The sequence below is a fragment of the Meriones unguiculatus genome, chromosome 19 (genome assembly GCF_030254825.1).
Source record: "Meriones unguiculatus strain TT.TT164.6M chromosome 19, Bangor_MerUng_6.1, whole genome shotgun sequence".
In the NCBI taxonomy this organism is placed as follows: Eukaryota; Metazoa; Chordata; class Mammalia; order Rodentia; family Muridae; genus Meriones; species Meriones unguiculatus.
In genome coordinates this window covers 56364751-56492930 of record NC_083366.1, presented here as the reverse complement: position 1 = coordinate 56492930, position 128180 = coordinate 56364751, and the positions used below count along the sequence as shown (strand labels likewise).

At 44.6% G+C, this 128180-nt stretch overlaps 3 protein-coding genes across 3 annotated transcripts; 2 read left to right on the top strand and 1 right to left on the bottom strand.

The window, feature by feature from the left end:
• Positions 1 to 17692: 17692 nt before the first annotated feature.
• Positions 17693 to 57924, top strand: Elovl2 (ELOVL fatty acid elongase 2). The gene is made up of 8 exons (XM_060373001.1): positions 17693 to 17798; positions 43817 to 43880; positions 46041 to 46228; positions 48900 to 48977; positions 50815 to 50986; positions 52764 to 52888; positions 53364 to 53498; positions 55144 to 57924. The coding sequence occupies exons 1-8, from the start codon at positions 17796 to 17798 to the stop codon at positions 55267 to 55269; spliced, it is 891 nt and encodes a 296-aa protein (XP_060228984.1). The 5' UTR covers positions 17693 to 17795; the 3' UTR covers positions 55270 to 57924.
• Positions 57925 to 63988: 6064 nt separating this feature from the next.
• Positions 63989 to 116546, bottom strand: Sycp2l (synaptonemal complex protein 2 like). Its single transcript, XM_060372526.1, has 28 exons — positions 116538 to 116546; positions 113603 to 113740; positions 113393 to 113516; positions 110851 to 110914; positions 110260 to 110380; positions 109795 to 109819; positions 105982 to 106067; positions 105790 to 105878; positions 100940 to 100974; positions 99751 to 99896; positions 97578 to 97630; positions 96511 to 96556; positions 93407 to 93502; positions 93250 to 93310; positions 91784 to 91929; positions 89531 to 89731; positions 88443 to 88500; positions 88285 to 88348; positions 85156 to 85204; positions 82487 to 82631; positions 81912 to 81961; positions 79951 to 80077; positions 72455 to 72529; positions 71206 to 71315; positions 70089 to 70180; positions 67337 to 67436; positions 67186 to 67244; positions 63989 to 64782 (listed from the first exon to the last, which is right to left on the bottom strand). The coding sequence occupies exons 1-27, from the start codon at positions 116544 to 116546 to the stop codon at positions 67212 to 67214; spliced, it is 2343 nt and encodes a 780-aa protein (XP_060228509.1). The 3' UTR covers positions 63989 to 64782; positions 67186 to 67211.
• A 4346-nt stretch (positions 116547 to 120892) lies between these two features.
• On the top strand, positions 120893 to 127677 carry Gcm2 (glial cells missing transcription factor 2). The gene is made up of 5 exons (XM_021647299.2): positions 120893 to 120982; positions 124053 to 124305; positions 124450 to 124562; positions 125629 to 125754; positions 126745 to 127677. Exons 1-5 carry the CDS (start codon positions 120893 to 120895, stop codon positions 127675 to 127677), a joined length of 1515 nt encoding a protein of 504 aa, XP_021502974.1.
• The last annotated feature ends 503 nt before the right edge of the window (positions 127678 to 128180 follow it).

Genomic DNA, 128180 nt, shown 5'->3' with positions numbered 1-128180 from the left:
CCTGCTTTGGTCTCCTGGTGCTGGGGCTCTTGGCATGGACCACCACGTCCGGCTCACGTTTCACAAGGCTGAGGGTCTGGCCGGATGGTATGGCACTAGTCTAGTGTCATGCCCTTTGACCTTCCACTTGTCTCTGCATCCTTTTGAGCTGGAGAAGGAAACTTGTTTCTCTCTTTGTCACACCTGACACCAGCTGTTGCCATCACCTGCTCAGACCAATGGAGACATCGACGGTTAAAAAATACTAACATGGAGATCACGTCTCTCTAGCCTCCTGTGGAACTATGAGCCAAAATAAGTCCCTTTAAAAAGTTGGTCATCTTTTCTATGTTGTCACGGTGATGGAAAGTTGACACAGACCTTAATTAGACACATACCACTGCTTCCAATCATCTGTCCCCTCCTTCCATTCTGACCTCCTGGAAAACTTCGTGGAGTTCCTGTGGTTCCCTTATTAGAAGTGTTTTGGCTAGCTAGTTCGAAGACTCTGAACATGCTTCAGCTTCCCTGTGGCAGTCAGCAGCTTGCAGATTGAGGACCCCTTAGCTGAAATGCTCGGGACTGCTGTGGTTTGGGCTATTTGTTGCTGTTTTTGTTGTTTCATTTCTGTTTTAATTATTCCCATGGTAAGATAGGTTGGGGGGTGAATGGGACCCAAGTCAAAACACAGAACTCACTTTACATTTTGCACATACCTACACACAAAACTCGAAGACAATTTTACACATCATTTTAGCAAACCTGTGTTTTCTAGACTCCCATGTGTGGCCAGGCGAGGAGTTTTCTACTCAACGGTGTCACAGTGATGCGCAATCCTGAAACATCAGGATTGTGTTTTCTGATTAGGGGCGCTCAGTCTCTAACAGATTTTTTTAACTTATTGTTTGAGTTACTTTTCTCGTTGTTGAGACAAACTTTCTGACACCAAAGTAACCAAAGAGAAAAAGGAGTTATTCTGGCTCAGTGTAAGAGTTCTGTCCATTGTAGTAGGAGCAGCTTGGAGCTATGGCTGCAGGAAAGGGACTACTTGCTCACATCTTGGTAGAAGAGAAGGCAGAGAATGGGCAAGGCTGGGGTGTAAACCTCAAGATCTATCCCACAACCCAGTCTCCCCATTTGGGCTCTTAAAGATGCCACAACCTCTCACACACACTTGTGCCTGTTTGCCAGCGGAAGGGAGGGAAGGCATTGCATTTTCTACGGTGTCTGGAGATGTACATACAGACATACATACAGAAGCACATAAAATAATAGTAGTAAATTTTTAAAAGAAGGGGGGGAAGCGAGTGACAGTATTCCATCATCCCTGGGGATCCACGGACAGTTGGTAAAAAGCCCTTCCGTAGGCTCATTGTTGTGAGCACTTGGTTCTCTGTTGGTGACACTGTTTGGGGAACTTGTGGGACATTTGGGGCTTTTCTCTTCCCTATTCCTCTTCACATTTCCTACTCCTTTTACTTTCCTCCACTTCTCTTCTCTCCCCTCCACTTTTTTTGCCTGTTGAGTCAGAACTTTTTGTGTAACCTAGCAACTCACTATACATCTTAAGGGGACCTTGAACTTATAATCTTTCTTCCTCAATGTCCCAAGTGCTAGTGTCCAAACCACCAAGCTTGCCAGTCCTGCTTTCTGACAGCCTTCCTGATTAGCTCTCCCTGTCACATCTTCACATGGTGTCCTTTCTCTTCACAACTCATGGTCAAACAACACCGGATGTCTTCCCTGCTTCCCTGGAAGTTGGTAGACTTCCTGAAGATAGGGGAACCTCTGCTAATAGAACAGATTTCCCATCACTCACACTGTGTCCAAGCCTGGCTTTCTGAGTGAATAAACAGGGTTGGCAGAAGAGAGACTGAGTGAGACTTGGCCGATAAAAGATGTTGCAGAGAGATTGCAGTCTGATAATATATTTGTTTGCCTGAGTGTGGGTAGCATGGATGTTTGTGAGGGAGTAAGGCATAGCATTACAGTCTTCTCATTTTCCACCGTGTTTTCGATTTTTTAAATATGTGAAGTCGGCGTCTGTTCATGACTACGTATGCACCTAAATTTTGTTTTCTTCCACATCTGCAAAAGACAAATGCCACTGGCTCACAAATAGCTAGTCAGAGGCCATTATTTAGAGGATAGACTTCGTTTAGTGTAGAATTTAGATAAATTCTTCAGAGCTTGTATTTAAAGATACAAGTGCTTCCCCGTCCCTCCCCAAAAATACTGACAGCAGTCATTTGTACTTACCTGAAACATACCTAATGCCTCCAGCAGAGGGTGCTCAAACATAACTTGGGCACTGTGAAGCGCAGTTCCCTTCCCATAATACTACAGATGTCAATTCAGCCTGTCCGGTTCTTAAAGCAGATGTATGTGGCCAGTCTCGTAGAATATAAGGTGTAGGAGGTAGTAGAACTATCTTTTACATGAGTGCTAGGGACCAACTCAGATCCTCACTCTACCCACTGAACCATCTCCCAGTTCGCTCCCACTCCCACTCATCTCCACCATGTACACACACACACACACACACACACACACACACTTTTTGAAACAGAGTTTCACGTAGCCCAGGTTAGCCTGGAACTTCCTATGTAGCAGAGGATGATGTTGAACTTTGAATCCATGTCCTATGTGCTGGGATTACAACCATGGCATCACACCAGGTTTAGGTGGTTCAGGAGGTCAATCCCCAGGCTTGGGCTTCAGATATGCTAGTCAAGCATTCTACCAACAGGGTTATAGCCTATTCACTGGCACCTTAAAGCCAATCACACAGCCACCCGTACTTCAGAGCTCTGAACTGCAACCTTTTTGTGCTTCTGGGAGGAGACCCAGAGGCCCCTGAAGGATCACACTCACAACTACGGCAAACTATGCGCTGAGCATAAGAAACAGTGCTGAAATTTTTTAAATGTCACCAGAGGTGGGAGAGCAAAACTGGCTTTCAAGTTTATTCCAATATCTTCAAAATGAGACTCTGTGGGCTATGCTTCAATCCACATGGATGCCTGCTGGGTCACAGCTCTGGGAAGGTTGAGAACCACTGCTCTAATTCATGTTCAAAGCCCTTTGGCTTCTCTGAGAATACTGTCATTGCTGGGTGTGTGAGGAAGGAAGAAAACATTAGGCTTAGAGCAAAGTGTCAGCAGCCCTGGAGCTGAGGTTCTGCTGCATGCAGGAGACTAAGTAGGAATGAAAACATCACTGCTCGGAAGACATTTCTTCCATAGTGACATACAGCCTGAGTAGTAACTGTCTCTGATGAAGATGTGAAAGTCAATAGTTATTTCTCCCAAGGTCTGGGGAAAAAAGAATATGATCCCTATCGTAGCAGACAGGTCTGCTGCTAAGCACAGGCTGTGGACTTCGTGAAGTGATAACGTTTTCTGTTCACCCAGAGAAACTACAATCCCTGTAATCACAGAGGCTCTAGACAGGTCATCTTGGGAACTTAGGCTCTTCCTGCCAAGACAGAACTGGCAAGTGGCTGGCAAGAACAAAGCTGAAAGATGTAGTGTGTCAGTGTGTTAGTGACACAGACATCAACAAGAGTCAGAAGGACCATAGCTACCATTGAGTCAAAGAAAATCCTGGATTTTTAATAAAAGCACTGGCAAAGACATACTGGCAATTTCCATGGATGAGAAATGCGCTTCCCATCAGGGTCCTACAGCCCGGGCATGGTAAGGGCTGGTCTCCCACCTGCCTTCACAGCACATCGTTTGGGTTGCAGTGAGTGTGTGCTGTGTTTCCACACAAGCTCTGGAAGGACCAGAGGCCCCAGCGAGGTTCATCAGCAGGTGGTTCTCATCATCTAAACTTTGCCTGCTAATATTCTACTGAAAGGATGCGCCTCACGCTTGTCTAAATGGGAGAGCCTGCTGCCTGCTCTAACTCCTCTTATCAGACTCACCTTTCAGCTCCAATCTTGTCCCTGAAGCCCTCCCTACCACCCCCCCTCTACTGAACTAGCTCTGTTGACAGTCTCTGGGTGGTGAGTGGGAGGGAGACGGTGGCGGCACCCGGCTAACCTGTTGGTTTTCTCCAGCTGCCACCCAGTTCCATAGTCCAGTTGATCAACATATCTCTGTTGGCTCAGCTTGGCCGGATGGCTCTTTAACGATAACATCCGTTTTCCGTTGTTTACATAAGAAACATTTCAGAAATACCAAAAATAATGTAGCACCACAGATATTTCTCTCCCAGGCTGCACTTACACAGACCTAAAGGCTGAAGGTTAAGGACATGGACTTTGGGGTAGGTATGAGGTGGTGTCCAGACTCCACTCGGTTTCTTATTAACTATGTGATCCCAGGAAAACTACTTCACCTCCTTAACCCTTGGCTTTCTGTCTAAGAGGAGACTGATGACCAGCTCAGGATCTTGGTCAGGGCTGAGTGACAGGAGAGGCTGAGGGTGTAGCCCAGTGGTGAAGCACATGCTGAGTAAGCAGGAAGCGCTAGGTTCGGGCCTTAGTCCTGGAATAAAATTATCACGATGAAATAACATGCAAAGCACTTTCAAAAATGCCTGGCTCCTACAGGTACCTCAAAACAGCCATGATTATAACAGATCATAAACCCTAAGACTGAGATCTAAAGTACAACAATAATTTGAGTTGAAAGGCACATTATATAAAAACTGTCTAATTACAGAGGAAGAGACAGAAAGTACAGGTCAAAAGAAGATGAAAAGACGTACCAGCCCGTTGCAGTGTATGGGACTTTTATTAGATCCTGATTCAAAGTAATTACGGTATGGTGCTGATGGGATAGGAGATTATGGCTAACTTACAATTGAAGAACTGTATAAAGATCATAGTTTTTTAAAAGAAGGGTTTGGGGTCTGAGGGTCAGCACTTGCCTAGCATGCATAAGGGGCCCCAGGTTTCATCCCCAGCACCACTAAATGATTAACTGGTCACACCTTGTTACCCGGACACTCCATGAAGTTCCCCGTATTCCCTAGATCAGCATCAACCACTCAATGAAAAGATTGTCTACGCACACTAGGGAAATCCCCTAACTGTCTTTAAATTGAGCCTGGTGCTCACATCAGGGTGGCCATTCTGTGGAATGGTGGCCCCAATGTGCTGGCAGTTTCTGCAGAATAAACACTCCTTGCTTTTGCATACTTCCCGAGTCTGGGTTCTTTTTTTGGCAATTGATGGACCTGATAGTGGGAAGGTAGGAAAACAACTTTGGGGAGTCAGATCTTTCTCCTCTTACGGGTCTTGGGGGTTGGACTCGAGCTGTCTGGGCTGTGTGACGACAAGACTTTCCTCTAAGGAATCAACACTCTGGCCCCAAGGGCCCCACTTCTTTGCTGAATCTTCTTAGGCAGAAGAGTCAGGGCAATCTCTGGGGTCTGTTTTATACGCACACCGATCTCAAATCTGATGCCAAGTCCTTCTGGTGGTCCCTCTTCACCGTCAGCTGGGCTGGCTTTGGGATCACCTGGGAGATACACTCTGGTCATGTCTGTGCAGGTGTTTCCAAGAGGGAAGAACCATCCTGAATGTAGATGGCTCCATCCCACAGGTGTGGGTCCAGGTCTAGATGAAAAGAGGAAAAGGAGGAAGCCTGCTTCGGCTTTTCTGCTTCTTGGCTGCAGATGCAGTGTGGTTAACTGTCCTGCTTTGGCTTTTCTGCTTCTTGGCTGCAGATGCGGTGTGGTTAACTGTCTCAGGCTCCAGCCTCCATAGCCACTCTCCCCGACACACTTTCCCCACCCTTCAAATTGTTGACCAAAATAAAGCCACCCTTCCCAAAGCAGCTGTCACCAGGCACCTTGTCACAGCAAAGTGGAAATCGATGAACACAATCTTCTTAGCACCCATTTAGTCCCAAAGAGCCCACTTCATCCCCTCACTTTGTAGATTAGTTTCAACACATGGACTGAGGAGGGGCAAACCCAATCAGACGTGTTTAATTAGGGTTGGTTTCTTTGGGGAAGCAAATGAAAAACAAGGGCTGCAAGGGATGGCATATTTCTCTTTCTCCCTCCTCTCCCTCCCTCCATATGTGTATATGAGAGAGGGAAAAGAGGGAAAGAGTGTCAGAGGGATGGAAGAGAGAGAATAAGAAGAGGGAGAGAGTAAGAGAAGGAGAGGGAGAAGAGGAGAAGGAGAGAAAATGAGAGCGAGAGGAAGGGAGAGAAAGAGAGAGGGAAGAGACTGGAACACTGGGCAATGGAACCAATCCATTCCCTGACGCTCCCTCAGAACTAGGTCAGGGGAGCTGGCTGGCACTCTCTGCTCTGACCTGAGCATATGGGCACAATGTCAGCAAAGGAGCAGTGAGGATCAAGGCTTTGCTTCAGCCTAGGGCAACTCTCCAGAGCAAACACACCTGGCGCTCTGAAGACAAGGCTCACAGAAATCGGGAAAATAAAGAGACGGTGACCAGTGACGTTTATTGTGCCGTAGCAAGAAACCAGATTTGTAGGGATCTTCAGCAAGGTTGTCCTGATGCAGGAATCTTTCTCTCTTTGTGTGTATGTGTTCATGCTGGTGTGTGTGTGAGCGTGGGGGCTAGGCATCGACCTCAGTGCCGTCTACTTTGTTTTTCTAAAGCAAATTCTCTTCGTCTGCCTGGAGCTCACCATTGGAGCTCAAACGACTGGCCAGGGCCAGCGCCGGGCTTACAGGCACACACCACGGCGTGAAGCGTGTGAAGCGTCTTCGCGTGGGTTCATGGGATTGAACTTGGGTCCTCCCGCTTGTAGAGCCCGCACTTGGCTGACTGGGTCATCGCCTCAGCCCCAACCAGCACTTAAGCTTTTTACATATTTAAGGAAGTCGTCCTTTTCTTCACTAGTTAATCTACCAGCTATTACTGGCATCATTCGAAGGCATTTCTGAAGGATGCAAATGGCTGTCAGCAAGGGCGTTTGCGTGTGCTTCCTGAGGTTGCATTGTGATCTGGATCTTGCGTGTTCCCCAAAGGCTCAAGTATTGGAGACTTTTCAGCCTGGCTCTCTGGGGAGGTAGTGGTCTTTTTAAAAGGTGGGGTCTGATGGGCTGTTTTAGGCCATTGGAGGCATGGTTTTGAGGGGATTGTGGGACCTTGACCTCTTCCTCTCGCTTTCTGGTTGGAGGTGAACAGCTCTGCTCCATCGTGTACTCAATGATGTGACGCCCCTCGCCACAAATCCAAAAGCAACAGAGCCAACCCACCATGGACTGAACTCCGGTGTTTTCCCACAGCAACAGAAAGCTGATTAGCAAAGCCTGTTAATGAGTAATTTGCTCTTTAAACCATCTTTGAGAGGAAGCTGAAGGAAGTAAATAAAAGCACTGAGATTTCCTAGATAGCTCCATTAATTAACACATGAATCCCATCCAGTTTTGTTTCCTCCTATGTCTGACTGGCAGGCTTCAGATTCCATCTCACAAGAAAGTCTTGGCTTGTTGAGCCCGGAGCCATCTGCGCGCCAGCGGAAGGCTTACAGACAGAAGGTGGTAATTCATTTTTTTCAGCCAAGGCTACAATATTCATTCCTTTTTTTTCTTTTTTCCAAAGCATGCAATTACTTTTAAATTTTGAATGGGAAAAAAATTATTTTTTATTCAGTAAAAATGCTTATAGGTTCTGAATATCTGAAGTCTTGGCAGGAGTTATTTCATATGTTAATCAGATGCACATTAAAAATTACTATTATTAACCTACACATTCAGCTTCTGGATATGGAATAACCCTGAACTAACATTAAACAATAAGATTAGTCTCTTATAATTTTATGCTTTTTAATATGCATTAGTTACTTTTTCTTGGAGTTATGAAAACTCCTGGTAGGAGAACTTTATTTTAGCTCTTGGTTTTAGAGTGATCGGCTCAGCTCTCTGAAGAGTTATCATGGCGGTCAGGCAGCAGAGAGAGTGAGACTATCATCTCTCCACTGTTCGCCTCCTTTCCCTGTTTATTGCCTAGGACTCCAGCCCATAGGAATGGAGCCATTCAGGATGTCTTTCTTTCAGTTAAGCCTCTTAGGAAATGCACCTGGAGAGTCATCCAGAGATGCGCCCCACCCATGGGTCTCCCGAGTGACCCTAAATTCAGTCAAGCTGACGATGAAATTTAACCATCCTACATTCTCATCCACCAGCATATCACTGAAAGGCAATACACCTTAGGTGGCTCTACCCTAAGGGGTAATTGTCTGGAAGGGATCTTAGAGTACCTTAAATATTTTAACTGATTTTTCTTGTTCCGTTGGATGAGGTCAGGAATTTGGGCAGGTGATCCACTCCTGTTCTTCCGGAAACCAGCTAAGGTCACTTCCCCAACTGAATTCAGTAGGTACCTGGGCTGGAGTGGAAGGTCCAAGATGGTCTTGCTCACAGGTCTTCCATCTGCTCTTCCTCCATACTTCTTCTTTCCACGCTATGTCTCATAATTCAAGTTTACTTGAACTGTAGGTGTCTGACTTCTTCAAGCAAAAGCAGAAGTTGCTGGAACACAGTGAAGGCCAGACATGGCATTGATGAGTACATGGGGATTTCTGCCATGTTTATTGGTCATATCAAACCACAAGGTCAGACCAGGCTTATGGAGAGGGGAAGTAGATTCTGCTTCCTGATGTGCTCAAGGAAGAAAAACAACAACAACAACAAAAACAAAACATTGATGGCATGCATCGTTAGAGACTTATCTGCCTCAAGGAAAATTTACACGCAGAAAAATGTGGTGGTGAGGCCAAAAGTTGGATCTTCACAAGCAGATAAAGCTAACTAGTTAATCTGGAAGTACAAAGTCAGAGACACTTACGTCTTAGCAGTTATAAGTGTTCTGAAAGTTCATCGATTATCTGAGGCAAAAATAAGAGCAATGGCTTGTAGGCTGACATAGTATGTGAAAATAAAATACACACCAACGATAACAATGAATAAAAAAAGAAACACAGCCGTAGGAGTACAGTTTTAAAGGCTTTTTGTTTGGTTCTGGAATTGGTTGATTGTTTTGTTTTGAAACAGGGTCTCATGTGACCCAGACTGTCTTTGGACTCTTTTTCCTCTTGCTTCTACCTCCAAACTGCTAGGATGTCAGGCACATATCACCATAGCCGGCTAGTTGGTTGAGTTTTGGAAACATGCTCTACCACACAGCTTAAATTGCTCTCTCATTCCATAATCACCCTGCCTCTCTCTCTGAGTGAGTGCCAGGGCGTTAGGTCTACCCCTTCACTGCGGGCTTTTAGAGTTCTTTTACTAACTGAGAAGTAGCTTAATGTTATTTGAAGATAGATTATGGTTAGTGACAGGTTAGGGCAGCACAAGTAGACAGAAGACCTAATACTGTAAACAAAGTGATTTAGTTTAAAGTGGATAAGATGAATACCGAATTCAATGGCAAAAATATGCATTCTTTTTACAAAGACATGGATTATTCACCATGATAGACCATTAAGGTTTGCACATGCCAAGGTACGAGTATGGAGGTCAGGCCAACCAAAGGTGGATGTTGGTCCTTGCTTTCTCCCTTATTTGGTTACTCCTGTGTCTGATTCTACCTGGGTTCTGGGCCCCCAAACCTACATCCCCACATTTGCACAGCAAGCATTCACCCACTGAGCCATCTTGCCAGACTTCTCTTCTACTTTTTTAGAGACATGGGGTCATATATAACCCAGGATGGTCTTCAACTTGTTACGTAGCTGAGGTTAGCCTTGAATTCCTGGTCTTGCCTCCTCCGTTTCTCAAGCACTGAGATTACTAATACGCACCACCATGCAAGGCTATTGTTTCATGTTTAAACTTTTAATTTGTAACCCACTTTGTGGAAAGACAAGGATTTAAACTAATCTCATTAAAACACAGGTGGATGCTAGAGTGGTGGCTCACAGCTATGATACCAGTGTTTGGGAAGCTGAGGCAGGAGGATTGCTACAAATTTGAGGCCAACCTGGGCTGCACAAAAGCGCCAGGCCGCCCATCACTTCATAGCAAGACCGTCTCAAAACAAAGCAAAATACGAGCCCCAAAATAAAACATAGATGGGTTGCTCCCCTACCCCTTGGCTTTTTACTTGGCTAAGGGATGCTGACCCCATTTTTTTTTTTTTTGAAGGATGTGGTGTTTAATGGTATAAAGAATTCAAAATACAGCTAGACGTTCGCATTTTATGGGCATGTTGTCTATACTGAGAAATGTTGTAGGAAAGCATAGCCGAGAGATTGTCTGGCTACTGAACACAGCTTAAGGCGGAAGCTAAAATGGTGTACAGCATCAGATGCTCACCTAGTAAGCCCAAAATGGCAGTGTTTGCTAGGGAGACAGGAGGTGAGGTGAGGTGAGGCTTAGGGGAACTGATTGAGTTCAAAGTTGCGTAACCAGTCTTTAAACCCTGGGCCCCTCAAGACTTCTGTGCAGCAAAGGTCAGGGTTTGCCGGCTTTGGTTCCTTAGGAATGAGGGACTGTGTGCCGGGTTGCCTGTGAGGGTGCAAACATTAGCCTAAAAAGAGTAGTTGAGCACCGATTCAGCTGGAAACATCATGGGGCTTCACCCAGTTTCACATCACGGAAAATGACTGAGACAGATACCCATGAGGTCTGTGCCCATCAGGGGCAAGAAACAGAATTTATGACTTGGCCACATACTTCCTTCTTTAAAGTGAGTCCCCAAGTCAGTGAATTACAGCTTGTTGTTAGTTAGGCCCGGATAGGCGCTTTAGGCACCAGGTGGCATTGTGCTTTCCTCCCTGCTGGTGCTCCATTTGAGAAAGTGCTAAAAGCCTAGAAAACACAAGTTTTAAATGTGTTTAACAACTGGGACCGTCATTTTTACTTTTGTGTGGCTTAACTTTCTTTGCATGTCTTGTGTCTTACCTCTGTGACAGCTGGAGTCATGCATCCATTTTCTCTTTCTCCTGCAAATGTGGGTTCTGTTCTGCACAGTGCAGACCTTGAAAGACTAATAGCCCCATTTTTATTTCATGCCATCCGTGTAAATGGCATTATTAGGTTAGCATTTGTTTAGGGACTATATTTCTATTAACAAATAAAATTAATATACTTTTGGAAGATCTCTGAGCCCAAATTCTAGACTGGCACAGAAACCTTGGGTGGCACGAGATGACAAGAAATGAAAGGACCAGTTTGTCTCCAATATGGAATGAATAGCTAAGACCATTGGGAGTTCACATTTTCAGCTAAATGCTAACCTAACCAGAAGCATTTGCAGAGTCCATTATAAATCTTCCTTTAGCAGGACAAGTTTTACACTGATCTTAGACTATATTTTATTTAAAAACTAAATTACATAAAACCTTCTTCATGACTCATTCGCCTGCATTCTGATCCATGCTCTTTAAAGGCATCAATCACATGAAAATTTTCTGGGTTTTTTTTTTTTTTTTTTTCATTCTTAAGCTATTTCTGAAAGAGTCACTCTGTTTTCAGAATGAACAGAAAAGAAGTGAAAACACATTAAGCAACAGTGGCTGACGTGGCACTGTTGATACGGGCAAGCATTTCCAAATACTATTTATTCTTTCTGTTTTTTTTTTTTTCTTTTGAGACAGAGTCTTGCTGTGCAATCAATAATGGGTCCCAAACTACTGGTAATCTTCTTGCCTTGGCCTCACAAATGCTGGCATTAGAGGTGTGTGTCACCATGCCCAGCTAGGACAAAATACTTTTTATCCTTGACCTTCATAGCTCAGTTTTGGACTTACTCTCTGCATTTTTTTATACTTAGTGAACCTGCTCATCTTCTGTCTTCTGACAAACTGTATTCCTTAGATAACTTAGATAAGGTGCTTCTTTCTCAAGCATTCTAGCTGTCACAGGAAAAAGAAGAATACTTCAGTTGCAGCACTAATGAAGCAGTGGGTGCAGGCATTTAAGCGTTACCTAAACATCATGAGAACAGTGAGAAGCAGGTTGTTTTTTTCTTTTACTCTCCTGATTTCTATTTTTTTGGGGGGATGGGGTAGGAGGGAGAGACACTGCCTCATTAAGTATTCTTGTCCAAAAAAAGAGCTAACCTGAATCTGATCAAACTTTAGTTATAGGCAACAGTGCACAAAAGCACAGAGCTCAGAGCGGGACGCTGGCAATGAAATCCCTACTGCCGGAAGCTCTTTAGTCCAGATGAATCAGTAATTCATTCACTTAGAAGAAAATGAAGAGATGGATGAGGAGAAATGAGGTTAAAAGAGACTCAGAGACATAAGAACTGAACACAGCGTTAGAGAGAGAGAGAGAGACATAAAATACTTGGAACGTTGTGTACGCCTTGTCTGTGTTTAATGACGGTGAGAAGTTATGACCAGTTTTCAAGGTGCCACATAATATTACAACTGTGGTTTTGTAAAGAAACCATTTTGTCATACAAAATCACTTACAAGGAAGGTGTCAGATCGAGATTTTACTTCAAAATAATAGAAGGGAAGTAGATGGAGATCTAAATAGAACAAGATTGGTCACAAGTTGCCAGTTTTGAAGAGGGGTGATAGATGAAGCCCTGGGATTCATTATGACTGTCTGAATCTCCCCCCCCCTTGGGGTTTAGCTTTACTTCCATTGTGTTTTGAATCAAGGTCTCACTACACATCTCAGGCTTGCCTGGAACTTGCTACCCTCCCACCTTTACCGCTGAGTGCTGAGATCGAAAGTATGTGCCTGCATATCCCATCTGCTTTTAAAGAGCTTCACGATTAGAGGAAATAAAACCACTTGAATTCACACGCTTTGCTTGCTCTTCTAGCCTGCAGTGCCCATAGCCAGAGCAGAGTAATGACATGGGCTGGGGTTTTACAGTCCCCCCTCTACCAACCAAGCCACTGAAGAATGCATGAGCTTATGTTTTGGACCTTGGGCAATAGCTGTAGAATTTCCGCTTTGCTGTACCTACTAAATTCATCGGTCACTCTCTGGCACTGTCATCTTTAAGCCATGTAGGTAGAGCTGTCCCTTTTGCTGCAACCCAATCCTTGAACAATGCTGTGAGATTCTCCTAGAGTCAGCAGGGAACAGCATCCTAAAAGCAACTGACACCCAGTAAATGAACAAAAGGTTTTTGGAAAATAATTGGGTCTGCCAAATTGATAAGGTTCTCTCTGTTTCTCCTTCTGTCTCTGTCTCTGTGTGTGTGTGTGTGTGTGTGTGTTGCATACTCATACAGCTGTGTGTGGAGACCAGTAGTGGATGTTGAGTAGTGTCCTTGATTACTTCTTCACCTTATTTAACAAGAAGGTTGCTCACTGAACCCAAAACATGCTCTTTCAGCTAGACCAGCTGACCCCTGAGCCCCAGTATCCCCCTATCTCTCCTTCCACCCCTGAGTGCCGGTGTTACAGAAGCACATGGACACACTTGGCTTTTACTTGGGTCCTGGGGATAGTAAGTGAAATAATCCCTCAGCCATCATCCAAACCCCTAAGATTCTTAAAGATAAGATTGGCCCAAGGCAGCATGGCATTGTGAGACTGACCCAACATGCCTTTGGTTGCATGCTAATTTCCCAGTATTCAACTGCCCCTGTGACCTTCTGTATATTCTTTGACCTTCCCAAGCCTCAGTTTCCTTATGTGTATGCTTGGGTTAGTGGTCCTGAACTGCTGTAAGTTACTTAGACCGTTTGGACTTACATACTCAATAGTTACCAGAAAACACCACATGTCACTTGGAAGAATGATGGCAGACCTCTCTGCCCTGAGGTCCAGAGGTCCTTGTGTTAACTTTAAGATCCCTGTGTCCTCTATTTCCGGACATCGACAAGGTCTCTCAGGTTGTAGCAGTGTGTGCGACTGAACCACGTGCCGAGGAAAAGGCTCTTCACGCTCTTTTTTTAATATGCTTTGACAGTTTTACATATGCATATGATATACTTTGATCCTAGTCCCCTTACCCATTAGCCTCCATTTATCCCCTTCCCTCTTTCTTGACTTCTTTCCAACATGACCCTTCCTACTTTCATGCCTTTGTTTTGATGACCCTCTGAGTTTTGGTGACTCAATGAACATGAGCGTGGGTTTGTTTACTGAAACACGATCTTCTTTCCCGTGGCTATACCATTGAAGAAAAATGCCTCCTCTTAACCCAGCAGCCATTAACTAACCAACGGCTCTTCAGCTAGGGATGGGGCCTCAGGAGCCCCTCCCCTGTGTGTGTAGAGGGCTCAATCTTGTGGTCTTGTAACGGGTAACCGTAGCCTGCTGTAATTCATGCGTTGTAAACAGTCACGGCATATCCAGAAGATACCATTTCACAGTTCTCATCTTCGTCCTCTGGCACAGGCATTCTTTCTGACCCCTCTTCTGTGATGTTCCCTGGGCTTTGGGTAGGAGTGATACTGATGTCACATTTAGGGCTCAGGACTCAACACTCACCCGTTCTCATCATTTTTAAGCAGTTATGAGTCTCTGCATTAACCACTGCCCCTGCCAAAAGAAGTTTCTCCAACTGCACTGGTTAGGTCTCATGACCTGACACAAGCCTAATGTCGCTAGAGAAGACAGAACCTCAGCTGAAGAATAGCCTAATGAGCTTGACCTTTGGCTGTAGTGGAAGGTTTGGTGTCGTTAAAAATTCAGTTATGTTGTGTAAACATGTTTTTGTCTTAATCCCAGGTGTGGGATATGGGGCTGCTGTAGTGTGTCCACAGCAGCAGACTATTTGCCTTGAGTGGGCTCTGAGAGGGGTGTGATCTTTGCCAGCTGGAGATAATTTAATTCTGAGGACTCTGGAGAGGGAATAAAGACCAGAGCCCAGGGAGGGGGCTGGGGCTGCTCCAAGGAAGAAGGCTGCTTGCTGCTTTCTGCTTGCTGCTCCTGGTGGTTGTTGTTTCAGTTTGACGAGAACTTGGAGATATCTTGAAATGAAGACTGGACTTGTCCTGAGGAACCCAGTGACCCTAACCAGCAGGAGGTAGCTAAAGAGAACTCCGATCCCTCTCCCCACTAACTCTCTTTCTCTCCTGCCTAATATTCAGGTGTTGGAAGGAATAAGGGTTGGAAAGGAGGTATGGGCATAAGGAACCCAAGTGCTAGCATGTGGCTGCACCTGAGAAAGATTGTCTTGATTGGTGACTGATGTCAGAGCGAGCAGCTCACTTTGGGTGGCTGCAGTCCTGGGCAGGTGGGTCAGGGATTGGTAAGAAATACAGCTGAGCAAGCCAAAGAGCAAGTGCGAGGCAGCCCTCACGTTTTCTCCTTCAGTTCCTGGTCTGATTTCCCTCAGTGATGGACCGTGGCCTGGAAAGGTAGAGCAAACCCCCAGCTGGTTTCTGTCCAGAGTATCACAGCAACACAAAGCAAACTAGAATACTGACCGAGGCAGAATGTAGCTCTAAAATACGGGAGTAAACATAAATGCTTAGAAGGAACAACACATACATTTAGCAAAGCAATAGCAGCAGGTTCTCCTTAGGGCCTATGACCTCCCCAGATATTGGCTTTTGGATGCAATGCCAGGTATAAATTTGTTACTGCAGAGTAGGCCTCAAATCACACCAGGAAGTGGTTGGTCATCACCCACAACAGTCAAGCCACTTGTCGTAGTGAGGCTTTCGTTGCTGTGAAGAGACACCAAGACCATGAGATTCTTACGAAGGAAAAAAGTTCACTGAGGCTGGCTTACAGTTGCAGGGGTTTAGGCCATTATCATCATGGTGGGAAGCCTGGAAGTGTGCAGGCAGACGTGGGGCTGAAAAAGGAGCTGAAAGTTCTGCATCCTGACCCGCAAGGCAGCAGAAAGAGACTGCCGCGCTAGATCTAAGTTTATAGCATCTAGGAGACCTCAAAGCCCACAGTGACATACGTTCTCCAACAAGGCAGCACCTCCTAAGAGTACAACTCCCTATGGCCAAGCATTCAAACACAGGAGTCTATGGGGACACTATGAAAGCCTGAGAAGCCACAGTTTACCTGGACATTCAGTATGGCGGTACTCAGGCCCACTTCTGGGTAGTAAGATCATAAAGAGATATTCTTCCCAGGAGCCTGTGCAGCACATTTGGGCACTGTGGAAGCTAGAAACTTTCAGATCAGTTCCAGCTTGATTTCCTTGTCACAGCCTAAGCAGGTGATGTCTTCAGCAACGGGGCCTTACAAGGCTTCAGACAGCACTAGGTTTTTCCTCCCTAGCTTCCCTTATATACTAATGTTAATAAAAATGTTAATTACATACACAGAGACTAATCCTGTTTGCTTACCTCTATGCTGGGTGATTTTATATCAACTTCACATAAACTAGAGTCATTTGGGACTAAGACACTTCCATTGAGAAAATGCCCTCATCAGATGAGACTGGGGGCCAGCCCGTGGGACATTTTCTTGCTTGACGACTGTTGTAAGGACACCAAGCTCACTTCAGGTGGACCCCTGGGCTGGTGGTACTGAGTGCTGTAAGCAAGCAGGCTGAGCAAGCCAGTAAGCCACACTCCTGCCTGGTCTCTGCTTTGGTTCCTGCTCTGACTTCCTTTAATGATGGACTTTGGAAGTGTAAGTGAAATAAACCCTTTCCTCCCCAAGCAGCCATGGTATTTTATCAAAGCAATAGAAATCCTAAGACAGGAACCAAAGTTTTATTTTGGCTCACTGTTCGAAGGTATGGTCTGTCGTGGTTGAAAAATAACGGCAGCAAGATTTCGAGGCAGTTGATCTCATTGTGTCCACAGTTAGGGAGTAGGGAGGGACAACTAATTCGTGTCCAGACCACTTCCTCCTTTTCATTCACGTGATGGTTCTATCCACAGAATTTGTACTTCTACTTCATTTGAGACTTTCTGGAAGCGTCTTCCCAGACTCACCGAGAGAATCTCCTTGGTGATTCTAAAGCTTGCCAAGTTGGCAGAAGAAAAATGGACCATCGGAGAAGTTGTCAAAGGAAGAGCTGTTTCAGATGAAAACCCACACACAAAAAGGGACAGCAGCCATAACCTATACTTCACAACTTTGATGGTAGTGGGTCCTGCTTGGACGTGAAATTGTATGTGCTCATTCTGAAGGAAATATGAAAAGCAGTCATGTGACACACAAAGGCCCAGCATCTAATTCTGTTCACTGCTAATGAAGCATTGAATAAGCCACCCGAGCCCCTGACACTTCTGGAAGTAAGATCTTTACGAAAAAGTCAACTTAGACTGATATTGGTGCCAACAGGTTCACAGTGGCTCCCAAGAGAAATGGAGTTTTTGTTTGTTAACTTATTTACTTATTTGAAGCATGGTCTCATTAAGCTCGAGTTGGTGTGGAACTCACTAAAAAGCCAAGGCTGACCTTGAACTCTCTTTTTTTTCCCCCTGTCTCTGTTACCCAAGTGCTGGGATTACAGGCATGCACCGCCCAAGCCCAGAACATCCCTCATATCTACACCTACACGCAGCAAACCTGGGTGCCCAATTTAAATCACGTGGCGCTCGCCCCGCCCCTGCTCCTTAGAACTGTCCGGTCGTGGGGGGTATGGAGGGGCTGCAGGTGGCTCCTCCAGGGACCTGATGAAAGATGCGCCTAGGCGCGTGCAAAAGGCGCCGGCTGGGCTTGCAAATCCCCGCCTGACCGGCAGGGGGCGCCGGGCCGTGGCGGGCGTGGGGGCGCGCAGGCCTCCGGGGCCACGGTCCAGCGGCCCGCGCCCCGGCTCCGCCCCCTTTCCCCTCTCCCCGCCCCCGTGGTCCCCCGAGGGCGAGCGGCGTGGGGCGGGGGGGAAACGGCCCGGAGCGGGCAGGGCGCGACGCGCGCCCGAGGGGGCGGGGAGGCGGGCGGCGCGCGCGGGGGCGGGGGCGAGTGACTAGCGCGGGCGGCGCGCGGCGCGGCGCAGAGGAAGGCGGCTACCCTGGACAGCGCATCGCGGCCGCGCGGCCATGGTGAGTGAGTGAGTGAGTGGGGCCGCGCGCCTCGTCCGGGAGGGCGGCGGACGTTGGGGCCGGGGGATGGGGGGATGCGGGGCGCAGGGCCGGGGCGCCGGCGGGTAACGGGGCGCGGGGGCGTGTCGGCGCTGCAGCCGGGGCCCAACGCTCTCCCCGAGCCGCCCGCCGAGGGACCCTGCCGCGGAGCCAGGCGCCGGGGCACAAAGGCGGAGACTGTGTGCTGCTGAGCTCGCAGGGAGCTGGTCCTGGGTGGGCAGCGGTGCCGGCCCAAAGGGAGCGGAGGCAGGAGGATTGCCGCGCGTTCGAGGCCAGCCTGGGCCACGGTGAGACACCCGGTCTCAAAAAAACCACCTCCCCGCTAAAGCAAAGAGACCCGCAAGAGATCCTGCGTTTGTCTTCAAATCCGAGTTCGTCTTCATTGGTCTTTGTCTTTTCGCCTCCACTTCAGGGCTTGCTAAATACGTAGAGCTCCTGTCCCCTTTTTTGCCCCACCTGACACCAGCCAGCCCTAGATTGCCCCCCCTCCTCTCACGCCGTTTTAGGGTCACCCTCTCTACTTGGTTAAATATTAAATCTTAGCACTAGAATTCCAGCCCACTCCTCAATTTTCTTATTCTCCCTACCTCCTTCATTTCGTTAAGCATGCTATAAGCTGTTTGCTTAGTGTATTGAATGTCTCCCTCATCAAAATGCAAGTTTTAGTGAACAGTCTTTGTTAACAGTGCCTGGCATACATCATTTATTTAAAAAAAAAAAAGCAGCAAAGGAAAGTACTTTATGCTATGATTCGTGGGAGACAGGAGTCTCCTTGAAGCAAACCCCAAGAACTGTCCCCTTAACAGGGGTGATGAGAATCTAAAGTGCACTGTGGGAGGAGGGGACACAGGGATCAGAATGTCAGTGGCTACCTCATGCTTCCTCTGCCACTTGAGTCTTCCGACATCTGAGTGGTCAGAGCCTTTTTAGCACTCACTGGCTGTCTCTCTGGGTTCTGAATCTTTGTCCCAAAATAGACAGAGATTTTAGTTGGGAAAAAACTTCCCAGAATACTTCAACTCAATGAAACAGCCCATGGGCATTAACCTGAAAGAGCCAAAGTTAAGGGCAAGTGGTACAGTCTTTATCTTGTGTTGCTGGGAGCTCCTTTTCAATGAGCATTGTCAAGCCTGTGTCCAGATCAAGCGATGTCACTTCTGAGAGATGGTGCAGAGAGGGAGAAGGGGGGGGGGGTCGCATTCATAAGTAGGTGAGTGACTCTTTCATACCCAGGCCAAGATGTCTCTGCCAACTAGTCTCATTGCAAAAAAAATGCTACTTAAGTTTCCCTTTCCCCCATTTGCACAGGGTAAATTTCTGCCAGTGGTTTGATATTGGCGTGGGGAAGCATGTTTATCATACTCGGAGACAAACCGCCTAATGGCATTTACATGAGAAGATTTGAAAAGGATAGAATTAAGATTGTACAGCCTGCTGGTCCTCAGCTGGTCTCGTCCAGCTAGGTATAGAAAGTAAAACTTTTTTTTATTTTAAAACCAATTAAACATAATGATGCCTAATTTTTTGTTTCAGTTCATATTTGCAGGAGATTTTTACTGTTGGCATTCTAGCAAAAAGTAAGAAAGCAAGGTTTTGTTTCTTGAGCTGTTTTGTGTTTTGTTTTGAGTCAGAACCTCATAGTTCAGGCTAGCTTCAAGCTCTCAGTCCTCCTGCCTCCACCTGCTGAGTGCTGGGATTACAGGAGGGAACCACCCTACAGGCACAACGTATTCTTAAATTATCCAGCTGGGTAAGCTCGGTGCTTTGACTCTTCAGTGAAGGGGCGAATGGAATGTGTTTTAGTTGGGGAAGTGGAGATGCCGTGGTCTGAAAGCCTGCTGGAAATGTGTTGAGTGTGTCTGTGTCATGCATCCATTTATGTTCAGAAAGCAGGGCCCTTTCGTTCAGGGTTGTGTCTGTGATGTTTTTCCCCGTTGGACAATTAGATATGGACCATTTGACTTGGGGAGAGGGGGAATTGCTAGGAGCAAGTAGAATGGAGACTCTGTTACCCCAAGAGAGTGAAACTGTGTGGGCATCATCGGTAGCTCGCCATACCTCAGAAGTCACATGTTGCACATTTACCTGTGTTTGGCTTTAGTTATGAATAATAACATTAGGCTGTCCCTAAGGAACCATTCTAATGAACTGATGCTTCCACCATTGAAAATCTAAACATTTAGTAACTTGAGAGGTAGGCTCATTTTGAAATTGATGTGATCTCGTGTCATGCAGGAGTTTGAATCTCAGCTCCACATTTATGTGATCGCAGGCCAGGATTTTCTTCCATAAAAAGCGATGTTGTGGCAGGACATTGACATGCATGCATGTAATTCTAGTGTGTGGGGAACTGAAGTAGGAGGGTTTGGAGACTGAGGCCAGCCTGGGTTATCGGCAGGAGCTGAACAGTGACTGTCTCAAAACAGAATATTATACAAGACCATGTACTTTCTGAGTCCATTATATCTGATAGAGATACAACCTAAAGCATGTATGTGACTTTCAATTTCTGGTAGGCACATTTGAAAAAGCAGAGACTCTTGAAATACATTTTAACACTTGACCCACTCTGGGCAAGTATCACTCCCACATGCAACCAATACAAAAAGTTAAGGAATTTTACACATCTTTTTCATACAAAATCATGCCCTGTGCATGGTGGTTCATGCTTGTTATCCCAGCACTTGGGAGACAGAGGTAGGATTGTGAGTTCAAGGCTTCCCTGAGCCATAAAAGAAGATCCTATCTAAAACAAAGACCCCCACCCCCATTTTTTTCTTTAAACTTGTGGGGTTTGTTTGGTTGGTTGGTTGGTTGTTTTTTTTTTTTTTTTCTTTAAACATGTGCTTATACTGAAAGCACATGCCAGGTCAGAGTGGCTGTATTCCAGATGCTCACAAGGCACCTACTTTGGAGGTCACCCTAATGGACAAACAGCTCTCAGTAGCACACATGCCCAAATTTCTTTCTTATCTCTGAGACCCTTTCCACTCATGAGAACCTGGCTGCCACCTTAGACCCAGCACTGGACAAATGAAACTGCTCATCTTTCAGCACCCCCCCCCAGCTGCTGGTAATTCCACCGGCTCTCTAGGTTACTGTGTCAGAAATCCGATTCTTGGTCCATTTTTTTTCTTTCATGTTGTTTTTGTGTCCAGTATTCTCAGGTTTTTGTTTTACCCTTTTTTTCACCTCTACCCCAGGCCTCTTCCTGCCATGCTTGCCCTTCCTACAGGTTTCTAGCTTTCTGGTCTCTTTGATTTTTAACTTGTTGCCTCTGCTGAGAAATGCCATTCATTCTCTGGGAATCACTGCGCTCCACATCTCCCTTGTCTTTTCCCTCGGTCCTTTCTCATGTTAAATCATAATGGCCTCTATTGCTCATTTCTAATACCCACAGAATGATAATTACTTTAAGTGACAGTCTGGTCTTAAAATGATCCACTCAAGAAAAGAAAAGGAAATAAGCCACAGGAAGAAAATGATGAAATTGATCTTGGAACGTTAAAAACATTTTTATAACTTTTATTTATCCGAACTTTATCAAGTCTCTCAAGAAACATGAGTGGCATCTACTAACAACAGCCACCGCAGGGGTGACCTCTCACTGCCCGATACTGTGAGAGAGAGCGCTCTCCTCTGTGCTGGTGAACAAAGCCACAAAGAAGGGAGCTGCTTAGCAGGTGGCCGGCAAACCCAGCTTCCAGGGCCAGCTGCTAACCCACCAGCACTGTGCCCTAGTCAGGTCACTCTGACACCGTGTTTACCCACTTGCGAAGTGAGGTTAATCTTTCACATAAGGCTGTTTTTTGTGAGCGTCAGACAGGACTTGGACCTGTAGCTGTCGCTTTCCTCTTGAGAGCGCCTCCCTGGAGATTCATGTATCTGTCTTCTTACAGACCCCGTGGTTTAGACCTCCTGTAAGGATGCTCCTGAAAACTGGAGCCCGCCTCCCTTTTCCTCACACACCAGAGCATGACCGCTTACCAGTCCACCCAGTGGATCTTGGCTGCTTCTCATCCTGTGGTGACTAGTGGTGTCCTTTGTCTTTGTGACTTTTCCTGAAGGCAAACCTGCCAAGGTCAGGCCCTGCCCGTGTCCTTCAGTGATGCACCTCAGAATCAGGTGGTCGTCATAGGAATGATGCCTGCGCATCATAAGCACTGAACATTGTTGCACGTTGAGACCCCACTGCGCTTCCTCCGCTTAGCTGAAAGGCTGTGTTAAGGGACAAGTGTCTGCTTTGTAGGGTCACCGCACACTCCTCCAGCCAGGTGTGTCTCAGCATCCAGCAGCTTTTGATTCCCCACAGCGCGGCCAGGCCTGTGCCTGGGTTGTATTTAATAAGTGCTAACCTGACCCTGGGTTTGCATTTCACCCTCATATTTGTGGTCACACCATCACTTTGAAAAGACAAAATCTATAATTTAGTCATAAGTTCTTACTAAAACCTAAGCATGCATTTCTGTAGCTGTGTCTACTAATGTAACTCCTAAAAGAAGCCAGGTTAGATTCTTTCTATACATAATGAAATTTATAGTGTTAATTTCTTACTGAAATTTTGTTAATGTAGACAAAGCCATGATCCATGGATTTTTCTGTGTAACTTTTCACTTTGCACATATTTGGCCATTTGATTATAACTTAAATACGCTGTAGGCTGGGGAGATGGCTAGTCAGTAAAAGGCTGCTGCTATGCAAGCATGAGGACCTGAATCCAGGTTCCTGGGACCACACAAAAATGAACAACCCAAAAGCTAGGTATGGTGCTGAGCACTGTGATCCCAGTGGTACAGGGGCAGAGATGAGAAGATCCAGGAGGGCTGGCCAGCCAACCCAGCTGCCTGGGAGTTCAGTGAGACCCTGCCTCTAACCACGGGAGGGGCCAGTTTAGGAAGACCTCGGACACGAGCCTCCGCACCCTCTGCAGGTAGAGCGATGCCGTTCAGTAGCAGTGGGTATTTTGTCTTTGAACTCGTTTAAACATAATCAGGCTTTAATATGGCAGCACATCAGATGTCTTGAAGTTTCCCTCACAAGAAAGTAAATTCTACAGAACTCGGTTTACATTGTAGGTAAGAAAATTGAGTTTCACCGATGATTAATGACTTGTTCAAGGTCACATATAGAGGTCTAAACTTTCTGATCCCAGCCTCGCTTTCTCGCTACGCTCTAGAGCCTTTTCCGCTGGCCAGTAGGGATGTGCTTTCTTACACATTTATAAAGTCAACATTTATGGCAACGCAAGCAACTTTGCTGTGTAGTTCCCACCCATGAGTTACACAGACAGATGGATATGGACATACAGATGCCTGTGAAGGTTGAGCATTCGTTCTCCTAAATGCTTCATAACAGAAGTAGCTTGGATTTGGGGTAGTTATGTTTTTGTTTTCAGAAGTTTTTGAAGTATTTGCAAACACGTATTGTAACAATGCTATATCTCAAGGGTGGTCATTCTAAACACAGAATTTATTTATTTTTCCTGACACCTGTACACAGCCTGAAGGTCATTTTACACATATTTTTACAAATACTTGTGTTTTTACTATTGCATGAGGTCAGGTGTGGAATACTCTTCTGTGTCATTATGTTAGCACTAAGACTGTTTTAGGTAGTCAACCTGAGTGTGTGTGTGTGTGTGTGTGTGTGTGTGTGTACTCACATGCGTGTACATTTACATACAAAGTACGTAGGCACTGAAGTTTCGTTGTTTCGTATAAACAAGAACTGGAGCATGAAGTGTTATTTATGTGACAGGAGTGGCCATATAGTAGAGGTAGTAGCTTTCAAGAGACGTCGGTAGTCACTGGCTTGATTAGAATGGCTGTCATGCTAAGACTGCCAGAAACAACAAGGGTAGCACAAGTTTTATGTCTTAAGAGTTTGTCATTTGCTCTTCACTCTGGTGCTCTAAAGATGTAAATGTGTTGAACTTTCCATGTAATTAAGCAGAACTTAGATCTTTTAATTTCATAGGTGTTAGACTTGGAGACCCTCATTTAATACAGTCAGAACATTTATTAGCCATCACACTAAGGAGTTAGATTTAAATTAATCTATGCCTTTAAAGAAGATGAATGTGTTTATAATGCAGAAACATTGTTTTTTGGCTTGGCTCTGCTTTGTTTTGAGACAGGGTCGGTCTCACTTTTTAAGCCAGGCTGTCCTGGAACTTACCACTCTAGCCCCACCTCCTGAGTGCTGGGATAACGGCTGGCAAGCTGTTTCAAGTATTCCCTTCAGCTGACTTTCTTCTCTGTGTCTGGAAAACGCTGCAGCCTGTGCCCAGGACCCCCTGCTCCTGTCCTTTCTTAAACTGCCACAGGGAAGGCCCTTCTACACCTACAGTTTTCTGGACTTGGAAATCAAATTCCTTAGCCTTTGGAAAGTCAGCAGCCAATTTAGCAAGAGCAGGAGGGCACTTTCAGCACTGGAGAAATGCCTCTCTGGCAGCCTGTCCAGATTGTTCCTGGGGCCCTGTCACATCCTACTCCAGAGGCTGAGCAGTTGTCATTCCTTGTTATTTTCAAGACACTCAGATCCCTTTCTAGCCTTTGGGTTCCGACTCCTAAAAAGAAATGGTATTCATCACAAGTCATTTTACAATTCACAAACTGAAGTCTGTTTCAAATGTGCAAGCACAAAGCAAGAGCAGCATGCTGCTTGAATGTCCTACCACTGCTGTTAGAATGCTGTCAATTTGCAAATTAGCTTAACTAGCTTCTCAGTTCCTTTCCTCTACATCCCTGTATTAGGACTTTCTGCAGAGAATGCTAATCTTATCAGCACTTGCCTCCTATAGGCAAAACAAGCACTTTGTGATGGTCCCCTGTCTTCAGTGCAGATTTTGGAATGAATACTTTACTTTTGCTCTTCCTTTGAAGAAATGAAATAACGCTCTCTGTAACTGAGTAACTTAGTTATTAAGACTGCTTTCAAAGGAGTCTGTGCACTAGGAATCCAAGTGCACACACATTTGAAATCCAGTGCTCTGGAGTTCAAACAAGAAGGGCTACTTCCTGTAAAAATGTTCAGTATCTACTTGAAGGAGTTGGGATCTGTCCTGGGTGATAACTAGGTTGGTTTTGGTCTGTGAGAAAAGACAGTAATGTAGACGTGATAGGAACCTCACAGGTAGAGGAAATGAACAGCTAAGGACACAGAAGATAATGACCCAAGAGGACTGGAGAAACATTGTTCTGGGAGCACGTTGTGGCCACGTGTGCATGAGCTAGAGGTGTTTGCAACTATCTCTATTAGACAGTTTACGTGATAAAACCTTATATCCCTATGAAGATGATGTTAAATTTCAGGACATTTCTTTCTCCCTGGGAATAGTGAAAATGTGGGAAGGTTTCATTGTCTCATCTTTAGATCCCTGAGGCTACAAGAATTCTATTAAAGTAATTGATGAAAATGGAAACACTGAAACACAGCTTGCTCGCATATGCTTTTTTCAAAAACCATTTTCTTACTGAGTGGTTCTCCCTGTAGATGCATTCATGTCCTAGCAAAGTGCCTGCTTTTTGAAAACTACCATGGATTTGAATAACAGCTTTAGGCAATCCAGAGAGCCTCCTGTAATCAGATTAAGCTACAGCTATTGCTCAACCCCCCACATCAAATTGCCTGACGTGAGCTGCCTGATGGTGCTTCGCCTAAGGCCTTAGCCCCTAAAAAACACCTGACTAGAAAACACTCCTTCCATTCTCTGCCTTTCCCACCGTACTTTGATTCTTTGCAACTAAACCTAAGATAGTAGATGACTGGATTTGTGTGTTTAGTGGAAAAAGGGAGTGCATTACTTCTCTTGGCTATCAGTTTGGAGATAGTGATAGTGAGATATTTAGGAATCTTAGTGAGAACAAAGTAAGTGGAGAATGAGAGACTGTTTCTTGGAGGGATTGTTGGAAATAAGTTTTGCAAGTATTGGGACCCATAACAGACCAGCCTGGCTGGAGTGAAGTTACTGTGTAAGGATTGGTGGAAGACAAGGCTTGGGAGGGCTTTGAACCATGCAGGATGATGTTTCTGAGTCGCTGGACAAAGTCTGTACTCTACCCTCCAGCATGACACGCCACTGCTTGGTAGAGTGACTCAGTCTCTTGTTGCTTGACTCTCAACCGCTCCTTTCCAAGTAAACTGCATCACACACACACACAGAGAGAGAGAGAGAGAGAGAGAGAGAGAGAGAGAGAGAGAGAAAGAGAGAGAGATAGTTTGTGATCAGCCCAACCCTAAAGATGTGAAATTATAACACCACACATTTGTTCGGTGTGTTAGTGTACAGAAACACATTCCAGGATTGTCGGTGTAGTTGGTGGCTTGTTATGCTTGTTCACTTTTATTTATCTCTCTGTACCACTAGTCTTTAAAGGTGAGCATTTACTGCAGACCACAATGGACCCTGCACACAGGGATCACACAGAGAGTACTTGTTTGATAAACAGATTTGTTGGTTTCTCATGTTTGAGGATACCAAGACTTAAGATGATTTTATTAGATGATTCTAGTTACAAATTCAGAATCTTAAAACAAAGTGCTGAAGTAGGCCAGCTTGCTAGCAGCAGAGGTATCTGGAAAACTGTATTTTGTAATTTGTAACTAGCAAGTGGTAGTCTGTGAGCTTAGACTCACTTTATATCTGTGTTTCTTGTCTTCTACAAACCATTGCTTGTGGCATTGTCTATGTCTGCTTTTCTTGTAACCCAGATGAGTAATTATTCAGGTTTTTTTTCTTTTTTCTTTTTTTTTTTGGTTGCTTGACAGTGTATTAAAGATTCTTAAACTGAGTTTTTCCTAAAAACATGTAGCTTTTTAAAGGAAGAAGTCAGGAAAGGAGTATTTACCATATTTATTTGTGTTATTTTTGAGACAGAATAATAATCCAGGTTGGCCTTAACCTCACTTAGCCAGCTGGGAGGTGACCTTGAACTCCAGACCTTCCTGCCATCACCTCCCAAGTGCTAGAATCACAGACATGTGCCACACCCTTGGCTTGATTTTACACATTTGTAAAGAAATCTTGAATTTCCTTTAACTACTTTAAACTATTTTTCATTTGATACTATTTCCTTGGAATTAATTTATGTGACAAATATGATTATTTGCTTCATATTTATTCATATGGTAGGTGTGTCAAAGATTCAAGCTTGTGATAAACAGAAGGGGGAACCAGGTAATAAACACGGACTCTAATAAATACATCAACTAGCAGTTAGAATATAGATGTTAATGGATAAAACTGTAGAGCAAGGTGAGGCAGCCGGCATGCTTGGATAAAGGGAAGAGTATGACTAGGAACTGGGTATTTTTGAACCATATATTCCCTGGGTCATTTTTTAGCCTTTTATTTAGTAGGGTTGTTCACAGAAGTTTTGTTTAGATTTGTTTGTTTGTAGTGATTTGGTCTTTAGTGACAGGAAATAATTTACACACTACTCTGAAGAATATAGAGCCAAGGGTTGCACACACATGCACACAATATAATGCATTGATTTGGAGATATGACTTACATCCTGCAATAGTGATTCCTTACTTTAACTCATTTCAAAAAGAATGTATCAGCTTCAGGAAAATATAGTAAAAAACAAAGCAAACAGGCAAAAATTACTGCACCAAAACTGAACTGTCACTTTAGCCATTTGGAAATTCAATATTTGATTTTATTCATGTTAAGAAATTTTAAAATTGGGTGTGTGTGTGTGCGGAGGTGGGAAGGGGCGTGTGCATTGTGTGCAGGCACCCGAGGAACCCAGAAGATGTTGGATCCTCTGGGGCTGGAGTTGCAGGTTGTCGTGAGCTGCTGGACATGGGCGCTAGGAAATGACTTGAGTCTTTGCAAGAGTAGTACACATTCTTCTTAGCTGTTGAGCCATTAATTTAAAAATTTTATGTAGATGTGTCCATGAATGTCCAATATCTTAATGGACTTATAAAAATAAAAATGGAAAAAGTTTTCATGGAGGATTTTTGCTGGTACTTATTCTTCCTTCCAGAATTACTTTACCTGTGTGTTAGCAAACTCCTTTTCTAAACAAAGTACTGAAGTGGACCAGCTTACTAGTGCAGGGGTATCTTGAAAACTCTATACTTTGTAGTCATCTGCAGGATGTATTGTGTTTATTTGTATTTATGTATTGTGAAAATATATGGTATTTGAAATTCCTGAGACTCGACAGACGCTGTAGAAAGAACAGTGTAGCACTGCGTTTTGTGCCCCTGTACAGTTGCTTCCACTTTTCAGTACTTTGGGAGCAACTTTTATCCAGGTTGTGTAGAGATGTGAAAAATAGTTTGTGCAGCCGTTTGGGAGACAAAGTTCTGTGATTTTAAGGGATTGGTGTTCTCAAGTGCCTTCATGGCTCAGACCTCCTATAAGGAGCAGATAGACAGTGTATACATATGCCCCCATGGCCAAGCCAAAGCGCAGGAATGGGGCCACCTTCGGCATGATGAGAAATAGAGCCCAGAGCCTGACTTCTGGTCATGGCTACCGCAGGAAGCAGCATCCTTGGCTTTACTCTAGCGGTATCATGGAAAATTCTAAATAGACCACCAGGTGAAGCAAGCAGAAGAGAGAGGGTGGTACAGGTGTCCGTCCCGACAAGGGTGCGTCGCAGAGCAGCGTGGGCATGTGCTGAAGCAGGTCTCCACCTGACAGTGTGGAGACTCCAGACCATTAGAAAGGTTAAAGAAAAACAAAAGTTTAAAATGTTAGGACATGGAGGGTATGGCACAGTACGGGCACTTTCTTGACACAAATCATAACATGACATTTAGACTAAGTACTGTAGCTCAGGGTTAGAGTGTGCTTGGCATTGATGAAAAGATACCACAGGCTGATTAAAACATAAAAGATGAGGATGACTAGAAGGGATTGCAGTGACTATAACAAAAAAAGTAGCATGCAGAATACATGATGGCTGTAAAGCAAGAGGACAAGCAATCCATGGGAAGCCTGGGTTATGATCCTGGAAATAACATCTCACTGAAGAGGAAGCTTTCATCGCATGCTGATAATTATGTAAAGACATACACAAGTCCTACAGAAATGTGGAATGCAAACTTACACCATGTCATATCCATGAACTTGGCAAAGATTAAAAACTGATGCAAGTTCAATAAATATTTTAGGGCAATATGGTAGTTTTCACGGAAAAATGTTTAAATGCAATTTCACAACTAGATTTTTCCCCAGAGAAATTTTTACTCATGAGCATTAGAAATTTTATATAAAGCAGCATTTCTGTAATAACAGAATTAGAAACAACCCAAAATATCCATCAGGAAATAAGTAATGTATTAGCTTCCTATGGTAAAATACAGCCCATGGGTGAATGAACTTGACTGGAGTTTTCACCATAATCAGATCTCGTCAACTACTGAATGAGAGAACAAGCTGCAGAAACAAGCATGCTGAGCCATTGCAGTGTGCGGGAAGCCCCCAAAAGCACACGGCTGCTCGCTGTGACTGTCACAGTGTATAAAATATGAAGGAAGTTATCCGCATCAGGTCTGTCACAGGTTGGAGAGCTAGGCGAAGGGAATGGCAGGTTCCCTACTCATGTTCTTATCTTCATTCTGAGCCTATCGGGTTCTCAAGCAGTTGCTGATTTAACTTTAAAATATTTGAAGCAATTGTGACACTTTAAGCCCATACCTAAGGTATATTCTGTGCACATGTTTGCATGTGTATACATACATGTGCGCGTGCGCGTGTGGAGGCCAGAGGTCAGCCTCTGTTCCTCAGGACCCGTCTATCTTGGTCTTTGAGACAAGGTCTCTCACTGTCCCGGAACACAAAGCAGGCTGGCCTGGCTAGCCAGAAAGTTCCAGGGACCTGTCTGTCCCACCTCCATAGTGCAGGAATTACAAACGGGCACTGCCGTAGCTGGCCACTTTACTGTCTGAGCTGGCTCCCCAACTCTGGTACGTTTTATTCTCTACATTTAAACACATTTACATCTTTCTGCCAAGTTAAACATGGGTTTAAATCTGGGATACCTGTTATGTCTGAGGTCCAAGGTCTGCTCTGAATGAGCATATTTGAGAAGGATGAGTCACAGGCCAGGAAGCTGCCTTTGTCTCCTTAGAACCTAATCTGGCCTCTTGGCAAAATCAACATTGAAGGGAAGTTTTAGAAAACAAGTTAGATGCGGTGGTGCACGCCTATAATCCTAGCAGTCTGGGAAGCAGAGGCAGGCTGATCTCTGTGAGTTTGAGGTCACCCTGGTCTACAGAGTCCAGGACAGCCAAGGCTACACACAGAAACCCTGTCTCAAAGAAAGTGAACAAGATGGTAGACATTAGGGAAAAGAATAAACTGATTGTTCCCTATATGGAAAGAGAGCAACCAGATATAGAAGCTACTAATCTCTTTTTAGCAATAAGAATCTTCCTTGTTGGCACTCATTCCCACAGCATGCTGGGAGTTTGTTTACTGACAGGGAAACTGAGGTAAGCTGTGGAAAGGATATCATGGAACAAGGAGAGATTTTGTGCTCAAATTGCATGGCATATATATTTGTGCTTTACAACTTTAAATTTCTGACAGGGATGTCATGTCCTTTTTCATTTCTCTTCCAAATTTTTCCACTCAGTGTTGGTTTTGAGAACAGTTATGGCTGCCTTCTTCAGTTAAACTCTTGGGAATATGTCCTATGTAGAGCACACATGTAGCATGCAAGGGCTCTAGATTTGATGTCAGCACCAAAAAATAAAACAACAAAACATTTCAGCTGGAATGTCTGTCTTTCCTGTTACACAAAGCATTTCTTCTTTAATTGTTCCAGAAGACATCACTGTGTCAGGCCAGAGAGGTACTCAGCAGGTAAAAGCACTTGCCGCGCAATGCTGATGACCTGAGGTCAATCCCCTGAGACCACGTTAAGCCGGAAGGAGAAAGCTGTTCCTATAAAGTTGTCATCTGACCTCCGCACGGCAGCATAGCATGAACATGCCCCAACACACTTATCCCTGCCAACACCTGATAGTGATGAAAATTATAGCAGTAGTAGTAAATTATTAAATTATCCATAAAAATAAGGTCATCACTATTGAGACAGGCTGCTAATTGAAGAATATTCCTCTTCTACAATGCCACTCTTTTTCAGTATACAGCAACAGTGGAGTTGTAAGGCAGAGACAGTGTGCCCCACACTGGGATTTGATAATGCAGAAGACTTAATGCCTGTTTCTTCCATGTCAACTTTGTGTCTAGAGCTGTCATGCGTGGTTTTACAAACATGCAATTATTTAATCTCCCAGCCGTGCTGTTGTGAGATGGAGATTTTCATCTCAGAGAATGAAGGGACCTCTCAGAACATTTTTCCCTCAAGAGCGTGCTCTTCTTCATGTGAGAGCCACGGCAATGCCTGTTATTTGCAGTGACACATGGTATGCCGTGCTGTGTCCTCTCTAGTTCAGGTGACCATCTCACACCCAATTCAAGAGTGTCCTCCAAACCCACACATGGATGGGTGGTGAGAAGAAGTGACATTCCTGTGGACAGCAGCTGCTCATTGCTATGAACAAAGCAGGGTGGTTTCCTAGCCTAAGCATCGCCTCCCTTGCTCCTCAAAGAGGGGCCACAATGCCTGACCTACAGAATAGGGAACTGAATGCGAAGGTGGCCTGGGTTCTACCCAATACACCATGTGAACACACCGTGGACGCTTTCTTTCAGTGTTATCAGTCATATGTGTGTCCTATACAAAAAGAGGACATAAGTAGCTCTGAAAACTGGGGGGTTGATGCCTTGTCTTAAAGGGAATAAAGTAGAGAAGGTAGGCTCATGAAGACTGGAAGCAGGTAACATGGGACAATTATTTTTTTATTCAGCAGTGAGAAGGACAGCTGATCCTGAGACCATCAGTACATTGCAGGGGCGCCTGACTCATTTGACAGAGATGGTTGCTCTGGCTGGAGACACTCTTGGATCCATGCCTGCTTCTAGCCAACAGCAATACCTCTTTGGGAATCAGGACAGTCTGAGACATGAAGTGAGGCCATGGCTTATCTTGGCAGCCCTGGAAGATGTGAAAATGCTTGTCTAGGGTAGCATATTTTAATCTACTGTGGAATTGCATCTACAAAGCTAGGAACCAAACCCCCAAGAAGGAAATGTTTTCAAAGAGAAGCAGCAGAGTTACAGAAGAACTCTGTAGTTGCCATTTGCTTGGTGGAGGTGAGCCTGCCCCACACCTAATCCTTATTAGGTCCATTTGAAGAAAGAAGGTTAGGGGAAGAGTTTTAGGCTCAGGAGAAGGAATTTGTTCTGTCAGCAGAAACATGGTGTATAGATAAAACAGGAGAGCTGCTAGTTCTACCACATCCTGAAAGTGTTCATTTATGTTGTTGACAACTTGAATGAAACCATAAGAGAATGCTGGCCAGGATGGTGACACCTGTCCATAATCCCAGAATTCTGGAGGTGGAGGCAGGAGTATCTCTTTGAATTTGAGGCCAGCCTGGACTACATAGTGAGACCCTGTCTCAAAACAAACAAACACCAAAAAACTGAAGAGAATGCTCTAGAGCAGTGGTTCTCAACTTTCCTAAAGCTGCAATCATTAACACAGTTTCTCATGTAGTGATGATCCCAACCATGAAATTACTCCGTTGCTACTTCATACTTGTAATTTTGCCACTGTGTGAGTCCTAATGTAAACACCTGCTATGTAGGATAGCTGAGGGGTCAGGCCCCACAGGTTGAGAACCGCTGCTCTGGAAGCTGAGGTAGTCTAGACGTCATTGCATAGGTGCACATGTATCTAAGATCTCATACTCAGTAGATCTCTACCTCTGTGGAATAAGGAAGGGGGGAAGGAGGAAGAGAAGGAGGTGAGGGAGGGACAGAAGGAGGAAGGGTCAGACCACTAACAAGGTGTGTGGGGGTGCTTCTAGAGCTGACTGTCTGGAAATGGAGAAGCTAAGCTGAATGTCTTCTCTCCAAATAGCCCAAGAGCCTTCATGTGGAAGAGAAGTGCTAGCTGTGTGTGACTCCAGGGGGAAGAAGTGGGATGTCCAAGCCAGGGCTGGAAGGGGAAAGAATGAGGCTCTCGGTGAACAAGGGACACTGCCAATGGAATGTGCAGCTGGGGTTTTCCTAGTGAGTTGGGGAAATACCATCAGCTCTTCGGTGGGAAGAAGTTACTTCCGGCTTTGGGAGGAAGTTGAGTCAGACATCTGTAAATTGTCACTGCTGTACACAGTTCCCATTTTCATCTGGGGTTCTTAATCACTTCGGAGCCAGTGAGAAAGCTCAGCAGGTAATGGCACTTGCTGCCAAGCATAATGACGTGAGCAGGATTCCTGAAGCCAAGTGGTGGAGGCAAGACCTGACCTCCGCAGGCTGTCCTCTGACCTATGCACACATACACCATAAGTCAACTTACAAAACTACTGACAAGTCACTCCTTTGTGAGCTCATTTCTATCCATAACAAAACTATGTTTCACAGCTAATTTTTAGGCTTTTATAGATGTGTATAAAAAGGAAAGTCTTATGATAAAAATTTGACATTTCATTCTTTAAAGCTATTGTTTGAAAGGCAAGTTTAAGAAATGAATAAGTATTATACCAAAACTTTCCTATTCCTGGCTTGTTGCAGACAAATATCTTTTTGTTGGTTAAAATATGAGAGACTTAAGATTTAAGCTGTGGAAACAAACTTAAGAGATTACTATATAATGTGTTTGTTGTCGTTAATAATTATATACTTGAAAATTTCTAAAAGATTAAGTGTTTTAATACAAAAAAGTGGTAAGGGAGTTTATAACTTGGCTTGATTTGGCCATTTCGGAAGTGTGTGTGTGTTAAAACATGTAGTCCACTATCAACATGCAACTTTTATTCATCAGTTGTAAATTAATTCAAAATATAAATCTGAATATGAGGATGAAACATTTTGCAGCAGCTACTTGTGCTGTCACAGGAAGGAGGTATAGCTGAGAAGCTGAAATCCAAGGCCACAGAGCTTTCACCCGGAGTCCAGAGAGGAACCTGGATCTGTTGATTCCTATTCTGGCACTTCCTGCCTTGTCGTAGTGGAGCACAGTGTCATAGCGAAACATGCATTTTTAAGGTTTCTGTGAGATTGGGAGAAGCCGTGTAACTAAGTAGCCGTTTGTTTAACATATGAGACTTTGCACACCCCGTGCATCCTAACTTCCCATTAAATGCATGTCGTATGGGTTTAACAAAAATAGGCTTTACTCTGAGTGATGTTATCCTAGGTGGAAGTAAGTACTGTTGGCATGGTCCAGGGGCTTTCTTTGATGCCGAGTGATTCTTTCATTAGAGGAGTTTAAAGGCTGGAGAACAGTAGACTAAGATGAACAATTTGGTGAAAAGAGACTGCACAGTGAGCACTGCAAGGCCCTCTGTGGCTGTCACCAGACTCTCTCCCTAGGTCGTTGAGTCGACAGTGAGATTGCAGGCATGCAGTGTGGTGGACAGCTGCCTCCCCCAAAGCCTGCTTCTCAGGCACAGCAAAGGGGGCTCTCTGCTTAAAATCATTTTCCAGTTATGCAACAGTGGAGCATTGTCGTCCCAGGCACTCTTCACCTGTAAATTGATCACTTTTGTGCTTCCTGTGAGAGTCTCAGAAGATGCCTGTCCTGGCAGCCCACCCCCCTGCCCAGCCTGACCTTTTTGCCAGGCTTGCTGCTGGCTGCCACCGCCAGTTACATTTTCAACGCTTGGGCCGTTTCATTAAAGCTATGCAAATGAGTTAGAATTTCTCTTTCTACTCCAGCAATAATTTGAGAAAATATTCAATCTAATGTCTCCTTCTTTGACTTTTCTAATATGCCTAGGCCCAACATGCATTTTCTTTACCCAATCAGATGGAAACGTCAAGTCCTTGCTTCTCTAGAGGCTGATTTTGGCTCCCATTGGAGCAACAACTGGAACACTGATGGGGCTGAGATGGCACCAAGGAAGCGCCCTGTCCTGAAAGCATCTCTGCTGAAGGAAGGCCAGGCGGGCTTCTCCCTCCCCCCCCGCCCTGTCCGCCACTTGTTGATGTCACTGGATTTAGGTCCTCTCTTTTACAAGGTCGAAGGAAAAAAAAAAACAAAACACTACAGAGATTTCACAGCTGCATTAACTACAGTTGCTCATATGCTCTAAATGACACAGTTCTTACAAAAGGAAAGTAAGTTTTGAGAGTCGAAATTAGGTGAAGAATTCTATCTAGAATATATTTTAAAAGCCATAAGATGATGACATATCAGTGGGGGTACTTTTGAGTGTATTTTGTAGAAATTGGATAGTTTCTAGTGGTTCCTCTAGGGGACAGACTGAGGCAGATACTTTTAAAAAGGGATCTGGTTATACTCTCCTGTACATGTGGGTTTGAGCAGCTGGGTTTTTCCTTAATTTTTATGTTGCATTCATAACATTCAGACACGGCAGGGTGGGCTTGAGGCCGACTTCACTGAGTGCTTTCCTTTCTCGACAGTGTGCGGGAGGGTGGGGGGATTTGGCAGTCCGCTGAAGGCCCTGCACAGCTGTCCTTTGTTGCTGCAGTGGCCCCCACCAGTGCTAATGAGGCCGCAAATGTCCTCTCTGAGGTGGGAGGGCCCCCTCTTCTCTCATTTCTAAGACAGGGAGAGCAGATCCAGGGAAAGACTGCACGTGGGAAACTGATTTGCCTGTGGGATTTGGGAACAAACTTATCAGGCATTTCGTGGTAATCAATCTCCCTCAATCTTGCCTATCAGTTTTGTCAAGGTTCCTTTTGCATTTTTTGTTTCAAAAGCCTTGATAATTTTGTGTTTACTGCTTGATAATGTGTGGTCAGCAGTATCTCAGGGTCAGTTCTTGTGTGAATCTGGCATTCCTCCCACCAGCTTTGAGACTGGGAGAAAAGAGGGAAGAGGATGGGAGAACAGATACCTGTTAGCATGCCTCTTTAAAACTCTGAGCCAGAGAGGGCCTCAGAGCACACTGAACGACTTCTACACAGTAATTTTACAAAGTAGCCTCCAGAGGCTGAAAAGAGGCATAAAGTGATAGTGTTTAATTAGGATCATTTCATTCCACAAACTGCTTTCTACTGCCTAATGAGTAGAAATATTGATAGTGAGAAAAGGGGCGTAGTATTTCATTAACATGCTCATTAGAAGGCATCAGAACAGTAACCGAGAGACAACCAGGGCAGGATTTCTGATGTTGCTGATTTCTGAAAATGGGGATCAAAGTCTTACATTTATATTATTTTGACAATATGTTGGCAAAGCCATGTATAGCTCATAATAATTGTCTTCCACTTCCATCATCTCTAGATCGACACTTGTCATCATCATCTTCTCCCCTCCCTAGGGGTCATATCCATTGGCCCCCTCCTTACAACTGATTCCCTAGTATTGAACAAATGAAGCATAAACTGTTAACACCCTTATGATGCTTAAATACGTGGAGGTTGAGTACCTGCAGTTAGCTTGCAGCACCCTGTCAGAGGCCAAGGAGAAGCACCCTCCCAGGGTCTGCACCCGCGGCCCAAGCTCTATTCTGCCTTTGGTGATCTGCTGTCCTTACAATAACCACCAATGCTGCTCTCCCTTGATGTATAGATGGAAAAACTAAGGGAGAGGTGTAATGTTCCTTCCCTTCTAGGAAAGGCCGCAGCGAGGGTCAGCTGTCACTTCAGTGCAAACAGAACGATGTGTCCCTAGGGTTTCATTCAGCAGGGCTGGAGCCTGTTCCTGAACAGAGATACGCACTAGACTAACCACATAGCTCTCGGGTTCGCTTGTCAGATGTAGCTGTTTAAAAATACATCTTTTGACTTTATCAAAAATGTATTGAAATGCTGTGGATGTCTTTATAATATATAGCTCTATCTAGAAATAATACACATATGACCTTTGCTTGAAAAAATGAGGACTAAAATCCGACCCACGTTTTCCCATGCGCTCATTGGAAGCCTTGCTTTGTCTCGTTTTCAAAGGGACAGCACTTGTCCATGAGAAGTGCCGACCTGCTTCCCTCTGCTCAGCACTTGAGAACCAGAGCACACGCACACACAATCTCCATTTATTGCTGCTGCTCCTTGTGAAAGCGCTCATTCTTCCCGTGTCCCTAAGTTCAGAAACTGGCACCGTTCTGGCTATTTAGAGTTCAGAAATCTTTGGCTTAATCTCCGAGGAGTCTTACATTAGCTTAGCACTTCCTGGGGAAGCAGAGGCTGTAATGGCTATGACAAAGATCTTGGCCTAGTACAACTGCTCTCTGTGAAACTGGGGCTCCTTGCTTAATGTGTAGTGGACTTAATTTTACTCAGTTAACATTAAGGCAACTTATTTAAACTGATTTCATTGTTTATACTCATTGTGCACAGTATGTTACATAAGGACGCTTCCACATAACCATGTGTCCCCGCACTGAGCTTGTCCCCCTCGTCCTCCCTCCTCTCCTCTTGCCCACCTCCTCTTCCTTTTGATTGACTTTCTTCCCCTAGAGTTTCACCTCTATTTCTTCATCATAAATGCAGAGACAGTTTGACATATCTATGTAAAATCTACCAACCACAATGAGAAAAAATATTAATATTTGTTTTCCTAAGATTGTGTCAGTTTGCTTAATAGGATCATCTCCAGTAATATCTGTTTTCTTGCAAACAACTTTGTTTTCATTATTGCTGGGAAAATTCATTCTATACATATTTTGTGTGTTTTTAAGTGTTTTTAATTCTCCTGCTTTTAGACACCGAGGTAGGCTCTGTAGCTTAGCTATGTGCTGCAGTAAACATCAGTGTTCCCAGATCGCTGCGATAAGCTGACTTAGAGTCCTTCAGGAAGTCCCTAAAGTTGTGAAGCTGGGTCACAGGATGGATCTGGCTTTGTTTTGTTTTGTTGAGGGCTCTCCATACTGACTCCTGCAGTGGTTGGACTAGCTTACCCTTCCACCAACAGTGTATCTGTTGTTTTCTTAAAGACCATTCTGATTTGGGTGAGAGGGACCCTCAGTAGGTTTTAATTTGCATTTCTTTGATAGCCAGGGAAGGCTAGATTGACTAGACAGAAAATAATTTAGTATATTAATTTTTATGACATATACTTAATAAAATTCCAATGAAATATATTTAATAAAATACCTGTAACCACTGAGTTAATACATATATCATTTAAGCCTCATGAGTATATTTTCAAGTCCATGTTCTATTCTCAGAGTGCAGTGTCTGGCCACCCCATCAACCTACCTCTTTGGCCTGAATACATCTCAGAACATTGCATGGGTCTTGTGCAGGGCGGATGGTCCCACCAGTTCACAGGGATGGTGGAAGCCAGGGGGAGAAGCCAGCCCTCCCACTCCAGCACATGAAGATAGAACAGACAGAGAGATACATGCAAGCCCTGGTGCTCTGGAGAAAACTGTTCTTTAAAGCCCATTATTGGAAGTATGCTGGACATTGATGGCTATAAAGTCCTGAATATAAAGACGGGGAGCCATGGGCATTTGTTTAGCAGCCTGGGGCTTGCCGAGAATCTAGAGATCCTTGGGTTAAGTTCCTAATGCTGTTTAGAGTTTGCCTGGCTGGCAGTTTCCATTCGACACGATATCTAACATTTAGCACAGCCTACTACTGCAGCATCGCTCTGATGCTTTGCTGGAGGCTTTCCAGTGGCTTTCTCTCCTCTCCGATCCATTCTTCACTTTCCAAAAACAAATTCCTAATGCCCAGTCCTTATGCTGTCAAACCTGCCAAGAAGAATGTTGTCAAAGGGAAGAGGTCACAAGTGGAGCCCCATAGTTCAATAGCCCCAGTCCTGGGGTGACAGGAGACCTCATTCATTAAGAGAGGCATTCCACAAATGCTACGGAACTCCTAACGTGTGCCAGACAAAGAGGCTTTTGAGCAGTTTGGGAGAAGGGAAGTGCAGAGGAAACAAAATGCACTTAAAAAGCTGCCTGCCGGGGTCTAGCCCCGGGTGAGGTCAGGGCCTGAAGAAGTGTCGATGCAAGAGAGGTGAGGGAGGAATGAGTCAGGCCTGGGGATTGGGAGGAGTTTTATATCCTGACTGACTGGCAGTCTGGTTGCTTCTTTATATAGAACTCAGTAGGCTGGGACAGATAAACACATGTTGCTCCAAAATATACATCATATCATTTTTGTCCCTGGACATGTATTTTAACTTCTGCTTGGTCTAAGTTTAGTCATCATTGATAAACCATGACAGAACAGAATATCTTTTACAATCATTTCCATCATCAACCCCACAACCCAACTTTTAACAATATTGTAGTTTCAAGGGCATATTTTTCCAAAGCATGACAGCCTTTCTCAGGCTGATAGTTCTTACAGTTTCAAGGGCACTAGGCGGAAAGAAAATCTCCAAGCCAGCCTAAATAGATTGCTATGTCCCAAGCAGTGCATTATCAACTTTTAATAGTCGAGTGTTAATTGCTATTAGGCCCAAAAAAGTCTTCAAGCCAAAGATGCTGGAGTTGTTATTCAGTTTCTGCCATAATACAATGTTTATATTTTATGTATTTGTAGAATTCATTCATATGTCTAACCTTGGTATTTTTTGTTCCTTGGTTGGTCATACAACACCTCAGTGGCTCTGTATGTGTTCACTTTTTCTACAGGGGCGGGGGGGGGGAAGGTCCTTAATACTTTATTCTTTTATCATTCATCCACATCATTCTTTGTCCATTATGAAGAGGCTTTTAATTTGATCTGCTGCCAACTTCTCTCGCCTACAGAACAGTTTACCTCTTAAAGTTTACTTTGTTCTGATTATCTTGTTCCTTAGTAAGTTCAGGGACAGATGTTCCAAGAGCATCTTTGAGTCAGATCCCCATAAGAAGGTGTTGGGCATATTTACTTGAGTCACAATCTCTAGGACATAAGCAAGACCTTCAAGTAGGGCCAGATAAGGATATCTCCCTAAAAGCAAGAGGGGTAGGATGGTAAGGGCATTCCTGGGGAGGCTTAGAAGCAGTACTCCTGGGAGAGGGTGTAAATGATTCATAAAAAATCTCAATCCAATATACACAGGTTGTACAAATAATAAAAGCCCCCCGCAAGCATGGTCACCTGGAAATCAAGGCCAAAAAGTGGGAGAATGCACTATCTCAATTGCATCACTTGGCTCAGCTTTGCTGGAGCTTTGTCAAACAGCTGTGCTGGCTTATTCCCATTAGATGTGGCTGTGCCAAGAGGCATCCAGGCATCAGCAAGCAGAATCCTTGCGGTGGCACAGAGGAAGCATACGATGCAGCCGGATCACTCTGATAACAGGCATGCCTAGGACAGAGTGCACATGGGGGCATGGACAAAGGGAAGGTTGTGAAAACAGATGGAGGTCACTGAACTCTGGCCCAGCCAGCCAAAGGAATTGATAACAATTGTGTGATCTAAAATTCTCCAGCTTTTATGCCAAGTAGGAATGCTAGTTTCTGAGACAAGCGTGGTGGTGTTCATCTAGAATTCCTAGTCTCAGGACACTAAGATGAGGGACTGCAAGTTCCAGGCCAGCCTGGACCACATAGCAAGACAGTGCCAAAAAACGTTCCTCTCATAATTACCAATGAGATGCAAGGAGCTGGAGTCGTTTGCATAGGATATCCCTTAGTTTGCCTTACTGCAGTTCCCTGAGTGGTATGGAGAGACGATAAGAATCTCCAGGAGGTGCCCAACATGCTCAGTGTTTGACAGTCATGCTGAGCCCTAGGCATAAGGTAAAGATCTCATGTTCCACAGTCCTATGTCTCTGAAGGGACACATATTCCCGGAGTTCCCTACAATATCAGCTCTGGCTTGAGGCTCTTGGGACGTTTCTGGCATTGGAGTCACACCCCATTTCCTGACTTGCTGTCACTAAATTCATCAGCATTACTATATTTGGAAACAAATAAGAGAAGGGAAGATTTTTATACCTTTCACTCAACATAATCATGTTTTGTGGTCTTAATGTGCTTGTTTGGGAAAGTGGTGAGCTTTTGGTGAAATCGCCTATTCTACCTTTAAACCATTCTGCAAAACTCTGCTAACAATACAGAAGAAACACCAAGATCCCGAATCACCGTTTAAAATACAAGAGAATCACCGTTTAAGATACAAGATAGTGCCACTGTAGAAAAACACTAATCTCTGTAACATAGAAGCGGTGAGGCAGCACAGCAGGTAGAGATGCTTGCTGCCGAGCCTGACAACCTGAGTGTGATAGCTGGGCCCTGCATCTGAGAAGAAACACAGCACTGATTCCCACAAGCTGTCATCTTGTCCTCTGTCCTCCACACACATACTGTAACACCTGTAAAATGTTCACACCTGTAAAATGCCTAAAACAAAAGATAAAAGTGTGGAAGAGGAGGAAGAAGGGGAAGTGGAATGAAGAGGAAGGAGAGGCAAGACAAAATTTTTAGTCCTTTATTTAGAGCAGCAGGACACACAGGGATCATGTCTTCAGCCCCCTTGCCTCTGCTTCCACAGAATGGCTCTTAATTATGATGGTAATGGCCAAATGGAGTTTTCTCTGAGGTACCCCTGGTCTAGTGAGGCTCTCAACATGTGGCACTCTTCCGGGAAACCATGGACTTCAGGAACAGACCAGGAGAGAGCCCCCATTTGAGACAGCAAGTTTGACTTGACCTCCAGCTGGTGCAGCTAGGGATAAATGGCAGAGAACGAAGTTCACTCTTTCTGGTCTCTGGTTCCCCGAGTGCTCACAGAAGCCAGTGGCTAGGCTGTGGGCATTTCAAGAGAGCTGCCGAGGTTTCTGTAGTCATACAGTGGAGCTGCTGGATGGGACACCACTCCTCCAGGTGCCCTTCATCCTAATGGGAGGAGTAGGAGCAGATTTTAGCCAGGGCTTCTAGCTGGTCAAGGTGAGGTGAGTATGGAGGTAGAGGTGGTGTGAGGGGTACTGTGTTAATAGTGGACAGGACTGGGTGGGGAGCCCAGCTTAAGGTGTGCTGGGGTGGGGCTCTTCAGTTAGATTCACTTACGGTATTCATGGCCTTCTCTAAACTCAACCTCCCATCTGGCATCGTTTTTCTTTCACTTGAAGACATCTTCAGCGTATGCTGAAGTGCAGTCCTGCTGGCTACAGACTCTCCCTTATGTGTATGTGCACGTGTCCTTATTTTTGAAGGATACCCCCTCCCCGTGGTTCTCAAGCAAACACTGATCTGCTTTCTGCCACTCTAGTATTCTCCCAGCATTGCCTACATTTCTTCCATATGAGCCATTAGAGACCCTGATCATCAGTGTTTCCCAAATGAGCTGTACCTCAGTGTGCTTACACCCGTGACTCTCCTGAATGCCCTTCCTTCTCCCCTTTGAGACAATGTCTAGAGGTCCAGAATTCAGCAGGGGCCTCATCTCTTCCTGGTGTTTCTCAAGGACGTCTAAGTTAAAGCCTTCGCTGGTACAGTCCTGACAGCCTCCTACCATTTTCATCCCAGGAGTCAGGAGTTACTCTCTAGACTGAGAGTTCCATGAAGACAAGGACCGGGCACCCTGACTTTGTACTGGTCGGTGTGTCACAAAGGATGGAAGACCAGGTTCCCTCTATTCCTTATTCTTTTCTGCTCTTCCTTCCTGTGTTCTGTTTTGTTTCCACATTGTAAGTAAATCTCTGCAAATTTACAGCAATTATGAGTTTGCACCCTACTAATTGGAGTTTTCCTAGCTCTGCAAATTTTAGAAAATGGATTTTGAACCTTAGCAAACAAACTGGAAAAGTTTAAACATTTGCCCGTGATGTGGCAACTGCCGTGAGTCCATCTGTGAGGTTAGCGCCCTTCTCTGTTGAAGGGTGGGAGGCCCGACACTGACCGCTTACACCTGTCCTACCAAGGTGCCACTTCACCGCACTTTCTCAAATTCGTCCTCCGCCCAAAATGTTCCACATGGGAGCCATACAAAGTTTTTTACAAAGCTTGATTTAGCCAAAATGCCTTTTACAGAGACATTATGAAATAAGGAAGAGAAAGTTTCTAACTCACTGGCTGGCTGTAGTGGGTGCTCATGAATGCTGTCGACTCTGCAGCCTCCCTCTGGAGCTTCCGCGGGGACCTTGAAGACCCATTTTTACTTGAGATTTCAGGATCAAAGAATGAATAGGACTAGGTCTCAACAGCTGGACTCAGTCACAAATGTACAGGTCCTCTCCCCAGATGCCCGAGCATCCATCCTCTTCTCTGAGCCTGACCTGTCTGAGTGACAGAGCATTTAGAAGCCACGACTGCAGTCCACTTTGACTTTGGAGCTCATTCTGTGTGAGACATCATGCCCAGCTGCTGCCAAAGTCATCTGAAACTCCTTCCCAGAACCCTGGATCCTGTCTTCATCTCCCATTGCTTGAAGGGGGCAGGGCAGGGGCTGGTTTCCAGAGCTTTGTAGTAGGGGTAGGAGATGTGAGCATCCATTCTGAGAAGACAAGCAAGTGCAAGAGGGAGGTCACGGTGGCAGCCGATGTGTTCACCTCAAGATGCTTCTCGACAACAGCCTAGCCCCAATCTGAGTTTGTATGACAAGAGTTAATCCAAGACAACCAGGTTAATTAGTGCTGATGTAATAGAAAAATAGCTCCAATGCTCACTTTCTTTCTGGACTGGAAAAGCAAGTGGGCTTGGCTCTGTGAAGCACATTGCTGCTGAGTCCCTGTTTAAAACTGATTCTATCCCACAGTCCCAGACTCCCCATTCCCTACAGCAGCTTTCCTTACAACCATGAAAGCTGCTTATAGAATGGCTTTGCCTCTAAGCATTTTAGAGGTCAATAGAATTGAGGAGAGTGACCCCATGTGTCTTGAGTCCACAATCCATTTTGGGACTCTTCTTACCCGAGGAAACACAAGAGTGATTGTTTCCACCACAGTCTTTGCAAGTTGGTTACAGCAAATCTGCAGTTACATGCCCTGAGGCTGATACTCTCATAGATCCAGTAGCTACAGATTGGTGGTGCTGGCTTGACAGTTTAAAAAAGAAAAGGCTGCTTAATTTTCCCTCTCTTTCAGGAGCACCTGAAGGCCCTTGATGATGAAGTCAATGCTCTTTTGGACAACATGTTTGGACCAAGAGGTGAGCAGGCTGCTTGGAAACACACAGGGAGAATGCCATTTACACGGAGGAAAGGATAGTTGTCCCTGGGGTTCTGAGAACAGTACAATGCCTATCCTTATGGACTGTAAACTGCCTTGTACTAGGTGCTCCTTTCCCAACATGGCAGAAGCCTCCTTTCTTCTGCCCCACTGTGTCTCCTGGGATGAGGGGCAGATGAAATGCAATGTTTTCCTTCAAGGTATCAGCTGTGAAGCCTAGTGGTCCCTTTGCTCTCCTCATCACCCATCAGCCTCTAGTCACAGCCTGATTTCCTCACTTCCATGGATAAAGCCACTCCAGACATCTTCTGACTCTTCAAATACATAAATTTGTTTTATTTGCTGTTTCCCTATGCTTTGGAATTTCTCTCTGCTATGTCTTCCGCTCTCCCCTTCTGGTCAGTTCCTACTATTGCAGATGCCAGCTGAAAGAGACCAGTCTTTCTTGGATGGCTTCCTCTATACTGCACTTCATGACTCCGGTCTCCTCATTTCTCTCCTGCACAGGCTTCTCAGTGGCCGCTTGTCTATTGAGAACAGGAGCCATGACTTGACTGGTCATATATTGCTAGGGTGTAAACAGCTCTGGGAACAGAGGAACTGATATTTTTGACTAGATGAAGTCTAGACAGAGGTTTTGCTTCACTTGAGCCTGGTTGCGGGAAATCCTTTGTTCCTTAAGACTGTGAAGACAAGAGGGGAGGCCAAGGTTTTCCTTCTCACAACTTTATACAAACTTGGAGATTATTTGGACCATTCCCCAGTTTCAGATGAGACAGTGAAACCTGTTGGAAGTGAATGATTTTTGTTGTTTTAATAGAAACTGTGCAGTTTGAGGGGGTTCTCTACTCTTCTCCTTGATGAGCCATTGTGGTGGGCCAGTGTATCTGTCTGGAATCTCTGCCCTCCCTGCTTGTACTTCTAGTGAAGTGGGGGAGGAATTAGCCCAGGTTGGAGAGCGTAGCTCTTGCAGAGGCAGGATGCCACAGGAGCTGTGCTTTCTTGGAACCATGGCTTTCTGTTTGATTCCTTCAGCAGAGAGTTAAACATTGATCTCTGAACTAAGCTCATGCTGAACTTTGCTGTCACTATCGGTGGGAGCTGGAGTTAATGTAAACATGGGGTCATGTGGAGGAAAGGATTGCAGTGGTTTGCCCTGCTCCATAGCAGGCAGAGTATAACATTTACAATTTGATCACTGAATTGAGTTACTACAGTCACACCAAGGATTCTTGTCCCTTCCTTAAAGTGACTGCCATGCCTAGGGACTTGAGAGGCATCTGCAGCTTTTTCTGATCTTGTGCACACCTTATCAGTAGACTGCAGGATGTGCCAGACACAAAGACTAACACTAACCAAATCCTGCAGAGACAACAGGGTAAACACTTGCTCCCATGTTTTTGCTGCAGCAGTTATGATCACCTTTACCTGTAGCATGCTTGGATAGCATGCACTTAAGCTTGCTTAACTCAGCATTGTATTGTTCTACTGTGCATGAGTTCGTGTGTGTGTGCGCGCGCGCATATATGTGTATATGTGTGTGTGTGTGTGAAGTACCTCTATCTGAAGCTTTGTTCCTGCAGTTTCTGTCACCCACAATCTGCTATGGTCCCAAAATATTTTAGTGAAAAATTTCACAAGGAAAAATTTGTAAATTTAAAACTACATACTGCTCTCAGGAGCATGCTGAACTCTGTCCGTTCTGGAACTTGGATTATCCTTTTGTCCAGTGTATCCATGCTGTGCTTACTACCCACTACCCTTTTGGTTGTCAAGACCGCAGTAGCACAGGGTTTGTATTAAAGTAGCCTGTTTTTACTTAGCAATACTAGCGATTTGGTAGTAACCAAAGAAAAAACATGAAGTGAAAATGTGGAAGTTCCCAACTTATTAAGAAAAATTCCAATGCCAAGTTTGCTGAGGTCTGAAGAACCAGGCAGTCAGTGGATTTGTTCAGGGAAAGAAAAGCAACTGGTGCCAGTTATGTCAAGTGCTCAGTGAGGACGGGAATCACGGCGTTCACTGGGGTCCTTAGAACATCCATCTTGCATGAGGGTGCCCACTGCACAGCCTGTGGTCAGTATCCCTAACTGTGGGAGCATCACTCCTCGGGTGCCTCATCATACGCCTTTCTTTCCAGATCCTCGAGTTCGAGGGTGGTTCCTGTTGGACTCTTACCTTCCGACCTTCATCCTTACCATCACGTATCTGCTGTCAATATGGCTGGGTAACAAATACATGAAGAACAGGCCTGCTCTTTCTCTCAGGGGAATCCTCACCTTGTATAACCTTGGAATCACATTTCTCTCTGCTTACATGCTGGTGGAGGTGAGTGTCACTGCACTTCAGCTTCACTCGGCAACTGCTTGCATTTGAGAACTTGTCAGCTGTCCTTCCAGTGCCGTCAAGGTAGCGGTTAGTGCGGCACCACTCTAAGAACCGGAGAAAGTTGTTCACACGCCGACACTCTTCCCTGACCAATCTCAGAAGCCCTGGTTTCTGTGTTCCTTAGCCAAATTAAGACTAGACTCATGACTTGGCTTGAAGCGGCTTTGGAAGGTCATGTCTTACACTCTTCTCTTACATACCATATGTTCCTAATAGGAGGGTTGCTCTAGTTGAAAAGCCAAACTCCACATGCACTTATGTACAGAGGTGCGGAGTCCTACCAGCCTCTGGCATGTGCTGGCAAGCCTGAGCTGACCCTAGTCGGCTCGAGCTGCCTACCAGGCCTTCATCCTTTAGCTGCGTCCCATCCTGGAAAGCACCAACCCACAGGCAGAAGTTATGGCTGCTTTGCCAACACAACCAGGAGTTTTTGTTGTAATACCGGGAGAAATTTAAAAGTACTTAACTTGCTAAAGAGCAGAAAGGGAGAGGCAATCATTTTTAAGGAAAAACTAGCATAAAGCCATCGATAAGGGTTATAAATGGCTAGTAATGATGCAACTAGGACTTTTCTACTATTCATGAATTTTAGACAAGAGTAAATTCTTATCTTAAAATGCAGGTTTCTCACTGTGACCTTATTTTGTGCATTAGCTAATATGTATCATTTTAACAATGGGCATCAGGTACTATAAGTGACCAAAGCAAAGCACTGTTGGGTGGAGTTTGGGGAGAGGAAAACCATGTAAATAGTTTCAGTGTCTCATTACACAGGTGACCACTAAGTTTTCTGACACCAAAAGTACAGTTTTACGTTCTTTATTAAAGTATATTTAGCATGATAGGTGTGAGCTAGTCAGATAAAGCGATGGATTTAGTTTTTTTTCTTGACACAGGCTTTTTTTATGTAGCTCTGGCTATGCTGGAACCCACTGTGTAAACCAGGTTGAACTCAACAGAGATTAATATTCCTCTGCCTCCTGAATGCTGGGAATAAAGGTGTGTGTCACCATGCCAAGCTAGAATTAGTTTCTTTACATAGCTGAAGGGAAGGAGCACCTCCCTTGATCAGGAGCTAGCCTGGAAGCAGAGTCCTGTGGGGGGTCGAGCACACGACATTGCTGGCTGCAGCTGCAAGTAGCTTGGGTTAAGGTGGGAAGGAAGGGCTGAAGCCAATGGACTCGGTGAGTTTTGGAGTTACTAAGTCCATATCAGCTTAAGGTTAATCGGATTTGACAACCTTGTTTAATTTTCTTCAGTACAAAGGTTAGATTGGATGGGCTCTGGTACCCAACCCAGTTAGAGGATTATGCGTAGCCCAGGAGGCAGCTGCCTGAGGCCTGCTGCTTAATTCTGCCACACAGCTCCTTAGTGGTTAGATAGGTACAACAGGATTGACAGTCTAAAAAATCTGGCTAAAACAGGACATGTCCTGGACAAACAGAATGCCCCTGTCCACATTAAACGGTTACCCCACACTGCATTGTTAGTATAGAAATCGTACACGTAACCCTTCCGCTACAGTTTGATTCTTCAGGTGTTTTAAATATTTGTATGCAATGTGGCTTTCTCGGTATGAAAACTGCACCAGTTTACACACATACACGCACGCACACACACATCTATATGTACTTGTGGGTCCCAGGTCTCCATCCTGCCACAGGTGGACATCTGGGGATAGGGGCATAAAGCCCAGAAAGCTTCTGGGGACCTGATTCATAGTAGAGCACACTGGGAAATGTCAAGCGTTTTGGTTTTCACTGAACTCTTTTGTCCTCACAACCACATTATCTGAAGGTGGTTTTGTCAGATGTGAGGACACCAACCACATCAGACCTGTGAAGAAGAGACCAAGGTTCCAAACATCAGGATCATTAAGGCAGAAGAAAATTCTAGGCCTCTTCCTGGAAAAACCTTATATCCTAGAATTTAAAATTATTACAGCCAGAGAGCTGCTTCTCTAGAATTTTCAATGAAGAATTTAATAACTTGTTTTTCATGCCATAGGTGGAACAGAAAAGACTGAGTTAGAAACTGAATTGTAGTGATGTTTCTGCCACTCCTTAGCTGTGCAGCCCTGAGCACATCACTTACTCATCACTGGTACTCACTGTCCCTGGGGAAGGAACAAGGATGGTTCAATGATGGGCTTTTGAAAAGGCAGCCTTTTATTAGAGAAGAGCAGGGAATGTAGGTTTCAGTTATGCAAATTATTTGATTATCAAGTAGCACAGATAAAGTGAAGAAAATGTTAAGTTTCTGACCCCTTTTAATACCTCTATAATTGTAATGTACGTCCCATGAAATTATTGAAACCAGAGGTATTTTAGTGTAGTTTTCTCACATTTGTTTATACTTCTGTGTCACAGAGAAAAGCTAAATAATTCTTACTAAAGTGAATGATCTTCTTCCTTCTGGGTGATCCGAGTGGACAGAAAACTACATTAAGGGATAAATGCAGTTGGTGCTCAGCAGCGGGAGTTAACCCATTGCTGGTGCTTCGGGATGAGACCGGGTCGGACCGTGGGATGCTTCTGCCCTAACTCTGAGGGGGAGCTGGCAGCACGTGTCATGCACCCTGTCACCGTCTTGTGTTTCTGTGTCTTGGCAGCTCATCCTCTCCAGCTGGGAAGGGGGCTACAACTTGCAGTGTCAGAACCTCGACAGTGCAGGGGAAGGCGACATCCGGGTAAGCCTGAGAAGTGCTTCCACTGAAAAGGAGCAGGGTCTTCCCCTTCTACCTCCTGTCGGGATTAAAGCAAGAGATTTGGGCTCTGATGGAAAGACTTACCGAACCATGCACGTCCCTGTAATGGATGCCTCTCCCAGATATAGAGAGATCCCAGAATAGATCCCATCATACCCTCGGAACCATCTCTGCTGCCTCAGGAAATATTGAAGTGAAAACCAGCCACTTGCAGACTTTGTGTGAGGAATGCCCTTTTATGAGGGAAGGGTGTGTATTTTCTTTCCTTTCTAAAGGAGAAATGGTGGTAGGAGAAACGAGCAGCTAGTTAAAATGGCCTCCTTTGTGGAAGTAGCCGTCGAGAGAAATAAGATGGAAGCGGCAGTGCTCTCAGCGAGCCTTGTGCTGTGTTTGATTTGGAATTGTCCCTTTATGTAAACTGTAAAACAAAATTAAGTTTTAAAGGGAAGCAAGGCATATTTCCTCCGTCAAATGTTAGAAGCAAGGTAAGGTAAATGAACTCACACACACAGAAAGGAACTCAACAGAAATTACCACAGGGAGAGGATAACCACAGCGGACAGATAGCCATGGTGAGCAGCATCTTAGCAGAATTCTTTAAAAATGCATTGCTGTTGCTTATGAATAGAAATGCATTGCTGCTCTCAGACATCTGTGGGACACTGCAAGATAAAGTTTATAATAAACTAACATTGTTTGTAACTAGTACTTGAAAAAAAGAGATTTCTATTTTTCAAAGTAGTGAAAACTAAACCCACTAATCAAAGATGCAAACTGGAAATGTCACAGTTCACTTCATGGAAGGGGTCATATTTCATAGCTTTGTCTACAGAAAAGGCCTCTTCAGTCTGTGACAGCCCAGGGCACTGAGCTTGACTTTATACAGCTGCCAAAAGGGACAAAAGGGACAAGGTTCTTAGGGCCATGGCCAGTTCCAGGTTTGAGTCAGACAATGTGCTGAAAACGACTCTAGGACGTCCTGTGACCTCAGCAAAGGAATACACATTGGGGCCAGACATGGTTACAGGACCCATCTTGAAAAGAGATTAAACCTTAAGAAGAAAAAGGCTCTCACTCTTAGCTCTTAAAGTTGATACACCACCACATCATTGCAGGGAAAAAATTAAGGCAAAGAATTAAACATACATCTTATTTCCAAATACACAAGGAGGGAAAATCCAGGTAGGAAAGAAATGTGTAAGTCACAGTAAAATCAGAAGACCATTTTGCATCTTCCAAAGATACAATGCATCCCCTTGTAACAAGAGAGCATCCACTTCCGCTGTGAAACATACTGCTGGAGTCACAGCATCACTGGGCGTTCAGAGCTCTGACTGTAGAGGTCTAGTTAAGGCAACCTGGCTCTGTAAATGGTTCTGAGAAGAAGGAAGGAGGCAGCCAGCTACATTCCCAGAAGAAGGTGGCTGCTAAGAGGAGGATTGGTAAAGGGTGGCTAAAATGTGCCAGCCCTGAGACCGGGAGAGTGTTAGACACAGGGGAGAGAGAGATTCAGGTTCCACCTAGGCTGATGAGACTATTTCTGGGCTCCACGGAAGCCTCGCAGGATGCTGGTGGAGGGTGGCGGAGGATTCTGTCCTAAGGTGGGGAACCGTGGACTTGGGGGTGTGCAGGAGTAGCTTGATTGGATGCATGTTTGGGAAAGAGCCCATCCTCTGGTAGAGAGGGGTGGACTACGTGCAGTCAGAAGAGACAGGAGGGAAAGACAGCAGGTGAGCAGTGCTCTCCCGGGCCTGAAGGAAACAGTGGGAGCACAGCTGTGCTACACTGGCTCCTTTCTCCCTCCCTGAACCTGCTATAGGTAGCCAAGGTCTTGTGGTGGTACTACTTCTCCAAACTAGTGGAATTCCTGGACACGATTTTCTTTGTTCTTCGAAAGAAGACAAGCCAGATCACCTTTCTCCACGTCTATCACCACGCCTCCATGTTCAACATCTGGTGGTGCGTTTTGAACTGGATACCTTGTGGTCAAAGTAAGTAATTTGGGTGATTCTTGGTTCTGTGGACTGAGTCTCACGAGACCACTAGTGCACCTCTGGGGCCCCCAGGATGTGCTGATTAGGAGAGATGGGAACCCCTAAAGCCGTGTTCTTGTCACCACAGGAAGCCCATTTGCCAGCAGCTATTTGGTTTCTGGACTTTTACGTTGGCAAAATCTGAGCAGAACCTTAAGTTTAAAAATTTGTTTATATACCATCTACCAACTGTCATGGCAGAGAGGCACATAGAAGGCAGGACTTGCCCCTTGAGGCAACAGCCGTCACAGCCATCACCTCACTGTGACTCACAGCAATCATTTCTGTGCTATGGATTCTTCACTTCACATTCTGGAAAATTAAGGCATCTTTATGTAGCCCACCAAACCACTAGTGTTCAACTTAAAAAAAAAAAAAAAGTCGGGCACGATGGCACATACCTGTAATTTCAACACTCAGGGAGGCAGAGGCAGGTGGATCTCTGTGAGTTTGAGGCCAGCCTACTCTACAAAATGAGTCTAGGACAGCCAAGGATCTACAGAGAAACCCTGTCTCAAAAAAACCAGGATGTGGTGGTGCACACCTACAGTCCTCGCACTTGGCAGGCTGGGGTAGGAGCTGCTGCAACACGGCAAAACCCTGTCTCAAAACACATGTTCATGCCTGCCCAAATACATGCACACACATGATACATGTTATAACAAACTAGTGCGCTCGTTTATATCACATCCTTTGCATGAAGCAAGAGCTCCATGAGGTAGTGCTGAGCCTAGCCTTTCATGGTATCTTGTTTGAGTCCTACTTTACTTTCACTGTAAGCACCTGGTGGCATCACCCTGCATTGGCTTCACAGCTCTCGGGGAGTGGGGTGGGGTGCTTACTTACATAAGTATTCCTGGCTGTCAAGGTGCAAGTGGAAACTCCAGTGCAAGGAATGAAACTGCACAAAGACAGATGGCCTTCACACTTAGCTGGCAGACTCACTGTAGAAGTTTAGTGCTAAGGAAGGTGAGTGAATGTCAAAGGAGCATTGCCACAGTTGAGGAGGACTCAAAATTTACATTGCACTTTGCAGAGGTGGTCCTGTGAACATTTATACTGGATCTCCAAGATGATTACAAAACTTTTTCTTTATAGAGCTACTCAGAAAGAAACCAGATGGGCAGATAAATATCACTCATCTTGCAGTGCCGAGAGCTCCCAAAGTGTGTGTTTCCATAGAAATCCAAGCGTCATGTCACATTCTGGCCAGAATGTGCTGAGCGCTTACTGTATGAATCTTGCTGCTCCTTTTGCTTTCCAGTAACCTAGGTTATTAACGTGGGGTGAGAAATCGGGGCTAAAGAATTTAAGTCAACTCAGTAGCAGTAGGCAGTGCTCTTTAGCTCATACAGCATGGTCCACCACAGCTTTGCGTGGTCTCAAAAGGAGAAAATAGCTTACCGCTAGGCAAGCCCTGCACCACTCCTCCAGGCGCAAGAGGCTCTGTCACCAAGATTCTGCCGCCAGATTTGAGCCCACCTTTCTCTGCCTCACTGGTTAGCCACTGGAAGAATAAGGCTTTTCCAGACACGAAGCGGCTGGTTTGGTGGGCTGAGCTCCCCTCCCTGTTCACACCTCTGTCTAGGAGGTTTTACTGAAGCTCAGAGAGATAGCGCAGTTGATGCTCTATGTGAATGCTGTTGCCTGTCAGGATACAGGGAGCATCACATGAGGAGGAGGCACGAGCACCTCACTGCCTGGGAATACTAACTCACATCCTCCACTGCCATAGGCTTCTTTGGACCAACGCTGAACAGTTTCATCCACATCCTCATGTACTCCTACTATGGGCTCTCTGTGTTCCCGTCCATGCACAAGTACCTTTGGTGGAAGAAGTACCTCACGCAGGCTCAGCTGGTATGTCATCCTTCCTTTGCCTCTCCACATGGCCCACACACAATGACGGCACGGGCCTCTCAGGCCTCTCTGTGACGAGGCTGCCCGCTCATCTTTATCATGGCCTTGAAGCACCATACTCCGGCCACTATGGTATCTGTTGTGTATTCAGTTAGCTTCTAATGGAAATTTTCTTGTTTTAAAGATACATGAACACTTTTCAACCAATGCACACTTTTTAGACTAATGTACAAGTTATATAATTTTAATCAAAATAATCTTAAATAATCTTAACTGCTACTTTTCCATAAGAAAATAGACAAATTTACATACACATAATTTCAAATAAAATTTCTAGTCAGGATAGTGCATATCCGAGGCATCTTTCTTGATTTGCTCCTGTAGAAAGACTATAGCAAGACAGTAGCCATGCGTGACTGACAGAGCCCACCTGCCCGTGGGTCTGTTCTCACCTGCAGCCCTCTCTGCCTTCTAGGTGCAATTTGTACTCACCATCACGCACACGCTGAGCGCCGTGGTGAAGCCCTGCGGCTTCCCCTTTGGTTGCCTTATCTTCCAGTCCTCCTACATGATGACGTTGGTCATCCTCTTCCTAAACTTCTACATTCAGGTAGGTAAGGGGACAAACTCCCAACGCACCGAGCGTTTAAGATCCTCCTCACTCCTCCCCCTACATCCTCCTGCTCCGAGAACAACCCACCAACAGTCCAATTGGCCTTTGCGGAGTGAGAGCTTGTTCAGGAAGGCTGAGTTGTATCGTGTCTACCTGTGCATTTGCACCATACTGCCCAAATCTGACATCTGACAGCTCAACCGGCGTGACACAGAGCCAGGGAGCTCAAACGGAGAAAGGCTTGGGAACGATGGGGTTTAATAATGAGTTCAGGAAGCTTCCATCGCTGCTCTGAGGCTCGGAGGCAGCCTTCATGTGGGAAAATTCCTTTAAGGCAAACCAGTGTGGAAAGGGCATGCTGGCTCGCTCTTTGTCAACTGACATTTTCTTTTCAATTAACAATTTAAATGAGAGAGGCCTTCACACTGACTGTTATATAAGAGTCCATGCAGGCTGTGCTAGCAAAGGTCTCAGGTGCTTGTAGATTTTAAATTGCTGGGCCAGAGAAATGGAAAGGCTGCTTAAAAAAAAAAAAAAAAAAAAGTAATTTATATTCAAACAGTGCTTTTGGAATTCTGTTTGAATGTATTTTCTTGTCCAGACAATTGCTCTCTTTAGTTTTTGCTCCGTAGTGGTTTTATGGGAAGAACCACTGTGGAGACTGGACCTTGACAGCCTTTCAGACTTTACATTTCTGAAGTGAGTGCACTGGCTGGCCTTTTTGCCTCTTGCAGCAAAGTAGTTTCCTCTGAGGATGTCTAAAGAAAGAACCGTCAGTGGAACCAAACAGAGCCAAACATGCACACCAGAGCGCGCCGGGAATGGCAGTGCGGCCCGGCCAAGTAGAGTAGCTACAAAGCCTGTCTCCACTTTACCCACTCCAGCCCTGGCCCTTGTTAACGCCATCATTGCCACTTAAGAAGTGGAAATGCTGTTAGCCAGCAGCAAGGAGGTGGAGACAGGAAGATCAAAAGTTCATGGTGACTGGGGGTTACAGAGCAGGTTGGGTTCCATCAGAATGACAGAGAGACACACAAGCTGGGGTAGAGTTTTGCGGCAGGTGACATAATTAACATGCATCAGACCCTCCTGCTATCCCCAGCACTAAAAAGAACATTTAAAGTCCTGCCCAAATCAGGAGATGTAATTAAATTGCAATCTCAGAATTAAAAAAAAAAAACTCCTTTTATCTTGAGTTTTAAAGTTATATTTTTCAAATGGACAACTAATGTAAGCTTCTTTGGATGCTAAGCAAATTCTGATGTAACACAGATAAGGTGAAAGAGCCTTTACAGACATTCATGTATTTGTCTTGGTTCTTACCTGAGGTTTGTAGCCAGGTACAAAGCCGGAGTGGGGAGGAATTCGAGACAGGGTTTCCCTGTGTAGCTCTGGCTGTCCTGGAACTCACTCTGTAGACCAGACTGGCCTTGAACTCACAGAGATCCACCTGCCTCTGCCTCCTAAATGCTGGGATTACAGGCATGTGCCACCACTGCCTAGCTCAAACATAAATTCCTATTAGAAGGTCTCGTGCCAAGGAAAATTATGCAGTGCTTTAAACTACATGCTATGCCAGAGGCTAGAGACAAGGCCTTATTAAAATGTCTTGCTTCTTTTTCTCCTTTCTACACTCTGACAGACATACCGAAAAAAACCAGTGAAAAAAGAGATGCAAGAGCACCCTGCAGAGAAAGAAGTGAAGAATGGTTTCCCCAAAGCCCATTTCACTGCAGCTAACGGCATGATGAACAAGAAGACACAGTAAAATGAAGTGACAGGAAAGCATAAACACTGCGGCAGCCTAACAGATGAGCTTGTTTTAAAGCAAAGACTGAATTGAAAGTTGTATGTTTTAGCATAAACTAATTCCTTTTGAGTTTGTAAATCATTTGTACCCAGAATGTATTATAATGTATTGCTATTAGGTTACTCTATTAACTGAAGCAGTGCCGACCTCTACAAACCTCAGAACAGGTGCACAGTCCTTCTCTCCTGAGCTCTTCGTAAGGCCTTATTCACGCAGAAAACCAGGAGAAACGGGCTTTGTTTTTTTGTGGCAAGTCTTCAGAGTTAATTTTCTTTAGATGAAATATGTAAAAATGTTAATTATATTGTGAACGTCAGGGTCTGTTCTAGTCCATGTCAAGCAATAACTGTGAGTGCATATATTGCTCAGTCCACTGTTCCTCACGGCATCAGCCCCAGGAAGCATGGAAATGGGATCCTTAACAAGACAGAATCTAGAAAAACCCCTCCCTCTCTCAGGCCAACAGTCTCATCTGCTACATTTTTAACCACCTCTGACTCGAAACTTAGTGACGTGGTGACAAAATTCATTAATGGTCAACATAGTTTGAGGATTAGTCATTCCATGAAGGAACAGCTTCTTGAGGTGGGTGTAGTGGCACGATCAGTGATCCCAGTATTTGGGTGTCGAGACAGCCTGGGGGTACACAGGCACAAGACCCTGTCTCAACCAGAACTTTTTGCCAAATTGTCATAACTCAGGGACTTTGGACAGGAGCTCTCTGTTTCAATTGGCTTCTTTACTCATCCCTTTCTGTCTACCTCCTGTGTTAGTCTGTATTGGTGGAGTCACCCTCTCCATTTCAAAAACTAGTGTCTCCATATACCTGCCTGCCTTTTCTGAACAGAGGCTGGAGTCCAATTGCAGTTCTCCTTGCCACAGAAATGCAACTGGAATACTGACAGATCATAATCAACAGAGCCCCAGGGCAAAAGAGACATCGCTTTGTCAACGGTTGCTTCTGAGCCTGCTCATGAGTACTATCCCAAGTAGTTGCCATCAATCTTCATAAGTTGAATTTCAGGAAAGAGAAAAGGATGTAGCTATTTGGAAAGATTCCGTGGGCTGGGAATAAGCCATAATGATAATGTGTCGGATGCAAATAGCACATGCTCTTTCTGCTCAGAACTGTGGCCTCCACTGAGAAGCTAGTACAAAGGCAGACCAAGGCACTGGACTGCTTCCCTCTCCCCAACCTGATGGACCACCACTGTAAACTGTACGAAGCATGAAAAGGTACATTTCCCCAACTTTTCATAAAACACGACTCACCAACTTTGGCTGTTTTCCTCCATTTTAGCAAATAGGTTGTTGGTTCATGGCACTGACATCCAGTGCATGGCACCAGGTAGGCTTTCCTCAAGTGCCAACAGTGGTGCCTGCCCACCCCTCTCTCCCCTTTCTGGGCAAGCTCCCATTTTAACTCTTCACCGTTAAAAAAATTACACTGACTTTTAAAACTCGTAAGTGTGCCGCCCCTCTCGCTGGTGTGTCCTGAGCCATCCCCACTGTTATCGCGTTGAACAGACTTTGTCTGGCAACCACCTACTCTTCAGTGTATTTTAAATGATTTTCTCAGACTGATCTGCTCCCAGGTGCTTTATTACCACCATCTCTCGTGACTTTAGACTCGTTGCTGTACTTCTCTTTCCCGAGAATTCATTTGAAGGGTCAGCTTTGAGTACGCTTGTTCTTCTATGACAAGACCAAAGGAACAAACTCCTTGATGAAACGGAAGGTCAGTTTTAGTTCTCAAACATGATCCAAGATCTGTTACTAAAATGAATTCTGAGACCCAAGAGGCACCAACTTACTCTTGCTGCCAGTGAGAGGCACTAAAGTCTCACTGTGCATCACCTTCCGTGTGGGACATCTTCATGGCATCACCCCTGCGCAGCACAGAGGGCATCGTCACTATGGCAGATCAACAATGGCAGCTCAAAGTACCAGCCGGCTTTAAACCTACTAGAGCAAAGCTCAGTGCAACACCAAGCCTTAAACCACACAAGGGTTAACACAACAGGCAGAGCTATGACACCCGAGCTGCACAACTGTGATCTGGTAAATATTTTAACCCATTTATTCTTAGTGTCAATTTCTAAAACAGAAGCTTAAGAAATTTCTATCTCTATAATCTGATTTTTTTGAAAGGTGTGTTTTCCCAAGTAAATTCCCTTTTATTCATGAGAACGCAAGTACTTGGCTACTATAAAACCTTAATTTCCACAACTTTTAAAATAAAATGGAATATTTGCTGAATGTAATTAAGCATAGAAAATGTCAACCCATCAGAGTTATATTTATACATATTGGTGGATAAGTTCCTGTCTTCCCACATTAGAGAATTATTTTTTTACAAAATGGGCAGAATAGCATTTTTATATGTTAGAGACCATTCTACTCTAGTCCTTCTGAACATTCCTGTGTCATTTAAGAATGTCAGCAGAGGTCCCTCCTTTGGAAATTGAGAACTTTTTGTTTTCCTTTGAAAGTACTGCATCTGAAGAACACAGCATCATGACTGGGGTGGACAGGGAGGCAGAAGCCATTTTTCATTTAGATAAAAAGCACTCTTTGTGATTGTTGTATAATAAATTGATTTTTATGCTAAAACATGTTGCAATTTTTCTTATTGGGCGCAAAGAAACTAAAATGTGAACCTGTGTGGTATTCCAAGTCCTATTATTCAGGGATTATTTTTACAAATAAATTGATATTTTAGTGAGTAATCTTAGATTCTTAATTCATTTCAACAAGCAGCGGGATGTTGATGTAACATCGTTAATGCAGCATTTGTAACCCAGTTAAACTATCCAAGAAGTTGGTCACTCACGAGGAAAATTTGATAGCAATCAGATAAGCAAGGCTGTAACTACTAGAAACTATATAATGTAACAGTATTCTATGCTGCACTGTATAGACAGCAGTATAGTAACTATACCCTACCATGCTACACTATACAACTGGGGCACATATGGCATTGGCTACCAAAACCCTGGGCACCTGGAGTGCCCTGAGAAGAAGTGGCCACTTCCTCCACCTGGCGCTGAAGGAGGGCCACAGTCTTGTGTTCTTCAGCACAGAGGCTACATTCTCCACCAGGATGAAGATCACAAGGCAGCAGCAGGAAAGAAGGCTCAAAGTCTGACCAGTCGCTTACATTCGAAGTAGAGATGGATTGGGCAATAGAGTTAGGAAGGCAGGGTGGGCGTGGGGGTACAGAAGGAACTTGGAGGGAGTGAGGACTAGAGTTTAGTGGGAGGGTGAACAACGTAAAGAGCCTCCTTTCCCTTCCTTATTTTAAGCTGTGTGTGGGATCATATCACTAAAACTGTCTTAAAAATAAATGGCTAGGAAGGGTGACATATTCCTACAATTCCAGTACAGAGAAAGCCGAGGCAGGAGGATTTCTCTGAGTTAAAGCCACTATAGGAAACAATAGGTTGGTTCCTGGAGATTTTGGTTGTCTCAAAAACTATGATATAATATACCCAGTGTTTCTATGAGAAATTAGCTACTGCAAATTAAACACACAAAGCCTCTAACTTCCTTTAAAGAAGAGCTTCAGCATATGTCGAGGCTGCCTTCCAAGTCACATGACCTTCACATGTTTAAGCCCCTTGCTGGGATGTGCAAGGAAGCATTCACTCTTAAAACCTTCACCTAAATACTTTCTGACCTTCAGTAGATGTGACTTGGTCATGGGAATGAAACAGAAGTCAATTTCCAACAAGGCACAAACTCTTAAAAAGTCCACGACCTTCAACGACCATGTCTCGAGCAGAGAACCAACAATCCAGACATGTTAGCCTAATGGGAGACATTGTACATCCAAACCATACCAAAGCCTTTATTGTTTGAAACCTGGTTCACTCACAGATTTCTAGAGTAACTCTGAAAATGTCATACTCAGTAAAATGTTTTATCGAATCAATGCTGTATAATGTTACATTTGCTAGTAGATACACAAAATGACCCAGATGACTATGTGACCTTAGAGGCATAGTCTCAGAACATTTAGTTATAAGCCATTAGAAATGGTTTGCACCAAGAAGGCTATCCAAAACGAGTTAATGCCTAACTTGCCTTTGGTGCTTGAGTTCAAATAAACAAGGAATCTTATTCTACCAAGATTCCTGCGACTCCCATCTATGAAGCCATGGGGATGTCATCACCCACGGTGGGCTGCGACTTTTCAGTGGTACAGCTATGTTGAGGTCACCCATTCACCTGACCATTTCCCCGAGGAGAGACTGCATGCCTGAGAGAGTTGAGTCTCATCTGTCACCCAGGTGGGGGCTATCCGTCTGTAAGTCTCCAGTCCTGCCTTGCCAAGATCTCTACCCCCTGTGTCAATGCAATGAGGTGTGTCCAAGAGGCTGCAGCCTCAAACGCTTTGCTGAGCACCTAAAAGATTAAGTCCAGGCTGTTGCCCCCAGGGCCATCAGCATATCTTCAACACTTCATACCCCACCACATTCATTGCCCTGCCCATCACCCTGTGTGGTTAATGTCTCCAGGGCACATAAGCTCAACCCATTGCCCAGGTGAGTTCAGTGGTGCCACAAGCTCCACTGCCCTTCCCTCCCATCCTTCCAGGAATGACAATAACCTAGTACATTACCAACAGTTTAAACACTCGCTGAAAATAAATAAAAATCAGTTAAAGTAAACAAAACATAATAAATTCAGCAAATGACCTAGCTCCTTACACCAAAACACAAGTATAAAAAAAAAAATCTAACTCCTTCCAAAATTAATCCTAGAGCAATGGCCTCCAGTGCTAACGAATTAGATGGAATCCCAGAAAAAGAGCTTAAAAGGATAAGCATGTTCAAAGAATGAAAGAAAAACTCTTGGTAAGTACCCCCAAGGAAACACATACACTGAGTGAAATAGGAAGGCTGGCATACGATGTGAAAGAGGAAATCAAAAGAAAGATGGAAATCAAACCAAAATAGTGAAAACGAGTCAAAAATTTTGTGTAAAGCTTCACCAATTGTCTAGATCAAGGGGAATATAAAATAGATGGGCTTGAAAATGAAGTGGGGGATTGGGACGTTCAGGACAGAGATTAATGGATCAAGAGGCATGGCCAGGACTTGTAAGACACAGAGAATACTGCAATGACCACACCACTGACATAAAGGAAAGTGAATTCCCTTCTAAAGGAATAGCAAATATTTTAAATGAAGCCACAGCAGAAATCTCCTTAAGTTAGGAAAAACAAAACAAAATGCCTATGCAGATACTGGAGGCATTCAGCACAAACAGATAAAACCAGAAAAGGACTTCCTCTCTTCATAATTTACTCACTAAATCCTTAGAACAAAGAAAGTGTAGTGATAGTGGCCAGAGAGAGAGGCAGCAGCTAACGTGAGAGAGGTAGGCCTATCAGAATAGCCGTGACACTCAGCTGACACCAGGAAAGTTGCAGTGGGCAGGGAGGCGTTTGGGACATTGCAGGAGTGGGGAGGCCCTTGAAAGGATTTTCCATTTTTGAAAGACAACGAGTGCCGATACAGACCACTGTACGCAGCAAAGCTGTCCATCATAGGTAGAGGAGAGAAAGAACCTTTCCATGAAAAAAAATAGGCTAAGCAGATGGGTTACCTCCCAATGCCTGACAGCATGACCAAGCTACCCTTCTAGCAGGCCCCTGGGGGGCTGGAGCTGGGGATACTGAGAATATGTTAACTTTTAAAAAGGTGTTTTGTTTTGTTTGTTTTTTCTAAAAAGAAAAAAAGGGGCTGAAGGAATGTATAACCACTAAGATAGCCCTATGTAAGAGACCTAAGAGGGTTGATGGAATTATTTATTTATTTTTTTTTTTTACTGCAGAGAAAGACAAATACATCCATAAGGTCACAGGGAGGAATGAACCGCTCTTCAATAACCAAAGAGGAATAGAAAAACACCAAATGACACAACGCTAAGAAAATGATAGGAAATTACACACACCTTTCCATAACTCTAAATATCAATGGTTTCAATTGTCCAGTCAAAAGACAAGAGTCTGGGCCTGGGAAGATGGCTCTGTGGCTAAAGTAAAGTGGAACCAGCATGAGGAGCTGAGTTTAGAACCTCGGAACCCCTTTAAAGCCACACACAGTGGTAACTTTAACCCTACCCCTGGGAGTGGAGACAGACAGACCTCGGAAGCTCTCACACTCACGCAGTTGCCTCTCACTTTGCTGCTCAGAAGCTTTTTTAATTTCATGAAGTGCTGTCAATCAGAAAGAGATGCCGTCTCAAGCAATAAAGCACAGACGTGATGGAGGAGAAGAGGAACAAAGACATCTCCACTTCAGCCTCTGGCCTGCGTGGTGTAAGAATTCAGTCTCACCTCCTTTGTACAAGGAACTCGCTAGGAAATCCGAGTCCACATCCATTCCTGACTCCACTGGCAATTCCAGGCTACTCTTCTCACTGTGTCTGAACACTGAGAGTGCGTGAGGAAGTATGGATGGCTGTGAGGACCAGGTGGCTTCGAGAGGAGGAGACACAATGTGAGTGGACAGCAGGTGAGGCCCTGGATCGTTACCCCAGGAAATAAACGCAGAACATGCTCCTCTGCATAATCGCTCTCATCATTTATAGTCTCAAACCGCACACAGAGGAAATCCAGGAGAGCCTTGGGCCTTGGAAAGGGCTGTCCTCACTCTCTCCTTGCCACAGAACGGGGATGGTGCCAGATCTGGGGATAGGAGGGTTCACAGACAGGGCCGGGTCCTCTGTGCTGGACTGGTGGGCCTACATTCACACGTTCAAAAGCCGGGAGCTGTGACGCTACAGGCCAGGCAGTGAGCGGAGCCACCAGCACAGAACAGATACTTACAAAAGCTGCTGTGGAAGACGGAAGGTGCACATGGAAGCTGTTTCCCCGGCTATGTACATACGTGTTTAACTCACGCTGATCTCATCAGAACGGCGTTCCCTTGAGGGCGGGCCAGTGTCAAAGCTGTACCTTCGACCAAGCTCAGAGAAGACTGTGGACTCTTTCTCAGATATGTTCCCCAGTGCTCAGGTTTATATGTTGTTGTCATGGTTTGTCTATGCCTCCTCTAAATCTGCTCTTTAACTCACCTACCGTCCTCGCTCCTGTGTTCTCCCATCAGTCCTGTTACGGGTTGAGTCTCAAATGTTCCTGAACCCTCATGTTTTGAACACCGGTCTTCTGGCTGGTGGCATCATGTAAGGGCTATGGTTCTCAACCTGTAGGTCATGACCCCTGTGAGGCTGTGCCATCCCTTTTCCCAGGGGTCACCTAAGACCATTGGAAAACAGATATTTACATTAGAAATCACAACATAGCAATATTATAATAGTCATATTATGAACTAGTTATGAAAATAATTTTATGGTTGGGATCACCCACAACATGAGGAACCGCATTAAAGGGTTGCAGCATAAAGAGGGCTGGGAACCACTGTTTGGGGGGATTGTGGTACCTTTAGGAGGTGGGGACCAATCTGACAGAAGCCACTAGGGCCGGACCTTTGAGGTCAGGACTGATGGCCCATGATTCTAGATGTCATCTACTCTCTTATATCCAAAAAGAAGGGACGCTCTCCCCGCTCTGCCAGACTGAACCCTCTAAAGCAACAGTTTAAGCTTGCTGTTGCTGTGCACCCCTGCTCACAGCAGGGCAGAGAGTGCTAACGCACTCAGTGAGCTGTTTGCAGTTAAAGCCTTCATGGCGGCGATGGCCTCTTCCGGTACATTGGATTCCACTGCACACATCTTTTTACCTCCTATGCCGCTGCGTTAACTTCATCATCCTGTGGCAATGTTCTCGCCTACAGAAGCGGGCCTTCTAACCATGTGTGTAAAGGATGGTTAGCATGGGCCCAAACATCATTCCCTACACACTCTGTAGTTTTACGGCCTGGAACAAATTTTTTTTTTTCCTGCCATGGTTCCTATGGCCATATTTATCTCTGTCTTAAGAAAATCATCCTTGGGCTGGAGGGATGGCTCAGAAGTTAAGAGCGCTGGCTCTTCTTCCTGAGGTCCTGAGTTCAATTCCCAGCAACTGCATGGTGGCTCACAGCCATCTATAATAAGATCTGGTGCCCTCATCTGGTGTGCAGGTAGGTGCACATTCAGACAGAACATTGCATACAAAATAATAAAGAAATCTTAAAAAAAAGTTTGAAGAAAAAAAAAGAAAACCATCCTTACCCTGAAGGATCTATTTCAAACAGTATCTACCCCCACCCCCGGAAGCCATTCCCGATCCTGCAGTAAAAACACTTCCCTTGTAACTTTGGCTGTTATATCTGATGATGTGTGGCCCCGCAAGGACTCACCCGGATGCCCATTGGTCCTCCCTAGATAAGCTCTTAGTGTCGACAGGTACATCTTATTTCTTATTATACAGTCTAGCTTCTTCCGTATAAGCTAAGGCCAAGGCTCTTCTAAAGAACAGTGCTCAAATGTGTGTTCCCTCGTTACAGGGAGCCGCATGCGTTCTTTAGGCATCCATCAGCGGTAACAGCAAAACCTACACAACACTGTGCCGTCAGACGTGATGAGCCTCAAACTGGGCATATCTAAACAGAGTGAGATCAGTTAACCTCATTAACTGATTCCCTATGATAGATTTTTCTCTTTGTGTGCATGCGTGTGCGTGTGTGTGTGTGTGCTCTGATAAGCAAAAACTTATGGCGAAATGTACTAAAGCACACTTTATTAAAAGTTATACAGGGAAAAAAACAACAATTCAATTAGGATTACATACATTTGAATTAGAAAAAAAACTGCAATTAATATGCTACCTATAACACAATTCACTAGGTTAAAATGAGAACATACTGCTCAATACATAGTCTCCACTGATCCAATCATAAACTAACTTTGTGAGTGCGCTTAACGTATATGGGCTTTAATTTCTCTAAAATGAATTCAAATGCTCCAATGTACACACAGCCCTCTGCAGACAAACTTCACGGGAGACTTAGCAGTGATCTCAGGTTAGACCATTTCTCCTTGGCTGAGCATGTGGTTTGGGGTAGAGGGATGGAGAAATGGGACTATCTGAAGAGCAAATGCGTTTTCTCCCAAATAATTTCATGTCCAACTTTCTTCATCCTTTCCATTTTTAGATTTCCTTTCCCTTCAGGGGGCTTATGAAATAATCTCTGTGCAGCTGCTGAAGTTCTGGTTTCCACAAAACTATTCTCAATTTAAAATAAAGCTTACTTTTAAAATCATGTGAAAAGTAAACCACTTGAAATTTCTGAACATCGTGGATTCTCCTGCTACTGGGCCAAGATTGAATATGAAGGTTAGTTTCTGTGAACAAATGGAGATGATGAAAAAAGCTGAGATCCCACCCTATCCCACCCTATCCCACCCTAAATTAGCAGCTACTAAGGGTTGTTTGCTGCTAAGCGTAGCTCTGAAGAACAGCTCTTGGGCCAAGGCACCACAAACTCCATCTCCATCTCCCACCTCAGGCTGTTCTACCTGGTGGAAAAAGAAATGAAGAATAGTGATTAGTCAAGGCACAACTACCACACATCTTGGGCCCCGGGAACTCACAGCCAACAACACCGAAACTCCTTTTTCTGAGCCATGTCTGCGGCTCTGGTCTACTGGCAGCTCCCAATCTTAAACACAGCCCTTTGGTTCTTTCTGTACTAAACCATTAGGAAGAAGGCAGAGAGAATGGAAACCAAGTATTCAGCAAGTTAAGCTGTAAATGAATATGCTTCCTACGCTGTAACTACCGAATCCCAGCACGGAGTTATTTCGCAGACAGCTTCAGTACATAGACATTTTTAAGTATGGGTGCTTTGCTGCATGTGTGTCTGCACACAAACTGTGTGCAGTGCCCAAGGGGTCCAGAAGAGGGAATCAAATCTGGAAAACGGAGGTATGGTATGATGGTTGTGAGCCTCCGTGTGGGTGCCGGGGATTAAACCTGGGTCCTCTGGAAGAGCAGCCAGAGCTCATAGCTATTGAGCCCTCTCTCTAGACTCCTGTTTTAAATCTTATGGCTCTGCGTGTATGTGTGTGCACACATATGTGTGCGCATGAGTGTGCTTGTTCACAGAGGTTGGAGAACAATTTTCAGGATTCTCTCCTCCCACCGTGTGGGTTCCAGGTATTAAACTCGAGTTTTAGTGGCAAGTGCCTTTACCCCCTGAGCCATCTGCCTGCTCGGAACTTCATTTTTGATATGGTAGGAATGTTGTCTGCATGCTAAGCAGCCACTGTTTCTCCATGTTTGGCACATAGTTTGATAGACAGGCGCCAGCACTCGATTATAAAGACTGAATGACTGGCCCAAGGGCCTACTCGTGGGGTTGGAGGAATCTCAGAGCAGAAAGGTAGCATAAAGCATCAGGTTTTTCAGTGCTTCCTTCCCCCACCTCAGTTCACAAGAGCTGAACAATGCCAGTGTCTTTACCTACCGGAGGGTGCAATCATAAAGCTAGGTTTTGGCTTCGCTTATAAAGACTGAGTTAAGCCTGGAAGAGATTGCTCCATCACTTACTACACTCACATATCAGGCATCATGTATCTCTGTATGAAACACAGTTACTCTGTAGATTGCCTCATGACAATTCCTGAAGAGGGTCTGTGGCAACCCAGGTCCTCGATATAAAAGCTTCGCTTATATTTCCACTCAAGTCTATTTTAGAACAGTCTTTGTTGATACCACTGGCCTACACGGAGGAGGCATTTTACAGCCACCACTCTAAGCTTGGAATCCTTAACTCCTTGAAGCTGAATGCTAGAGACCAAAACAATGTAGTTTGAGGGTGTCCTTGGTACATCCCTAGGAAAAGAGATAATGCTGTCATTGAGACGAACACCTGACCAGAAGGCGACCACCAGACACCTGTGTGATTGTGACTGAGCTAGCTGGCCTCTAACAGGGATAATAAACACTGTGCACTCAGCCTAGACCAGGGAGCCCAATCAGCACTTGGGGTGAACTAAAAGCAGCATCGTTAACTGCCATTGCAAGCCAGGAGCAGTTTTCTTATGCCCGAGAGAGAAGAGAGAACAAAAGCAAAAGCTTCAGGAAGTGCATTTGGAAGCGAGAGCTATTCCCTGAGACTTTCTAAACTGACCAAGGGCCTGAATCAAAGGGGGATAGATGTAAACAGTGATTACTGTCCTGAAGAGACGGCTGCCTAAACTGGGTGTGAGGCTAATTGAAACAAATTAGTCTTCTGTGTTTCCGAAGACTTCTCTGAAGCTTAAAGCAGAGTTGCTTTCTATCAGCTGCTCTCAGAGTGTGGGCTTGGGAGCCCATAAAGAGCCAGAGATCCCATGAGGTCAAAACATTGGTAATAATGGAAATGACATTAACACATTGCTTGCTTTTTCCATTATCATCTCACCACCGTGAATTGGTATTTCCTAGCAGCTACAGGATTCAAAGGCAGGTACAGGAAGGGGAGAGGGAAGGGCAGCACCACTGATCAGGTGTCTGTGTGCCTGTGAACAACCCCTCATCCTTTTTTTACTGAGAGGTGGTACACCTGTGATCCCAGCACTCTGGGAGGCAGAGGCAGGCAGATCTCTTTGAGTTTGAGGTCAGCCTGGTCTACAAAGCAAGTTCTGGACAGCCAACTCTACACAGAAGAAGAAAAAAAAAAAAAAGGAGGAGAAGGAAGAGGAGGAGGAGGAGAGAGAAGAAGAAATGTCATAATGAGCCAGATGTGATGGCACATACTTTCAATCCCAACACATAAGAGGCAGAGGTAAAGGATCTCTGTGAGTTTGAGGCTAGCTTGGATTGCACAGTGAGTTCCATGACAGGCAGGGCTCCGTATAGAAACCCTTTCTCAAACAAACAAACAGCAAAACAACAACAAAAGATACTTCTCAAAAGTATGGTTTTTTTTAAGGTACCTCAGTTCTTGCTGATCACAGAATGATTAGAAGTCAGCCGACTGTTTCTCCCAAAACTCCTGAAATGGAGCAGAGGTTTTGACTAAACACTCCATACTTTCCTAGAAAAGGCCCTCTTTTGTCCCAGAGACTGCACAAACCATGAACTTGCCAGAACATCCTTCTCAAGGCATTTGACAGTCTGGAGATCCTTCTCCAAGTTGCTCAGATGCTGAAGAACAGAGCTGTGAAACCTCTCCAGCATGTTCAGTCTGCCAAACATGAAAGCATCAGACTTCAGTGAGACCAATTGGCTGTGACAGAACAGTCCCCAAGAGAACTTGTTCACTGGACAGCCTTGCCTTACGAGCATGGTGGTACCTTCCTTCTCTTCCCACCCTTTCATGTTCAGCGATTCCCCAGTCCCAGAAACTCTGTGACCCCTCATCTAGCCCCTGGCAGCAGCCCACAGGAAACCTCTATGTCATCACTAGCTTCACCACACAGGAGAGATGGCTCCAGGAAAGGAGACTGAGTGTACCTCCCCCTCCCTTCTTCCTCTGCTTTCTCTCCTCTGTCTGTCCTATCGCTGCTATGAGAGCTGTGGTCGGGTAGGTTCACATACGCTTTTCCTACCTCTGTGTTTTAGTTCCAGATTTTTCCAACAGTCACCAATCCTGTGTCTGCTGTCATTCTGTGTCACACAAATGTTGCTATACTGTCTCTCTTTTCCTTTAGGCTCAGTGTTCCATATAAAGAACAACAACTGTAGCTTTCTGCTCCTTTGGATATAGAATGTTAGAATCTTTGTCCCAGCATGGTATTATTGGAAAGTGATGGGAGTCAGGGCCTATTGGGGGATCTCAGATCACGAATGAGCATGTCCCAAAGGGGTCTGTGAGATCTGGGACTCGTTTCTTTTTCTTTCCTGTCCGCTGAGAAGTTCTCTCTACTACCTATTCTTGCCATGACACCTTCTTCGACCACAGAGCCCAGAGCAGTGGGGCCAATTAGTCACAGACTAGATCCTCCAAAACCATGGGCCAAAATATGTGCGTATACGCACACACAAGTACATACCCAGTTCTAATGCCACAGGGTCTTGGTCTACAATCTCAGCCTGATCTAAAACTCATCACGTACCCCAGGCTGGCCCAAAATCATGGCAGCTGCCTCAGCCTCTGATGTGCCGGAATCCCAGGCCTGGACCACCATGTGAGAGCCTGAAAGCTGGCCTGCATCGCTCTCACACACTGGGCCTGGGATAAGCAGCTGTCATCATTCACACGGGACTTAAGACACATGTTCAGTGTGTGTTGGCTGAGCGGATACGTGGCTGGGGGTAAGGCCCTTCAAATGCAGCAGGGACACCACAAATCCACAGCCCTCCATGGCTTTGTCTGGCCATAGCATATGCGTAAGAACTTGAAAAAAAAAGATTATGACTTATTATTCAAACGGTGCATTTTTTTTAAAAAAAATGTACTTTATTTAATGTACATGGTTTCTCCATCTGCATGTACACCCCTATGCCAGAAGAGAGCAACAGAGCCTAGTACAGATGGTCGCACCAGTGGTTGCTGGGAATTGAACTCAGGACCTCTAGAACAGACAGTGCTCTTAGCCACTGAGCCATCTCTCCAGCCCCAAAACAATGCATTTTAAGCCCAAGAACCTTTCTGTTTTGGCTAAGAAAATATGCCCCCCCATCCATTTCAAGCCATTCTCTCCAATGGAATCAGCTCTGCATTCCTCTCCCTGATGCCACTCAAATCTTTGTGTCAAAGATCTCATTCAAAAACCACATCCACAACAGTTGCTCTGAACTGATGCTAATTCCACAGAAATTCATCTCTCACTTCCCCTTCCTTCTTTGCTTCTCTGAAATGGAGAGACGTTGGTGTGTTGTGTGTTCTGTATCTTCTTATCAGAGTATGACATAAGATTTTCCCCTCTAACCATATTTAGGAGGGCAACTCATTTGTTGTTAGCTTTCTCAAGGCAGGCTCTCTCTGTGTAGCCTTGGCTCTCCTGGACTTGATTTGTAAGCCAGGCAGGCTTCGAACTCACAGCAATCTGCCTGCCTCTGCCTCCCTGAGTGCCGAGATTAAAGGTGTATGTCACCACGTCCGGCTAAGAGGGCAGTTCAAAGCGAAGGGCAGATTCCTGGTGCTCTGCAGCCTCTCATTACACATTTGCAAAGTTTTCCCGTCACAAGAAGTGGAAGATCTGTGCCTATTAAATAATGAGCATTCCTCTCCCACAGCCTCTAGAGTATTTTTCTGTCTCTACAGATTCCTGCTCACTTCAGTAAGCATCTCATTTAAGTGGAATATTTGCCCTCTAAGAGCCTGGCTTTTTTCTCTTAGAACAATGTTTTCAAGGTTCTCTAGTGTTTAATGTGTGTATTGTTTAAGTGTGTGCGTGTATGAAGGAGGGAAGGAGGGAAGGAGGGAAGGAGGGAAGGAGGGAGACAGGCTATCAGTTTAAGAGAGGAGTGACATGGAAGGAGTTGGAAGGAGAGCATTTGGGAGGGCCTCAAGGACTGAAAGGAAAGGGGGCAGTGGTGTAATAATATTTTAACTAAAAACAAATGCCTTCGAAAGGCTGGCTGACAGTGGTATGGTTACACCTCACTTGACCTAGTCTGTTTTAGCACAGCTCTCCTGGCTTGCCCTGCTTTGCAAGTGGACTGTCCTTTCCAAAGAAGCCTTTTTTAGGATTGATCATGAAGAGGCTGGAGGAGAAGTCTGAGTTCCAGCTTTGGTCTTGTAGATGGAGAACAAGACACCAGAAAGGTTGAGAGTTGCAGGAAGCCCCACACCCTTGACGCTATCTCCTCAGCTCCCCCACCACATATACACACATAATGAAGATAAATGTTGTTTCACCCCCATGACTTTGCTTTTCAATCACATATTTACCTGGACATGTGTATCTCGTCCCAAATTCTTGTTAGGCAACCTGGCACTTCCTTTGCCTCTTCTGAAGGACGTGGAATCTTTTTGTGCTTGAGCTAAAGCCATTAACAAAAAAAAGCACAATGTTCAGATTTGGGGTAAACATGATCCCTAAGTTGAGTGTTTACTTATTCCAAAGATACCACCAGCACAGAGTGATGCTCAAAGTCCTGCTGAGGGGTCAGTGAAGCATCATCATCCTGTGTACACTACAGACATTGCCTCAGGGTTAGAACAAGAGGAACTATAAAAACCTATATTCATGCTACTGATACAATGAATTGAGCAGTATGGATACATGTCCATCATTCGCTGGCTTATTGCAGAAAGCGGACTCTGGAGGTCTCCTGAGTTAGAGAGATGTTGGCTGGGTACGATATTTTTCTTGAATGTGCTGATACAGAAGTCATTAGGGAATTTCAAATAAGACTAAGTCCGAGGATCCTGAAATTGCCGTGATGTCCACATCACGGACAAGGCTGGGGAGGCTTGCATGGCCAGTGTCTCAAAGATCTGCTGTTATTAAAGAGATGCCCTCCACATCCCCTTCCCTGTGTCTTAGAGTCCACTCTCCTGCACTCGGATCCTTCCTTCTCTTTGTCTGTCACTATGGCCAAACCACTGCCTTCTGAGAACGCCACCAATGAAACCAAGCCTAAAGCATGGGCAGAGAGTAGTCTTATCACTATAATATTGCCATCAGAATGGCAATAAAGCCAATGACCACAGCCAAGATGAATGCACCTGCCTCATGCTCATGAGACCTTCATGCATGAAGGGTATCGGACTACTGAAGAAATGAAAGAAATGTGGTAAAGTCAGAATGAGCCGAGTTTTCTTTCTTTTGTCTTTTTGCCCAAATTTGTTGAGAGATAAAGTTGACAAATTAAAACATGGGAACTGTATGGACCGCTCAGTCCATTTGTGCCCTCTGGCCAGTACCTGGCCATTCCCCACCTCTCCCTGGCCTCCCATAACCACCCTCTGCTCTGCCTTCTGGTTTAGCTTTTGTACATCTCCCACATATAGGTGACGGCGTGCAGTGGGTCTGGCTCATTCCCCATTTCCTGCTTCAGTGCACTGGTACCTCAAATTTTCTTTTCAGATCTCTGGTGAAATTTTCAAAAGCCGATTTTAAAGCAGAACTGTTCGCACTTTCTGGTACGTCTTCTTGAGATAAAGTAGAAATTTCTAATAAACAAAAACAAAATACTAAAGGTAACTTTAAAATGCTCCCGCTTGGTCTCTCTGCTGGCCAGGGGATGGAACAGTTTGTCAGAATCACAGTTATAAACCACTGTTTATAATTATAAACCACCCCCAACTAGCTATCTGGATCTGATTCTGCAACACGGCTGACCCTCACTATGACCACACTAGCTCACATTCAGCGAGACAGGAAACGCCCGCTACCTCCCACCAAACCCCACCCTCTTTTCAAGTGTTCACTTCATCCAAACCTTTTCAGCATCTTAAATTGATCAATTGATACAGGGTCTAAGGAGGCAGCCTGGGTGTCACGGAAATTGTACAGAACACACAACCCGGGAGACAGTGAAATGGCTCAGTGGGTAAGGGTGCTTGTCACCATGCCTGATGAGTTGAATCCTTGGGCCCTATGTAACATAAGGAAAGAGCTAACACCGGAAAGTTGTCTTCTAACCTTCACACTTGCTATGTTGGATGGCCCAACATAGGATTTCTAGGTGCCAGACTTACCTAGGTATATAAGGTCTCTGTTCTAAAGGATTTGCATTCACCAATTCATTCATTCCTTACAAAAATCAAGAGCAGATGCTTCTAGGATTCACAGGCATCATCGACACCATCTGACTCCTGTAAGCTCACACCAGCAGCAGCTCCATGAATAGAACCCAGGCTGTCTCAAACCGTGATGTCTTGTGCCTCTAGACTTTCCAATTTGTGATTTTGGAGCCCTTCATTTCAAAATACATAGTACTATTTGTCCAGAAAGCTAGCAAAGCTCAAATAGACACGCGAGAGGACTCTCTTTGATTATAAATTATATATGCACACAAGTGTAATAACTATCAGCTTAAGCGGAAGCCTCTAATTTTAGAATCTTAAAGAAGAGCTGCAGAGCAGGAAGCAAAGTGCCACAGAAGTGGGAGGTGCTTGCTTTTACCCACACTTAGGTGTAAAAAAATTGTTCGTCTTGGAAAGAACAAAATGCTTAGCACATGGGCTGCTGCAGCCCTGGTGATCCTAGGACGTAGCTCTAGCTTATGACTCACAGTGACACATTAGGAACAGACACCTCAATCACACACACACCCCTCTTTGGCTGTTGGCTAAGCGCCTGAAGTCACCTGTCACAGCAGAGGCTCCTGGAGCATCTTCTAATCTTGAGTGCTTTGGGGCAACAACACTCTCATCTGGTGTCTCTAAACATAAACAGCCCTGTGATGAGACTCCTGTGTGCATATTTCTTGCCTTTCAAATGTATCTTGTCCTCTTTTCTTTGAAGATTTCTTGTGCGTTCACTGTTTCTGCACCACTGTATGCTGATGTAGGTCTTTCTACATCCATCTCTCCAACCAGCTCTTTTTGTATTCCCCCCAACCTGCCCCTTCTTACACTCATAACCTCTACAGACAGACAAACATACAGACACACACACACACACACACACACACACAGACTTTACTAAGTCCAGTTAGTACTGCATTTCTTTTCGTACCTTTGGTGCTGACTCCTTGGGATTGGGAAGAAGGAAAAAAAAAAACACCAAAGTGTTTCTCCCTCCCTCAGTAGCCACTGACTGCCAGTAGCCCTTTTTCTAGGGTGGGCTTTATACGGTTTTCCTGCATCTATGCTGGTGTGTCAATGTGGTCTCTGCAGGACTTGTGCAGGCAGCCATGTTGTTGAAAAATCATGGAAGCAATGCCTCTGCCCTGTCCAGAAGACACTGTCTCACAGTGTTAAATCTCAGTCCTCAGGCTCTTAAAAACACTTCCGCCTCCACTTCTGTGATTATCTTAGTCTTAGATGTAGGAGCTTTGTTGTAGCTGTCCCATCTGGGGGACGGGTGCCCCTGCGGTCATTTATTTTATGCACTTTCACTGACCACAGACCTCTTCTTGCCAGTGACTATTTAACTTCGATGCAACACAGGTAAAGCTCATCTCCTCGTTACTAATTCCTTACTATTGGCATATGGACTGAGCATACCTAAGCATTAAAGCGCTGATACCTAGTGATGTCTGAAAGACGACTTGGCCACAGACATCCCTTTCATGAGCTCAGACACATTTATGAATTCTCTTCTTCACAACGTACAGACAGATTCACAAAACGCACTGTTCTGAATAGAGCCTGGGCAGTGGACAGCAAAAACATTTCCAGCTGGCTGTGGCTGTAGGTTTATTTGCGAACCTTCTATTCCCTTCCTTTGGCCTTTGGTTTTTGTGTCTGTAGTATGTTGTTTTGCTGTTGTTACTGTGTGGAGTCATTTGGAGCCAGGTACCATGACACCTTAGGCTTGCTCCTTCTACTTGGGATTGCTTCTGTGATTAAGGTGTTTTGTACATTGTTAGGAATTTTAGGGTTCTCTCCCACCCCATTACTATGGAGAGTGTCGTTGAAAGTGTGATTAGGACTGCATTGAATCTGCAATCACTTTCTGGTACCTCTTGAACAAATGGTGTTGGGAGGAATGGGCACACATATAAAGGAAGGTGAAACTAGAGCCTTAATTCTCACCCTCTATAAAAGTCAACTTGAAGTGTATGAAAGATGTCACTATCAGATCGAACCTTTAAAACTACTTGAGAAAAACACAGGGAAGGCACGCTTCAAGATACAGATATTGGCGAGAACTTCCTGTAAAGAACACCAATTACCCACAAAATCAGAGTAAGAATTAATAAATGAGAGCACATAAAATTTAAAAGCCTTTGCATAGCAAAGGAGACAATTAACAGAATGAAGAGACAGCCTACAAAATGAGGAAATGTCTTTTTTGAGCTATATATCCAACAGGGAACAAATACTTAGAAAAAAAAAATAAAGAACTCCAAAATACATACAAATATCCAATCAATATCAAGTGGACTGAGCAGATGGTTTTTCAGAAAAGTTAAGCATAAACGGTCAATAAACATATGGGAAAACATGTGACAGCTGAAGTCATCGGAGAAATGCACCTAAAAAACACGCTGAAGCTCTGGCTCAGCTCAGCAGCCAGGCAAACAACATAGGTTACAAGGCGGAGTGCTGCCATCATAGACACGGCTGGTGGGAATGTCGATGAGTGCAGCCACTGCGGAAATCGGTATAACGGTATAACGGCTGCTCAAAACACTCAGAACAGAACCATCACACACCACAGCCATACCATTCCTGGGACCGCATCCAAAGGAATCGAAGTCTGCACGCTACAGAGACACCTGGGCCATCCATTTCAGGTACCGCCGAAAATGACCAAGTCACAGAATGAACCTATGTGTCCACCAGAAATGGAATCAACTAAAGAAAACATGGTGGTCAGCACCGCGTGACCCTGCCCAGGCCCATCGAGAATGGTACAAGAGTGTAGACCAGCTGACTGAGTTTGCCAGACCACCTCTCCTCTCTGCTCAAGCCTGTCGGGGTCTCACGGCAGTGCAAGCTATCTGGGCACGTTCCCCGGACCCCCACACAGGACCATTCGGACTTGCACAGGGGCAAGGCCACCAGGTGAGTCCCTCAGATGCCTACCCACACCACCCCTACACTCCCAGGCCAAGCATTAAACAGCACCCACCTTTACAACAGCCAGGCATGTCACCCAGGCTCACCAGGAAGAGCCACCCACACACCCTATCAGGAAGTCACCCCGGAGGCCCCATACCATCTTTTTATCCTCAGACCCCACTAGGGGTCACATTCATTTGCTTTTTGGTTACCAGTGAATTGGAATCAACCCAGTCTCTCCTGTCAAGAGCCAAAACCAAATCCCTGAAGGATGGACCCTTCAGACCTGATCTGAAGTCAACCAATATTGGAAAAGAGCAAAAACTTCCACTAAGCAAGGGCTAGTCAGGTGTAAACCATTGGAACATGGCCAGGTCACATGACAAAAACACAAGCAATATGAAAGGCCAAGACAGGACTCTCCCCCAAACATACACACAGGTGAAACACTCAGACACATAAAGTAAAAACTAATAAAAATATCATGTGATATATTTGTCACAAACTTAGTTTAACCTGATTAGTTCTAATTGCATCCATTTTCCAAAATTGACATGGTGCCATTCTTCTTCATGATGAAACAATTCCCTTTGCTTATGTACATTTTCTTTTTTAATATTTATGTCTTGTCTGCATGTATGTCTGCACACCAGAAGAGGGCATCAGATCCCATGGAACCATAACTGTAGAAGTTGTGAGCCATAGCCAGGTGTGGTGGCACACACCTGCAATCTCGGCACTCGGAGAGGCAGAGGCAGGCAGATCTCTGTGAGCTCAAGGCCAGTCTGGCCTTACAAAGCGAGTCCAGGACAGCCAAGGCTACACAGAGAAACCCTGTCTCAGGAAAAAAGAGACATGATGTGGGTGCTAGGTATTGAACCCAGAATCTGTGGATGTGTATTCAGTGATCTTCTCTGCTGACCCTACCACATTTTTTTTTATCCATTCCTCTGTTGATGGACACCTTGGTTAGTTCTGTAACTTGGCTACTGTGATTCATGCTGCAATAGTTTCTGATGCTATATTTAATCTATTTTAAGTTTTGTTCGTGGTATAAAGCAACAGTCTCAATTCTTTTGCATGTGAATATGCACTTTTCCTCTGAACACTCATTAAACACTTTTCTTTTTCCTGTCATTTAGTTTAGCATCCTTGGCAAAGATTAGTTGACCATATGTGTGGTGTTTGTATTTGATCCAAGTGGTCTTATCTTTTTATACCAACTTAACTTTCTAGAGCACTGTAGTATAAATTGAAATGAGGGAGTTTTGACATACAAATCTGAGTTGTTCTTTCCCAAGACTGATATGGCAATCTGAGATCTTCTGTGGCTTCATACAATGCTTAGAGTTTCTTTTTCTATTTTGGTGAAGAACATGTTTAGAATCCTGATAAAGACTGCATGTAAATTTTGGGTGGTATGATATTCCTCCCAAATTAAAACATCAGTTCTTCCAGTCCAGGGAATGAGAGTCCTCCGTGTATTCATAACTTCTTCAAATAGTTTTGCTAGCATCTTTTTCTTCAGTATACAAAGCTTTCACTTTCTTAATTTATCCCTGTTGTTATTTATTCCATTGTAAATGGATCATTTTCTTGCATCTTGTTTCAGGTAACTCTCGGCTAGCATAGAGGACGTGATAGATTTTTTTTTTAATTAACATGAACTGTACATATTAATGGAGTACGATATTTCTATAAATCAAAATAATATGCAGTGATTAAAATCAGCCATACCTTATCAACCCTTTCTACCTCCACATCCCCTCCCCAGCTAGTAACCTAGTCAAGAAGGATTTAGCTCCTACAAATCTAGACGCGGTGCTGCTCTGTGTTTACTTCATACAAATCCAGGTTTCTCCATTTTGATGGAAACAGCAAGACACCACTCCTCTGTGGCTTTGATAATACATGTCATAGATGTGCTACATTTTTTGCTATGTGTGCTTCTTTCTTTGCAGGGGTACGTGGGCTGGCTCCGTATTTTAGCTACTGTGCGGCCTAACAAACCTCACTCTGAAGGTTTGCCTTGTTGGCGTCCTGAATTCATTTCCTTTGGTTACATTTGCAGAAGTGGGGCAGATTGCACCATATGCTAAGACTATGCTGGTTTGTAAAGACCCTCAGAATTGGTCTCTGTAATAGCTGCGCTGCTCTGCCTGGGTGCCAGCGGTGTATAAGAGTTCCTGTTGTCCGTGGGAGAAAAAGGAGGCAGATACAGGCAGAAGACTCTCCAGAAATTGATGCGCCAGCTAGCGCAGTCTCTACAGCGGTTAATAAACCCCGCCTCAGAACAGTGAGAAGGCAAGGACTGACACCAAATGGCTATCCTGTGACCTGCACGTGCACACACAAATTAAGGTAAGGAGGAATTAAGACACCTGATAGCAACCTCTGGCTGGCTGGTGTGCGCACACACACACAAGGAATTATAAAGACTTTCATATTTTTCTTTAAAAACTTGGTTAAAATTCAGTAGCTATCCAGTTCCAGGGCCTTTTTTTTTTTTTATGGTTTATTATTGATCTAATTTCATTGTGTGCTAGGTTATTCTTTGGCCTCACACATCAGTTTTAAGCCTCTAGTTTGTTCATATAGTTTTCATATAATTACCTGTAAGAGTCTGTATTTCTGTGGTACTGGATAAAATGTTCTCATCATCACCAATTGTGTGAGCCTTTTGTTGGTTAGTTGATTTGTTGATAACTAATTCTTTTTTTCTTTTTAAAAGACAACTATCACTGACTTATTTTACTTTTTATTTTATTTTATTTTATTTTTGCTCTTACTACTCTGATTATCTCTCTGCCCATTTTGAGTTTAGTTTTTTACATCCTCGACTGAGATGCAATGCTAGGCTATTTAAAACATTTATTTTAAAAAGAGGCACTAATTGCTGTATGCCTTCATCTTTTTAAAAAAATATATATTTTTTATTAAGAAACAGTCTAGACAGGAATCCTTTGAAAAGAACGCTTAAAAACTGGTCAGAGCTAGAGTGTAGCTCTATACAGTTGGTGGCTTCTGGCAGGGGTAAGGTAGGGAAGGAATAGGTCATCTTTAAGGGGCTGGCCACTGCAAGTTTGACCATGCTCCACTGAGTATATGGACAACACAAGTAGGGCGTGGAAATTTATCCTTTTTCTTTTGTTTTTGGGGAAGGTCATAAAGGTTTGGAGGTCGCCCTGGGAGGACTGGAAAATGAATGGGATTGAGGTGCATTATGTGAAATTTCCAGATAATCAATAAAAACATTAAGTTAAAAAAACAAAATGAAAGGAAAAATTTTATAAGCATGAAAATGTCTTATGAATCCCTCACATCTATTGAATAAATCTGTGACGATAATAAATATTTTTATTTAGTGTATGTTTTGCCTGCGTGTATGTGCATGCCAGATTCCCACAGAGGCCAGAAGAGGGCACCAGAATACCTGAAACTGAAGTTAAGGATGTTTGGGAACCATCATGTGGATGCTGGGAAGGAACCTCCACAAGAACCGGAAGCCTGTTCCTAACTGCTGAGTCATTTCTCCGGCCCCTAGACTTCCCTCTTAATGCTACCTGTGCTGTATTTCACAAGTTTTCGTACATTTGTTTCTACTTTCCTTTGTCTCAACATATTTACATTTTTTTTCTCCTGACTTTGATGATTTATTCCTTCAAAAAGTCTGTTGGTCAGAATCTGACACAACCAGCATCCGTGATCCACCTCCATCTGAAATACTCCCCTGCAGGGGAATTCTGATAGTCTTGGGCAACACTTTGGGATTTCTCTTTATATCAAATGATATCTTCGATGGTTCCTTTTATTTCTGTCTTGCTGATTGCTCTGCAAGAGCTTCTAGAACTGTCCTGAGTTGAATGGTAAACAGCTTGCCAACTTCCAGATCTTGACAAAACCTTTTCACCTTTTACCCCTCTAAAGGATATGAAATCTAAGCTTCTAATGCATAGTCTTTAATAGCGAGGGCATATTCTATATTTATATCTAATTTTTGAAGAGTCTGTTTTAACCATGAAAGGATATCAACCTCCTCTAGGATTCTTCTGAATCTACTGAAACTAAGGATTTCATTCTTCGTTTTGTTGTTGTGAATGTCACTTATCAATTTTCATACGTTGGACCATCCTTACATTCTGGGGATAAATCCTACTTGATTACGTTGCACAATGCCTTTAATGTGGTGCTGGAATCTGTTTCCTAGCCGCCTTAGTGTTCCTGTTGCTATAGTATAGCACCATTACCAAGAACAGCTTGGAGAGGAAGGGGGGATTTAATTAGGCTTTCACTTTCACATCTCACTGAATCCTCAAAGGAGTCAAGGCAAGGACCTAGAGGGGATAACTGAAGGAGCCATGGAGGAATACTGCTTGGTTTGTTCCTCGTGGCTTGCTCACCCTGTTTTCTTACACTACTCAGGACCATCTTTCCCGGGCGTGGTACCACCTACAGTGACCTGGGACCCTCTCACACATAATCAAGAACAGTCCCTGTCGACTTACAACAGACAATCTGATGGATGCATTTTCTTAGCTGAGGTTCCCTCCTCCCAGATGACTGTAGCCAGTGACTAGTTGACATAACTAGCCAACATACCCCCGGATTGTTGCATCTGTGGTCCTTAAGAATATTCATATGTGATTTCTTTTCTTTTTTTTTTTTTTTTTTTTTCCAACCAATTCCTTATCTAGCTTGCATAACTGAAAGCTACTGGCAATCAAGACCTTTAGAAAGTTTAGCGATCTTTCTGTTGGTCACCACGTGAGTTTCCCTGTCTTTAAAACCCAGCCTCGAGCACCAAAGCAAAGTTAGAATTCAATTATCACCCGCCCTCTGCAATTGGAGCCAGTAAACAGAGAAACCATTACACCGTCACTTGCTCAGAGATTATTTTGAAGACTTTCCTCAGAGCCGGGGACATAGCTTAACGGATGAGGGTGCGTTCTGACAAGGCTTGAGTTCTGTTCCCAGAACCCACACATGCAAGAACTGGTTGTTGTCCTCTGACCTTCACATGGACGCTGTTACACACATGCACACACAAATAATTTCACAAAGTCAAAGTCTTTTATAGACCATATCCTAGAATATAATCTTTTCTAATATAAACTAACTGAAAGTCAAGTACCTATTTCCTGTGTGGATGCCTCGGGAATTAAAAGCACAGAAGTATCTTGCAGTTCTGCTTCAGAAAGTTTTATAAGAGTGGTTTCATTTCCCCTGGAGATGTCTCTCTGTTTCGGTGTTCGCTCAACCTAAAACATAACAGTTTTGTTAAACGTTAATACTCATAACACTCAAAAAATAACAATAAAAACACCCAAGATATTTCCGATTGCCTTTAGGACAACTAAGTATTGGATTTGCTCAGTTGAAAAACCAAACACTGAGACCCAGATACCCCCAACCCGGAAGATCACTGAAGTAAACTCTTAACTGATAACTCCAGCCTGGTGCTTCTATAAGTGTGTAGAGGTCAGAGGACACAGAGGAGCTCAATAGAACTGCAGATCCTCAACTCCCACCAACAAGCTACTCAATCAGAGACTTGGGGCAGGGTCCAGCACCCACCAAACCGTTCTGGTCACTCTGCTGACCTTAAGGGGAGGATGCTAAGCTGCTGCTCTTATACATAAATACGCAGTAGGCACTTTAGTCTAAGGCGGTTCTCTGACTCGATGGGAAGAAAGTATATGCTGCCTTAGTGAATCTATGGTTCAAAGAACACAATACTTATCTTCCCCCTAACAGAAAATATTCTCTAGCCCCAAATTACTTCCTTGCTATCCAACACAGAGAACGGAAGTTCAGCCTGACATTCTCACTGAAAAACTGGCACAGAATTCTTGTTCGTTGGACAGTTTAAATTTATCAGGTTTGATTTTGGGGTTGTAATTAAAACCAAAGTTGTATTTTTTTTTTTTGTGTGTGTATCTTCTTTTGGCCTGTTTACAACTGATAACTTCTTATTCTGGGCTGAACCGTTCAACAGAAAGTTAAAGAGAGCTGTCCACATCCACAGACTTTTTTTTCCCCCATCTACTAATTCATAAATTAAGGATCAAAAATGTTCAGAAAAATAATATGACTACACCAAATATATACGGACCATATGCTGGCCAGTAATCTTTACTTAATAATAGTACAGCAACTATGTGCATAGCACGGCACTCCATTGGGTGTTTTAAGTCATCTAATGGTGGTTTAAAGTCTACAGGAGGGATACACAGGTTATATGTAAATACTGTGCTATTTTAGGAGTCATATGGTCGGCTACAGATTCTGGTATCCAAGTAGGAGACTGGAACCAGATGCCAAAGGACAAGTAAATATACTTATCACACCTCGTAGGTTTAACCTATTCCTTGCTAAGGAATAAAACAGGAGGAGATGGAGAGCCAACTGCATCTTACTTCTGCAAAAGCAGGTGAAGTACCCTCGGAATCCAAGAAGCTACTCTTTAGTAAGCTATGGTGAACTGTTGACATGCTCTGTAATGTGCGCAGGTGTATGATTTGACAAGCAACAAAAAATAAACAACCGCTAAGAAAAGTCACTCACTCAGCTAAGGAGATGGACCACTTGCCTTTGCTTTAGACTGCAGAGTACTAGCGTTCATAGTCCTTAGTCCTTTGGTACAAAACAAGGATAAAAGGAAGAGAAATGGGGATTTTTTTTTTCTTTTTCACTTTATGGATGTTTCAACTTTGCAAACTTAAGGTGCAAATGCTGAAATTTTTTTTTTTAATCTGTAGTCAGAAAACTGGTAACTAAAGGAGGGATTGCATCAATGTGTTCATTTTGAAATGGAAATCCAAGAGCATGCACTTGGGGGAAAATCAGGACAGCAGAGGTATTTAAGTAAAGATTCTTCAGCAGCATGAAAGATGACCAGGAAAAAAAAAAAAAAAAAAAAAAAAAAAACAACTAAATTTACCTGGAGATTCATACCAAACATTTTGATGCCCTTGATTTTTCTATTGGCTGACAATACACCAGGAGAGCCCTAATTTGTTATTCTCACAGCCCTGATGAAAGTGAAGTGGTTTGACCCGTAAGGCCCCAGGACAGCCAATAAAGCACACTTACTTGAACTTTCTCAGGAGCACTGCCTCTACTCGTGGGGAAAAGTGGTAGGACTGAAAAGTGAAAGTGAGCACACAATGGATGCATGCTTATGAGACACAGATACGCCCGCCCCTACCTCCAATCACATATGTGCATGCCCCAAGTTCCCACTAATGGGGGCTTGTTAGTGTCTGCCCTCAGGAGGCTTTTCCAATCATTCAGCCTCCTTCCTCTCCACCCCTGCCCTTGCCATCACGCTCACACCTTGGTTTCACAATGCCTCCACTTCTCAGCTCTTCAAATCCTACTCTTCTCCAAGAGTGGCTCAAGACCCACCCCCTCTTACAGAAGACGGTTCCAGCTTGTGCTAGATTCCTCTTCCCTAACTAACTGCCCATTCTGTTCTATACCTCAATTGGAGGCTGACCCCGCATTCGGTTTCATGGACAAACATTCCACCTTTGCAGGCATTACAGGAAGAGCATCCCCAGGACCACATATGACCCTGGTACCATCCTCACCATCACATACTAAGACATAAACACCCACTGACTTACTGACAAGTGGCCCAAAAGAACAGAAGCAAACTAGCTTACTTCTTATAGAGGTGAATCTCTGCTTCCTTTTCTGGGGATACGTTCTTAGGAATTTTCTTCTGTGACTCTGGACACGAGATTGTTTACCGGGACTTGAACTTGAATCTTCATTACTGTCCAAGATGTAATGTTTCCTATCCTTGAACTTTTCCAAAACAGATGACAAGTGAGAATACTGAAAGCAGGCATTCCAGCTGCTTTCACAAAACACTATGATTCGTCCTGAGACACACTTTCAGATAGACTAGGTTCTCTTCTACAGTAAAAAAGTGAGGGGCGGGGAGAAAGGGAGGGTATCACAGTTCCCAGGAGAGGTGCTGTGGAAGAGGACGACAAATTCTCTCTAGTCAAGTATCTGGAACTGAAGGGGAATTGGTAACTGTCCCAAAGTAGCCACACCCCCAATATTACACCAATACCACCACTGCAAGCACAGGCCAACATGACAAAACCTAGGTCAAACTCTTCTTCCCAGTGGCCAGGCTATAGCTCCATAGTCAAAGGCTTCTCTATCATGAATGGCCCGGGGTCTACCCACGATGAGGCAAAAGGGCAAAGGGATGTCTTTGCAAAACAGGTGTATTGAATAGGAGTGAAACTACTGCTTATTAGTCATTCTTGTTGGCTGTTGATATTCAATCATGTTGAAACTCTCCCTCATATGCCTCTATGGAAAGACATGTTTTTGCTCGGTGTGGCTTGTCCTTGTGATTGTATACAGCTTGAACTCATGAGGACGTTATTCGTGTGACCTTTCCTAATGCTCAGAGTAGAGCATTGTCCAGGGCTCTGCGTAATGTCAGCTACTGAATAGGACTCTATTCTCCTAGGTGACACCCTAGGACAGGGCCAAGGAACCAAACAGACCATCTCTCCTCACGGCTGATTGCCTCAATTTTTCACAGCAACAGAAACCTGACAAATACTGTTTTTTTTTTTTTTTTTTTTTTTTTTTTGAAAAAAGATAAAACCCAATACCCCAATGTGTGGCTGTGTCTTGTATAAATGGGGTCAAAATTTCTAGACTTGGTTTTTGTCTGCAGACCAGAGGGAGGGACACTCTGAGTCTCATGGGGCTGAGGGTAAGAACAACTGCAGAAGAAAACTAAGACACACTCTGGCAGCCCGTGAGCTCGCTTTTAGAAAAGCCTTTTTTTTTTTTTTCTGAGATTTTCAAAATTACGTGAAATCTCAGGCTTCGGGGTATTGTCCTCCCCCGCTGGCTCACTGAATGGGTGCCATTAAGCTCGCACAGACAGAAAACCACGTCTTGAAATACTAGCTCAGAAACATTTTGGGTTTTCTTAGTTGTTTTGAGATACCACCTCACTCTGTAGACCAAGCTGGTCTTGAATTCACAGAAATCCTCCTGCCTTAGTCTCCCATGGGCTGGGATTATAGGTGTGAGCCACCACCCCTGGTCCATTTCAATTCTTCAATAGGTCAAAATCTACTAAAGTTAAGTTACAGGTGTAAAGTGTGTCTACTTACTAGCCTTTTCCTTTTTTAAGGCAAGGCTCAAGGTCCAGTTTAGCTTAATAGGGTTAGGGGGAGGGTTATCCACCTTTTTTTTTTTTCTAATTTATTGCTCCTGAACACAAGAGAATTTATGCCACTAGAGCAGAGGCTGTAGATGACTGAGGAGCCACTTAGTCTTACAGTAACGAGCCAACCCCAACCGGTGAATTCTGCTCTCTATCAGAATCAGCAGAATTTAGCATCCTTATTCTTTCTGTTCCTCTCGAGATGCTTTTGGACAGCAATGGCTTTCTTAATCAAATGGTAGAGACCCTCTCTGGGAGATCGGGGGCCAGGCCTTTTGACTTAAGGATTCTCAAAATATTATTACCAGTCACAAAAAGGACCTGTGCCACTCTGTGTGAGTCCTTCAGGATCACACCTATCTGGGAGGGAGTCAGGCCTTTCTTGGCCAGTTTGTAAATCTGTTTCTTCATGTCATTAGATGTCAACTTCAGCCATGTGGGGAATGCTATGGCAGTAGGGCTGCACCAATTGGGACAGGCCCTTCCTGGGAGCGTGCGCGCAACCCATGATGGCGAAGGTCTGGTCATAAGAGCTCTTTGGCTTTTATGTGTTAGTCACCACAGCAATGCCCATTTTTATCCAATGTGACCTCTTTGGGCCACAGTCAGAGAAAGGACCTCCCATCTCTCATCTGCCACGAGGCAAAGTTGTTCCTTTGGTGAAGGTTTGTGAATACATGCTACCGTGCAAAAGACTGCCTGAAGGGATTTAGGTTTTAAGTTTCCTATGATCTAGTTACCAGCAAATGGAATTTAACATGAAATTCACCCCTCTTCTAGTTTTGTTGATGGCTCTCATTCATCTAAATGAATAAGGGGGGTGCTGTTGTAGATTTAATTACCTTTCCACAGTTAATAGCTCATAAAGCAGACATCACATATTAGATGAGAAGACAGAAAAATAAGTAATCGTATTATCAAAAGATTAGTGACGCTATTTTTTATAGTTTTCTGGGGGTCTACCTTCTATTAGGAGTAACACTGATTTTACATTTGAAATTGCAGTCCTTCCATGTACAGTGAATTTGAGAAAACTGGAGCAGAGTTGGGGCAGTTTTGAAGATATATGCAAACAACAGCTGTTTGCAAAGTGCTACCCTAAACCAATAGAAATTCCCACATTACCAGCATTCTCCTGTTCTGTTCTCTGTCCCTCTCCAAGGCAGAATCTTCCCTAAAATAAAACATACCAAATTAACAGGACAGGCGCAACCCCCTTCGCCCTCCCCTGTCACTGCAGAGGTCTGGCTTCTTGATCACGGACTCAACCTGTGGGGTGTACTCAGTTCTGCAGACAAACGTATCTTACAACCTGTTTTCGCGTAGACTCTCTGGAAGGGGAATACTGCTATATAAAGGAAAACGAATATATTTGCGGAGTCCTTCCTCTCTCAGACACAAAGGGGGAGGCCATAGTGGGGTCAGCGGGCAGCCTGCCAGCACAGTTGATGCTTAAAAATACGGTCTCTCAACCCTGGCGCTGCTCAAGACCCATCTGGGTGCTTTAAAAAAAAAGTTGTCCCCAGACTTTGGTGATGCCAAGTGTCGGCTGGCCACTTGTGTGTCTTCTGTGGAGAAATGTTGCCTCATCATTGTATTATCGAGTTTCATACCTTCCTTGTCTAAGCTCAGCAGCAAGTAACCGCTTGTCAAATATCTAGTCTACTGACAAGAGAAGTCGGGGAGTGACTGGAGCTTGTATGTACCGATGGGAGGCAGCGACTATGGAAAATAATATGATGCAACAGGAAAACAATGAAAGGGAGAACTACCGTATGGTTTCCAATCTCGCTTTTGGCTTTCCGTCCACAGGAATTGAGAAATGTGACATCGGTATACAAGTCAGTGGCTCCAAATCGAAAAACACCAAGTGCCAAAGTCCAAACGTTCTGAGCGTGACGGTGAGGGACACAAGTAGAGCCCCATGCCTGCCCGGTGTGATGGGTCGGTGGAAGGGCAGGTGCACCGATGCCCCCTGTGAAATCGCCACCATCCCATGGCTAGCAGGCGCGTGAAGGACAAAATGAGCTTTCCAGCCAGATTTGGGTCTCACTCCCAACGTTCACAAATATTCCAAAGTCTGACAGCACCACTCATCTATACAAACACACACACACACACACACACACACACACACTCACTCACTCATCCATTCATCTACTCATGAGCATCTGAATTGTTTCTGGTTGATGATTTTCATAAGCGAAGCTGCTGTGGACCTCCGTGCACATTCTCTTTGTGGACATATGCTGACAGATGTCTTGGAAGAGATACACGATTGGAACAAGTGGGCCAGAGGGCAGGTATAGGCTCAACACTTTAAGGAACTGCTAGCAGACAGAGAGTCTGCCCTCTCCGCACTGTCCCAAACATGACGGACAGAAAGACACCCTGGTGATGTACGGTGCACCCTGCTGCCACTTGGTGGGCATTCCCTGGGACTAACGGCACTGAGCAGCTCTCACGTGCTCACCTGCCACTTGAGTGTTTTGCTTTGGGACATTGCTTGCTTCTGTCTCCTGCTTGCGTTTTCATTGCTTTCTATCCTTACCACTGTAAGCTTAAACTGTAAGGCCAGAAGCAAACATTTACAATTCTTTTCAACAAGGCTGTGGCGATTCTTTTCTTTTATAGCAGTGATTTTTTTTTTTTTTTCAAAGCCTACAGGGGCCCTGCTTTATCTTGGTGAAGTTTAGTGTATCAGTTTGTGTTTTGTTGTTGTTGTTTTTACAGGCCAATTTTAACTTCACTAGCTTAAAAAAAAAAAGCCCCATGCAAAGTTAGGTATTTGTTCCAAGTAAGTTTTACATATAAGCCTATGACTGGCTTTAGTTCATTTTTATACAGGGAAGAGTAAGGTTGGAAGGTCATTTGTTTCCTTGCATGAGGATATTCGGTTATTTTCACACTGTTTATAGAAAACTCTTCCTCCACTGAACTGCCTCTGCGTCCTCATCACACACCAACAATCCACACACCTGCAAGGCTCCCCTTCCTTCCTGCTGTTTTATTCACTTACCTTTCATGGCATTGCCGCACTGTTGGCTTCTAGTAAGTCTGGAGAGCATGTAGCGTGAAAGCCCTGTCACTCTGCTCCATTTTGAAAACCTTATTTGTTCCCCCAGAACCTTTAAAGTTCCCATGAGGAATTGAAAAATGGCTGGCCTGTTTCTTTTTAAGCCTACTGATATCCCAACCAGGGGTTATATAAAATCCTTAGATCTATCTGGGCAGAACTGAGATCTTGATATTAAATTGTCCCCTCTCGTCAGGACACTATCTCTCTACTTTCCTAAATGTTTTTCTTTTCTCTCACTGTGTTCTGTAGTAGCCCTCGTATGGTTGTGCCCTAAAAGCACCCTGTGAATGAATACCTAAGGATATCTTAATTCTGTTACAAACAGTCCAGCTTTGTGGTCCAACCAGAAGGAAACTGAGTTTTGTACGCTTCTTATTGTTTAATCTAAAATGCAGCCGAAAAATACATTGCTGGGGGCCACTCCGAAGCTATGCTTTGTAGGACACTGAGGGGCAGGAAAGTTTGCCAACACAACTCGAATCGTTCTACAGAAAATTACACTTGGAGTTTAGATGGGAATGGCCGGGAAAACTCTAAACATGAGCAGTCATCTTGTGTGGTTTTGTAGTTTTACAATAGCCTAAATGTTCACCAAGAGATGAACGGATAAGGAAGTGTGGCACATACACACAATGAAATACTGCTCAGCCACCCAGGAGGACGTCCCGAAATTCTCAACCCGGGTGACACTGGAGGACATTCCAGTAGGTGAAATAAACCAGGTGGACAAAGACAAGTACTGCATGACCTCATTGTCATGTGGGATCCCAAAGTCCCACCCCCAGAGAGGGAGATACTTGTATGAGAAAAAAAATCACCCTATCTCCCAATAAACATGGCAATTAGCATGCTGATACATGTATGGATGTATCCATTCATGTATGGATCATTGTGTCTCCATAAACATGGGACTTACGACAGATGCAGGCAGGCTTGGGAAGATCAACATGTACAGTTACTACACTAATTAACAAAATATATATTGAAAATTGAAAATCATAGCAGGCAGTGGTGGCACACGCCTTTAATCACAGAACTTAGGAGGCAGAGTCAGGCCTATCTCTGAGTTTGAGGCCACCCTGGTGTACAGAGCAAGTTCCAGGACAGCCAGGGCTACCCAGAGAAACCCTGCTCAAGAAACAAAATAATGAAGAAGAAGAAGAACGAAAACTTACATTGCCTGAGTTTGAGTCCATACCTCTCGTACATCTGAAGAATACCCATGTTTTGAAGTAACGGCTAGGGACCGGAAGTTAAAAATAAAACGGTGATAAGCATGTTGGGTAAACATTTAAATAGACCACTCAGTGATGGCGGGGAAAACACAGTGTACCTTGTCTGGAGTCATCTGGTTTTGAGCTTCCAGCTGAGCGGTCTTCCATATTTGTTATCTGCAAGAGAAAAAGAAACTACTATGGTATCAAAAAAGCCTCAGTCTCCAGTCTTTGGGAACCGCTCTGCCTCTGAAGAGCTGCTGAGCACAACTTGGTTCCCAACGACTCTGTTGTTGCAAAACTTTTACTTCCAAATCACAAAGACTTGACGCTATGAAAGATGGCCGGCCACATGGCACTGGTCCAGCCTCAGCGCTACGAGAATGCCTCTAGGGGCGTCAGCACTAGGGGGCAGGGGTTCAGCTTTCCAAGACACCTAGGTGACGTCAAAAGGTGACAATTTATCTAAAAGACTCATCTCTGTCTGTTAAACATAAAAATCCCGGCACCGTTATCGATCTCGCCTCTGTCCCATGCTTGAACTCTTGGCCCATAGGGAACAGGGAATTATTTAGGAGGCATGGCATGGCCTTGCTGGAGTAGATGTAACTGTGGAGATGGGCTTAGAGGTCTCCTACGCTCGCTACGGACAGCGTGGAACACATCTCTCGTTGCCTGCGGACCCAGATGTGGAACTCTCAGCTCCTTCTCCGGCACTGCGTCTGCCTGGGCGCCGGCATGCTTCCTGCCACAATGATAACAGGCCAAACCTCTGAGACTGTAAGCCAGCCCCAAGTACAGGTTTTCCTTTATAAGAGCTGCCTTCATCCCCTTGCAGCAATGAAACCCTAAGCCAGACACGAAGCCCCAAGAAGAGCGGGGGTGAGTCCGTGTGTCCACACGTCCCCAGCTAGAGAAGGAAACCACATTCGACCCTCAGGCTCCTTCCCTATGTTAATTTGCAAACATTTTCCTCCAGATCCCAGCTGAGGTGACCTGGCAGAGACCAGTCGCTGCAAGCATTTCACGGAGAGACATCTTCAAAAGAATAGAGAGATTACATCGGCTCGGGGTATAAACAGAATCAGGAGGAGGACACAGCCGCTACTGACCAACAGCTGTTGAGAACGGGCTAGCATTCAAGGAGGGCGTCTGCTGGTCTCTCCTGCCAGCCACAAATCCCAACCCTCTTTTCCCAGATCCTTACACTCACAGCAGGCTCCGGGTCAACTTCAGTATCCATAAACTCTGGCAGCAGGACTGTGGCTTCTTCTGCTGGCTCTATATTCATGGAACGAAAAAAAAAAGAAAAGGTAGGAACCCCAAAAACCTGATAACTTCTGTGAGCCAAGCTTGCACTCTGCCTGTCCTTACTTCCCAGGCAAGAGTAGCTGTGGTACACCGCCACCTTGTGGTAAGAGCTGGTAATGAGGTTGTGCCTCAAAACTCAAATCCAAAGCAAAGCACTTGAAATCTGAATTCTAGAGAAGAGCTTCCTGCCAGTAGGCAGGGCACCTCCCCGCCATACCCTGTATCTGTTTTCCTTGGTCACTTCCACCAGTCCCCAAAGCGGACTTCAGCAGATGGAGGAGGAGCCTCAAGGCGTTTATCGCACTTAATGGAATTCTGTTCCATGACCCCCTCAGGGACCGCTTCCACGCCTCTACCAGGAATTTCGACTCAGAATTCTGCCACCTCCCAACATACCTGTTTGTCTTTCAAGACTGCTAGGAATTTCACCACCACCTTTTCCAAGGCCAGAGACGGTGTTTATCAAACTAGGTATCTGAAATAAAAAGTCAGGGCACATACATTTTCAAAGCAGCAGCCATTAAAAAAAAAAAAGTTTTAACCTTTATTCTACAGCATGTTGAGAAATTAGGGCCACCGAGTATTTGCTGTCTTTTTCATGTTGCTCTCTCTGGCTTGCAATCCCCCACGCTCACCCCATCTCCCAGCCACCACCTTCTAGGATGATCATCTCTGGCTCCTTATTACATGGTCTTAATCCATCTGTCATCTGTAGTAGCTTCAATTCACTCTTCTAATCTTGCATGTTAGAAACTGTATCCCCAGGGCGGCAGAGCTCAGAGAGCTGGGGCGTTTGGGAGGGGGGACTCTAAGATCTCTGCCTGCGAGACTGGAGGCCTTCATCAGGGGCTGAGCAGATGGACGTCAAGACACACTCATGGGAGACTCCAGCTTCTAGAGCCATGAGCTCAATAAACTCTGTTTCTTAATTGGTGACCCAAACTATTAGCTTATGATGAGAGAGAGAGAGAGAGAGAGAGAGAGAGAGAGAAGAAAAAAGAAAAAGAAAAGAAAGAAAACAAAACAAAAAACCATCCCCTGGTTCTTCCAACTCCAGTTCTAAGCAAGCTCTGGAGTGACTTTTAATCCATGCTTCCCTTGGGGGATGTTGCTCTCTCAGTGTGTGTGCAGTGAGCACCCAATCCTGGTCCTCCAATCTTACCCTTTCCTCACAGGAGTTTTCTACTCCGAGAACTGTGGCTCTGTCCCTTGCAGACTCCAGTTCTCTGCACTGAAACCATGTTTTTCACTTTGGGGAATGTAGAACTGTGTGTGATGTTGACGGCCCTCGTATGTAGAGGCAAACTGAGCACACCAGGCCAATTTGCCTTGTGATATTATAGAGGAGATGTTTCTCTAAGAGGTTAGTACTCCATCTCTCACCCTCATCATCCTTGTGTAGGACCTTGGGAACTGTATCTGCAGAGGCCTTTATCATCTATAAGATGCTTTAAAACATAACTTAAAACAAAAGGAAACCAGCCAAGACTCCCTCCCTCATTTTGTTCCTTCCCTTCCTCCGACCTTTCCACTCAGCCCCTTTCTGCCTGTTCTGGATGTCCTTTTGTACAAATTCCTTTACCTTACCCACTGTCTATTACTAAAACCCTTGTGTGTTTGTAGGAAGAAGTGAGGTCAAGAGGGAGACCACAGAATGCCAGGGCGGGTGTGGAGCATTTCTATCAGAAAAAGCTTGTACAGAGATGGCAAACTCCCTGCTGGTTCCTTCTAGGGCCGGGAGGAAGGGTCGAACCATGCTGGTCTGCTCAGGAGTATGGTAAGGAGATAACACCACGTACAAACTACACACTGTCCACAGCAGATGGAATAAAGTACTTTAAAGGCTGCAAGACCTTTTGTGTCTTCTATATGTAAGACAAAGACACATAAGGAGGGAGACACTCCAGTCTTCTGCTTGGCCAAAGGATACATCAAAACCCAACATGGAGGCTGAGGAGATGTGAAAATACACTTTGAAATAATCAAAGGAAATGAAGCTGGGCATGCTAGCACACGCCTTTCATCACAACACTTGGTAGGCAGAGACAAGCCCACCTCTGGGTTCAAGGCCAGTCTGCTCTACCACCTTTCTCTAACAAGAAAAACGCTATCTCAAAAAACCAGAGAGAGAGAGAGAGCAAGCTGCTACCTGTTTGTCTTCTCCCAAAACTTGGACAGAAACTTCTGATATGTCAAAATGCCTATCAAAGTAGATTTCTATTATCCTTGCTTCTTTCTTGCTGATAATAATTGGCTGTTTCAGGTAAATGATGAACAGCTTCATCCCATCATTGTCTAGCAAAAAAAAAAAAAAGGTATTATATTAGCTGTATCAGTGTAATGAAAGTTTTTGTCACTGTTCAGAATTTTCTGCAGAGAGAATATGAAGTCATACTAGATAGACATGGCTTTGAAATTATTTACATACACAGAAAACACAAAAGAGAGGCTAATACCTGATAACATGAAGGACCTTGCTTTACTAATGAAAAAAAAAGTCATCTTGTATGACACCACCCATGTTTTTATAAAATAGTTATTATTATACAACAGGTATTGTAGTTTCCAATGTACTAAGCAAAATTCTCTTCTTTCCCTTTTTTCTCTGAGATCCCACCTGATCCTAATGTTCAGTTTCCCATATTCTCGTATCCATTCCGGAAGACACCACTTAAAGAGCAGAAACGGAAGCACCTGTCAAGAGGTCTGGGGCTCAGACAACAACCCTTCCACAATACCGTTCATGGCAAATGAGCAGTCAGTTGCAAAGATGAAAAAATAACTTGGATCAAAATTAAAATTCAGTCTCCAGGAAAAAAAAAAGCCACGATAAGTATCAACTATGAATAACGTAGAGTGAATAGGAAGATCATGAGAGCAGGCCAAGCTAAGAGCCAAGTACCTACCAAAATGGGGGAAATGGGGGGAGGAGGAAAGGAGGAGAAAGGGGAACATGCCGGTTTTCACCTGGGTTATCCAAGATGGCAACCCACTTGAAACCGTTGGCTAACACAAACTACCATGACCAGCCAGTATCGCACCCACGTCAGACTAAAGATTTAACACAGACGAGAACATACAACAGAAGCACAGCCATTTTTATATTGATTACACTTGAATATTGTTCAAAGAGCCAGTTAAATAGTGAATTGAAGCTAATCCATTCTGATTTAATGAGGGCTAATGGAAGATTTCATACACTCCCTGCTTTCTAGTGAAGATTAGGATTCAGCACTCTCGCCATCTCAGGCTGGGTTCGATTCACATTCAGGGAAGCCCATCTTCTGGGTGTGGAGAGAGGGCTCAAAGGTCAAGAGCTCATTCTAGCCTTCCAAAGGGCCCAGGTTCAGTTCCCTGCACCCACATCAGCAGGCTCACCAACACCTCTGACTTCAGCTCCAGGAGAGTTTCTGTTCTGGCCTCTATGGACATCCACACACACACACAAGGATTTCTGAACACAAACACACACGAACATATAAATAAAAAGCAAGCAAGAAAGAAAAAGATTCCAAATAAGAACACATGATCAAGATCCACTCCAGGACTAACTACACAGTGTACAACCCCAAAGTTGCGGCCCCCAAGCTCCATGGGAAAGCGTTCACATCTTACCTATTATGATGAAGTTGAAAACTGCTTCCCTCTGAAGCTTTACCGAATCCCGCAGAGCATTCTTGAGGGAGGAAAAAAATGGGTGAGAGTCATGAATGCATAACCGTACAAAGAATCCCTGAATGCTCCAGTCTGCTGAGGAATGAATCCCAGTCACCTCCGTATTGTGTATGTAAAAAGTCACACTTTGGCTTCCTAGGTTGAAATCAATCCAAAATTTCTCTTCTTCATCTTCATCTTCTGGTTTTCTCATCTGTGGGAGATTTTTGGCAAAAGTTATTCAGGACTCTCATTGTTGAAGGGCCCAATTTAAATTACCAACAACAACTAATTCCCCTAGAACAGGGCTACCCTCAGCTCTCACCACCAACACCCTTTGCAAATCAGAAGTGGGCTTCAATCTTACTCCAAGCCATTTCCAGGAAGGTCCTATCATCCTTAGCACATTTCATAGATACTTAAATGTGTCACATGACTCTACCCAACACAGTTTTTTTCTTGATGGAAATCATGAAGGGGGTGGGAGGGGGGAGAGAAACCTGTGTTGTGTTCAGTCAGTAGTAAACCACACTGAACAGCGGTGGAAACGTCCAGCAAAGGGGGTGTTGTGAGCAAGTGAGTGGCAATTTGGTGTCCACCTTACCAGTGGTCAGAGAACAGCTAACACCTGTGCTCAAGTTGCTTTTATCATTATGCGCTAACTAACTACATACTCATAGTAAAAAAAAAAAAAAAAAAAAGCAGGGATTTGAGCAGTGGGGGTGTTCTAGAATGCCTTCTCTGTTCAGCTTCTGCCCAGGCATCTGTCCAGAATGCCTTCTAGCGATGCCTTTGAGCCTCCCCACAGGCTTTCTAGACAAATATCTGGAGTCCAGGCTGAGCACCGCTCACCTGAAATTCTTAGTTCTGACTTTGGAATGTCTGCATGTACATAACGAGGAAGGAGACATGGGAAAGAAACACACACTCACCTCCTAAGGGAATTTCATGCAATAGTTTACATACACTTGTATTTTACCTGCATGAAGACAGGTGTGGTATATTTTAAGTGGTTTTATTATTTATTATGTGCTTGCATGCATGTGAGTGTATGTCATGGCACACATGTGGAGGTCAGAGGACCACCATGCATATCTCAGGGCTCAGCAACAAGCACCTCTGTCCAATGAGGCAGCCCCATGGCTCATGGGGCTGATTTCCCCTTTGTGTGCATGTGTGTTTATGTGTGTGGGTGAATGGATGTGCGTGTGTACAGGTATGCATGTATGCGGAAGCCAGCTGACAATCTTAGGCCCATCTACCTTTGTACTGTCATACGGGATCCTGGCCTAGAATTCGCTAAATTCTATCTGGCTGGCCAGTGAGTCCAGGGATCCTCCTGCCTCCACCTTCCCACGACTGGAATTTCAAGTAGGTACTCCACTCCCAGCTTAAAAAAAAAAAAAAAAAGAAAAGAAAAGAAAAAAAGTGCTATTTCTAAGGATTAAGCTCCTGTCTTCATGCTCACGCATGAGGGAGGTACTTTTCTGACTAAGCTCGCAAGTCCCGATCTTTTCATTTGGTATCACGGAGCACTCAGTTGCCAGGGACTTTGGAACATTTTAGACTTTGGCACCAGGATGTTCAGCCTTACGCATGATGCCCTCAATTTCCTGGTATGGTTTAATAAATATTGTTAATGAGTCCATGTGCACGTTGAAGTTTTAAAGTAGTAATGACTAACTTTTTATATAAAAGCTTAGATTTGTGATTCTTTTTTTATAAGATTAGTTTTTAAGATAATTCTTTCTTTGTAACCACAAAATGCAGCCTGTCAGTAAAGAGAAACTGGCTGAAAAGCTACCTTGCATACTTACAGTTTATTAATCTATCACAAGCTGCTTAGTTACAAACGTATGTGGGTTTTTCATATTTGTTTCTCACCCCAATATGTAAAACATTTGATCATGTGAAGGTATTGGGGAACATGGTTTTTCTTACGTATATACTCATCATAATCATCCACTTAAAAAAAATAGAATGTCACCACATTGTGATTTTTGTACTACTCGAAAGATTTTGCTGGGGTATATAAGATGTGTGAAAAAATTAAGTTATCGGAGTTTGCCCCATCCAACATAAAGCTGTGCACATGTGTCTGTATATATGTAAAGTTGGTTGGAGCTCTCTCTTTGAAGTTTGCTCTATCCATGAAATGTGTGAATGTGTGTATGTGCGTGTATATATATATGTGTGAAATTGTTGGAGCTAATCTTGCTTCATCCATCAAATGTGTGTGTGTGTGTGTTATTCTTTTCCCCATTTTTTTTTCTTTTTCTTTGCTGTCTACAAGCAGTTCTGTCCCAGGGAATCAAGCTTTGATTCTACCTCAGTCTACCCTGACCTTCGAAGCTGGTCTTCAGCAGAAAAGCTCAGCCCCAGGAGCTATGAATAGGTCTCTGAACCCATGACAAAGAAATTATTAATGAAGATATTCAAGAGGTCTTAAGTGTGCCATGATTGTAAGTAAATCTGTATACTTCACCCAGAAATTGTGATGCTCTTAGTTGGAGCCCTTTTTACATAGAGAGCCTTGTTCTTCTAGAACCCAAAGACGACGGGAAGAAGAACCTAGCTAGCCTTAGCCTCCAAAGTATGAGGTAGAAGGAAAGCTAGAACGCAGACACTGGTGTCACAGTAAGCTATGGCAGCGCACAGTCCAGAAAGACGGCTTGAAACAATGCGCCTTGTGCTACAGAGCGCAAAGCGCAGAGAAAGGAAAGTCGCTATTAAAAGAGGGAAAGTATCAGCTAGAAGGAGAAAATGGAGAGGCCTCTGACTTGACCTTCCAGTTTAATCATGAATGTTTCCTGTGAATGGTCTGGACTCTGCAATCCCGTCTCCCATACAACCACAGACCCCTGTGAGCTTTCTGGAGTGCATCCTGGTTATGACATGAGCTGGTAAGTTTGAAGGTAAGGTCACTAAAAGAAGCGAGCACCCTTTTTTAAAAGGCTCCTCTGTGTGCCCAGTACCTAAGAATGACACCAGGGTTATTCTAACATCTACATGTATGCACATGCACACATGAAAACACAGGTACAAGTGCATGCACACACGCACACACACAAATAAATAAACAGCCCCTCAGAACACTAGCAGCAGAAGTCTAACCTAAATGTGTAAACCTGATAGTGCTTCGTTTCACACCATCCTTTGACTCCTTAGAGAGGGACATAGAGACAGACAGACAGGCAGACAGACACAAGCGTGCAGATCTACCTGATGAGGACCAGCCAAAGCAGCCAAGCATGGAAATGAATGGACCCTGCAAAACACCTCACAATTAGAAGCAATCAAAATGACCGGCAGATGTCCCACAATGAGTTTTCAGAACTATGCCATGCTAGGAAGTCTCCTATCTACAGGAAACGTGAGGGCTTCAACCCTGCAAATCCACATCCGCTGGGGGGAGACACCACCTCTCCAGCAGGCAGCTTCTAAGTCAGAATTATTAGCACTCATTTCAGGAAAAATAAAAAAATCACTTGGTCCGATTCCTAAAGAACAAAATTTAGCAAGGATCGTCTCACCAAGGACTTACCTGTTCGTGATATGCCCAGCCCTCGGGCACCTTTAGTCTTTTCAAAAGCACTCTTCAAGAAATCCAGGAACTCTCAGGATTGGAGAGATGACAGTGGTTGAGAGCACTGGCTGTTCTTGCAGAGGACCTGGGTTCAGTTCCCAGCACCCACATGGGAGCTCACAACCGTCTATAACTCCAGTTCCGGAGGTCAATGGCCTCCAGGCACATAGCTGGTATACATAGAGGTGAAACACTCGTACACATAAAATAAACTTGAAAAAGAAAAAGCAAAGGAAACAATCAAAAAGCACTCATGTCAGCCTCTCATGTACTAGGATTACAGGGGTGAGCCACCATGTCAGGTTTGATCTAGATTTCTGATCAATTAACCACTTGGTTCCGTCAGTAAAATGTTGATTGTATTTGCTCTTAAAATAAAAAAGATCCTGGGCATTCTTTTAAAATACTGAACAAGCTGGGTGCGGTGGCACACGCCTTTAATCCCAGCCCTCAGGGTGGCAGAGGCAGAAGGATCTCTGTAAATTCGAGGTTAGCCTGGTCTACAAAGCAAGCCCAGGACAGTCAAGGCTACACAGAGAACCCCTGCCTCAAAAAAACCAATATATAGACATAGATGTAGAGATAGATAGGTAGGTGGATGGATAGATAGATAGATAGATAGACAGACAGACAGACAGACAGAGATATTGGACAATATCAGATTATAACTATCCAATAAAATAATCCCAAAGACAAAAGTTACCTTCTCTGGTCACCGAGCCTTTCATTCAGGAAATTGAGAAACAGCCGACAGTCCTAAAATAAGCAATACCAGTCTTAAATTTAGAAGCACATTGTCTTGACCATCTTCCTAGGCAACCTTAAATCTTTACAAGGATTCACTACTTTATGTTAGCAATGGTTTGTACCCAAAGAGAAGGCTGTAGTCATGCTGGTTCCTCAAACAGCTAGCATTGCCTACTCAGCTGAAGAATACTTAGGGATCAAAAGTCAAATTCATGACGGATTTACTTGGGCAAAAGACTGAGCAAGAAAAATAGATTTCCCTGATCACTTAGAGACGAGTATTTGACTAACCCATCTTGCATACACCCCCTAACACAAGAGACTATTTAGGGAACAAGATACTCTATTTTCATCATCCGCAGAGGCAGATGAGGGGCGTCTGGTTGCCCACATCATCCCAGGCACCCTTGGTCTCGCTCAATGAATTCTCCTTGAGCTGGCTAGTTTTATAGCAAGTTGGCACAAGCTGGAGTCATCTTAGATGAGAGAACCTCAGTTGGGAAATCGGCTCCATAAAACCCATCAAATCCACAGTTTGTCTCCCTAGTTCAGTTCCCTCTAAAGAAACCCCGTATTTATCTTCCCACATGTTCCCCAGATATTTGGTAGGCAAGCCTGCTAGGCATTTTCTTCATTAGCAATTGATGTGGGAGGACTCGGCGCATTTTGAGGGGTGCTAATCCTGGGCTGCCGGTACCATGTGCTCTATGAAGATAGGCTTGAGTAAGCCAGGAGGAGCAATCCAGTAATGCAGCACCCCTCCATGGCCTCTGCACCAGCGTCTGCTTCCAGGTTCCTACTGAGTTTGTGTTCTTGCTTTGGCTCCCATCACTGGGCTGTGATTCAGGATAGATAAGTCAAATATACCCTTTCTTTCTTGCCCAAATTGCTTTTCGGTCATGGTGTTTCAGTACAATAACTAACCCTAACTAAGAAACTCCTTGTTTTAAGGTAGATTTATTCCCATTTCACAGATGAAATACTAAGACTTCACCAGTCTGTGATCTCATCTAAATGTATGCAAACATGACCTAAGTCAGGTGGGTGGGACTGTAATTTGACATAAAATTAAAAACCAAAAGCCCCCCGGGAGTCATGACCTTTTTAGTTAGAACATACTGCACCTGGCTAAACCTTTTCTGTGCCTAGGCCGGTCCCGGTGACTAAGACACACGGTGTGAAGGTTCAGATTTAGTACTGTGAATCACATAATAATCCTGATTGCACAATGGTTTTTATTAGGGTGCTTCATGAAAATGAGGACTTAAAAATGAATTTTACCTTTTCCCGAGAACCCAACCCTGATTTAAAGGTATTTGGGAAAGAATAAATAAAATGCATTTAGCAATTGCAGGAGGACAGCAGAGACACAACAAAGCCAAACACTGTTTCTGTGTTCCTTGAGAATAATCACATGACTGCAGAAACACACACACTCACACACACACTGCAAATCTTTGTACCCTCAGGCCTCGGCAGCCGGGCCACACACAGCACAGACACTCCATGGTCCTCACACCACTAGAGCACAAATGCCACAGCCAGCCACCTGCCATGGTCACAGGTTCTCTCTTCAGGTCCCTAATTCTTTTCTCTTTGCTCTCCAATTGTATTCCTCCTCTTCGAGGACCGTTCAAAATCTCTGCCTGTTCCCAACTGTTTGCCTTGTCTAAACCCATCAAATTCTCAGTTCGCCTCCTGGGCCAATCGCCTCTACAGAACCCTACAGGCGTCTCCTCACGTGTCCCCCAGATTTTTGTTTACGCCACCTTTGAATTATTTCACTGATCAGGGTAAACTGAATCATCCGATCATATCTTAAACATCGAGGGGACTGGCGAGATGGCTCATTGGTTAGGAACGTACACTGATACTACAGATAATCCTAGCGTGGCTCCCAGCACCCAGGTCAGGCAGCTCACAGCTGCTGGCAGGGAACACAACACCATCTCCTGGCTTCCAAAAGCACTTTTGCTCACACACATACACACACACACACAGTGCGCACACACATACACAATGAAAAAATTGTTGCTCTTTAAAAAAACTAAACCTTCTCCTGAGCCTAAAACCGAGGTTCTGAGAGGATCCTCACTGAATCTGACAGAGCAGAGGACCAGAATTCTCACCGTCTCAAAGTATACATGATTAACTTCTTTGAAAGCTTTAGCCAGGAGTGGATCCTCAAACCACTGATCTGCAAGTTCATTCCTCTTCTCTGTTTCAACGGTCATGCTACACAACACCTTTATTAGAGCAACCTGGTGGCTATAATCTGGAGGTTCAAAGCACAACAGACATAGGTAAATTCTGGGCACAAAGCCATAGAAAGCAAGACATCTTAAAGTCAGCATTTGGTCTAGTGTCAAGCAAGTCACTTGGTAAAATGCAACAAGATTCCCTCAGAGCCATAAAGACCATCCAAACTATACTTAATAATTGCCAGGGGGAAAATCTGAAGAAGTTTCATCTGGGCAACATCTTTAAAATACTATTTCTGAGTGATGGGAATATTTTTCAGTACATACATACGTGTGTGTACACATATTTTTAGGTTTTATATTTAAGGCATATCAAAATATCAAATCACATCAAATAGCCTTAAGATATTTCTACAACAAAAACAAAATCTCACTAAAGTTACAGCATTTTACTACACTTACATTATATGCACAAATGACAAATAATTCTCTTTAAAACACAGGGTTTTATTGTAGTTCAGGATGGACTCAAATTTGCTACATAGCCAAGGATCACTATGAATTCCTGGTTCTCCTTTCTCCATCTCCCAAGTAGTGGCAATATAGATCTATGTCACCACACTGGTTTAAAGCAGCTAGGGCTCAAACTCAGGGGCTTTCTGCACCTGAGGCTCTGGCCACAGTGCAAACCTCAAATAATTGTGAGGCAAAAAGAGGGGTGAATTCAGATGGACTGACAAGCTAGAATGCTTTTAAATCTACTAAAGCAAACATGTGATTATTACACAGGTAAAAAGCATAAAGATTGTGTTTGGGAATAAAGAGATATCTGAGCCAAAGACAGGATGTAGAGGCATGCCTGCAAGGCCATTGAGGGCTTTCTCTGTGACTCTGATGTTTTTTACTTAAAAGAATTTTAATTGTAGCCACACAGTGAGGTGTGACAACACTGGCCAGTAGGTGTCTGTTAGCTATAGCGAAAGGACAGAATCTCTCAGAAGCAAAGACAAAAATCTTAATTTCCAAACTTCAAATGAAACAATGTTTTCCTCATACTTTCTTACGTATCTCCTAGTGTCCAGTATTCTAATCATTTAAAATCGTAAGCACTTCTTACCGCCCACGGTCAAGATCTTCCTTGCCAATTCTTTCCTGAAACATTTACATAAGTTAATTTTACTGAGGTGAACATTATTGTTAATGTAATAAGTTCAAAACCAAGATATATGTTTTTGAAATCAGTATCAGTATTTCCCCAATTTGCATATATACCTTGCAATTTTCTTCACGTTTACATATTGATGACCTATATGCATTTTTTTTGTTGTTTTCTTAATTTTATTTTGTGTGCATTGGTGTTTTGCTTATATGTATGTCTATGTGAGGGTGTAAAATACCCTTGAACTGGAGCAATAGCTACTGTGAACCACTCTGCAGGTGCTGGGAATACAAAGCAAGTCCTCTGGAAGAATAGCCAGAGCTCCTAACCTCAGAGCCATTTCCTTAGCCCGCCATTTGCATTTTTGTTTTTTGGATTGTTTTGTTTTGAGACAGGGTTTCCTCTGTGGAGCCTGGCTATCCTAGAACTCACTTTGTAGACCAGGCTAGCCTCAAACTCAGAGATCTGCCTGCCTCTGCCTGCCTCCCGAGTACTGGGATTAAAGACATGCCCCACCACTGCCTGGCCCGATACGCATTTTTAAACTTTTTTAAAAAATTCATTATTCATTTTATTTTTATGAGTGCTCTGTCTGCATGTGCCTCTGCATGTCAGTGGGGAACCAGCATGTGGTTGCTGGGAATTGAACTCAGGACCTCCAGAAGAGCAGCCAGTGCTCTTACCTACCAAGCCATCTCTCCAGCCTCCCCCACCTAAAAGTTATAGTATTTTTGAGGTGCCACTTTCCCTTTCATGAAGTGAATTTAGCTTCCTAAGATCTGAAGGTCCATTGAATAATCTATTTCCTAAGTTTGCGGTTTCTTAGGGTTTCTTGGGGTTTGGGTAGGGAGTTTTTTGGGTTTTGTGGGTTTGTTTTGTTTTGTTTTTCAAAACAGGGTTTTACTGTAGCTCAGGGTAACCTAGCAATCCTCCTGCCTCAGCCTCTACAGGCATGAGCCACTTCTAATTGCTCTCTCTTCACCTAGATATAACTTGACAGCTGACGAAGCAGAGACTTTTGGTCCTGTGCATCTCTCCGATAAGGTTGTTGCATCTTCAATGGACCAGCTTAATTTATTAACGTAATGAACGTAAGCTATTACCCTTTACGTGCTGTTACACTGGGATCTTAGCTTCCTCTCTGGCATGTATCCACCTATTCTAGTGTGTCTACCAACTACTAAAACACAGGCCGTTTATTTCTCCTTAAGGTCTCAGAGTCATTTTGTGCGTGGCAGGGTAGGGCAGGGCGGGGTGAGGCTGAGAACTGGATCTGAGGCAGGTGCTTCACTCGGCTACATCCATAGCCCTTAATGCTTTGAGAGCATTTCACTATGTAAGCCAAGATGGCCTCATCATGATGATCTTGTCTCGGCCTCCTGAGTGACTGGCATGGCAGGTGTACACCATCACACTTGGCAAAACCTCCCATTTTGAAGAATATTTAAGGGAGTCTTGTAGGTTGGGGAGATGGATTAAGCAGTAAAGAGCAGACTTCACAAGCATGAGGACCTGAGTTCCAGCTACAGAAGCCACATTAAAAAGCCAGATATCCACATCTTCCTCAAAGGCCTACCCCAGCAAGTTCCCTTGCTACCCCATACTTTTCCTGAAACTCACCATAATAACTAGCTAGGGCCCCCTAGCCGGTGACCTGACTTAGTCTGGCCACCCCACCTAAGCCTGACCAGCAGGCACCCTCTTGACTTTCGGAGGGGCCTACATTACTAGCTGGACCTATTCCCACTGCTTCCTCCAGCTCTGTAGCCAACTCCAGGCTCTCAATAGGACCTGCTGTATGCACATCTACCCACACAGGACCATTTGCACTATCTCCGTCACCACACTCCATACCCAAACTTCTCGTTTCCTCTACCAGGATCTAGCTTGGTGAGCATCCCTGACCTTCTCATCCATGCTTTCTCCACAATCCATGAGGGTTAGCCTGGGCCCCACAAACCACCAGCCTAGTCTGGCCTTGCCTGCCTTCCTTGCAGGAGAACTCTTGGCTTGGACTAGTAGCCTCACCACCAACCCATCAAGCCACAGGGCTTTTCCATGTCATAGCCAGCTTTTCCACTCAGACATCTACCCTGCCCCACTGTGGGCTTGGAACAAGCTTGCCTCCAACCTGAACCAGCTCCACATCTCTGCTCTCACATCTTCTTTTCTCTTGCAAGCTGCCCCATCCATAATAATCCCAGAACTAACAAACGAATGCCACATGCCCAGATCTCATCCCAGAAATACCAACAATATAAAAGATCAGGCCAGCATCTTCTCTCCAAAACATGCTTGCCAATGAGAGTTGCTTAAATGAAATCTAGGACACATAAATTAAAAAAAAAATCATTAACTGTCTCAAATAATTCAAGGTATTTAAATACACAAAGAAATGGCTAAAGAAATCAAAGAGAAAGAATTTATGGAGAATAAATGCCCGAGTAATGCCCGCAAGAACACAAACATAAGGCTGACAGAAATTATGAAGACAATCCAGAACTCAAGAACAAAATTCAATCAGTACATAGAAACATTGAAGAAGAACTCAAGCCGAAATTTAGATGGAATTTAAAAACAAAACTAAACAAACAAAAAAACTGATAGCCCAATTGGAAACCTCAAAGGAAAAGCCTTACAAGTAGAATGAATCGAGCAGAAGACAGGATATTGGATCTTAAAGAATATATATATTTAAGATAAAACAGAGGATCTCAACCAAATAATCAAGGAACATAATGAACTTTTTTAAACACAGGAAATGCAAAACACCATGAAAAAAAAAAACTTTCAAATTATAGGCATCGATGAAGGAGAATCTCAAATCAACAGCTCAGACCAGATCTTCAACAAGATCATTAAAGAAAACTTCCCCACACTAAAGACACACTCATACAGATGCAAGAAGCAGCACACAGCACACCAAATAGACAAGACCAGAAAAGAAAATCCCCAGTGCATATCATAGTAAAAACATTAAGTATGTACAACAAAGTATATTCAAAGCGCCTGAGAAAAAAAATTGCAAGTCACACATAAAAGGAAGCCCATCAGAATAACACAGCTGATTTCTCATAGTAAACCATGAATACCAAGTACTAAAAGAATGATGATAGCCAACTTAAAAGAATATACATCCAGTAAAACTATCAGTCATGATTAAAGGAGAAATAACTAATAAAATACTTTCAAAGAAAATACAGACATACATCAAAAAGATTCTATACCATGATCAGATACCATGGCTCTATCCCTGAAATGCATTGAGGGTTCAATAGCTGAGGGGCTGTTGTAGCTGGCGTTTGCCACTTTGTGGGTTCTTTACTCTCTCACCCTTCTCCACCTTTATCCCACCTTTTCAACCCCTCCCCCAATACTAGGTAGGAAAGAAAGAAGGGGAGAAGAGAGAGGGCGCTTTATTATCATTAAACTACTTCCTGCTGATTAGGGGCGTCTGTTTCCTTGAGGCAAGTTTGATCTTCCTCATCAGGGTATTCAATTTCTTCTCATCTCTTTGTGCATGATTATTTGACAAGCAGCAGCCACTGCAGCCTCTCTCAGGGCTCTCACATTCATAGACCCTCTCAAGAGTCCCCAGAATTCCAAATGTCATACACTTGCAGAAACTACCTACAGCTGGCAAAAAAAATCCCACCTCTGCTAGAGCACAAGGCAAATCATAGTCAGCTGCTGCGGACAAGCTGAAGCAGCCCCACATCCCACACCTGGCATTAAAACAAAGACGCATTCCCTAACATTTCTGTGTTTTTAAAGAAATCAAAAATTCTCACTTCAGCCACAGTCTCTTAAGAGGAGTGATTTTTCCCCCAGTAGAGTCAAGATTTCTTTTTTAATGAATGACTCAAAGTCACATGGTTCATAGATCAGCACAATGAACAGTAGCAAACTCCTGCTCAGCAAGCAGCACTTCTAGGTTCTAGTGATGGCACACTCCTTATGGCATGCCACAGGAACGGTCACCAAGATGTCCTCCTTGCTAGCCATCCTCATATATATGTGTTTAAGTTCAAATTTCAAAACAGGTGCATGTTTGCAATTCACTTCATCTTGTATTAAACCCTCATCCTCAAATGTCACATTCGAAGTGCTACGTAAAACCTTATCTCCAAATGTTCAAATGTAACATTTCAAGGCCTTAAAATGTAAGAATTTGGGGCAGGGGAGATGGCTTAGTGGTTAAGAGCACTGCCTGCACTTCCAAAGGACCCCAGTTCAATTCCCAGCAACCACATGGCAGCTCACAACTGTCTGTGATTGCAGTTCCAGGGGATCTGACACCTTCACACTAATACATGTGAAATTAAATAAATTATTTTTTTTAATGTAAGATTTCAAGATCTATGTAGCCATAACGAGGCTACTAAGTGTGCGTGTGAAGCAGGGGGTATCTGTGTGTGTTTGTGTGTCTCTCTGTGTCTGTCTGTGTGTGTCAATGTATGTGTGTGTGTCTGTGTATGTGTGCATGCCCATTGACATCCTTCCATAAGTCAACACTAGAGTTTATGTTTACATAATCAGTCAGCTGAGAGAACATTTTTAACCCGCAAATTCAATGAACGCAAAGACAAAACCACTACCTCCAAACAAGCAAACAAAAGAAACCCCCACACTGTTAAGAGCAGAGCCTGGCAAAGACTACCCTTCAGTCTTCAGTCCTTCCCAGCCAGATACTCTGAACGCACAGGGTACATGCTGAAGGAAGGAATGAAGTAGGTGAGTTTCCAGAGCACAAAGAATAGTACAGGGATTTGGGGCTTATACCATCACCCAAGTGTGAGTTAACTTACATAAGACAGCACGGGCCTTCTGCTGAGGAGAGCTTTTCTCTCTCTTCCTTGGGTACAGCAGCCAAAATGAAGTTCAAAGTCTCCAGAGCCTGCTCAGTATTGTAATGAGAATTCATGGCAAAGAGACAAAATAAAAATGCATGCATGGGTTTTCCAGAGCAACTGTTAACTTACTGAGTCGTTACAACTCACCTTCTGCTGAATGGGTAGTGTCACAATGCTCTTTGCCACCAGGTTTCCTACACTAAGTAGGAAGGAATCCAACATCTCGATTGCCCCTGAAAGCACAATTGTAAACGCATCAAATGGATGCTGGAAAGACCCAGAATTGACTTCTGTGTAGCAGGAAGAAGGGCAAACTGAGAGCAGTTCCCAGTGCAGGGAACAATAGTGCAGGTGAGGGACAGGTCAGAGCCAGCTCCTAGTCACAGCAGCCCCAGGTTACGGGACACTTGGTTTCATAAATACCCACTAAGGATTGGAACAGCCACCTGAGCAAAGTTGTCACTGCTGCAGCCTGAGCCAAACCACCTTTTTGTGCTCAACGGGCAATCCTCTCAGTGCAGGTACGTGGACCGTCCTGTCTACATGGTGAATATGAATCTGTATTACATGCACATCCATTATACATAATATACAAACAAAAAGGCTATGAAGTCTAGAGCAGAGAGGCAGAAACCTTCAAATGAGTTGGTCTTCATTAATACAACACAGAAACTTCCACATGAGAGAAACAAAGCTGTGAGATACTACCTTATATAAAACTAAGTGAGCTAGCTTTTACAGTTGCACTTGTGGGCTTATATCAAGGCAGTAAGTGGAAACAGCAGTGAACGCCATAGAAAAGGAATGCCAGGGCCAGCGGGTGATGTTGCTAGGTTCAGATGTATCGACTCAATATGCAAGCTATTTATCACAAAGCACATACATTTTACCCCGGTATAACTCATACAATTACAGGAAACCAAACAGGGAAGTATGACAGTACTGTCTTCAGTTTTCTGCCAGCCAGATAACCTGAGAACAACAGAAACTCAGCTGGACCTGCCATCGACCAGATTAGATGCAAAGGTTCGAGCAAACCCCAGGTGGCCAGCAAGACACTTGAAGGCGTCAATCTGCACGTGCTAGCAAACACCAAGCATCGTGCTTTCATTCTGAGAGGAGCTAGAGTGACAGGCTATGGCCCTGTGACAGAGAAGAGACTTGGATGACAGAGGGGTCACAGAAAACTAACTTCTGAGAAGTATGTCAAGACACTTTGTTAAAAAAAAAAAAAAAAAAGCAGAAAGCATTTGGTTCATTGTCCTGGGACTGACAGCACAGATTAGGAAATAATTTTTCGAGAGAAACCAGCGGAAAACTTGCATGAGAAAGTACCAGGCAAAAATGAAAATAGATATAAACAAAAACAAAAGAGTGACTAAACTTACAGCCATACGTGAACATGAACATAGAACAAAGAAGACGTAGGGTAATATCATGTTACCGTTGATTAAGGGAACTCTGGGAATAAGTCTACAGACTTAGAGCACTCTCGTCACCAGTGAAAGGCAACGTGTTCAAACAGAACCCATGCAGCAGCACACAGAGTAAAGGAGCCTCCCTCCCCCCTCAATAGAACAGGAATGATAGGGTTAAATCCCAGCTGACTATGGGAGGGATTAATCCTACAATGGCAGGAGATGCTGGAAAGTCCTCCAATAGAAACAGCTTTCTACCTCATATGGAAGGACTGGACATCCATTCTGCAGAGCCTAGCAGGGCACTCATGCAAGTCAACTGCCAAAGACAGCATGGGAGAATTTGCCGCTTATAAAGAAGCTATCCCCACCCCCTTAGCCCAGGGTAGTCAGAGTGAGGCCCCAGCAATGAACTGGCGTTACTACAGATGTGTGGAATCGTCTCTTCCCAATTCATACATTAAAGCATTCACCCCAGTGTGATATCCGAGAGAGGGCCTTTGGGAAACAACTGAGTTAGCTGAGGTCACGAGGGTGGGAGGCATGTGTGGTAGGGTTGTCACCCTTCTGAGAGACTGCTAGTTCTGTCCCTCCACCATGAGGACACAGTGAGAAATGGCAGACAGCCCTCCCCAGGACCCAAAAATGCTGCCAGCCTAATCTTTGGGTTCACACCCTTCCCCCCCCCCATTAAGTATCACAAACAAATGCCTGTTTAAGCAGCCAGAGCTGTTAGGGCAGCTAGAGCTGACTACAGTGGTCATCTAACAGACGTGTGCCTCTGTGCAGAGTGGTAAGAGTTGCCACGAGGAGAGCAAGAGCCTGCAAACGCACCAAGTCAATGGTTATTGACTCAACAGACAGCTCACACGGATGGATGTGTGCTAAGTATATACTGTTAAGACAAGGTGTGCTCTACAGGGTTACAAACGTTGCCAAAGAAGGCACCATCATGTGTTTTTATCAGCCAGTCTTAAAGACATTCACTATTGCTAATGAAAGTCATTAAAAAAAATGAAACGAAAATGTTTAGACCCCCCCCCCCCAGACTAAGACAAGGGCTGCGTTGGTCGGTTTGCTTGGGATCAATAAAAACTCTGGCTGTGTCTGTGAGGGCGTTCCCAGACAGAGTGAGATTATGAGACCTCTCGCCTAAGTGAATGGTATACTGTATTGATGGACTCCAAATGTGGGTAGTTAGGAGGCAGAAAAAAAGCAGGGTACCATTAAAGGAAGCAGATCATGGTTCAAGGGAGGAACTTCGTTCTTGGGTGCCGACTCATAACCTTGCTCCTTCTTCTTGTGACTTTGCTCTGCTTCCTGCCTGTGGTCCTCGCCCACCACACGCTCCCAGCTACCACGATGCTCGGATCCGAGTTTATAGACCAAGCAGCTCTGAAACTATGAGCCTGAATAAGTCCTTTGTTTTTGTAAATTATTTAATTCAGGCATTTTATCATATTACTAAGAAAGCTAACTGATGCAAAGGCTTCTGTTCCCAAGTATGGAGGATACACCAAAGCTCCCGGTGCTGCTTTTTCAATTGCCATACCTTGTGAAGTGTGGCATCAGCTCACTAACAGCTTCTTTAAACTGAGTAACTCCCCAGAAAAATGACCTTTTCCTGTTGCAATGGCCATGTGTTCTGGGATGCTCAAAACATGCCAAGTGCATCTTTGCTTCCAGGATGTCATAATCCAAAATATCAAACTACCCTTTAACTGGAGTTGAATGGAACAAAACTTCACTATTTCAGAATTTTACCTTGCAGACTCGAGAAAGGCAAAGCTATCTTCATTGGCTCCCAAAGTAAATCAATAGTTACATTGATTTACTCCAAGTTACTCAGTGTAAGTCAATAGTAGCTAAACTTTTGCTGGTTTGTGTCTTTGACAACCGTCTGTTGCTATAGCCGGACACCTGAATCTGGATCCGCTTAACAAAGAAAAGAGGATGGTTTAGCTCACACTGCTGGGAGCTCAAAAGCTCGGCAGCACAATCTGTGACTTCCAGGGAGGAACCCATGATGGCAGGAACACAGTGTGGAAGAAGTTATATGGGAAGCAGCGAGCACGAAAGCAAAAGGCAAAACTCTCTTTACAGTAAGTAATTACAACTAAGTAATTAGTACCCATTCTTGTGGGAACTAGTCCAGTCCTGCACCTGATGAATCCCTTCATGGAGCTGGGCTACAGATTCACTACCTCCCCTTAGGCCCACAGTAGGACCAGGCCTCTAGCACATGAACCTAGGTAGAAACTGGATCCAAACCAGACAGCTAAACTCCTGCCGCTCTGGACACAAAGTGCTTTTCCATTATCTGTACAGAGGAGAGTCAGCTAGAGCAGTGACAAGAACCAGTAAGTGAAAGCTGAGGCAATGATTCACAATGAAATGCCTTCCAACATCACAGCAGGACTATGAAAAGTGGTTGATAAATCCAGACCTGTTTAAACTACACCCTTGCCTGTCACTTACACCATCTGTGCCAAAATATTCTCTTGATGAAGAATGGACAATCGGTAACTGCTCAGATGCTTACCTTTCCTGCTATGCTTGGAAATGACCTAGGAAAAGGAAAAGTGCAACCTGTTATTTTAAAGAATCACACAGTCTGACAGTAATGCATGAATACTAACCCACGGAAACTGAACTCGAAGACAGAAGAAAAAACTCCATTAGAAGCCTGTTCGAATCACAGCCCCTTCATTCCAGTGAGCACATGCCACACAGTCAAACAAATAATAGATAAAACTTAAATATATAAAACAAATAACTTCTCAGTTTCCTGTGTCATTCGTTGCATATAGTAATGTCTGCTACTCTTTCACACAATGACTTAACCATTAAATGTGACAATCTTTTTAAATTCACATCTTATAAAAAGCCAACTTCTAAAGAGACTTTTTTAACCCAAACATAAAACAGAAAGTTTTTGGTTTTTTTTAACACTTAGCTTCCTGCCCACCCATGATGGCTTTGTCTCCTGAAGGACTTCCATTCTTACCTGTGCAGTCTCGAGGAAGTCTTCAGCAACTTTAATCAGCAGTATGTTCACGGCATAGGTTTTCCTCATCAGATAGGTTTTTATTTCCTCAAACCAGGCGACCATGTGCACAGAAGAAATGCTGATGGAACCACATGGGTCAGAGTACCACCCACTCCACAAGATTTACAAAATAAATTTCCTCTAAAGAAACAGCAGCCTGAAGACCTTTTCCCACACATGATAGAGGTTTCCCATCCGTCAGGAGCAAGTCAGAAAGAATGAAAATGGTCCAGAATCACAATAAGGGATGTTGCACACATCCTAGATTCAATGAATGCAAGAAAGATCTGAGGACCAGCATCCAATTCAATTAGTCTCCTGACTGTGAAGGCAAGGTAACCAGCTACTTCGTGTTCCTTCTTCGGGGACTCCATCATGATGGACTCTACCCTCAAACTGTGAGCCCAAGTTTTCTTAAGGCATTTTGCCATAGAAACAAGTGCAGTATCTAATATAGCCTTTAAGACTTAAGTAGCAAAATCAAGTTGGGGCATATTCTAATTCACAACTCCCTAGCAATAAGCTTAGGTTCCAAAGGGTCTGTAGTACCTCCCTGCTCCGTTTCCTTTGAGGCTCATCTCCTCTTCCCTGCACAAGTTAGGGCACTGGGGAGCTAAGGAACATCAAATAAAAAATTAACTCATGCCTTTTGTTTCCTAATGGTACTGGGTATTGGGCCTCAGTCATGCTAGGCAAGTGCTCTACAACTGAAGTATATTCCTAGTTCTCTTTTTACCTGTTATCTTATTTTACTGTTGGAAAAAAGCAAACATAGATTAGGGGGAAGTTATAAAGAACTCCCAAGAGTATAATTCCCATCAGAGGAATACTCTTTGCTTCTTATTTTGAGACAAAGTTCAAGCTGCCCACACTTCTCTTGAACTCACCCTGCAGCCCAGAATCACTTAGAGTTTATAATTTTCCAGCATTCGAATCCTAAATAGCTAGGATTCCAGACCTGAGCCACCAGACCCAGTGAAAGCAGAGTCTTTAACGGCCTCTGCGACACTTTAAAAGTCCAGTTAGGGGCTGGCAAGATGGCTAAGCAGGTAAAAGTACTTGCCACCAAGCCTGACCTGAGTTTGGTTGCCAGAATCCATAGAGGGAAGAAGAGAACCGACACCCAAAACTTGTCTTTTGATCTTTACTTACACACAAACACAAAAACAAACACACACCCACACGCCCTACACATACAACATACACTCAAAGATATTAAATAAAATTAAAACTCCAGAAAAGAGTTTGGGAAAACCTACTCTTCTCTCTGGAAGGGGAAGGCCCAGAAAGAGTGGTAGTTTATTGCAGAATGGTGGTTAACTTCTTGGCCCAACCAGGTCTTCATAACCTCTAAGAGCTAGATATGGCCAGGTAATAGTACGGAGCTATTACTATCCTGATTGCCTTCAACCACTGCATCTTGTCCGCCCCCCTCAAACAGAGAAGCAGAAGCCTCGATAGGTAGAAATGAGAGTAGCAGTAAGAGTTTTTCAAACTGCGCTGCGCCAGCTGCCATTAATATACATACTCATCATTACTACCCGGCTTTTTTTTTGTTTTTTTGTCTTGGGGGGGGTTGTTTTATTTTTTGTTTGTTTCTTTGTTTTTGAGACAAAGTTTCACTGTGTATCCCTGGCTGTTATAGAACTCATTCTGTAGACCAGGCTGCTAGAGATATGCCCCTGCCCCTGATCCTGCCTCTGCCTCCCTAGTGCTGGGATTAAAGGCTTATGCCAACACTGCCCTGCACTCAATTTTCAAAAGCCATAAAATGCTGTCATTCTCATGACTTGAATGAGCAAAAAAATATTTTTCCTTTCTTTTCTTTTCTTTCTTTCTTTCTTTCTTTATTTTGATTGAGGACTTAGAAAGGATGAGGAACAGGTTGTATTAAGGGGGGAGTTTTTGATGAGCTTTCTAGGTCTGATCATGCTCAGAAGGTCTACGCAAATGGAGAGCCAGCTCTGTGCTCACCTCACCTTCCCCAACGTCTCTGAAATGATCACTAGTGTGTGGTTACTAACTGGGCTCGGGCAGCACACAACCCAGGCCTGTGAGCTCAGCATGTGGGAAGCTGAAGCAGGAAGACTTCTATGCATTTAAGGCCAGCCTGGGACTATATAGCAAGGCCCCTGTCTCGGGGTTGGGGGAGGGGGATAGAGGGCTGTAAAGATGGCTCAGAAATTAAGAGAACAATTACTCTTGCAGGAAACCAGAGTTCGGTTCTTATCACCCATATCTGGCAGCTCACACCCACCTACAGACTCTAGTTCCAGGAGATCTGGCATCTCTAGATGCCAAAGACACCTGCACACATACACATACATATGTACATACATACATCATACACACACACACACACACACAATTTTTTAAAAAATACAATTGGGAGATTAGAAGGTAACTTAGTTGTATCATGGAGAAAGCCCAGGGTTTTATGCCCAGAACTCACCACCCTGACATACTAGATTTTTAGCTATAGGTAAGGAGAACAGAAGTTCAAGGTCACCCTCTATCAAATTTGGGATCAGTCTGGTCCACAGAAGTCCCATTCCCTCCCTCCCCCAGAAGAAAAATGCCACGTGAAGAGCAAGAATTGGTTATTACACAACTGTGTAAATCCGTATAGCCTCAGGATGCCTTCACTGTGGGATGAGAACATGGCTCAGTACTGCATAGAGCATTTGTCTGCACGTGCGAGGGCTGGGTTCAGACCCCCAGAACTTCAGAAATGATGATGCCTGAGCTCTGCCCAACACGTATGTAGAGACAGAAGCAACAAGGATGGCCTTTTTCTTTCTAGCTTCCTGTTTCGGCTTTTGATTTGATTTTGTTTCTTGGAGACAAGGTTTCACTGTGTAGCCCTGGCTGTCCTGGAACTTACTCTGGAGACCAGGCTGGCCTCAACCTCAGAGAGCTGCCTCCCTCTTCCGGGATTAAAAATGTGTACCACCACCTCCCTGGCATAGCAGTTTTTATTTTATTCCTCCCTCCACCTCCCCTTCCCCGGGCCTCACTCCCCTTAGGCAGATGCTCCACTCCTGAGCAGCACCCTCAGCTCCTCAAGCTGCCCCCAAGCTGTAAAGTGCACTTATCTTTTCGGTAAGTCCCTGCTGAATTAACAAGGGCTCCTCTGGGTTTGGGTCATCTCTGAAGAACCTCTGGATACATCTCAGCAGCAGGGAACAATTATGGAACCTGTCTTTACCCAGCTCCTGAGCATCAGAACACACAAACTTCAAAACTCTTGCCGGGGCACATACATTGGTGTTCTGTCCCCAACACAAATTAAACCACTTGCCTTAAATAGGTCTCTGTCTAAAAGCAGAAGGAGACGATTGTCATGTTTCTGAGGCACATAGCTCTCTTTCTTCTGAAGGTAAAGGTCTATTTTATAAAATCTTGTGTGATGATTCGAAGCAGTAAGAAGAAACTGAAGCTAGAAAGTAGATGGTTTGTGAATTACTAACTTTCTAAAGCACATTTGTTTCATGTCAACATTTCAAATTAGCGGTGTACTCAACAAAAATTCTGTGGTTGCTGGAGACACAGCTTAGTGGTAGAGCTCTCATCTAGCACATTCAAGGACCCGGGTTCAAGATCCAGTACCAGCAAAGAAATGAATAAATGTAACTTTGTTTCTGGGGATGCAGTCCAGTGGTAGAGCACTTGTCTAGTATGGGAAGACCTTGGGTACCAATCACTGCAAAGAGTTATAATTCAAAGTGAAATAACAGAGCAAAAACAACAAAGACATTGGTCTTGAACTACGAAATAGGAAAATATGTCTGTTGACAAACATGCAACAAAACATTAGCGTTCTCATTTCACTTTGGGTAAAAGGTCTAGAAGTGGGGACAAGATAGAAAAATACGTCCATGACAATCACATATCAAAACATGAAACTTTTAATGTCCTAGACAAGGTATTGGTGGGTCCCCTGTAACAGCTGCACCTCCTTAGGGCTTTTAAGAGTTCAGACTCCCACACATACACCCCGACCCTGCTTGAGTTTGACAACCAGGAGCCTAGGCTCACCCATTAAAGGTCAGAAAAACAATAAAGGGGCGGGGGCTAACATCCAGAGTTAAATACCTAGACGGTCTTCCTTGCCTTGGATTTTTGTGCACAGTTATGTCTGGACTTCCGATCCCCACCACTGCCTCTTTAAATGAAACTGGCGTCCCCCTCCCCCAGAAGCAGTTTAAGTATCACCTTATAGGCAGGGCTTCCAGGACCACCTTAAACGAAGCCCTGGCAATGATTCTGCATCATGACTCTGCTCTGTTAAGTCTGCACACCTGTTGCTTGGCTCTCACACCACCTGATGCTTGGCTCTCTGAAATTCCTAAGTTCCCCGAGGATAGGCATTAAGTTTGTTTTATTCGGTGCTAGCTACTTTCACCTGGAATAAAGGCTAGACGCCGGACGGTTTGCTGTCGGGCTCTGGAGGGAGGCTTGGAGTGAGGTGGAACAGACATGGCTGCGACGAGGTAGCACAATGAAAGCCACGAGGTGCCTGCTCCAGGCCTGAGAACCGACGGGGCTGGGGATCCACCCAGAACTCCCAACTATAACCCATAGAGAAAATAAACTTTATCGTTACCTTCAAAGCACTTTGGCCCCCCCTAGTCCCAGCTTCTTTCTCAGCAGACTGTTTTTTCGGAGGATTTTTATTTTTCTGTGTGCAATAAAAAAAAAAAAAAAAATGTTCTTTAAAAAAGAAGAATAAAGGTCAAAGACGCAATTCAAATTCTAAAAATAGAAGAAAAGTTTATGCTGCGCTTTTGAACAGGTTTTTGTCATAAGCTGAAATAAGGTGGTAAGGGGGTTTTATTCCTCCCCACCCCCAACATGATATTTTTATTATTTGGGAATTCCATACAATGCACCTGGATTGAGCTTGCTTCCCATTCCTCCCAGGACCATCCGCCCACCCATGTGCCCTTCTGCCCTCCCCCCCCCCAAAAAAAAAAAACATCCACCAATTTGCGTTTCCCATATACTCAGTGGAGCATGGCCAAACTCTCATTAAAGAAAACGGAGTCCTCCCACAAACCCCAGAACGCATCAACTATTGAAGAGCTATACTTCAGTATATTAAGATAGTGTTTAAAAAAAAAAAAAGTTACTCTCTTTGACAATACTATCTCACAAGCAGTAGGGAAAACAGCTGAGTGAATGTTCTACAGAGGATAAACTCTACAGAGACCGCTGTAACATAGAAAGGGGCTTTGTGTTAATAAAATTCATGTTTAGATTCAAACCCATGCTCAAAATTTGTATTACAAGTTGTAATAAGAAACTTGAGTCCTTATATTTGTGACATAAAGTTTAACATTAGGGCTTATCATAGTGAAATTTCAAGGTTTAACCATCCACGGCCCACAAAAGGTTTCCACAGGGCTAGGACATTTTCATCAAGTGACGCTGCCCGGTCAATGGTTCTTGCCTTTACACACAGCGCCCAGTCTCGTTGTTTGGTCCCGACAATTTCATGGTAAAGTACAACGTGCAAAAGCTAAACCTCTGCTAAACTGCTCTTTTTAAGTCACCCTGGAGCCGGCTGTGATGGTACCGAATGTAATCACAGCATTTGAGAGGTCAATCAAGAGTTCAAAATTATCCTCAGCTACGTGGGGAATCTACACCACCCTGGGCAAACGAGACCCTGTCTCACCCAAGGCGAAACAAAACAAAATCTGCGCTAAGTTAACAGTTCTGTTTTTAGGAACTTAATCAAAGTCCCTAATGTCGGTGCATTTTGCAATGTTGTTATCATCATCTTGTATAAATGGGAGAAATAAAAGACCCTTTCCATCTAGACTTATGGTTTTCACCACCTGGACTTTTTTTTTTTTTTTTTTTTTTTTTTTTTTTTTGCTTTGCTGCTGGCTGGGTTACCCCGTCCCGGAAGAGATAAAGAAGTCTGCAGCAGTCAATCAATAAAAGTGGTCAATAGTTCTCTCAAAAGCACCCAAAAGCTCGCGCAGAGTTTTTTGGAGCTGAGGCTCAGGATCCCTGTTATTTCCCCGTTTTCCTGAGAGCTGCCAGCCAGCACCATGCAAACCCAAGAGGCTCACACGCTCCAAGGTACCCCAGCACCCCAAGGACTTGTCTGACCGGCCAAACGGTGCTGGGACTCTACACCTGTGGGTGCAAGCCCAGTGCGCCACAGAAAACAGAACCCCGAGACGGTGGAAGGGAAGCCCGGCTCCACCCCTGATGTCACTCACCGCTTCCATCCCCAGGCTTCAGGCGACGCTGAGTCCACAATCCCTGCGGGCTTGGCTGCGCAGCACCGCTCTCCCCCTACCCCGGGAGTGCAAAGCGAGGATCCGCGTGGCAGGTGACTCTTGGATGCAGGCGGTCTTCTCCAGGAACCCAAACTGGATGCAGCTGCTCCTGAAAACTCAGCTGGACTCCGGTGTATGAGATTGCAGAAGGGGCGCGAGTACCTCGCTCACCGGGTCAGGCCTGCTTGCCTGGATGCGCACAGCTGCGGGAGCTGTTCGGATCTGGCACCGGTGTGGCTGAAGCCAGTGACGTTTGCTGCCCAATTTGCTAGCCTGAGTGCTACGGTGGTTCGGATCTGGTTTGGGTTCAGGGTCTCGTTCTGCACCCAGACTGATCTGGAACTCACTCTATACCCCAGGCTAGCCTCGAACTCTCAGAAGGCTGGGGATGAAGTTCTAGCCAGTAGGTCAACATCCCTGTTGGATCTTGACCCAACAAAGGCACCCTGGGAAGGGAAAATTCGTGTTCAGAAAGCAGCGTGGTCCTACTGAACCAGACTTGGACCCAGACTTTCTATCATGATACCATATAAAATAATGGTACCTTTAATGGTACTTTAGGCAGAAGGAGAAGGGTCATATTTGTTTTTTAAGTGTTGCTGTGTATCCTGGGCTGACTCTCGCCTCAGCCTCCCACAATGCTGTGATTGCAGACTTGAGCCACAAAAGAGAAGGACTTTTTTTTCTTCCTAATAGCTTAGTTTCCAACTACTTTGTTTAACCTAAGTGTGTGTATGCTAGAGATGGGCTGCTATGACCTCCATGACAATATATATGAATATATATGTATGTATATATGTATGTACATGTGTATATATGTATATATATATACATATATATATATAAAACGGTTTTCTTCGTAAGCAAACAGTGCTGAAGTGACTTGGGGACTTGAGCTTCAGCCCCAGGACCAGGATGGTGGAGAGAGAGAAGGAGTTCCTGTAACTTCTCTCTGACTTCCAGGTAGCTCTCTGGCCTGTGTGCACCCTCTCTGTCACCCCCACACAGATAGATAGATAGATAGATAGATAGATAGATAGATAGATAGATAGACAGACAAAAATGCACCCTCCATTCCAAACCTGCCTTGCAGAAGCCCTCGTCTGCATTACAGGCAGACACTGTATTTTATGCTGTGATACTTACAGAAGGCCTTTGCTACTTGAACAGGAAGCATGCGTGTGTGACGACAACCCCTGTTAGTACGCAGGAACTTGCAAGCGTGGCAGTTTGTCTAAACGGCCCTGAACATACCAGCCCCCAGAAAACGTGTTCTAAGTACGCTGTCATTAACTTACCTGTTTTAACTTAAACCTTGCAGATTCAAAGGCTCGATCCTTCCTCAAATTCACAGGTTCTTACATATTCAACAGTGACCAAGACTCTCACGAATGCAGTTGTCTTAAGTCAATGCAAATAGTGAAGTTAGAACGAGAGTATAATCTCTAAGAGTCAAACGATCAAAATCCAATGTAAATGCATTTCACTTTAGAGAATAAAATTAATATTAAAAAAACTAGACAGAAAACATCATTTTCAGAATTTGGGGGAAAGTCTATGCTTCCAAACCCTACAGCGGCAGTGTGTTCCAACCTTCCAAAGTTATTAAAAGCAACAAGACAGACATCAGTGTCATAACTTACTTGTAACTTTCATTTTGATTAACTTCTTTTCACACATTTTACCCAATTATAGGGCAACCCGAAGTGTGTGCTTTAATCCTTCACAAACTAAAGGGCTTCTGTCACTTGGTTTTGTTTTCTGAGACCAGGTCTCCTGTAATCTGTGATGGCCTGGAACCTTTGCTCCTCCTCCATCCTTCTCCCAGCCGCTGGGGTTAGAGGCTTGCACCATCTCCCTGCTTGAGTATGTTGAAGGGGTTGTTTCTTCTCCTTTAGCGTAGAAATTCATCTGCCTTGAACGTATAAATTACGCTTTCTGTTTGTGTGATGAAATGAGAGCGCCAATCTCCAGCAGTCCTGTCGCCACCCCAGTTCTTCAACCCACCCCGCTACCTCTCCCCACCACCCTATCTCCTCCCCCCCACCCCGTCCCCGAGTCCCCCGTCCCCGCCCCGCTGCCCCTCCTCCCCTCCGTCCTGGTACCGGTCCCCCATCACCTCCCTCTACCTGTTAAGCTGATTCGTGGGCCCATCGTTCACGTGTTTGTAGGAATCTTTCAAAAGCGTAGAGATGAGAAAGAGCCTACTAAGCTTTCAGTACGGCCAGAGATGGATCTTTACACATTTTCAGATGGCATGTTAAGTGGCTGGTTTGGGAGCTATATTTTAATACGTTCAAAAAGCATAAATTGCCTTAAGCTGTCACTTTTAAGGAGGTTTTTATTTGTTTGTTTGTTTGTTTGTTTTTAAAAAGGTCAATAGTTTTAACTTAATTTTAATTTTGAGAGACAAGCAAACCAAAAAGCAACTGAATGACAGAAGCAGCCGGGACCTTCGCAGTCAGTAACTTGAGGGCTCAGTGGAAAGAAAAACAAAACAAAACGGAGACTCGTTTTTGTCCCCAGCTACACTTCAGTAGTGACCCTTAGAAAAGAACTTTGGTTGAGACGTTCACTTTCCTCTGCTAGGACTTTTAGTATTCAGAATAAGAATCAACCCAGCCTTGAGCTACAGGAAGAAAGCTCGGGAACTGCACCTCCACCCCCGCCTCCCATCCTCCCTCCAGGACCCCTTTTCTCTTCCCACTCCCGGTCCTAACAGGCTAGTAGGCTGCTGTGAAACCAAACTTTCTATTGAGATGACACACCCCTACCCCCACCCCACCCTACCCCGCAAGCCCCTGACTGGGGAGGTAGAGCCCCAGGAGCACGCAGGACCCAATCCTCTTTCCTGGGTTGTTGCATAGAAACCCCGGTGGTAAACCACACCGGCTCTTGCGGGGTTTGCATAGAAGACGGTGCTTGCGTGGCACTGCTCAAGCAAAGCCGGACCTATGCTGTCCTGCTGGGTCTGAGATGTCGGTGACAGCGCCAGAACAGACTGGAGTTGGGGACGCTCCCTGTACTGTGGGATCTGCTCCTTTCATTTATCCGCTCATCCATTTATTTGCTTTTTATGTACTTATTTATTTTAGCCAAGACTGGTGATGGAAGAGCAGAGCGCCAGCTGCCAAGCCAGCACACGAGGAAGAGATTCTGGAAGCCCACCCCCGTTCACGGTCCAGGGTCCTGCCCTGAGGTGGTCTGGAAGAGACACTTGTGGCTTTCTTATCTTGAGTGTCCCCGCGAGAGGCAGGTGAAGGAGAAAGGTCGCCTCAGTTGGGGCAGCTCCAGCTGCAGTTTTCTCCCTTCCTCTCCATCTCCTGGCTCCAACCTCCAGGTTCTCTTCCCGGGATGGTTCCGGTGGTCAGGTCTGTGGTGTGCGCATAGAACTTACTGGAATGCTAGGCTTACTCTCTGACCAAACCACAGACCACAGACCTGGGGACGGCCACAGCTCCTGCGAACCCTGAACACCGTGGAGGCTGGAGATGCCTGCTGCTGGCTCTCCAGTCTCCCTCATTTTTCCCACTGGGCACCAGATCTAGCTCTGGAGAGACTTTGCTGGAAACCTCTGCTTCCAGAGCCCCAACCTAAGCCCTCTCCGGAGCCAACTGAGGGGCTGGCAAACAATCTCTTTAGGTTTTCGACATAAATGAAAACAGCCCTACTTATTCCCAGGGTCAACTCTCAGCTTCAGTTTCCTGGGCTGCTCACTTTAACTCTCCCCTACATTCCCTTCCCGGCTCCGGCTGGGTGGACAAGCCTGCTGGAGGTTGGCGCTTCAGGTCCTGGGGAGAGGTAGCCCAGCAGAGATGGGTCTGTACAAACCTGCTTCAAAAAACTGCTATTGTTCAGAGGGAGACATTTCAGCACCGCAGCCTAGGACAGGGCACCCACCAAGGCCAACTGCTTCTCTCTCTCTCTCTCTCTCTCTCTCTCTCTCTCTCTCTCTCTCTTCCTCCCCCTCTCTATTGCTATCTCTGTGTATCTGTCTCTGTGTGTGTCTCTCTGTCCCTGTCACCCTCCCTCTCTTCTGTCTGTGTCTGTATTTCTCTCTATCTCTCTGAGTGTCTGTCTCTGTGTGTGTCTCTGTCTTCCTGCCTCCCTCTCTCCTCCCTTCTGTGTTTGTGTGTCTCCTCCCTCTCTCCTCCCTTCTCCTCCTCCTTCTCTGCTCCTCCTCCTTCCACTCACCTCTCTCACTTCTCATTTTTGGAGAAAAGCGCTCCCCGAGCACTCCTTGTTTTTGCTTGCCTTTCAGGGTTCTGGTTACAGCGTACAGGAGGCCCCCGCCGATGCCTGCAGACAGAGCTCAGGCTGCAGACCCTGTGCTCTCCTACGGGATGAAGCTCAAGTGGGACATCAATGATCCACAGATGCCTCAGGTGAGGGAGACACCGCACTTAAGGTAAAATGTGCCGCTGTCCAGCCAAAGGGAAAACCCACAAGCTAATTCATTAATTCATGCTACGACACTCCCCCCCCCCCCCCCGCCATACACACACAGAGGGAAGTTGGCCTCTACAGAACGTGTGGTTTCATTTAGAGATGAGTCTTCTTGGAGTGACTCAGTTTTCCTGGAGTGATTTTACTTACGCTTCTCCAAAACACACTAAAGCAACAGAAACACGAACTCGTGTTCCTAAGTAGTCAGGTCAGGCTCTCCATTCTCTCTCCATTCTTAACCAAGGCAAAAACTGAGTCTCTTTTCTTGGAGGCTAAGGCAGGAGGATTGCCACAAATTCAAGGCCAGTCTGGGCTACTTAAGGAAACCTCGTTTCAAAACAAAACAACGAAGAGCCTCACTCCTTACTCTCTCGTTCGCAGTTCAAGAGAGAGTGTTGGGGAAATCTCAGCCAAAGCAGGAAGCACTGATTCTCACATGGCCAAGCCAGGCATTAGAAGATGACTGGAATCCAAGGCAAATGTCCAGTCTGGAGCGATTTACTGGAAGCCCTCCATCACCTGCCTGAGAGGATGCCCCAATCCTTTCATCCTCTCAGGAGAAATTCATTTTCCACTATAGACCAAATAGACCCCAGCTGATGACTTCTGTCAGTGAAAATCTCCATTAAAAAAAAAAAAAAAAATATATATATATATATATATATATAATCTGGCATTCTAGAAAAGAATCAGATCCAAACGATGCCATAAGGACATGACCTGAAAGATGCGTAGACTTCCTGGTAAATAGGAGTTGCTTTTCCTCCTTTGGAACCCACTTTTATTTTTTGTTGTGTGTATCGTGTGTGTGCACAGGTTTGTGTAGACACGTGCACATCAGGATGCATGTGTTGAGGTCAGAGGATGGTCACTTCTCTCTTTCTTCTGTGGGACTTAAAATTTAACTCAGACGGTCAGTTTTACACAGTCATGCCTTTACCTGCTAAGCCACGTCACTGGTTCAGGGTGCCTGGTTCTTAATCAGGGGTATCTCTACATATGAGAAGAGACGGGCACCCTGAAACATGAACAGCAATAATAATCTCTCCATCTCCCTCTCCCCTTTCTCTTACACACACACACACACAAACAAACACCTGGAGAAACCTATCATTGTAGCCCTTCTGACCAACTGGGTGAGTGAGCCAAACTGGTTATATGACCTTGAGAGAGTCCTTGAATTTTTGTGAGTCTCAGGCTGCTGGTCTGTCATCAGGGGATGAAAATAGATAACAATCTCAGGTTTTCCTCAGACATGCTGACATCTTATAATTGTGTGTGTGTGTGTGTGTGTGTGTGTGTGTGTGTGCTGACAACATTTTAGATCAAATGAAACCTAATTTCAGGTACACAAACCCCACACAGAAATACACACAGATGCACACACACACACAAAATTAGAAACAAGCATGAAATAAATCTTTCAAATACTGAATGCAGGCAAAGAGTTGAAAGCTTTTATTTTTATAGCAGCTGGTCAGCTGTAAATATTTTAATTTTTCCTTGTTATATATGCTCTGAGATTATGCAAATCATAAAAATGTCCCCAAATTGTATTCAATTCAATGAATTGGGAGAAAGATGTAAAAATAGTCAATCCAGCCTCATTTAGCTTACCTTTGTAATATACCCTAAATCCATTTTCCCAGAAGAGATTAACCTGTAGCACTTCCTCCATTTTGGAAATTTGGGTCATCAATGTAAATACTGACTATTGTTTAGAAAGAGTGATCTGTCTGTAGAGCCATAGAATAGCTTCCCCATAAAACAGAATGTTTATTTTATACTTGGACCTCATTTTTATATATTGTGGTGACTTTAATGCTGAGCTGTGAAATTCGGGGATTAAGATGTGCTTTTATCTTCCAGTGCTTGGAGAAAACTGGAGGGAGGGGGTTGGCACACACCCCCCTCCCATAATCCTAACACCCAAGATGTGGAGGTAGGAGGATCAAGAGTTCAAGGTCATCCCCAGCTACATAGTGAGGCCAGCGGGGGGGGGGGGGAGGGTACAGGACAGCTTGCAAAAAAATAATTAATTATTTAATTAATTAAAACCAACAAAAATGAGAGTAGTAAATAGAAAATGCTCAGTAAAGGGTCATCTATGTTAAATTATGTAGAAGTGTACTACATTTTAAATGAAGCATGAGGCAAAGACCACCGGACACGGGGACTAAACTGATACTCAGTATGACTCTTTATTCCAAGCTGTGGTTCTTTGTCAAGGAGCATAGCAAGCCCATGTTGCTGAGGTAAGGGCAGGTAGTCCAGTGTCGGGCATGGTCCCCAATCTCCTAAACCCACAATTTAGCATGAGGATTAGGTTCTACATCAGAACACCATTTGAAGCTCTCGGAGCTAAGGCAGAAGTGCAGAGGGATGCTTTCTACCTTTGCTCCTGGGGTCATAGTTGGCATGATTGGCAGTTTGGGGATAGAGTGCCAAGAGTGTTTAGAGAAAAAGTACTGACCTGAAGACACACACCAGTTAAATTGCATTAGGTGGGAACATATCCTGACCACTTTCAGCCCTAGCCTAGCTCTCAGAAGACTTGAAAATGCTTTCAGCATCTAAACGCACTAAGAAATTAGAATGTCAGCCACAAGAAACCCAGGCTCTGAGTCAGCTGCAGGTCAAACAGCCCATAGCCAGGCCCTGGCAGCTGTGTGGACTTTGACAAGTCAGTTGAAGTCTCTGATATCCATGACCTATCCTATGAGATGGGCCTGATGATTGTCCCGACTGCCCACAGGGAGTGTGAAGGCTAGGTATATTAATATGCATTTGTCCCTTAGAAACTGTGTAGCCATCAATACCTTATAGACACGCATTATTTAGGATCTGTCAGGCATGTGGCTGACGATTGATTTTGTATACTAGAATAATTTGGGGGTGTCAGAAGCTACCCCGCTTTGTCTTCCAGGTCATAGACGAAGTTAAAGTCAGGGTGCCTCTGATTCGGGCTCCGTCATCTCAAACCCTACTCTGTCTGCCATCTTTCCCTAGGAACTAACCCACTTTGACCACTTCCAGGAGTGGCCTGATGGCTATGTACGCCTCATCTACAGCAGCCAGGAGAAGAAGGCTCAGCGCCACCTGAGCGGCTGGGCCATGCGCAACACGAACAACCACAATGGCCATATCCTCAAGAAGTCCTGCCTGGGCGTGGTGGTGTGCGCACGTGCCTGCGCGCTGCAGGACGGCTCGCGCCTGCAGCTGAGGCCAGCCATCTGCGACAAGGCCCGACTGAAACAACAGAGTGAGGGCGGCGGGACAGCTACAGTTGGGGAAGGGTGGCTTTGGAGCCCTGGGTTTCCTGTTCCCAGATGACGCCCCCTGAGCTTCCTTCAGACTCTTCTAGGCTGCAGGTTCAGCTTAACATTTCTCCCTCTGGGGTTTGCAGAGAAAGCTTGTCCCAACTGTCACTCAGCTTTGGAGTTGGTTCCTTGCCGAGGGCACAGTGGATACCCCGTCACCAACTTTTGGCGACTTGATGGCAACGCAATATTTTTTCAGGTAAGTGGATGTCTTAGCCGAGGTTTCTATTGTTGTGGGGAAACACCATGACCAAAAGGCAAGTTGGGGGGTGGGGGGAGCTTATTTGGCTCACACTTGCACGTTGCTGTTCACCATTAAAGAAAGTCAGGACAGGAACTCAAGCAGGGCAGGAACCTCCAGGCAAGAGCTGCTCACTAGCTTGCTTCCCCCAGCTTGCTCAGCCTGCTTTCTTGTAGAACCCAGGACCACCAGCCCAGGGAGGAAACCACCCACAACGGGCTGGGCCCTCCACCTTTGATCACTAACCGAGAAAATGCCTTACAGCTGGATCTCATGGAGACATTTTCTCAACTGAGTCTCTTTTCTCCTTCTATGATGACACTAGCTTGTGTCAAGGTGACACACAAACCCAGCCTGTACAGTGGGATCAGGACATCATTTGTATTGAGTATTTCTGTCATACCACATGGAGCAAAGCCCCTACCATCTGTCCTGGAAATTAAACCACAGACCCCTGTAGGTGCTCTGGTTCCTAGAAATCAAGTGATGAGCTGTTTGGCTAGATTTTGTTGTTTCCCAGATGGGGTCTGGCTGTACAACGCAGTCTGACCTGGAACTTGCTAGGTAGCCCAAGCTGGCCTTGAACTCACGATCCTCCTGCTTTAGCCCACTGAGTGCTGGATTTACAGCTGTGTGCCACCTTGGATGGCTCAGTGTACTCTTTAAGGGCCGGAAATGTGGACCCAGTTACATTTGTTTGAGAGAATACTTGCTTTGCAAGCTACCTTTTAAGATATCTGTTGTCCTTGTTGTTTTCTTTGAGAAACAGGGTCCTGATATGTAGCCCAGGATAGCCTGGAACTCACTGTGTAAGCCAGGATGGTTTCTACACACTCTGACCCTCCCGCCTCACCCTGCCAAATACTGGATATCAGGCATGGACTATCATACCCCACTAAGATGTCTGCCATTGGTGCTGTTTTATATTGAACAATACCTTGTCATTGTTCGGACCAACTCCCAGAAGAGCTGGCTTTTCTTTCTAGAGAAATTGATAGACAATTCAATTTCTTCATTAACACAGGCCAAAGGAGTTCATGATCATCCCAGACCAGAGAGTAAGGCAGAGACAGAAGGCAGAAGAAGTGCCCTCAAGAGACAGATGGCCTCTTTTTACCAACCCCTGAAAAGGAGATCTGCAGAGCCTGAGGTAATGGCTGACACCACCCAGAGATCTGTGTTCACTTACAGGAAAGCCAACTGAAAGATGAGTGCCATGTATCAACCACAAAGGTTTAATATCATGTGAAAATTACGTATCTCTAACAAAAGTCATTGTTATTTCAGGGCTCTCATGCCTTCTTTAAAATAGGCAAATGATCCCTAGAGGTGATTACGTTAGGATGTTTGCTGCACCTGTGGGGCAGAGGTAGGAGAGTTCAGGGCCAGCCTGGTCTACAAAGGGAGTGCCAGGACAGCCAGGGCTACACAAAGAAATCTTGTCTCGGAAAAACCAAAACAGAAAAAAGAAAAGAAAAAAGAATCCACCATCCCCTCATAGCATCATACTGGGGACTGAGCCTAAACACGGGAACGGTTGGGGCCCACTCAAGATCCAAGCACTAGCAACAGAGTTTATGAGGGAATGGACAAGTTTTTCTTAGGCAACTTGACCAAATTTGCATTCTCCACCAAAACTTGCCTAGTAGGCAGAGAGCATGAGCAGAGCAGTTCCTTTCCACGTGGCCAAATGCTGATGTAAGAGGTCGTGCATTCCAGGGTTACAGAAACACTCTGAAGGGCTAGTTGCAACTAAACCTTGTGTTTAAAATGCTGATCCATGATCCAGAGGGGCAAAGCTAAGTTGGTAGGTAGGGCTAAGGGCAGGACTTGAAGGTAGGGCTAAGCGGCTCCCGGGCCTCCATATTAGAAGCACGTGGATGAGGACAGGTACCTCAGCTGCTCAGACCCACCCTGCCTGGCTACTGAGGACCTTCCTTGGTCAGTGCATCCATCAGCAACCTCTGGACCCCGGGCCCAAACTGTAAACCTCAGGAGGCCATGGTTCACTGTACAGAACTGTATTTTATTTATGAGGTGGATTGTTGCTGTTAGTGAAGATGTTCATATCACAACACATTACAGATGTGTTGTGGTATGTGTTGTGTGTCCTATGTCTGTATTTGTGACTTCTTTTTAGGCAGGAAGTGCTCAGGACAGCTGTGGACACCTCAATAGCACGTCTGCCCTGGAACCCACAGAACTGTTTGATATGACTGCTGATACCAGCTTCCCTGTCATGGGACAGCCCTGCCCTTCCATCCCCAACTCTGACATTCACAGTGTTCCCTGTGACCTGGCCACCTTTCAAGGAGATGTAATGCTGCCATTTCAGAAATATTCAAGTCCAAACATCTATTTTCCCAGGCCCCCTTGGAGCTATGAATTGGCAGGTCCTGGGGTTACGGGTTCAAGTTCATATCCCATCCTGTATAGAGAGTCCTCCAGTATCCCTGATGACACAGACTGGGTCCATCTAAACTCACTCCAGTATAATGTCAGCTCATATGGCAGCTATGAGGCAAGCTTGGATTTCACAGCCAAATATCATGGCTGGAAACCTATGCACGGGAAACCTAGCCTTGAGGAGAGGGTTGATTACGGGCAATGCCAGGCTGTGACCACATGCCCTTACTACAACCCAGAGCTGCCCTGCAGGTGCCTGCCGACCCCGTCAGCAGGTACCCAGGCCCTGCAGACAGTGATCACCACCACAGTGGCTTACCAGGCCTACCAGCACCCTGCTCTGAAACACGGTGACGGAATGCAGGAGGTTAGCAGCCTGGCCAGCTGCACCTGTGCTACTGAAAACCTCCCAAGGCTCATCTGTCCACCAGCCTTAGCCCCTCCGGAGGGAGACATCCAGGCAGCCTCTCCTTCAGGGAGAACTCGTGTGAAGGTCCCTGGAGATTGCCAGGGCGCCAGACCCACTGTGGCTTTTCCTCAAGAGACAGAGGCCTCCAGGACAGATGGAGCAGAGGCGTGGGATGTGTGTCTGTCCGGGGTGAGCTCTGTGATGGGTTACTTGGATAGGACAGGGCAGCCCTTCAGCTTTGACAATGAGGACTTGTAGAAGGACTCTGGGTTACACACACCATGATGATGGATTGCATGCAAAAAATACGAGCTAAAGAGCAACTACCGATTGTTTAGATGCTTCAGTGTGTGTGTGCATGTGCAACATACAAATCACATACAAGACTAGAGTCAATGTAAGGGTACATCGAGGAAATTATCATGTGGAAATGATAGGTTCTGGACGTTTGCAGAACGTTTCAGGACCAGCCATACCACATGGGCTATGAGTGTGAGTCCCCCAAATGAACAAATCATGAAGCTGGAGGGCTGCGAAACGCTGGCCTGACCTCCCTTAGCTCACTGGCTGAGGATCCTGTTCTCGTCCTTAGCCTTTTCCTTTTCCACTGTTGGGGAATTTCAGGCAGCCACAGACAGCATCAAGAGGCTGTGTAGGTAGCTTCAGAGTGGAACCCTAGAGGGTAGTGTGTGAAATGTAGCAAGTGTTCTGTTATACTGCAGGCTTTTCCATAGCTCAGCTGATAAATCTGTAAGTCGAGA

Bases quoted from the DNA above. Each gene is read 5' to 3' on its own strand.
- Elovl2 (XM_060373001.1), top strand. The intron at 43,881-46,040 runs GTGAGCAGGCTG...CTTTCTTTCCAG, and splicing joins CAACATGTTTGGACCAAGAG to ATCCTCGAGTTCGAGGGTGG. The intron at 52,889-53,363 runs GTATGTCATCCT...TCTGCCTTCTAG, and splicing joins ACCTCACGCAGGCTCAGCTG to GTGCAATTTGTACTCACCAT.
- Gcm2 (XM_021647299.2), top strand. From the start codon at position 120,893: ATGCCTGCAGACAGAGCTCAGGCTGCAGACCCTGTGCTCTCCTACGGG. The intron at 120,983-124,052 runs GTGAGGGAGACA...ATCTTTCCCTAG, and splicing joins ATGATCCACAGATGCCTCAG to GAACTAACCCACTTTGACCA. The intron at 124,563-125,628 runs GTAAGTGGATGT...TCATTAACACAG, and splicing joins GCAACGCAATATTTTTTCAG to GCCAAAGGAGTTCATGATCA.
- Sycp2l (XM_060372526.1), bottom strand. The intron at 106,068-109,794 runs GTAAGCATCTGA...TTGTGCTTTCAG, and splicing joins TTCCAAGCATAGCAGGAAAG to GGGCAATCGAGATGTTGGAT. The intron at 105,879-105,981 runs GTGAGTTGTAAC...AATACTGAGCAG, and splicing joins CACTACCCATTCAGCAGAAG to GCTCTGGAGACTTTGAACTT.